General features: G+C 41.9%; 14 protein-coding genes across 31 annotated transcripts in view; 10 read left to right on the top strand and 4 right to left on the bottom strand.

Annotated features, from left to right (window-relative positions):
* The window catches only part of grwd1 (glutamate-rich WD repeat containing 1), a 10,101-nt gene extending 5,233 nt beyond the window's left edge, over positions 1-4,868 (bottom strand). The window contains exons 1-4 of the mRNA XM_044034499.1: positions 4,600-4,868; positions 2,868-2,985; positions 1,357-1,522; positions 1,052-1,262 (exon numbers count right to left, since the gene is read on the bottom strand). Of these exons, the coding sequence (XP_043890434.1) occupies positions 1,052-1,262; positions 1,357-1,522; positions 2,868-2,985; positions 4,600-4,822 (718 nt within the window). The 5' untranslated portion in view covers positions 4,823-4,868. The remainder of the gene's footprint in view (positions 1-1,051; positions 1,263-1,356; positions 1,523-2,867; positions 2,986-4,599) is intronic.
* A 1,974-nt stretch (positions 4,869-6,842) lies between these two features.
* zgc:174888 (uncharacterized protein LOC558116 homolog) lies at positions 6,843-10,164 on the bottom strand. The gene is made up of 5 exons (XM_044033162.1): positions 9,594-10,164; positions 9,162-9,268; positions 8,680-8,748; positions 8,203-8,349; positions 6,843-7,605 (listed from the first exon to the last, which is right to left on the bottom strand). Exons 1-5 carry the CDS (start codon positions 9,604-9,606, stop codon positions 7,252-7,254), a joined length of 690 nt encoding a protein of 229 aa, XP_043889097.1. The 5' UTR covers positions 9,607-10,164; the 3' UTR covers positions 6,843-7,251.
* Positions 10,165-11,613: 1,449 nt separating this feature from the next.
* Positions 11,614-18,365, bottom strand: flcn (folliculin). Of its 2 annotated transcripts, XM_044035033.1 has the most exons (12): positions 18,077-18,363; positions 17,758-17,970; positions 16,788-16,934; positions 16,454-16,675; positions 16,180-16,346; positions 16,008-16,099; positions 15,045-15,208; positions 14,797-14,910; positions 13,123-13,246; positions 12,912-13,037; positions 12,350-12,452; positions 11,614-12,236 (listed from the first exon to the last, which is right to left on the bottom strand). In XM_044035033.1, exons 2-12 carry the CDS (start codon positions 17,968-17,970, stop codon positions 12,029-12,031), a joined length of 1,680 nt encoding a protein of 559 aa, XP_043890968.1. In that variant the 5' UTR covers positions 18,077-18,363; the 3' UTR covers positions 11,614-12,028. The 2 variants fall into 2 exon arrangements, with proteins under 2 accessions (XP_043890968.1, XP_043890969.1); XM_044035034.1 differs by lacking the exons at positions 11,614-12,236; positions 12,350-12,452 and adding an exon at positions 12,461-12,834 and having other exon boundaries at positions 12,889-13,037; positions 18,077-18,365.
* Positions 18,366-18,849: 484 nt separating this feature from the next.
* Positions 18,850-24,769, top strand: leng9 (leukocyte receptor cluster (LRC) member 9). Of its 3 annotated transcripts, none has more exons than XM_044033183.1 (8): positions 18,850-18,924; positions 19,268-19,407; positions 21,105-21,204; positions 21,557-21,693; positions 21,850-22,176; positions 22,305-22,554; positions 23,351-23,471; positions 23,556-24,769. In XM_044033183.1, the coding sequence occupies exons 2-8, from the start codon at positions 19,278-19,280 to the stop codon at positions 24,216-24,218; spliced, it is 1,728 nt and encodes a 575-aa protein (XP_043889118.1). In that variant the 5' UTR covers positions 18,850-18,924; positions 19,268-19,277; the 3' UTR covers positions 24,219-24,769. The 3 variants fall into 3 exon arrangements, with proteins under 3 accessions (XP_043889118.1, XP_043889120.1, XP_043889119.1); XM_044033185.1 differs by having other exon boundaries at positions 18,873-18,924; positions 19,170-19,407; XM_044033184.1 differs by lacking the exon at positions 18,850-18,924 and having other exon boundaries at positions 18,931-19,407.
* A 1,367-nt stretch (positions 24,770-26,136) lies between these two features.
* ttyh1 (tweety family member 1) lies at positions 26,137-49,274 on the top strand. Of its 5 annotated transcripts, XM_044033812.1 has the most exons (16): positions 26,137-26,316; positions 26,864-27,009; positions 30,991-31,156; positions 32,671-32,900; positions 35,225-35,336; positions 36,523-36,860; positions 39,238-39,333; positions 39,687-39,759; positions 41,839-41,914; positions 42,087-42,142; positions 43,290-43,382; positions 43,477-43,569; positions 44,215-44,354; positions 45,121-45,288; positions 46,736-46,814; positions 48,194-49,274. In XM_044033812.1, exons 3-16 carry the CDS (start codon positions 31,022-31,024, stop codon positions 48,275-48,277), a joined length of 1,773 nt encoding a protein of 590 aa, XP_043889747.1. In that variant the 5' UTR covers positions 26,137-26,316; positions 26,864-27,009; positions 30,991-31,021; the 3' UTR covers positions 48,278-49,274. The 5 variants fall into 5 exon arrangements, with proteins under 5 accessions (XP_043889747.1, XP_043889750.1, XP_043889746.1 ...); XM_044033815.1 differs by lacking the exon at positions 26,137-26,316 and having other exon boundaries at positions 26,680-27,009; positions 45,121-45,181; XM_044033811.1 differs by lacking the exon at positions 26,137-26,316 and having other exon boundaries at positions 26,680-27,009.
* Positions 49,275-49,320: 46 nt separating this feature from the next.
* Positions 49,321-53,381, bottom strand: josd2 (Josephin domain containing 2). Of its 2 annotated transcripts, none has more exons than XM_044033816.1 (5): positions 53,139-53,381; positions 52,733-52,865; positions 51,276-51,401; positions 50,869-51,063; positions 49,321-50,657 (listed from the first exon to the last, which is right to left on the bottom strand). In XM_044033816.1, exons 2-5 carry the CDS (start codon positions 52,852-52,854, stop codon positions 50,546-50,548), a joined length of 555 nt encoding a protein of 184 aa, XP_043889751.1. In that variant the 5' UTR covers positions 52,855-52,865; positions 53,139-53,381; the 3' UTR covers positions 49,321-50,545. The 2 variants fall into 2 exon arrangements, with proteins under 2 accessions (XP_043889751.1, XP_043889752.1); XM_044033817.1 differs by having other exon boundaries at positions 52,733-52,861.
* Positions 53,382-54,793: 1,412 nt separating this feature from the next.
* Positions 54,794-58,953, top strand: ube2s (ubiquitin-conjugating enzyme E2S). Its single transcript, XM_044033180.1, has 4 exons — positions 54,794-55,013; positions 55,819-55,966; positions 57,134-57,324; positions 57,422-58,953. Exons 1-4 carry the CDS (start codon positions 55,011-55,013, stop codon positions 57,785-57,787), a joined length of 708 nt encoding a protein of 235 aa, XP_043889115.1. The 5' UTR covers positions 54,794-55,010; the 3' UTR covers positions 57,788-58,953.
* Positions 58,954-66,592: 7,639 nt separating this feature from the next.
* On the top strand, positions 66,593-74,971 carry LOC122775168 (protein shisa-7). The gene is made up of 5 exons (XM_044034959.1): positions 66,593-68,295; positions 68,970-69,124; positions 69,442-69,507; positions 69,794-69,979; positions 70,746-74,971. The coding sequence occupies exons 1-5, from the start codon at positions 67,556-67,558 to the stop codon at positions 71,714-71,716; spliced, it is 2,118 nt and encodes a 705-aa protein (XP_043890894.1). The 5' UTR covers positions 66,593-67,555; the 3' UTR covers positions 71,717-74,971.
* Positions 74,972-80,797: 5,826 nt separating this feature from the next.
* si:dkeyp-69b9.6 (zinc finger protein 865) lies at positions 80,798-89,920 on the top strand. 7 transcript variants are annotated; one of them, XM_044035123.1, is made up of 3 exons: positions 80,798-81,213; positions 81,604-81,717; positions 83,598-89,920. In XM_044035123.1, the coding sequence occupies exon 3, from the start codon at positions 84,041-84,043 to the stop codon at positions 88,676-88,678; it is 4,638 nt and encodes a 1,545-aa protein (XP_043891058.1). In that variant the 5' UTR covers positions 80,798-81,213; positions 81,604-81,717; positions 83,598-84,040; the 3' UTR covers positions 88,679-89,920. The 7 variants fall into 7 exon arrangements, with proteins under 7 accessions (XP_043891058.1, XP_043891057.1, XP_043891060.1 ...); XM_044035122.1 differs by having other exon boundaries at positions 80,798-81,217; XM_044035125.1 differs by having other exon boundaries at positions 80,798-81,217; positions 82,622-89,920.
* Positions 89,921-91,569: 1,649 nt separating this feature from the next.
* On the top strand, positions 91,570-100,984 carry dbpb (D site albumin promoter binding protein b). The gene is given in 6 exon segments (XM_044035129.1): positions 91,570-92,231; positions 92,418-92,699; positions 93,393-93,511; positions 93,514-93,874; positions 96,969-97,234; positions 98,627-100,984. Coding segments are annotated over 5 exon segments (1,140 nt in total). The 5' UTR covers positions 91,570-92,231; positions 92,418-92,521; the 3' UTR covers positions 98,843-100,984.
* A 779-nt stretch (positions 100,985-101,763) lies between these two features.
* ntd5 (ntl-dependent gene 5) lies at positions 101,764-110,604 on the top strand. The gene is made up of 8 exons (XM_044033335.1): positions 101,764-101,845; positions 102,804-102,938; positions 104,070-104,261; positions 107,458-107,584; positions 108,046-108,122; positions 108,686-108,868; positions 109,785-109,982; positions 110,092-110,604. Exons 1-8 carry the CDS (start codon positions 101,779-101,781, stop codon positions 110,172-110,174), a joined length of 1,062 nt encoding a protein of 353 aa, XP_043889270.1. The 5' UTR covers positions 101,764-101,778; the 3' UTR covers positions 110,175-110,604.
* A 197-nt stretch (positions 110,605-110,801) lies between these two features.
* On the top strand, positions 110,802-116,095 carry LOC122774151 (mucin-17). Of its 2 annotated transcripts, none has more exons than XM_044033204.1 (3): positions 110,802-110,857; positions 111,845-114,307; positions 114,951-116,095. In XM_044033204.1, the coding sequence occupies exons 2-3, from the start codon at positions 111,869-111,871 to the stop codon at positions 115,299-115,301; spliced, it is 2,790 nt and encodes a 929-aa protein (XP_043889139.1). In that variant the 5' UTR covers positions 110,802-110,857; positions 111,845-111,868; the 3' UTR covers positions 115,302-116,095. The 2 variants fall into 2 exon arrangements, with proteins under 2 accessions (XP_043889139.1, XP_043889140.1); XM_044033205.1 differs by lacking the exon at positions 110,802-110,857 and adding an exon at positions 110,865-111,437.
* A 5,650-nt stretch (positions 116,096-121,745) lies between these two features.
* Positions 121,746-134,298, top strand: si:dkeyp-69b9.3 (myocardin). 3 transcript variants are annotated; one of them, XM_044035119.1, is made up of 16 exons: positions 121,746-122,010; positions 122,906-123,067; positions 124,846-124,899; positions 126,306-126,361; positions 126,647-126,716; positions 127,337-127,459; positions 127,569-127,765; positions 128,257-128,397; positions 129,200-129,365; positions 129,450-129,627; positions 129,713-129,854; positions 129,960-130,529; positions 130,635-130,733; positions 130,873-131,010; positions 131,102-131,156; positions 131,246-134,298. In XM_044035119.1, the coding sequence occupies exons 2-16, from the start codon at positions 123,013-123,015 to the stop codon at positions 131,707-131,709; spliced, it is 2,508 nt and encodes an 835-aa protein (XP_043891054.1). In that variant the 5' UTR covers positions 121,746-122,010; positions 122,906-123,012; the 3' UTR covers positions 131,710-134,298. The 3 variants fall into 3 exon arrangements, with proteins under 3 accessions (XP_043891054.1, XP_043891056.1, XP_043891053.1); XM_044035121.1 differs by having other exon boundaries at positions 129,710-129,854; positions 131,288-134,298; XM_044035118.1 differs by having other exon boundaries at positions 129,710-129,854.
* A 711-nt stretch (positions 134,299-135,009) lies between these two features.
* Positions 135,010-140,076, top strand: part of LOC122775037 (glutamate receptor ionotropic, NMDA 2D) — a 110,280-nt gene continuing 105,213 nt past the window's right edge. Inside the window, exons 1-2 of the mRNA XM_044034717.1 lie at positions 135,010-135,071; positions 137,865-137,992. The gene's annotated coding sequence lies outside the window, so the exon portion shown is untranslated. The remainder of the gene's footprint in view (positions 135,072-137,864; positions 137,993-140,076) is intronic.

The raw sequence follows: 140,076 nt of genomic DNA, 5'->3' as shown, positions 1-140,076 counted from the left end.
CAGACGCTCATCACAGGCTACAGGAGGCGTCTCTTGGGGTGCCCACATTTATGCACCAGTCTAATATTGTTATGATGCCTATTGCATATTTCCTGTTAATCCAATAAACCAAATGTCACTGCTGAAATACTTCTGTTTCCTTAAGGTTTGTCATATATGAAAAGGAAGTTGCTTCTTTGAAATCCCAACTAATGATGAACAAAAATCCTAAAAATTATAAGGGGTCCCAAACTTTTTCATAAGACTGTAAATTGAAAATCTTTTAATCTTCTCTCAGTAAAATGTGCATCAGTTCATTGTGTCACTTAGTGACAACTTAAAACCCGACTGGGGCGTTAGAGTCTGTTTCTGTAGCTGCCATTTTTCAGCTTTCTCAAACAATGTGCTTATTTGCATTTTAGCACAATAACCCAATTTCAAATCAGTTTTTAAGTTCAAAAAAATATTTGGAAGAACATTATTGGCAGAGACGTGATGTTCTACTGAAATGGGGGACGTCTGATTGACACAGAACATGTTATTTCAGTCAGTTCCCTGCTTGATTTCTGTGGAAACCTAAAAAAAAAAAACATATTGCCCTGATTCTTTTTTTTCTGAAGCTATTCCATGGTTAATTTATTATTATTTCATATTTTTTTAAATTTTATTTGATGAGGAAAAAGTGCCCCCTTCAGTCACTTTGGGCTAATACTATATCTGGTCCATGAGCCAGTTAAATGATGTGCTGTGGATTCAGATCCAAGGGTTTAGGAATGTTTGTTGATCTAAAATTTGCTGGAAATTTGGCTGGAAAACCAAAGAAATGCAGAAAGTGATTTGATCGTCTCTGGGGAGGAAAAAGCTCCAGTTTGGAATGTACACAGAAACAGAACGAGAGATACGTGTGAAAAGGGAGTCAATTCATTATATTTAGTACAGAGTGATCTTACGTTACTCTTATACTTTAAAAGCAGACTGGGTGCCGTTGGGTGGCATGCGAAATACACAACACAAGCATTTAATAACTCAACTGAACTCAAATGTTTTTTGAGGTTTCAAATCCCTCACTCACCAGGAACTGTAGGTGACCAGTCAACGGCAAAGCCTTCACTCATGTGTCCTGAGAAACTGAAGAGAGGCGTGGCTTCTTTCTGCTGTTTCACGAAAGCTGCCATGGCAGTAGAACTGTGGACGGCCTCCAACTGAGGGCGGAGGTCAATTATTTCTACCTGTCCCTTCTCTGACCAGACGGCGGCCAATGACTGTTCCCCTCGCTGGGTCACCTGCAAACGAAGAAATAAAAAAATTATCTGTCATTTTGAAAACACGTGGAAATACGAAGCTAGGACGGTGTCATTTACGTAAACGTCATCGTACTCGGACTCTGTTAATCCCTCCGTAGTGAGGCATCATGGCCAGTTCCATCTGTGGCTTCTTGTCTTCATCCTCCTCCTCCTCATCATCACTTTCTTCATCACTACTTTCTTCCCCCTCCTTTTCTTTCTCCGTTCCATGAAGGTTGTGCATGCGCATGACAAGAAGTCTGCAAGAAAGTTAACAGACAGTAGAAGGTGAGTTACTCTCATTACATCGTTTTAGAGAGTCTCTAAATCTTTATCTTCTATAAACACTACCTGTAAAACACGACTGACTGAGCTCTGTGGTCTGTTAAAGTGGGCTTGCTGATACAATACATAAAAACCTGGGCTGCCACAATCTACCGATTATGAATACGTCAATGTATTAGTATGAATATTTATCTTTTTTAAATAAAAGCAGCTATATTTTTGTTTTCTGGTATTCTTTGCTCCTCTATACTTCACACATACAGACATTTCTGACATTTTATGGGCCAAACAACTAATGTAAACTGATCTAAACTAAACAATTAATTGAAAACAAATATTAAACAGATATTTGATATTAAAGGTACTGCTGCTTGCAGCCCTAGTAATATAATTGCTGCTCTAAATATTAGGATTTTGGATGAATCAGCTCCATTTACAAAGCTGCAGGGAGTTAAAGTGAAAACGAAACCTCATCTCAGTGATTTAATCCAAACATGTGGCTTTGAAAACCAAGCTAAACGTCACACATTAAAGAGTTCATTGTTTCCCTCTCAAATGAAGTGTGGTGGGCACAGGACCAAAATAAATTTAAGTCCTGACACATAAATCGGAACAGTAAATGGCCTGTATTTATAGTTACCTAATATTTTCTGGACCACTCAGAAAATGCACTACACATGGATGCACTGTATGAATGTGTGAGTGAATGGGTGAATGTCAGTACTGAAGTGTAAAGCAGCTCGATCCCAAATCTTTTACATTCATTCATGCACTGCAGGGGCACATGTAGACTAGAGGAGCCGGGATTCAAACCCACAACCTTCCAGTTGCAAGACAACTCGCTCTACCACTGATCCGCTATCACCGCTGGAGTAATTGGATTTTAAATGGCGCCCGTTGTTGCCAAGTAAAGCCAGGTTTGTACATATTGAAGTCAGTACAGTCATTCCAATGTCGACTACTCACACCTCTACACGTGTGAGCGTATGATAAAAAATCTAAACGTTACAAAGACATAACTGAGGCAGTGCCAAGGACATGCTTCCAGTGTGCATAGTTGAGAAGTTTTAAAGGGTTTACAAATCTCATGACCGTGCTTGACATTACTATTTTCCTCTGTTTGGTCTGACTGATAACTGTAGTGATTAAAATAAGAGGAAAGTTTATTAGTTTAGAATAAAAGGGTTAAAAGTTAAAATACATTTTTTTTAATTATTCTTAATTAATAGGTCATGAAAAATTATCAATATGAAGTAGTTATATCTTGACATGCTTTTCAGCCATAATCACCCAGACCCTTGTCTGGAGTTGTGTACTGACCTGTTGCTCAGAGCTGTGTCGGCCTGCGTGCCAGCACAGAGCAGCATGGACAGAGGGAACTGCTCCCTGCCTTCTCCATCGCCATCCTTCAGAATGGCGAAGCTGAGACACGGTGCACCTGAAAACACCAAAAACAGACACATGAAAATCATCTATATTCACAAATGTAATCTGGAACAGAGGACAGAGGACCAAGGGCCCAGCACTGGAAGGGCCCTATAGAGAGCTATCGTTGTTATCACTATTATAATAAGACATAATAAGACAATTTATCATAACTGTATCTAACATTTTGCAAAGCTGTCATTGAATGGTTCATTACAGAGCGAGCAGTCAAGTAATGTTTTGTCGTTAAAGAAAATAACCAGAATCATACATTTGCTGTCACCTTAAAAAGAAGTTGCAGCATCAAAAAACAAAAGTGAGGCAGGAAAAGATGGAGAGGGGGAGAAAAAGGGGCCAGTTTTTCAGGAAGAATGGAAGCCTTTTAGGGAATTTTCCTTGATGCTTTAAGGCTCATTCACATGTAAAATGATCAGAAATACCCACGATTATTAAAACCGGGTAAAGCTGCTCAAAAACAATTTACACCATTCCCAATGCTAGATATTGAATCTGTCAATAGTTATTTTTTGGTGCAGAAAATGTCAAACCTGGAAATGATGTCCTCAAATGTCTTGTTTTATCCACAAATTAAAATGATTAAGTTTTAATGATTTCTTTGTTATATGGAGCAAAGACACCAGCACATATTCACATTTAAGCTGAAAATCAGAAATTCTTTAAATGAAAAAACAAAACAAAGATAAAACACTTGAAATAGCTGACAATTCATTCAATCAATTATTATTATTATATTATTATATATCGATTACTGGATTAAACGAGTAATTGTTTCAGCCCTACCTGAAACCAACATGTATTATGGAGTCATTCCCACTGCTATAAAAAAAAAGTTTAAACAGGTTTTTGAACAATGGGAACAGGCTATAATTGAAACCTATATCTGAATCACTGCTAAGTCTTTAGTAGAACTATTGTTCAACAAATCAGTAAACTCGGAGTATTCTTTCATGGGCCCAAGGTTTCACGTGGAGAATTCACCTATACATACATAAACCTTTTGGGTTCATATGAAGTGTATTTATTTTTCTCTGCTGTCAATTCTGAAAGGTTGTGTTTGAGACAGATTGTTTTTGTTTACCATAGGGCTGTGCAAGTTAAACACAACATGTGTTATGTAGTTAATAGCGTTGAGGTTAATGGAGTTACTGATGGTTCATCAATCAAACCTCTAGTTTAGGGGTTTATTGATTTTTTTTGTATTTTGCTCATGTTTTTCTTCAGATTGAGCTCTCAAGTTATTATTTATTGTTATGATTGATGTTCATGTGTGTCTTTAGATTTTTACCTGACACCTGCATCTGACCTCAGCACTGTGATGCACATTTTGTACATTTTGTTACGTTTGACAGTGGGATGGTTTTAAAATGGCATTTTTGGTTAGGTTTTTATGACAGAATACATTTTGGAGTCTTGGACCTGGCAAATACTCCATATAATAACACTAAAACAATCAAAGGGAGAACTAAGCATTGCTACAAAAACTAAGTCATTTAAAAAAACAAAAAGTCAAAACTAATAAAAAGTGAAAGTAATGGAAAATCCCAAACTATTATATCCTTGTGTGTTTGTGTGCTGACAGTCTCTCTCTCAAACACAAATCACTTGCCTGTCTGACACTCGTGGTACATGCGGTACGCAGAGCGGTCCATCTCCAACTCCTCTCCGGGCTTAAGCGGCTCGATGCCGGGCACGTACACCTTCCTCTGCGCCTCCGCGTCCGCTCCTTCGTCCTCCATGTCCACGCCTTCGTCATCCTCACTGCCAGCTTCGTCCATCTCCTCCATTTGGTCTCTTTCTTCGGCAAACGTGTCGTCGTCGGGCGCAGACATCTTGGCAGAGGCGCAGTTCGCTTACTTCCGGTGTAGGGAGCAGCCACGTGGTTTAAACTGCCCGGTCTGTCACTCCCTCCTCCCATGCTGCCTCTCGCTCCCTCTCTCCCTCTCCTCTCCTCTCCTCTCCTCTCCCCCCGTTTACGGGAATTCAGCTGGCCCCTCTGGCGCTTGGCTCCCTGTTGCCAGGAAACTTCAGACTCTGACTCGTGGGTTGACAAAACGGTTTTTCTTCATTATTAATTTTACCTTTTTTTTTTTACCTTTGACTGACGTCATCAACGTGAAATGGGGATTCAGGGCTTGTCAACATGTGTGCACTATTCATACTTACAGTAATTTGAGGCTTGTTCCATGACCATCCTATGATAGGTGTACCTAATAAAGTGACCACTATATGCATTTTAACTATCATGGAGTACTAGAGTACTAGTATAGTCGGCCATGTGTTGAATTGAATGACAATAAAGACCTAAAATCCTCGCTAATGAATCAATCATTTCCAGCACAGGAGGTATTCTGAGGTTGATCACATATTGTGATTGTTGCATTAATCTCAGATCAGTGTAACGCCTGCAGGAACGGAGGGGTTAAAATAATCCACTGTGAATCACTGATGTGGAGCAAGAGTCAGTCGGAAGAACTTCGAAATGGGCAAAGGTAACTTCAGTCCAAAAGACTTTGATTTGAACCGTCTGTTCCAGTTTTCTCTCTTTGCTGTGTTTTTCTTCTTTTCCTCCACCACTAGGATTATCTGACTTTGTGTAATTTGCATTCATGCTGCATTACGTTTGTCTCATCCTCCCAAAAATGACATCATGCCATCAATACTGTGGAAGAACAGTCGATGAGAGGTCGAGATGCCGTACAAGCCAAACAATCAGACCCCACTGTGACACACACACACACACACAATTTACCCAAAGTACCTTCAGAGTTATGAAACTGTAAGAGAACACAGTAGCACACATTAAATGTGTGGGTGTGTACAAGCAGGGGCAAGTGCGAGCACCAACTGGTGGTGCACTCTTTGTTCCTTATGCTGATCCTGACAGGAGTCAGAAGTGAACATCTCTGGAGCAGATGGTTCCATCCAGAGCACATTCCTCTCTCATCTGCAACTCATCTCACAGTTTGTTTTTTTGTTCTCAATAAAAAAAAAAAAAGAAAGAAAAAAGAAGTCTGTGTTACAAAATAGATATTTAGGATTTCTACATAGGAAATGTCTCTATTTAGGAGCTGGCAGACAGGATGAAGCTCACAACATAAGCCCCTGTGTCATGGAGGTGGAATGCAAGCTATGAAACAAAGTATAATCTTTTTTCAGCCAATTGAAGAAAAAGGATAGATTAGATACATTCTTACTGACAAACAGTGGTAAAGGAAATATTCATGAAGTAAAACAACACCAAGTAAGGAAACAAGTACATGTGCATTCATTGAAAATACAGAAGCTAATCATTAAAGCTGTTGTCAGTGAGTTAGTTTTATTCTGACACACATGATTGATCTCAAGTGTTTGCTCAGTGGCATGGATCATTCTGTTTCACCAGACTATGAAAAACCTTTTTTTTTTCCTCAAGTATCAACACACAACATCCAATCAGGAGCCATAACTCCACAAAGAGGAGGTGGTCCGCTCTGCTGATAAGGTTTAGCTGTTTGTCTACGAACGATGCCCGCCCTCCTACCTAATGTGTTCATGAGGTGTGGCAGTGAGGAGAACGTTACAGGAAAAGCTTAGTTTACTGAAAATGAAACTTAAAATGGATATTGTGATTGTAACACGGCTATAATTATGTTATTAGGTTAGTAATCATGTAGTTTAGTAGTTTCTATTCTATAAACTAATCACAATTTACAGGTAAAATAAGCAACAACTACAAGTGTTATTATAAATATAGCTGAGTAAAAGGAGCAATTGTGTATATGGTAAAGTACTGTATTACTTTTAAAAACACCACAATATCCTGTAGCACATATACATTACATTGTGTAAAGTTGAACCAGAAACAAGCAATGCAAATATCTAAATGTCTTTAATTTATATTTATGTACAAAAGTAAACTCCCATAGGCAGTAATATCTTACATTTACACAATATTCATTGTAAACAGTGATGAATTCCACATCAATAGACGAGGCTTTACGTGCATTTGCTTGCTCAGAATCGATCTCTTGTTAGCATGGAGAGCATGGCTAGCTGGAGTTTGTGACTTGCTCTAAAAGAGGATAGCTATATGTTTGTCTGCGGTGGACAGTGGACGCATCTATATTCACAATGTCTTTGGACATTAAATGCAACACGCACATGTCACTTCATATATTAACAAAGCTTAACTGCATCAGACAAGTAAAAGAAACAATCATTCAGTGCCAGGAAACATCTTGCATTTTGTGTGCATCATCGAAAAGACCTTTTGTTGTAACTATGGCAACAGCCACCAGTAGAGTCTGAATAGTAAGGGGCTCCAGAAAGAAGCAGAATATGATAGGGAAAGAGGACCACTGCTGGACGGGGTGTGTTCATAGTCAATGATCTTGTCAAGCTGACTTTCCTCCACACTGCTGATAGCTCGAGTGGTCAAGAGTCTGGCCCTCGACGGACCGTAGTCCTTCCTTTCGACAGAGGGGGGCAAAGTTGGCAGTGAGCAAGTTTCAATCGAAGGTAAACATCCAATATCGAGCCACTTGGTGAAAAGTTCAGACGTTAGCTTGAGGAGTTGCTCAGGAGAGGAAGATGATGTGGAGTAATGGGACAGGTCTGTCTCCTCCTGGAACCTCTGTTTGCAACAAAAATAAAAAACAAATGTACTTTTATATAATGTCATGTTTGAAGCAAAAACTAAAACAACCAGAGCAAAATATGGCCATTAAAGGGCTGTATATATAAAAAAAGAAAAATACAGCGCTTAACAAATGCATTAGACCACAACCCAAAACCACAGCTGCTCTAAATTAACAGCCAAAATTATTTTTTTTAATGTTTTTGTAATGGTTAATGCATCAGTATGTAGAAGCCATGCATTTTCAAATTTACTGTTTCACAAAAAACCTAGAAAAAATAGTAAAGCACGTTATTATTTCTTGATTAAGAAGTCAAATTATAGATAGATTGTTGCATTCCTGAACAGGAACATTTGTTTGAGTGGTTGAATGTTGAACGCTCAAATTTGGGTAAATTCAGTGATTTGCCAAATAAATAACAATAATAATAATATTTTTAGTTCCAAACAAGTTTTTGAAATATTTCTAAAACATTTGTTTTCCCGTTTTTATGACAGATGGTCTAATGCATTTGTTAAGCACTGTGTATAAACTAAGGTTTCATAAAAATGGTAAGAGTATTGCAATGAGACAATATTGAAACAAACTCCCACCTCTGTATATTTGTTCTTTTTAATAATTTTTTCCAGTGTCTGCTTTAGGTCGAGAATTAGGGAGTGATTTAAGTGCTCATCCCAGAGGTTTCGGAGAAGCACATGCCAGGAGTCTAGGAGGACGACTGCAGCAGGGAACACACAACACTGCAGGGAGAGACAGAACAACCCAACAATCCCCTACGTTACCTTCACTGTGCAAAACACTCCACAAATTACCCAGAACCACATCAACAGCTCAATTACAAGTCACGCTCGAGGCTACATTGTAAGACAGGCCTCGTAAGACTTTACGAGACCAGTTATATACCTGTAAATTAGGTGAAAATTAATGATTAATATAATAATTATTATGGTAATTAAATCAATACATGTTTTCCAGGAGATGTTGAGAACAGAAACTGAAAGATTTGAACAATTACAAGCCATGTGCGGCCCATCAAAGCTCCCCTTTGATCTGACTGATAAGAAACTCACCGGATCAGAGCAGAGCATGTTTTTAGTGTAGTGATGCTCAACATAGTAATCCTTTGGAAATACTGTCCGCTGAGAAGAGATAGAAGCAATAGACAAAGATAAGACAATATATTTATACTGAGGATGATATAATTATTGTGCTGAACTTTAAAAAAGATAATCACTGATCATTTATCAGAAAATAAAGCTAAAATACAACAAACCAAACACTGAAAAGTGACTGATTTTGTACAACATTTTTGTTTGTCATCTGATAAATTTATTCCAGCTGTCTGATAACAAGGTAGTGACGTTTAATTGGGCTCATTTATCTGGGAGAAGTCTTTACCTTTGAACACCGTGCACAGCTACTACCAGTAATTATATTTTGCTTTTAAAAAATAGCTCATACATTTGGTGTGAGGAAAAAAAAAAAAGGACAATATTATTATTACAGAGCTGTCCGGGGCTGCAAATGATCACAAGCAAAGGTTTTCACTTACAAATCCAGTTGGATTAGATTCAATAGTCGTTTTAATGTTTTTCACACCCTCCAAGTCAAAGTCACATCCACCACATTGGACAGTCCAGAGTGATAGCAACAGCAAAACTGTTTGAGACGTGAGAAGGAAAGACACAATACACTGACATAATTGCTGGAAACTTTCTGTGGTTGATGTTGTGCATACCTACTAAGAAACATGACATCATTTCCTCTGTCAATAAGACGTTTTTGTAGAAAACACAGTTTTGCAACACAGTTTAAGAATCTGGGGATGCTATTGTACCAGCACAAAGAGAAAGATCAACAGATCTATTAAAATTCACTGATTAAACATATTAAATATCCAACTTTAATATTCTATTATTTGCAGACAAGCTTGGGAAGAAAGTTTGTAAAAAAAAAAAACATGCACTTAATCCTGTTTACTCACCTGGCAGTGACATCCTTTTTATCTTTCTAAGAACGGACACTTCTCCATTTCTCTTGTGGATGGCAATCACTCTGCAGACGGGGTTCTGTGTCGGTCTGTTTCCTCCTCTGTGGTTTCTTGAGGTCTTTGACACAGAGTGCGCTGCTGCGTCTTCTCCTCCACAGCTTGATGTTCAGTCTTCTTGTTGACAACTCTTATACATTTTTTCCCCTTTGAGTTCCACTGGTACTTTCCAAAAAATGCCTTATTTGTCCTCACGCCATCCTGCTCTCTCACTTTGGATTTTCCCACTAGTGCCTGAGTGGCTGCATTTTTTTTCCTCTTTTAGAGCTTTTGTTTGTTTTTCTTTCCTTCTTCTTTTTTAACTATATCTTTTTCTCCTTTTCACTGCTGACCTAGAATGTTCCTGAGCAGCCTAATCTGATTCACTCGCTTCTTCCTCGGTTCTGGTTAATGGATAAGGCAGGAGAGACACTGGCCTCCTCCTCTCTGTCTCTCCCTCTGGCCAGTGCGTATGTCCTCACTCAGACACAGGCTTCGCTCAAAGTGAAAGTGCTATGCTGGATGGCTCGTCTGCTCCCTTTAAGTCTCAGCCCCTCCCATTACCACACGTTTTACCTCACGATTGACTGACCCAGCTCCCTCCCCCCTGCTCCCCACATTCCCTGACACCCACTCTCTAGCCCCCATCCTCCTCCCACCAAACCCGGCCTGTAGGCTTAGTCATGGAGTTGGAGCGTATGTTTTTCATTTGGACTCTCCCCCACACCTCTGCGCCTGTGGATCCCCTGGTCTTTATCCCTCCATCGTCAGAGAGTAATATCCACCCCTTTAATCAATCACATTCCTCGAAAACAGGTTTACAATACAGTATTGCCAGAACTTGCAAGTCATACCATGTGACAGCTTTCTGTTTTTTGACTATTAAAAGCAGCTCCATAGCAGTGGACAACACGATTGTGGTGTCTGATCTTGTGCACAGCTGTCCTCACCCTGTCATCCTGCCCCCTCGGGTTATGTGAAGCATCATGTTGTTTTGGATTTGCCGAATGTCAGGAGAGGAGCTAATTATGAGTATAAGGCAGGAAGAACATAGTTGTTTCCTTGAGTCAAACGGGGACTGGTCTTCTGTGTTTCCATGTTAAACACATGCCAAAGGAAGCAGGAAAGTTTCCCAAATTCCCATCACAGCTTGGGGAAAAGGAAAAGAGAGCAACGACCTCACTGCAGGCCATGCATTAACTGTCCCTGAGGCATCATCAACTCCAAACTTCTTCACCTCCACTATGTCTTAAAGACAGTAATAAATATCCAGTCACTGTGCCGTCTTCCTGTTTCATACATCACTTGCAGAGTGGGGAAGTAAATATGTAACTAATTTGCGGCGCTGCTGCAAATTATGTTTGTGAAACTTTCAAAATGAAATCCAGATTTGAGTTACATGTCAAGAAGCTTGAAAATATATAAATAATGAAATAAACTCTGTTAGGCAACACTCACAACGCTGAGTGGCCAAATTCCTTTCGGATCCTAATATTTACAAACTCAGTGTTTTCTTTAATTTGGACTGGAACATGAGGTTTTACACAATCACTGCACAGGTAAAGGTCATAGTGGGAAAAAAAAATTAAGACCCTCAATTTAAACAAAGCCGCATGTTGCTGAATTTTATTGACTGACGTCTGCAAACTTCAGCAAATAAACAGGCTCACATAACTGTGGCACAGGAAAAACAGTTCTTTAATGGATCAGTGTGTACTGGGTCATTAAGAGGCAGAAATCCTGCTGATGTGGCCGGGTGTACTGAGGTAAAGTTATTATGCAAACAACCGTTTCCGTACATTTCAGGACATAAGTAAGTCTGGCAAGTGTTGTCTTACACTACTTGACACTTGTTGGCTGAAAGAGAGTGGGAACTGGCAGAGGAATGCTGCTTTCCTGACTTCACTGTAATCCTCCTTGATTCTTCCTGTTCACCACAAGATGGAGCTACTTGTGGAAAAAAAAGAGGACATCCAGCTCACCATTCACATTAATTTATTTCCCTTTAAAATTCCGTGAAAGAGTAAACAAAGTGCAAAGTGTTTTTTTTTTTTTAAATAAATGAAACTTTACAAATAAGTAGGTGTTCTACAATAATTCCCTTTGACAAATAAAAGCCCTCATACATCCTTATTGAGAGTTAATCTGTGCAGGATAAAAAATTAGGGTTAGACACATGAAACATTTCTCATTACTTCAGAGAATAATGGATGAGTTTAAGCTGTCATCCATTCATAGTCTTTCGTTTTACAAAAAGTCTCAAACAGTTAATAAAACACATTCTTGCTGTTGCTTTTCTGTCTTTAGTATGTACCTCTCTTTTCATCTCCCTTTTCTTTACCCTGTGCTCACTCCTCCTCCTCCTCCTCCTCCTCCTCCTCCTCTTCCCTTTGTCACTGGCTGGGGCTCCTCTCCCCTCCCCGGACAGCTGTCATTAAATGGCTCTTGTAGGTTTTGCTGAGTCCAGTCATCCAGAACTTGAGGAGCCTGACATTGTCTTCTTCGCCAGGTCCTGTGGCACCAAGGAGGGTCAGAACCCTCTGTGTGTCCTCCCTCCCTCGCCCGTCCACTTTAGAGAACTTGAACAGCACTTTCACTTTACTGAAAGAACAAGAAGTAGCTATGAGACTGCACTTATAAGAAGGAAATTAAAAGGACGAAGCCTTAGTTAAACACCAAGTAATCTTTGTGAAGAGTGAGGGAACTTTACTCACTTCATCCACTCTTCCTTCAAACACAGCAGGCAGTGAGATACGACGTCCACAGACAAGTTCTCGTTTGACAGAGCTAATTCAAGCTTGGTGAGTAACGTTGGGCCTGAAAAAAGTCCAAAGATTCAGTCAATCTTTTTTTATCATGGTTTATCAAGTTCATCGTGTAATCATCATTATCTATCTATCCATCTTTCCTTCCATCCATCCATCCATCCATCAACCCACAGATTAGACTGACACTTGGTAGAAAACAGGCTTGAGGGCAAAACAAATCATTTCAGATATTTTCAGCATAGTACATCCAATCTTGGGAATACTTTTTCCTAAAAGGGCAAACAAGAAGAATATCTGACACTTACTAATCATAACTATGTGTATATGTCTGAATAAAATTATACAATTAAAAATGTATCGGTTATTGAACTAAGTTTTTAGGTGTATGCACTCTCTGCTTTTACAATTATAGCCAAATGACTAGGTATGATGTATTTCCGTTATATGACAGCATACATGAAAGCACAACATAAGATGAATATGATTATATTGAGGTATAAATCCTCACCCTTGTCTGTGGGCTGCGTGTTGGCACTGCTGATGGTAAAATGAAAAACTGAGCATATATCTTCATCTCCTACAGATGAGCTCTGACTACTTCTCTCTGTGCTGACATCCACCAGCACCGAAAACTCTACGGGACAAAATAAAAAGGAAGATAAAATTAACATAGTGTAAACAGCATGTTGAAATTTCATCCTGTGGTGATTTTCTTGTACCTGAGGAGCTGACATGGGCTGGAATGGGCACATCTGGGCTGAGACCCAGGAAGTTACATTTGTAGGCCTCCTCATACTGAGTGCTGTATGGCACAGAACGCACACAGCCGACAGGGAGCAAAGACTAATTGGAGAAAGGACAGAGATGCAGGTAGGTATGGTAGCATGGAGAGAAATCTATGTGGCAAAATAAGTCAGCGTTAAAAATAGCTGTCCTGCGCACCCACACAGGATGTTTCCACTTCTTCACAATTCTGAAACTAAAACTGCAATATTCACATCTTGCATCATGACACAGCACAATGGAGCCACAAGAAATGAAACAACAGTTCTCTTTCTATTTGTCAAGACAAAAAAAAATCCCCACAAAGGTCTGACAGGTGGAACCAGGAAAGGCAGATAAATGTCAATATAGAGAGCCTCTTAAAGCCCAGTGCAGACAGATAAGATAAAGCAAGATAAGCCAGTGGGTGGGCCATGTGTACAAATGATGACACAGCATGAGATCAGTCTCATAACATTTCTATATGTATCAGTAGAAAAAACCCCAAATAATTTCAGTATCATAGCTTAGTGAGACTACTGTATGGAGCACAGCTGTTGTTCATGCTAACCTCAGTGCTTTTCCTGCTATGACATTTCAAAAGCCCATGCATGTCTCATGAAATTAATTGTGCTCATAACTGTAAGGTCGCCTGTTAGATCAGCAAGGCCCCTGAGCAAGGCACCCAATCCCCCATTACTCCCCGGGCAGAGACAGGTGCTGCCCACTACTCCTGCCCGATTTGTGTGTAAGGATGGGTTAAATGCATGCAATGAGGTCAAATAACTATCACTTATTGGTGTGTGTGCAAAAATAACTAATTCTTATTCTTAAAAAAAGTCTGCTGAGAAGTAACAGAAAGCCTACAGTGAAACTGTAAACAATCATTATAAAAAAAATTAATTAAACACAATCAGAATGATCCTAGGTAACAGAACAGAAGAACACAACAGCATTTAAACTGATTAAACAGATCTCCTTTGAGTATATAGCAAAGAAATGTGGGTGAGAAAACATGTACAGGCAAGGAACATTTTAGGGTGTGTCATGGAAGCTTGAATAATCATCTCTTCAGGCAAGAGTTGGATGTTAACAAAAAACACTTTAAAAAGGTCTAGGACAGAGACTACATTAAAATGTGGTAATATATAAATGTTATTATATTATTATGCTATCATCTTAGAATGACATTTGTACTAATTATGGTTTACATTTCAGAGGCAATCTAACCATGACAACATGAAGTAAGTTTGTTTTGATAATCAATTTATCATTTGCTTGTGAGCTTCTTCAATAATATCAAACAGTGAGTTCTGGTTTCTTTATTCCTCTAAGACATTAAACTGAATATATTTGGAGACATTTGATGATGTTATGTAATTGTTTGGGAAACAATGATCAACATTTTATGATTGATATTTTATAAAACAATCACATGCTGCAGCCCTATATGACTAGAAAAATGTATGTGTGTGTTATACTAGTGTCCATTTAACTAATGACAATATTAAACTATTATTACAAAGCTAAATAATGTGTTATCAACACCTGATTCCTGGGACAAGTGACATCTTCATAAATGTAGAGTATATTTCTCACTGAGGCAGAATTGTATGCAGTAACAAAAATACCTTGAGAACTATAAATGCTGACTGGATGAGTGTGGGGTGTGCTCCTCTCCATACGACCTGATTTCCCATGAGCACATGCCACGCTAGCTGCCGAAACTCAGCAACCCCGAGGACCTGCAGAGAGGTTTGACAGTCCCACAGAAAGATTTTTCATATCGAATTACTTAAATTATCTTTTAAATTATTTTTTCTCACTACTGGATTACCCTTCATTTCATGTAAATATTCAAAACAAAAAGTCACTTTACCTGTCTCAAGTGTCGCAGTGACCTAAATTTTGGACCAGATAATTCATCTAGCTTTGCCTCATCACACAGGAAATCATGGTCCAGCTCACTGCCTGACTGGTGCCTCTGTGATTTTGACACTCCTCCATCTGCACCTTCCCAGCAGCTCATTTCCTCCTCTTGCTCTGTATGAAACACAGAAAGATAACAAAACACAAACAGCGATGAGAAAATGTTTTGAAACCTTGGGAACGGACTCTATGCACAGAGCATCACTCACAACTTCTGCTAAAATATAAGTGACAGGCTGCCTTTTTGAAAACCAGGTAGTGACATACAGTCAGTTCGACAGGAAATAATAATATAATAATATTCTAAAAGGTTATTGTGAATACAAGTTGGCGGTGTGTAAAATCTTTGAAAATATTAGTTAAATCCTATTTCTTTTGTAATTATGTGCCTATTTTTCTTAATCGAAACTCTTTATTATTGTCATTTATTTAATGTGTATTACACTTCGAGGCCGTGATTTCTTAAAAGTGCTAAAGAAAAAGGTTATTTAATAAAAATAAGAATACGAGAAAATAACATATTGTAATTTCATAGTAGACTTGGCAGTATGGGAGATTAAATACTTACTAAGAATTTTGTAAACCCTGCCTGGAAAAGCAGTGATTCACTGTTGATTTGGCAAAGGTTATTTCACAAAACAATTTTCACACTGATGATAAACCCGGAAACATTGTACAAACACATGGCATATGCCGGGGGGGGGGGCCACTGGCATATGCTAACACAACCCTCAACCCGAAATCTTGCCTGCAAGACAAGACATGCTGAAGCGTTGCCCAGGTAGATAATGTATCTTTTGTCTGATAAATTGTCAGCTGACAGTGTTTTTGTGTTCAGTTTGACCCATTTACAGGGCTTACAAGGTGTAAATACAAAGCACTGTGCAACAGATTAACTATTCAGTGTGTCTACCTGTCTGTCTCTCTATAAGCACAAGTGTGTCCTCAGTAGGAGCCCCCTCAAGCAATTTCTCTGTCAGACGACTGCCACAGGCCTTCAGCAACCTGAAAATAAGATAAAAACACACATAAGCAAATCCAAATGGGTGAATACCTCATGTTATGTCATTGCGGGAGTGACTCACCAGCTAAAGGAGGAGTGCAGGCTTGCCCAGAGGTTGGGATGCTGAGTAAGAGAAGTTAGTGATCGGGCTGCGTTGCCGCTTCTTTGGTGAGGGAAAACTGCAGGTGAAAACACACTGTTCATTCTCACAGCTCGTTGAGGCCCAACTCCTTGTTCACTGTCAAATACCTGATGCAGGAAACAATACCAAAAATGTTACATGGTTAATATCTGAATTCTAGTGTGAAATATTGGTCTTGGTAAGTCTACAGCAGTAAAGGTCATTGGGTGTCTACCTTGAGGGCAGTGCTTTGCAGGCTCTGTATAGTGAGTTTAAGGTGGCGTAAAAGAAAAGGCCAAGAGTTGATAAGGTAGATCCTGTCCATGGCTACCATGACAATACTGTACCACCGCTGAAAACCCCTGGCCAAGCTGTCTTTGATAAAGAAGGTGTGAGAGAACACAAAACCGTGCTGCTCATCTCCAAAGAAAATTGGCCCTTCACGACCAGGGCACACCTGCAGAACAAGAGAACATTGGAGGAAGCAAATACAAAGAAAAAAGGTATTAACAATTGTACTTGCATGCAGGAGTTGTGTGACTTATACACAAACACAAGTCACCGTTTACCTCACAGCTGAGGCTGCGTACACAAGCCTGGCGTACAACGCTGAAAAGCTGTGGCTGTCTGGGATGCTGGTGGCTCAGAAAGCGTATGCCCGTTTCATCATCAATGCTCACAAAGCCTGGGTGAGACGCAGGTAGTGATCGACATCCCTACAAGTCAAGGAGAAGAGGAAAAAAACATTGAGATGATTGACCTTGCAAATATGTGTCACATTACAAATGTCTGTCTGATAAGTTAGAAAACTAAACTATTATTATTATTTTTGAATGAAAGGAGTAACCAAACATGTTAGATACTCAGTTGTTACGTTTTGTTTTCAAAAACGTATCCATCATTACTTTTTGAAAAATATGTTCTTGTACTTTTTTGCCACAAGAAACTCTGCCACAAAGTCTGACTATTTCTGTTTATCTCTTACTTGTTGACAGACAGACCTGGCTGCTTGCTATGGTTTCATGGTTTAATTAATTTCTAATTAACAAACTGATTTTATTATTGTTATAAAAATTATTATTATTTTTTTTTAAAACAACTATTAACTTTGTTGAGTATTATGAACATTCAAGATTCAAGAAGTTTTTATTGTCATTATGAGGACATAATGAAATTTTTGCAGAGACTCCCGGCTTGAGGTACACAGTACTATGTACTATGAGGTACATAGTAAAATAACATGGATATGGACCAAGCTTTTTATTTTGTTTATTTTTGGTAAAGCAAATTGCATTTACATTTCTCAGAAGACAAGATGCCTTTGAAGCTGTTGTCTTGACATATTTAAGCAGGAAGAGCACTGACGTTACTTATAAGTTCAGAGTGAAAGTATGGACAGAAAGCTAAATGGAACTCAGCCATCATTATTTTAATTATGTACACCTGTGACAGTCAAAATGGCTGTTCTGCAAATGGTCCATTTTGTAATGTAATAAGTTACTTTCATAAAGTAGCGTTCCCCAACACTGCTCTGCTCACCTCGCACATTTCTCCTCTTTGTGTGGCGGAGCTGTTGGCTCTCATGGTCAGCCCTTCGCCTTCCCGGTCACCATCTTTGTCCCTATCCCCAGGTGCAGGGATCCCAGCCTGAGATGAAGGGGACGGGGATGGGGGGTGGAGTGCCTCGGTGCAGAACAGTGTTCGAGGGCCATGGAGTTCACAGAAGTGGCAGAGAGCCACCAGGGCATTCATCTGCGAAAGAACATGTTAGCACATTATTTATTATACCGGATAGGTACGATTTACATGTGAACGCTTAATACCTTTTTATTGACGACATCAACAGAGTCGTTCTTACCTTTAACTGAATTTAGGACAGACCCAGGTTCAACAAATGGTTGGAGCTCAAGGCTACTTCACAGAACATTCATTAGTCCCGTCGTGTTCTGGTCCAATAACCCGTCATACATAAAGCAGCATATTAAAACGATTCCTTAAAAACAGAATAGGCAAGTAAATTAGTCCATTTCCAGAGGTAAGTGTCTCTTGGTTGTGTGTTTTCTACAGTTTTTTCCTCCCGGTTACCTTACACGCAGCTAAAGCTGCACGGCTAACTGACAACAACATTATGTCACGTGAAGCAGAATCACGCGCTCAAGCGCCGTCGTGCTGCATTCAAATACGTTAGCAGGGTGGGAAAGAACTGGGCAGGCCAGTGTTCGCCCATAGCGCCAGCATTCTCGTTATATGAAATACAAATGATCATTTATTGTTTTCTATTGTGTAGCAATTGGTTTTCAAATAAAAACTATTACACACATATGTATATATTCTATAAAATTTGGAATTATTGATCAGTGGCTGGCGGTTTTCCTCACTGTGGTCATTAGTCTTAACAACATAACTTGAATGCAGCATTTGCAACAGCTTTTTACCTTTTAAAGAAAACGTTGATTTTAAACAGACTCGTGTGTTCAATCGAGGTTCTAACAATAAAGATTAAATCTGTTACATACATTTACATAGCATAGGAAACATATTTAACTGAGTAACATAAAGAAATACTGTTTGAATGATTCGTATTTTCTACGAAAGAAAAAAACTACATTACCCTTTGCCATTGTCAGCTTCTTGTTTTAAACTACAGTACCCATACTTCTCTCCGGGCAACACACGGGGAAGATAGCATAAACGCCGGTTAATACGGTTGGTATTTCCCTTTCTCTTTTACAAAAAGACGTGGTTATTGTGTCGTGTGTTTGTTTGTTTACCTAAGTGGGATGATTAGGTTCCTTTCAGTTGTTGTTGTTGAATAACTGAATGTTTATAAGAGAGGGAACACTGTTAAAACAAATGCCTTCTACTTCCGCAGTAGCTAAGATCGTGTTGATAAATTATGTTGTCCACATGTTGCTAGGAGTGTCTGGTTTGACTTTTTCATCCTGTGTCAGTTGAAACAAAGGTGAAGGTGTGGTCACAGAAGCAAACACCACAGAGAAAATTGCAGAGATCGCATTTTCTGAACTAGCACATACTTTAAACAAACCAGGTGCGTGACCATGGCATCAGAGGGATCACAGGTGCCTTTAGATTCACCCGAGAAACACATGGATCAGGGGACCCACCTGGCAGACACACCCACTCCTGAGGCAGGAGACCCAGGTGAAGACTCTTTAAAAACCACTGCAGGTAACTCTCGTTGAATCACTCAGATTTTACACTCACGTCAAACAGTATTTCTCAAATATTGCGGTTTTTGAAGGTGTGGTTGAACACAGAAAAATGCATTAGGTCACACATGAAAACAATCTTGCTTTAACTCCTACAATTACTGCAGTCAGTCTAAAATTTTTTTCGAAGTAACTGACTTAGAGGAGGTCTGTTGTACATTTCTGTGTTACTGTGAGCAAGTTGAGTTCTGGTAAGTTCTTGATCATCTTATCATGTGGCGCCTCTGACATTATTTGAAAGAGTGAGCCAACTGCTGTAATGTCAGCTGATATTTGAACTTGATGTCTGCCTGCTCAGCTGGACTCAGGAAGTGAGTCAGTCACCATGAGTACTGGCTCTGACCTCCACGTCTAGTATGAGAAGTTGATTTGCTGACTTCTTCCCCTTACTCTACCTAAAATTAAAAAGCCTTACTAAAATGGAAAACAACAGTGTTATAATTTTAGCTTTTATCTGGTTAACAATATGTTATTTCCATAACAGTTCAATGACTCCCTTCATGACTCCTGCTGCCCACTTTACAGGCTGCCAATGTTCTGAGCAGCTTGTGCCAGGCAGTGCTACGTCAGAGGAATGACACATATTACAGTTAATAATTAAAAGATCTGGGTAGTAAGTTACATTCAGTTCTCCTATCTGTAAATAGAGCTGTGTGATGTGTGGTATGTGTTTGAGCTCACAGGCAACCACATCATAACTATTTGGCTGACATTTGAGTCTTCTTGGACAAGTCATTGCCACCTGTTGGATAATTTATACTCTTCAGAGCGGAATGATTGTGTTTTACAACAGGAAAACAGGAAACAGGACATTTCTGCTGAATGACTGTACAAAGTTTCCACTTGTAGCTTATTTTTGGTCGCTAATCATTTGTTTATTTTTCAAGATTTGAATTGATTGGTGTAATATCACACCTGGGACCACATGGTGGTGTGGGGGTTAGTATTGTTACCTCTTAGCATGAAGTATGTTCTTTCCATGTGGTAATGCTCCATCTTGTTTTGAATCTATAATAATAAGTAGTCGAAAGCAACTCAAGTGACAAACGCAATATATGTCAGAATAAAATGCCCATTACATATTTTACTCAAATTGTACAGCCCTATGTTTGAGATGACATTTTAATATAAATAAATCTAATGAAGGTTAAAGTTTGATATGCCACATTCATGAGCCAAGTGATTTCAGATGAAATTGTCTAATATAACTCAGCATATGTAGCAGAAAACAGGAGAAGAATAGTTGGTGCTCAAAGAATAAATCTCACGTAAAATTCAGAAATGTATATTTGTATTAATCCTGTTTGCTGGATTACGTAAACTGAGAACGTCCAGCCACTCTGTTGTAAGTATATTTTTCCAGTGTTAGTAAGAACACAACTTACACTCCTACTGTCTCACAGCCGGGGTCATGGCACTGAGTGATGTGTTGGGAAATGATGTTGTAGATGTACAAGATTATTCCAGTAGAGTTTTTTTTTTTCCCTTAGAACTGACCCGAGATATCACCTGCTGAGTGATTATGTAAACATCCTGAATTCAACACATTTCTTGATAATGTAACTTCACATGGATCAGACGTTCTTAACAGGCTTTCATCACTGAAAGTCCTCTCCTCTTACTTTTGCTTTCATCCTGACCTTCCCTCTGTTGCAGTCACAGAATCGGCAGAAGGGGAACAGGATGGAGTGAAAGTGTGCCAGTTTTTCCTGAAGGGAAAGTGTCATTTTGGACAACGATGTCGCCTGTCTCATAGGTTTGTTCTCCCAAACTCACTCATACAAACTAACCAACTGAACAAAAAATGAATTCAATATTTTAAATAATATCTCTCTCGACATAACATTTCTTTTAATTAAAAAAAAAAAAATCATTGCAGCAAAAAAGCAGGTCTGCCTCAATATGAAAATCTAATTTCTAAGATGAATCTATATGACTTGTCACTCATTTTACTTCCCAGACAGAGGATTACTCTGAGTCATGACTAAGTGCAGTTGCTACATAATGGTCATAAACTATAAAAAGCCTACTTAAAAGGAATTAGGACTTATTTTTGCATATTTCCCCTATCTGTCAAGGTTCACAATGTTGTTTCTGTCATTTCTCAGTGATCCATCACCAGATGATTCAGGGGAAGTGTCTCCTGATCAGGATGACACTGTGGATGGAAAAAAGATAGAACAACAACACAAGAAGAAAGGCAAAGGGAACAAAGCAAAAAAGCAAGAATACAATCATGGAAAAGGTGACTGCATATTTAGATTTTTTTCCCAAGTCATCTGACAATGACAACATACTTTTGAGAAACAAGTGAAACTTTTGTGCTTTCTGATTCACTTTCCTGATCACGATCCTGCAATAAGCATGTCATGTCCTTTTTATATGTCGTATCCTGCCACAGAGGTGAACAAAAAGCCCCGCATGAGAACAGCAGATGACGTTATCTCTCGTATCCAGTGGGACCCGACAGTGGATGCATCGGAATTTGTAGTGGGTTATTTGGACCGCTTCCTTGGTGTAGTGGAGCGTCCCTTCTGTGAATTCAACTGGGACACCAACCCCTGTGACTGTGATTACTCATCTGAACTGGCCCTGCCCAGACACAGGATCCAGTACTTCACCTACAGAGGGCACCGCATCTGGGACCGCCACACCAGAACTGACAGGGTGTTTGGTTCCACTGGTCAATCTCTGGCTCCCCCCTTTGGAAAGGAGGAGGAAGTAAAGGGTAAGAGAGGGCCCTTAATGATTTCATAACCCACCTCACACACACACACACACAACCAGATACATATGGACAAAATATACAAAAGACAAAGTGTTCACTGACTCAATTTAAGCATTTGTTTTTACCAGAAGTCCAAGAGACACAACAAGACTGCCTTAAAACAACAGAGGAGCAGCCACCTGCTGGTAGTGGGGAGGAGGAATGTGACACTGGGGAGTGTACTCCTACTGAGAATACACATCTGGAGGAAGAGAAGCAGAATGAGATGAATATTCAAAGCCCTGACTCAACACAAACGGCTCTGAAGTGTGGCGGAAACACTGCTGAGGAACAGCAGGAATCTCAGAGAACATGTGTTGTGATGGAGGCTGCAAATAGGTCTGGTGTTCATGTTTAAGCCTCTCAACTTAAGTAAGAACAAACAGTTCCTCTATAGGAGAAACTCACATTTGTAGGGTCTACAGGTTCATACTGAGCTCAATTGAGCAAAGTAAGCAAAAATAATTAGAGTGTTGTTAGCGCACATGTGCAGAGCACAGTTACAAAAGGACTTTATATCAGATTGTTTACATTTAGGTATCACTGTTGTAACGCTAAAGCTGCTCTCAGACATGGACTCAAGTCCAGACATTCTCCAGACATGGTCCAGAGGGACTGTATGTGTCAACTTAAATGTCTGCAAAATTGACTCTGGTCATTCTGCAGAATTCTCCTGCCAGCTCCTTCGTCTAATCTCCATATAACATCCAAGTGAGCTCATGTGAGCAGGAGAAGCTCTGGATAACTCAGAGTGAGTGAATGGACAAGTGGCCTGCCCACTGTATGCTCATTCCAGCAGATTCTCCTGTTCTCATGAACACAACTCACCCAGACAACCTGTTGTGTGTTCAACATGTAGGAATGGCAAATTCTCTGGACATTATCCAGAGCTCATGTCATGAACCACCTGCACCCACACTTTCTTACCTGCACACATGATGGTTAATGATGATGGAAAGAAATGACTGTAACCTTTCACAAATCATATTTGATTCATATTGAAAATATAATGTATAATGTCTGAATACTTGATTTTTTGACATACTGTATATTTGGTAAAGTGGCAAGGACAGGATTAAAACTTGGGGAATTCATTATTTCACTTCACGTTCACACATATCTGTTCTAATTCCAGCCTCAAGACTTCAGAGGAAATGCCTCCCTCCCAAAAAGGAGAAGTGAGTCTAAAGGAAGAGTGGGAGGAAGAGACTTTGGAAGAATGTCAAGAAAGCAGAGAAGTCAACAGAGATGCTTCAGTGAGTATTGCACTGCTCACACTGAAATATATTGTGCTGTTGAATTTGAGGTTTAAGTGATTCTCTTTATTCTATTGCACACAGAGCGGTCTCAGAGACTTAGACATTAGCCAGGATCCATCAGCACCTCTGGAGCAGAGAGAAGAGAAACACGGTGGTCGCCCTCCAAAAAAAAGACCCACTCACTTCATCACGTTCCGGGCCAACACTCCCGCTGTCCTCTCCTGTTTCCAGCAGCTCCAGGATGAGCTCACCTCCCTTTTGCCCTCCTCTGCCTCTCACTGGCACACTGCCTCCAGCCTTCATGTCACCCTGTGCCTCCTGGTGCTGCATGGCCCAGCTGAGGTGGCCACTGCTGTGGAGATCCTGCGACAGTTTGCCCATTTCGATCGCAACCCTCCAGTGGCTGTGACCTTTCCAGTGAAGCTGAAGCATTTCAATGGCAAGGTGCTGTACCTGAGCCCCCAGCCTCAACTGCAACTCCAGCAGCTCAACAGTGGCCTGCAGGAAGCCTACAGGAAGGAGGGCTTACTCCACAGGGACTCCTACAACCCACGCTACCACCTCACTCTGGCCAAGGTAGAGGACAAGGAGGGAGAGAGGATTTTTTATGGGGTGGGTGACATGAAGGTTGGGAAGGGTTTAAACTTGGGCCGCCTGCCGGTCAACACCTTACATCTTTGTGCTATGGGCAGTCCTCGTGTCGATGGTTTTTATGAGCGTGTGTGCACAGTACAGCTCAGATGATAGCAGAGCAGTGAGCCCTTTCACATCCACACACTACAAACATGTTTATTATTACATGACATGCGATGTGCAATATCACAGTGCTGCATTTGGACGGGAGTGGAGCATCATGCAGTATTCCCAAACAAATCTAATGTTTATATTCAAATTCTTTAGGTTAGTTATCGATCAAAAGACCCTGTTCAGACTTCATATTAACACCCATACAGGTCTTAACACTCGTGTGTGATCAGATCAGTGAGGATGGATTTTTATACCAGGTCTGAATGGAGCCTTAAAGGACCTAATTGGGTGTATAGTCATCCTTAATGCAGAGCTCACCCCTCTGTGTTCAATTATAATAAACATCACATGTTGTATTTTTCTAAACCTTCATATTTAAGAGGAAACACATGGTTTTAATCTATACTGGTGCAAAGAGTAAAAAGTCTAGTGTCGGGGTGTCAAATGTATGGCCCACAGGCCAGAGCTGACCAACCACTGGGTCCAATCCGTCCCCCAGGATGAATTTGTGAAAATTTCACATTCTGATTAGAATCTAAACATAATGTCAGTCATCATCTACCACTTTATCCTCCACCAGAGGGTCGCGGGGGGTGCTGTGCCAATCTCAGCTACATCGGGCGATAAGCGGGGTACACCCTGGACAGTTGGCCAGTCCATTGCAGGGCCATAATGTAAAATATTAAATTTTTCACTTGCCAATACCTATAAATGATAAACTTAGGCATAATACTGTTGAAATTGCACTTATTTTGCTCAAGAAATTTCAGGTTGATCATATTATGTTTTGTGAAAAGATACTTAATTCAATGTAAAATAAAGGGAAACATTTTGAGTGCTAATAGGTTATTGCAGTATGCTATTATTTGATTGGTCCACTCCGGCCCACTTGAGATCAAATTGTGCTGTGGTTTATTCTAAGGCTCTGAAAATCAAACAATTTTACATTTATACAAACTTGTTATTACATTTCTGCCAATTAACCCTCACATATGTTACACACTGTACATTTGAGGATGTCTCTTTTTACAATACCTATTTCTTTAATATGCAAACACAGGAGATTTTTCACCCTCTATGATAAATCATATGATAAATCTCTCCACTGTTTCACTACGACACAGACTGGACAAAAACTCTGAATTTAACTAAATTTTTCCCTGCAGCTCATAATTGTACAAATTAAATTACGATGACTTGTAATCGGCCGCTGATGAAGGACATTAAATATTGAATTGGTCATTTAAAATCTTGTGAGTGGTGGTATTTTATGAGTGCAGTGATGGATTGGCCTGGATGCCATCCTGTTGCCGTTGTTGTCTAACATGTGGACACACAGAGGCCGTGTAAACGCTCTCGGAGCAACTCTTGCATACATGACATCATTTTCTGTCTTCTTTCCCCTTTTTCCTCCCAGATACTCGCATGCACTTTACATAGGCTGTGAGTCAGTGAGTGCGCTCCACTGTGTGTCTCCACTGTTTGCTCCCTGGCTCGCATTATCTCCCTGCTACCCTTCCCCCACTCACTTTCAGTGACACAGAAAAACTAACGCCGCCCCTTCTCTCTTTGCTCGCTTGCTTCTGCCCCCCTTTCTCCACTGGCAGACAAACACCATGCCCCCTTCTTTTTTCTTAGCTGTTTTCCACCATTATATCTCCAACTTGCGTTTCTTAGCTAAATCACTGTGATGGCATCTCCATCAGTTCACTCTCATCACATTGCATGTTCTCCTCTGCCTCCTGAATCAGAGTTGATGCTGAGCTGCAGCCTCAACTGAAGAAAACTGGTTTTGCCTACAAATCCACTAAATGCCGCTTTCTCCCCCTCTCTATTCATTGTTCCCTCCATCACTCTCCCTCCCTCCCTCCCTGCTCTTTTCTCTCAGCATCACTGTTCCCTGGGAACACACTTTTTTTGTGCTCAGTATTTCATGTTGCTCTCCCCTGCATCTCCCCCCCACCTCATGTTCACGTGTGCTTGTTCGCCTCTCTTACTCTGATTTTATGTGCACTTCTACATCACATTAGTGCTTGACACCTCACAGACTAACGGGGCTGACATAGGCAGGACTTCACTGTTTTGCATCCAATATGTGAGTGGCTTTTTTTTGTCTTTTCTTTAGTGCACACACAGTCTGCCGGCTGGCTGTTGTTACGGTTTCTCATGGTTCGGTGTTGGTGTAGTCTGGGCAGAGATTGGTCAGGTTGATGGGAGTGTGCGTGGATGTTGGTGGGGGTCGGTGTTAGGAGCGTGCCTCTGGTATTTCAGTATAAAATGGAGTGAGGGTCCGACCCCGTTAATCCCTGTTAACAGATTAATTATCTTTGGGAAATATTGTGTCACTGTTGTGTTGTGAAGGCGCTTTGGCATTAAATTACGAAGGGCTACAATGCAATGATAAAGACTCCCTTAGGGGTGTCTCCTCAATCTTAACCCCCCCCACTCTCTCTCTCTCTCTCTCTCCCTCTCTCTCACTCGCTTACTTGCTCCCCTCCCATCCATCAACAGAAGCACCTCTCCACTGTCACCAGACAACGATACAGTCATTGGCAATTTTAATATTTTAATAATTGCTTATTTTTTCCACCCCTCCCCACTTCTTTTCTTGCACTTTGACACATTATTGGCATGTCTCCAAGCCATTTTTTCAGGATGATGTTTTTTCAAGAGCATCAAGCGGTGATGGCTGGCAGTACACCTCTTTGAGTGGGTACATATTTCACAGACACCGGCGAAGAGAAGAGACAGAAGGAGAGAGAGAAACCTCCCGACACGACCGACAGAGGTAAGAGACGGCTCTCGCTTGTCGATTGCAGCTCACTTGTGGACGTAGTGGGAGGAATTGACGGATGATGCTGTAATGATTTGATTACATCCAATCATTTTCCACCCAATTATGCTTTCATCCATCTCATATTTCTCTCCCCACCTCTTTAATGTGCAGGATTATTTCTGAATGTCTTGTTCCAAATTGGATATTGTTGATATTTTGATAACACTGTTCGCTCGTTACAGAGGACTGGACTCTTACAAACACCAAAGCACTCATTTGCTCTGACTTGCTGATTGTGAGCCGCACTCACGTTCAGTCAGATGCTCTCACTTTAAAGGTCCATTGCTGGAAGTGAACATTAATTTCTGAATGAATGTGAAATGGATCTGATGATTTAGATTTTATTTAGCACATTTTTCTTTCCCTGTGACTTTATTAGACAAAGGTAATTTGTAAGCCTTCACAAAGATGTGAATTTATCTCCCCTGGCTGATATAGTGTGTCTGGAGGAAGTAATGCTTTCTCATAAATTACAGTCATTAAGTTTGTTGTTAAGTGGCTGTTAGACGACCACTCGGGCTGTAATGTGAATCAGAACAGATTTTATGAGGAAAATGTGCATCATTTCAGCAGTAACATTATTAACACCCTCTGATTTGGAGACTTGTATTCTCACAGACTAAAGATAAAGGTGATAGTGATTTTTCTCATGCTAAAGGTGGTCCTAAATTCATCTGACAGAAATGCTCCAGCTTCATTAGCTGCCTCACAAAATGGCCCTTTTCTTGACATTCAGACATCATGGAGTCTTGAATCATGCAACTGATTATTCTACTCCGCGTTGTCTGTGCTCTGTGCAGACAGAACCCAACAAAATCTTTCTACTGCCTTTTTTTTCCTTTTTTTTTTTTAAAGGACAAAAGCTCAAGGTTGAGTGAGATTCCATCTCCTTTATTCTTCTTTCCCCCCCACGATTCCTCATCACTGACTGAGCTTCAGCTCACTTTTATTTGCCTTTAGTTATGCAATGGTAACAGACATGAGAAGCTTGCAGAAGACAGCAACTCGAGGTTTCCTCTCCTGAGAAATCCTCCTTCACTTTTATCATATTGCTTTAATAACTTTTTTTGGCACTGCAGCAGAACTCAGTCTGAACTCTGACCTCATTTCTGGCATCACTTTTTATTTCCTCAGTCATGCATTTTGAATGAATTGATATTGTGCAAGAAATGATAAGACAGTGGGATGTATAAGCAGGGAGGGGATTCGTATGCTTTATCTCTTTGTTTGATAAAGTATGCATTGTGTGTTCTGCTTGTGTCACCTGTTGTTTGCCTCACAGTGAAATTCATCATTAGTACTGAGGCTGTCATCCATCACTCTAAGTGCTTGTCTATATTGGCCAACTTTATCAGCCACAACCAATAGAACTGACTCTTCCTGAATCATCACCATCATGCCTTTATGGTCTCTAAACTCTGACAGATGCATCCCATAGACCCACCAGCGAATCTAATCGTGTAAATATGCATAAACGCGACATCACAGCAGAGTACTCTCAGCTGTTCCCACTGTCGATGTGTGGTGGACGGATGTAGCTGTCACAGTGTGTGTGAAGCGTTATGTTCGGCTGAGTTTTAATAAGGGAAATGGAGTTTAAATGGAGTATTGGCACTGATTCCATTTGTGACAGTTGGGCTGCTGGAACCATTAAGGTGAACAGACTTACTGTAATGGATTCAGAGCCGTCCAGTCTGGCCTGTGGGCACAGTGTTAACTTGTTTTGGACCACTTTTGAACAGGGAAATTGTCTGTCACTGAATTTGACACTATTATCTGGCAGGGTGTTTAACACGGTTATGCAGTGCAGTGGATCGTCAGCATGAATCCATAATGGGAAAAGCCTGACTTGTGCAGAATACTGCGCTAATTGAAACTTGTGCTGAATAAAATAACAGCTGCATTTAAAGATAATAAAATCCTGCACAGCTGTTTACTTCAGCGTCTGATGCAGAATTGTGTGTCTGTAATATCAACAGTGAGCTGAGCTGTATAACCTTTTATACTGTATTTAAGCACCAGTGCTGCTGCTGTGAATGGTTCCCCCAGTACTCTGGTCTTTTGAGCTGTCTGAAAACATCCCTTTCTTTAACAGTAAAGCTCTGGTGGTCTCTTAATCTGGGCAGCCAGTATCTGAAGCCAGCCAGGCTCGATCTTGCCCTCTGTTCCCTCTCTGTGCTTCATTGTAATGAGGATTCCAGTGTGTGTTTTGGCTAACCGGATTTGTATTTACCCTACTTTCTCCCCCTTGGCTGGCTTTAAGTAAGAGATGCTGAACACTTAACGATAAATCCGTCCCTTTCCACATCATGGTCATCGGGTTATATCATATATATTTACTTAACCAGAAAGACCTTTTCCAAAAACTCCATATAATACTCAATAAAACCCATACAAAACTAATTTGTTCCATGTGGCCACTATGACATATGTTTCTAATCAAGTTATGAGAGACATCTGTATCTAGCAGCCAAGGTTTGTCATGTAATGGACTGTACTATGTGCTAAGGCAACATGCCACAATATTATTCTTTTATTAGAAATCTGTTGCCAGTGATAATCCTCGCCCTCTTATTTGGTCCCACCGACGTCACCAAACCTCAATATATTCACTTTAGGATGACGAATGATAAAATGTGAAAAAATAAAATAAAACTGAAAAACTACCAGTTTTAATTAAATGACTAAAATGATTTCCTGACGATCAAACCCACTGTAAATACTCAACTACCTGAGTAAACTGAGTAAAATCAACGGAATGTTTTAGTTCTGAACACAATGTATGTGCAGTATATGTCCAAAACATATGAAAGTAAAAAGTATGTGTGTTTCAATCTTGGGGGTTAAATTATAGAACAGTCTAACAGATGAATTAGTTAGAAACATAAATCAGTTTAAAAAGAATATACAAAACACACATTTTAAATAAATGTAAGGATGACAAACAGCAGTTTAATCTAGGACGGTCGTGTTTAAAGCCAGAACATTAAGAACTTTGTATAAAATACTCTATGTAAATATTTGGCGATGGGATAAAGTGGTGTATAAATTGAGTTGTGTGTAATAGGAATGGAGTAGATGTACATTTAAGTTTATACTTCTGCCTACTCCTTTTCAAACATGTGATGAGATGTAATTACTGCACATGTGTTTGAAATAATCTATCTATCTATCTAACTCCAATAAAAGTGTCCTGTGTTCATTTAAATGACACTATTATTGTGTCATTTTTGTCTCGAGGAAGCCAAACTCTGTTCTTTAGCGCATTTATCTCACAAACACTTTACTGAGGCTGAACAATTAATCATTTTTAAATCGAAACGAAATGCAATTAGCAAAACCCAAAGGCCACAATTCAATTGTTCTGTCTTTGAGAGTTCTGTGTGGTGTGCCAATTTAAATAAAAACGAAAGTGCAAGCCATAAATGTCAGAAACAATTGATTTCTTTAAGTTCATATACTCCCATCAGACTGTAGCAGTTATTATCTTCCTTTAAAATTATAACACAGTAAATATTTAACCGACGGTTGATTGAAATTGTTGAAATCAAATCACAATTGCAATATATCAGATAATTGCAATTGGACAATTAACCAAAATCATTCTGCCCTGCATTGTAAGTCCTCACAACTTTAAAGGTCTTTTTAGGCATTTAGTTGTGACAGTTAAGGTACGGGTGAGGGGTCGGGAATGCATTATGTTATTATGCATTAAGTGTGTATTCGCATGTGTGTGTAAATGCGTGCACACTGATTTAAACCCTTGAGAGTCAGTCTCTCGTAAGTATAGCTGACATTTTGACTTTTTGAGTTTTCTCAGGTGATCTCTGCTCACAGATTACGTTAGGACGGACTCAGCAGAGTCTTCATCACTTACTTTCCTCTCCTCTGCCATGACTTCACTCTCTGACCCCTCTGTCCTCCCTCCTGCAGGGTGGAGGAGGGGGACCAGTGGCGGTAGAAAATGGCTGCCATGACAACGGTGCCCAGCTATGCTCCTTCGCTGTGGGTGAGAGTGTGCCACGCCCTCCCTCGGCTGGACCTCACCATGCAGATGAGGGACAATGCGTTTGTCCCTGACAGCTGGGAATATCAGCAGGTAACACACACACACACACACACACACACACGCCTGCTCCGGCCGCTCACATGACACTGTCACCACCTGCTGTACTGGATCTGTCACCCTGAAGTGCTGCATTGCATAATAATCACAGCCCTCCTCCTTTATTTGTACTTGTAAATGCTCAAGAATATTACTTTGAACAGTGTAGTACTATGATTCAGTTCCTGGGTGAATGGGCAGTTTGTTCTACATTAAACCATAAATTGCTCCATAACCCCCTGCAATGTGCAGAGCTATGATGATGGCCCACCGACTTCTTCAAATAGGCTTTTTCATACCGATTAATTACCTCATCATTGGCGGGAAGATGGCAATGGAGCCTTGAGCTGTATTCATTTCTCTACTTTGCTGCACATGCTTTAAAGCACCATTTCTACCAATGCTTGCACTTGCAAATGTGAGATTTGTCTGTGCTGTTCGGACTCAAATAATGCACAAAATGCAACACAGAGTGAGTCTTCTTGCAGGTTTCCATGGTTGCTACTGTGTGCATGTGTCTGAACTGTGCAGCTTCTGCAGCAAAATGCAAAATCCCTCTCCTCACGAACACACACTCTCTCTCTCTCTCTCTCTCATATGAATGCTCCAGCTTCATTGCATGTTTGTGACTCTCTGTGGTACAAAGATGAGGGAGGACACAAATTATCCTGCTGAATTGAAAGACAAAAGAGACTGGAAGTGCTCTGCGAGAGGGAGTGAGTAATGCAGGGAGGTTGCCGAAAAGAGGACCGAGAGAGAGAGAGAGAAAGAGAGAGGGCAGAGCCAGTGTGAGTGGGAATGAGAGAGAGTGGCAGTGAATGTATTTAAGTAGGTCACAGATTATTAATAGAGATTCAGTGGTGTGGATAGAAAGAAAGAGAGGGGAGAGTGGGGGAGAAAAAGAGAGGGAGCAAGTGAGAGTGTGGGGGAAAGAGGAATGGATGGAGTGGAACAATGTGGAGGGAGGGAGGGAGGGGCTTCGGAGAGCGGGAGGTGAGGATGGAGGGGAGGTGGAGGAATGGGGAGTGACAGACGGGCAGATGGATGAAGGATAATACTGTAGATATGTGTTGGAGGGAAATGCATTTCAGCAATGTTGACTTTGTGACATGGAGCCTGATCAGAAGCAAAGACCGATATGGCTTAGTGACATTCATTTTCACTATGGTGAACTCACAGGTCAGGGATAAACCACGTAGAGATGGCCAAGTATTATTTCAAACTGATTGTGTTGAGTTGCGTCCTTTCCCATATTGTATGTGTAGCATGTACAGTGTGTGTCTGAATCCCACAGCTTTGAATCACGTCATTTAAATTCTCCTTTTAATCACCATCTCCTGCTGCTAATGGGGGCGTAACAATATGACAAGATATGGAATTTAATAGGATTAGTTGGTATTTTATCCTTCACTGCTCTTCTCTTCTTGTAAATATGGTCTTAAAGAGGTGTTTTGCAAATGCACTGACTCATGCACAGAGTGATCTTCTGCTTTCTCCTCCTTCCTCAGACTCTGCTGGTTTTGTCCAGTCTCTCAGCCATCGCTCTGGTTGTCTCCCTCTTGGTGGTTCTCTCCTTCCTCATACACTACTGCTGCTGCCATCGCGGTGACCGGGGCGAGGGGTCAGAGGAGGAGGAGGAGGATGAAGACGGGAGCACAGGTCACGGTTACAGTGGCAAGAAGGGGCGGGGCATCTGCTGTGTCACATGGGTGGCAGTGGCGTCTGTCACGCTGTGCTGGTGAGGATTCAGATGACGTTATCTACCACAGAGTTTATTTATTTAACTACATTATGCACAAGTCGCCTGAGTATACTCGGATCTCTCACTTTAAAGGTCCAGTGTGTATGAATTAGGGACAGCTATGGTGAGACTGCAATCTTTTCTCAAGCGTATAAGGGGATTACAGTGGCCTTCGCATACCAGGAAGTATGTCATTGTTCTTCCGTTATAAAACATGAACGCGGGCTCTGCTGGATCGTCCTTTCAGGCTGCTGTAGAAACATGGCGGCACAAGATGGTGGCTTCTGTAAAGCACAGCCCTAAGTACATGTACAGGCCTTATTGTAAGGCTACGACAACCTAACGAGTGATTATGCACAAATAATTGTCATAATCTCATAAATGTTACAATAAAACAAATACTATCCCTTAATTAAAAAACATTCTTTATTCAGAGGAAAAAGACATCAAAGATAAGTTATAAAAACTCAGCTGACATGCAGCTAAATTATACCTTTGTACATTTAAACTTCCATTCTGAACACATGATTTTTACTTTAAGTAAATACTTTAACATTGTGGTTTTTAAGAAATGACTGCAGTAACAGTTTCAAGTGGTTTCCAACCTGATGAACACTTCTTTGAACCCAAATCTGGGTTTTGTTTTCAGGACATTTTTAGAAACTATTCTTAAGATAAATACATCATGTTAGTTACTGAGCTTTTGTGTCACTGATAGGTGGATTATTTTCTTATTGCTTTACTAGTTTGAACTAAGCCAAACTAGTATAGCCTTCTATTTATTGTCAAGTGGTATAGATCTGTTCATGTAACCCTCAGACAGAAACCATACTATCTTTAAAATACTTTATGTTATTATTTAATGTATATAATGCATTAACTTATTAAATTATCCGACAAATGGAGCAGGGCTATATGTAGTGGAGTGATATAAAGTTACACACAAAGACTTAAGCCAAGCACTTCACAGTGCAGAACTGAGAGTAAATGGACTTAGTTTCCATCACTGCCTTCTAGGCTCAACATAGCAACAAGGCTGTGAATCACAAACTGTCACTCACTCTGTCATCATGTGCTTTTCAGACTCACACTCACTCGTCACTGTCACTGGAGAGTAAAGGACGTCCGGGTGACAGCTAATGGTCATGTTATGTTGGGGTTTACCAACCGCAGGCCAGCAGAGAGTGTGTGTGTGTGTGTGCGTGTGTGGGTTTGCCCACCTACAGTGCAGAACAAGTCATTTCAGATCTTGTGACCACGCAGTCATCAAGTCAGTACATTGCCTCAGCTGTACTTTCCACTGCTCCTTGGTGTTTGTCCATCACACTCTTGTTTAGCCAGAAGATCCTCTGCCCATCAGACCTTTTCAATCTAAAGCTACATGCCCAGCTGTGTGCGCTGTAACACAATTACAGCGCAATTTACTGCCTCACCAGTGCTTGTTATCATATTCCAGTCCATTCTCTCTACTTTTAAGCGCACCAAGACTGTTGCAGTAATCACAGAACACAATGTACTGGTGACATATTTCAGCTGGCCTCATGATGTCATCACATGCTGACTTTGGGCTGCCGTGATGTCGCCCCCTTATGGAATCCAACGTAGTGTGATTGTGATGGTCTGCAACGCAGTGCTCTCCTCCGACGCTCAGTGCAAGAGACTTGAATGAGAGAAATAATGCTGCAGTTTTTCCTCCCTGAACACATTTCATGTGAACACCTCCTTCTCTCCAGATGGTGGCTTTTGGCCACAAATACAAAAGCGGCGTATGTCATTCTGAAACGCAGCCGCATCAGTCAGCGTCAGCCCTCACATTTGCCAGCTTGAAATGCAAAGCACACACAGTATGACGCAGACACACACTCCTCTTTGCCTTCTTTGCTTTCTAATCTGGGTCACATACTTTGTAGGAGATTGGGCCATACCATTCTTCTGACGTTTCAGGGGATTGGATGAACATCTGGCCCCAGCCTTAATCTGAATATTTGAATGACAGAAAGATGTGTAAACATGTCGATATGTTTAACATTTCTAATATTTCCCATGCTGGAGCTTAACCATTGAGTGCTAAGAGGAGGCTTTTCCCCATCATCTGTTTATTCCTTCTCCTGCGTGCTGGCTCCACTGATGGTATGCCCATGCAGAGCAGCCATATCACATCCTCAGTAGCTCCATCTCTTTGTGTCATTTAAAATGTACTTACACACTGAATTATACATTACATTTATGCCTCTGCTATCTGCTCCTCTATCCCTCTCTCCTCCTCACACATACGCCCCTACAGTGATTTCACGACTCTTTTTTTCCTTCTTCTTTTGCAGTGTTGCCATAGGCATCGGTTTCTATGGCAACAGCGAGGCTAATGATGGGATGTATCAGTTGACCTCGTCTCTTCTCACAGCCAATTATACGCTAGCTTCCATCGATCTGCTGGTGAGTGCTGCGCTCCGCAAGTAAAATGTCATGCAGACGACACACGTGTGTGTGTGTGTGTGAGAGAGAGAGAGAGAGAGAGGGAGGGAGGGAGAATGTACTTCTTTGATGTGGTCTGCAGAAAGAGAGAAGGACAATTAGATAAAAACTTTTGGTTTATTGATTTTGCTGATGTGGTCAGACAGTGGTTGATGTGTCAGACTGCTAAATGTCCCCCTTACTCTGTGCTCTCAGGATAATGCAGCTCAGCAGAAATGTGTACATTAACAAATGCATATCTCTGGATGAGAGGGAAAAAGTGTCAAGTGACTATTTAATTTAGAGGTAAAAATGAACAAAGTTAAAGCAGGATTTCTGATGTGACCCTCGAGTCATCGAGCAGTTACATTAGATAACATGGAAAGAGACAGAACAGGTGCTTATGAACCTTAACTGCAAAATGTACACTACCCCAAAACTACTACTACAACAAAAAACTTTTTAAATGCAATAACAAAACAATATTTCCACATATAACATGATGATAAGATTTACTTTGGAGGGATTTGGAGGGTTTGTTTTAACCAACATCATTCCTGATCATTAGAAAATTAGAAAATCAAATCAATTCTTACTGGATTAACAGGGAATTTACATCTATGCCAAACAGAGGGAACAGAAGTCAACATTTTAGAATATAACTGAAAATAAAAACCTAAGAAAGAAAGAAAATAAAAGAAGACAACCCATACAAAGACACTTTAGGTTGCACGTGCATTAAAAATTCTATAAAAGTTAAAATTGTACTCTCTTTAGTGAAAATAAAGACTTCTTAATCAGCAAATTCCAAAAGTATACTTTGAGAGTAGTATCTTTTTTAAAAAAACCGATACAAATATGAAAGAAAAAAACAAGGAAAGCCATCTAATAAGAAGAGTCCATGTTGTTTGAAACTAGAAAATACAACCAGGCTGTAAACAGAGAGTATGATGGTGTTTGATTAGGTCCATCATTGTTGGCAGCAGAACCTGAGCTCTAACTTGTGTTTTAGATTATGAGACATATTTCTTTGCAGACAATGAGGCACCAATGTTCCCCAGCATCTTCAGTTCTCCACCTCCATAAGCGACCTTGACTTCATGAACATTGTTCTGTGTGTGGTTTCCAGCCCACTTATCTCCCCATACATTCTTCCAACCTCCTCCAGATTTCAGACACCATAGCGGGGTTGCAGCTGTCCATCTCGGGCCCTCTGACCACAATGGAGGAGCTCTTTACTGGCAGTAAACCCTTCCTGGTATCCACGCGGAACTGCAGGAGGTTATCTGACAACGTGATAAACCTCCTGTCCTCCATCTCCTTGGCTCAGTTCAGTGTTGACGCAGGGCTGGGTAATGACAGCAGTGTCAGCGGGGCGTCCATCATACCCCTGACCCCAGTCCCGCCCTCTGTGGCTCCTACAGTGGTGCCCACCAGCAGCCTGATGCCCAACCCCTTCTCACCGGGCTGGGCTGCCAACACACTGATGGTCAATGAAGACTACAGGTGAGGCTTAGATACACTTGTACACTGCGAAAATGGATTATTATGAAATATGCAACATTTATGCCTTAAAATATCTAACACCGACAAGACTTCCTGAGTAGTGTACTCAAGAAATCCATATTTCTCTCAAAGGTAAAGAACCCGTTCAATCGCCCCATTTTAATGATGTCATCTGTTCTGCAGAGCTGCTGCTGTTTCACATGGGCTTTGCCTTTGAAGGTTGCTGTAAATAATAAACTTTTATACATCTAACTGCTCCTCTGACCTCAATAAAGTGCCAGCACTCTTCGGTGTGAAGGCACATATCAGCTGGTCCTGTAAATATTTCACAATAATAGCCGTGTAGAAAAAAACAAACAAAAACGAATGGATACAAGATGTGTTGTGTTTTTGAGTTTGACGGTCGTTGTCTCAGTCAATTGCTGTGTGGCATGTGCAAAAAAAGACTGCGAGGATCAGTCACTTAACCAGAAAGTGGGATCGTGAGCTTTGGCTGGTCCACTGTACAATAAATACACAATTCACACGCAAGAGCAACAACATTTAATGCTAATGAGAATCAAACAGAGACTGTGTTAAATTAGTCTGAACATGAGAAAAATGTTGAGTACACAAGGCATCAAACCAAATTCCATAGAAAATGACTGTCAGTATGTTGCTTAATCGTTAACATTTATTCTCATATGTGAAAGTTAGTTTCGAGAAACTAAAAAAATAATAACGTTAATGAGACATTCTCAGAAAATGTAGTGATTTCACCATGTACGCGAACAATTGGCAGCTTTCTTGTCTGTTTAATGATGTCTCTGTCTCCAAATTGAGATTTATTGTTTGTTCTCATAAACCCTCTTTTTTTTTGTGTGGAAGTTGTGCAAGACATAATGATCGCACTTGAGTGTGTTTTCTTGTCATTAAGTTTTCATTATGTTTCCCCCCAATAAGATAATCAAAAATAGCTTACAAAGTTTAGAGTCAAACTTCCAATCCATGCACTTGTGTAATGATGCGATTATTGACACAATCTTGTAAAATCTCTGGCATCAGTTTCATAAATATCGACGTGCACAAGCCGTCTTACCGTCTGTGTCACACCCCAGTTCTCAGCGCCGTAAGAGACACATGAAACTGTTCTAGCCAGATTCTCATAAATGTTGCATGTTTATTAAGTTGTTTTTGTTCCGTGAATGCTTTACATTCCTCAACAGTACACACAATATTGATGGGAGGCTTTTACATTCCATGTTTCATAATGAACACACTTTATTTCATTGACTAATTAATGAATAAAAGGCCATTAACATGACCCAGTATTGATAATGTCCAGTAATTAACATTATAAAACACCTGCTTCACATAAACAACCGAGAGAATCCAATCACAGGGGAATTCAGTGGTGCCTCCATTTAAACAGTGAGAGGTTAAGTAAGGTTCTTCTTCATCACACAACTTTCCTGACTTCATGAAGTGCTTTGTCTTCTAAATACACGTTTGGTGCACATGAAGGCAAAAACACTAAAGGGAATGCACTATAAAAGTGACAGTTTTACACAGACATAAATCGATACTCCAGATCAAAGTCATAATACATGTATTTTCAGGTGTTTTTATTTTAGAAAAAAGTCCAAATATTTCAACTGTTCAAAGAAATATCCTCCTCTTCCTCCTCCACTTCAGCAAAAACAGATTAGCTGTCTCGAAATAGAAAAACTAATTAAATTTACTGGAAAAATTGTGAAAGTTGCTCAAATGAAAGGTGGATGTGAAAGAGAAGAGACTGAAAGGGAATGTTAGCCCAAATCTGTCTTCAGTGCGTTCATTATACAGAATGAGTAATGAATGAAAAAGCTGATGAACAGCATGGGAGACTCTGGGCCTTTCTAACAGCTGACACTTTGACCTGTCACATCAGGAAAAGCTTAACACTTATTAATAACAAAGGCTCAGTTGTGTCCCAGTGAGTCAAGGCAGTGTCACAGTCAACCAAATCATATCCCCTTAATTACAGTTACTCTCTATTGAAGCAACTGAATCTGATGACCAAAATAAACATCTAATATACATTATACATACATGAAAACCTTGTAGTTATGTAATAATGAATCAGTACCCTGGGGTATGACATACAAACAACAACAAACCAGTTGGTCAATGTTACATATTGTGGACATATTATACCCCATTTCCCCCATTAAAATAGTCCCCTGGTGTCCTAATGAACATGTCAGTGACATGCTTTGGTCAAAATACATAAAGCACAGTTTTCAGTTCAAGGTAATCTCAGTTAAAAGCCATTAAAACAAGTGTAAGTGGACCTTGAATTAGCATTTATGAGAAAACCTTGCACAATGAAGTATGTCATGTTTCTTCTTTATCATAGGTGGCTGTCATACGTGATGCTGCTGCTGCTCGACCTCATAGTGTGTCTGTTCATTCTGCTTGGACTGGCCAAGCAAGCCCGCTGGCTGCTCATCCTGTGAGTACACACACACACACACACACACTGGTTTCCATGACTTCAGAGGACATTGCATTGACTTATATTCATTTCTTGGAGACTTACTCGAACCAATTCTAACCCTGACCCTGAACTTAAACTAACCCTGACCTCAGCCTAACTTTAAAACAGGCCTTCACCTTAAAATGTAGTATGTTATGAGGATTTGATTTGTGTCCCCACTATGTGAGTGTGCAAACAGATTTAGGTCCCCACAGCATAAGGAATACACACACACACACATTTGTATCTTCAAACACAAATCATTGCTACACCGATGATCAGTGTGTGTGTCCTCTCTGCTGAAGAGTGTGTGTGCCGTTCTCCCACAGGATGACCGTGCTGGCGTGGATGGCGCTGTTCCTGAGCTGGGGCTCCCTGGGTTTAGAGACGGCCTCTGTGGTGGTGAGTAGAACCGGTCACACTGTGATGCTGAGCACAGCCATGACTAGAGGCAGGGAAGGAGGGGAGGAATAGGAGGAAGTGAATGGGGCTGTCAATGGAGGCATTGCCCACATATAACAGAGGGAAGAGAGCGCCTTAGGAGGCTGACCCATGATGGTCGGCCACAGCAGTGAGTGTGTGTGTGTGTGTGTGTGTGGGTTCTATGCCCATTGTGCCCTTTGTGAAAAGCCCTGCCTCCTAGGGAACACTGCAGTCGTGGCAGAAAACCAAAAAAAAGGCAGGAAAATGGGGCAGAGATTAAAGATTCAACGTGCGTGTCCACAAGCGTGTTTGTGAACAAAGTGTGGTTGTGCAGCAAAGTGTGCGTTTTTCATGTATGTGTGTGTGTATGTGTGCGCGAGTGCGTGGGCGTTTGGCTTCGAGAAGTCGAGATGGAAGACGAAGAGAGGAGCTTTCAGCGGAGAGTGGAGAGGGGGAGGGAAGAGCTGGAGAGAGGAGTGCGTCTTGAGATCAGAGAGGGAGAGGGAGAGAACTTAAGTGATAAACAGAGATAAATAGAAAGACACAGAGAGAGACAGAGTGGATTGTCCATGAGTCTTGCATCAGCAGTGCATTGCTTGAAGCTGTTGCTGTGCTGGGGCCCCTGGGGCTTCAAACTAAGCACACATGGAAGGTGGAAGTGCAAGTGTAATCCTGTGACAGCGAAACTCTCCCAGAGTGAGTGTGCACAAACACATTCACTATCCATAAATAAATGTTTGTCCTTCTTTAGATAAAGATCAAGTCACGTGACTCCAAAAAAACAAAGTAAATACAATTGAAAAGCCTTATATTAATGTAATGATGTAACATTAAAAGGAAAACTATGTATAATCAAATAGAACTGTATAAAGTGTGAGCCAGAAAAAAGTGCATACAATGGAAAAAAATGTACAAACATCTGCCAGGCAAAAAGAGACAGTAATAATAATGTTTCCTTTATATACACAGTAGTGACAAAAGACACTTTGTGCAAAACCATTTTTGGCACATATTGAAACGTCTCTATAAAAAAAAGTATTATACAATAGAAGAAATGAAAGCTCTTTCTCTCACGTGCTGCTGGACCCACGTGCAGCTGAAAATCCAGCTGTGCTTTTTACATCTAAACATGACACCAGCACCAGTGTCCTGTGTCCTATACAGGAAACAACCCGGAGACCTTTATCACTCTGCGGCACAGGCTAAATCTTTATGTGCATGTTCTTAAGCTCCCCTGTGATGTTCGGTCGTATTCTCTGAAGGAGTTGAGTGTGGGTGTGTGTGTGTGTGTGTGTGTGTAGTAGTCGCCTCATGGAGACCAAAACTTGGTCCTCATGAGACAGAACCTCATTTCTGAAGGACTGGTTAGTGATAACACTGTCCAAATGAATGGAAGTCAATGCAGTGTCCTAAAAAAGAGGAGCTCTGTAGATCCGTGCGTGTGGAGAGAGTAAATGGTGGCTGTTTTTTGGCACTGCTGCCAGTTTTTAGGAGTTTGTGTGTCATGTGGAGCTGGTGGGAGACGTCCCAAAGCTGGTGTGTCCACACAGAGCTGCTCTGTCCCCGGTCAGTAACAGAGAAACAATGGGCCAGTTGTGGGCCTGCCCACTTTATTTTCTCTCTCACCAGTTGTTCAGATCTCTGCGTGGCTCTCGCTCCCTCTTCTGGTGGGGTATGTTTGTGGGTTTGCATCCTTCTTAAAAAATAGGCCAAAGGGTACGACGATGTATAGAGGCTATTTTGAAAGAGGTTACGTGGGGGGGAGTGTAAGAGGGGAGCGGTGATGTCATGGAAAATGAAGCGGAATGTTGAGTGTGCAGTGTGTGATGCAGGCAGATCGATATTTTCCACACGAATGTGAGCCGCTGTCAGATATGTGACGAGAGAAATATGTCAGTCGGTCAGTGTGTCTGCTAACTTCTCCCTTGTGATCATTTTCTCTCACCCTCCCTCTTTATTCCTCCTCTCTCCCTCTCCTCCTCCTCCTCCTCTGTTATTGTTTTTTCTAATCTCCTGTCATCCTCCCTCACTGTCCCTGTCACTCCTCTGCACTGTCAGGCTCTCAGCGACTTCTGCACAGACCCAAACGCGTTTGTCCTCAACTCCACCAACTTCAACACCAGGACCAGTTCAGGTACAAAATGAACTAGTTCCGGTCCGAGCAGAGACAGTTTGTCTCTTCCAAATCTGCCGTGAACATTCGTGTGTTATGTCAGCAGAGATCAACACAATAACAGTTAGATGTTGTCATATCTTTTCCATTGTGCACTGATCTGTTGTGCGCTGGTGTTTTGTTGGTCATTCAGATGTGTTGGATTATTACCTGACCTGCAGCAGACGCATGAACAGTCCATTCCAGCAGGTAACATGACCTCTCTCTCACTCACTCACTCACTCACTCACTCACAGGTTTCATATCTGCTGATTATGTGCACGTGTTCTAATGTCAGTCACATTAACACAGACAGTGCAGTAACAATATGATAATCAGTCTTGTCTAAAGTACCTAAAAGTGATACTTGAGTAAAAGTACAAGTATGTTACCAGAAAATGAATTTTGTAGAAGTTGAAGTCACTTTTTATAATATTACTTAAGTAAAAGTCTGAAAGTATATGACATTTACTGGACTTGAGTATCAAATGTAATTTTCTGACATAAAATAGTTATATAGTTACATAATAATAGGATTGAGCCATGGTGGCTCAGTGGTAGAGCGAGTTGTCTTCCAACTGGAGGGCCGTGGGTTCAATTCCTGGCTCTGTGTCCTTGAGCAAAGACACTTAACCCCATGTTGCAGCATGTGAATGGATGTGAAAGATGTGTGAATGGGTGAATGTCAAAACTGTAGTGTAAAGCAGCTCAACAAGACTAGAAAAGCTCTATATAAATACAGACCATAATACCAACTCTTCTTCCTCTGATTGTATTTGGTAGTAACGAGTAACAATGATAGTTAGAGAAAATGTAGTGGAGTGAAAGTAAAAGTTGCTAGTATTTGTACTTTGTTACATTATAATAATAGTATGGTAATAATGCAACGTTATGAGAATGACGATCTTAAATGATGAATACCATACTATTATCATGCTGTTTCTGTACAATGATGAACTATGCTGTGAAACATGTAAACGGGAACATTAGCGGCAGATTAGATCAGCAAACTAAACTTGTTCTTATTCAGACTGGCTGGATTGTTGGTGTCAGTGGTGAAAGTGGATGTTTTAGTTTGTGGGTGGATGTGCATCTGTTGCAGTCCTTAAATGATTTGCTCCGCAGACAAACAGCTGCACCCTTAGTTTATTCATTTATTGTTGTTAGAAATTGAATATACTACCTATCAGTATGTTTGGACAGTCGCTTCACATTTACATCTTTGTTTTGCTCTAGCCTTAGAGACAGACTTTTTGTTTACTTTAGGCAAGGGCCTTGTTGTATGGAGGCCAACCTTCATGTTTATAAAGCAGACAAACAGACAAAGCTCATAACCTCACTGACACGGTGGCTTCAGGTGCTGACCCAGTCTCAGAGGGCGCTGTCAAACATCCACTCACACCTCTCCAGCCTGGACAGAAATGCTCTGCCGCAGTTCCCCAAAGCTGAGGTATGTGGCAATAAGACATACATAAGAATTCCAGTTTTTGCTTCACATGTATGACGTTTTTTTAAAGGTTTTCTGTTACTCTTTCTCTGCACAGAAATCACTCAGGGAGGTTCAACAGATGCTCAACTCCACAGAGGGAAACTTCCATCAGCTGGTGGCTCTGTTGAACTGCCGGGGTCTGAATAAGGTAATCCACTATGTTTTTTTCCACCTCTGACCCCATATAACATCAAAAACATTTAATAATGTGACACTTAATTGTTTGATTACAAAGTCATCTATATACTATTTCGGATTACAACATGAAATCATGAGACAAAAAGTAGAAATATGAGTACATACACTCACTGCCGCCGTCACTTCCTTAAGCACACTTGTTCAACTTCTTGTTAATGCAGATATTTAGTCAGCAGTTGAATGCATTCCGGCAGGTAGAGTATATTTAAAACTAGAGCTGCAACTAACGATTATTATTATTTGGTCCATAAATTATCAGAAAACCATAGAAAATGTTGTTCAGTGTTCATCAAACCTGGAAATGATGATCTTCTCAAATGTCTTGTTTTGTCCACAAACCAAAATGACTCACTTTTAAAGATTTCTTTGTTATCCAGAGCAAAACAATGAAGAAACATCTAAGAAGCTAAAACAATCAGAAATCTTGTTTTAATCATGAAAAAAGCTTCAAACCGATGATTATCAAAATAGTTGTCGATTAATTAATATTAATCGATTAATAATCGATGAATCGACTCAGCTCTAGTTAAAACAACTTGCTTCAAAGGAAATGTGAGTACACATATTCTTTGTTTTTCTGTTGTTCTACTTTTAGGACTACATTGACTCACTGAAAGGCCTGTGCTACGATGGCATGGAGGGATTGCTCTACCTCTCCCTGTACTCTTTCCTCTCTGCTCTGGCCTTCACTGCCATCCTCTGCTCTCTGCCTGGTGCCTGGAGGAGCTTCCCCAGGTGACTGTGAATGTGTTTGTGCACAGGAAGAAATGTGAATATTGAAATGTCATGTTTTTTTTAAATAACTGTCCTTCAGAAATAAAAACAAGTTTCCTCCCACAGTCCAAAAACATGCAGTTTTGGATATTAGGCAAAGTGGACTCTCTAAATTGACCGTAGGTATGAGAGTGGATGGTTGTGTGTCCCTGTGATGGACTGGCGACCTGTTCAGGATGTACCCTGAGTGAGTGAGTGAGGACATTTCTTATGCTCTGATGACTCCCTGCAAAAAGTCAATTAAAAGGAACCATAAATTAAATTCTTCAGAAACAATATATCCATGTTGTCCTGTTGCATGTGCAGAGGGACTTATTGTATTCATGAATGACTTGTTGCATGCCTTATACTGCTGTTATACAGCAGGAAGGAAGTGTTTTGTTTTGAAAATCGCATGTTCAACGTTATCCTTGAGAAATATCAGTGTCATCAGTGTTTCACTGTTTCACAATTATATTATAGAAATGAGAGATTTGCTTAGACCACTTAAAGCCACTTCAAAACACAGTTTCAGTTTCCAGTGAGATAAGATTTCTTTGAATATTAGTGTCCAGTAACCAGTGGTGCCTGATTGACCATGATAGCCGGCCACAGAGAGTGGTTTTATGGGAAGTATTTGATTTTGAAAAAGATTTGAGAAGTGTCTAATAATGAATGTAGCTTGGGAAACAGACTTGTCATTGCTCATCTCTGACATGAGGCACTTTTCTGTCTCTTTCATGGACAGTGAGTCAGAGGAGTACGAAGACTCGGACAGCGAGAGTGAGGACCCCTTCACCTCCCATCAGGCACGTAGACAGACGGCCTCGGGGTCTCAGCGAGGGGCCATGGCCCCCTTCTATAATTACCCGGGGGCCGGGTGGACACCCCCCTTTTCTAGCGCGCCGCCCCTCCCGTGAGTAACAAAAGACCCACAGACACATAGACAGACAGACAGACGGACAGACAGACAGAACATGCCACAGGTTGCAGAGGGAGGAGGAAGTTTTTGTTTTTACATCTGTATCCAACACACAAACACACAAACAACACACAAAGACGCACAGACGAAATCCTCTCCCTCCATAGTTACTGTTGTACTGCACATAAAATGCTGCACATAATACACACTCATCTCTACATCAGTGGAAGTGCAGTGCAGTCAGCTAGACTCACATACTTTTGTCTATACAGGATTGATGTATTTATCTACTGTATACATTTTATAATCCATGCAGGATTAGTCCAAATCCACAGAGCTGACAGGTTTAACACATGCATTGCAGACAGACACACAGACAGGTCAATATGGACTACAGTGTAGGCAGAGAAACAGACACAACTCCAGAGGTCTGTCTGTCTGTCTGTGTGTCTGTCTATTCGTCTGTCGAGTGTTTCCGGACAGACGGCGTAGGCCCGCGCGGTCATTTCACAGATCTCGTCTCTAATGGCGTCGTGTCTCCTAAACAGCAGTAAACTACTGCTGGTCATTGACGAGGCAGTGCTCGTAAAAACCCCAGTGGTGTGAGACTCGGGTTGACTATAGGTAACCCTCCCGTCCCCCGTCCCCACCCCCTCCAGCATCACTCTCATCTGTCTCCTCACTGTGGTGTCCAAATCTGTCAGATTATCTCTCTGGATCTGTCCTGCCGCCTTTCTCTTCTCCATCCTTCTTGCTTCTTTTTTTTTTTTGGTTCTCTCGCTTACTAACTTTCAGTTTTCTCATCTAATTACGTTTTACCCCCTTTCTCTCTCTTGTAAAACTTGATGAGCTTAGTTAGTGCTGCCTAATCATGGACTATCTAACTTATGCCTGACTGTCCCATATCCAATATTAACACTAAAATAGAGTGAGAGTGACTGATTCTGACACAGGTTAACACAGTCCACTCCTCTTAAATTGATTCTGCTCAGGATTGCTCTAAAAGCTTTCTGGGGTTTATAGTGCAGATAAACAGATTCATTAGGAAAACAACATTATGGCCGAAAGAGCTGGGACTGGTGGGTCACACCCAGCTCTAAATGCATGTAATTGCAGATTATTGCATAAATCCTGCAGTTCATCATCATCATCATCATCGTCATCAGTCAGGAGTGGACTGTTCGCCTGCTGTTGCTGCTCCAGCAACAGCGGTGCTAATACCTAGCAGTTATCCTGAGCGATGTGTTTTTCAGCACTATATTTCTAACCACTTTCTCCTTCTTCCCTATTGCCTATCCTTGGCTTCCATCACCCTGCGGCCCCCCCGTCCCCATCTCCTCTGTCCTTTTCAATGTGTCTCATCCCTCTTCCCTCTTTTCTTCATCCTCCATTCCTCCTGTCCCTGTCTCTTCTGTCATGGTCTCTCTCTATCTCTATGCAGGACTCCAAACGTTTCCTCCAATGGCAACCCTGGCTATGAGAGCCTTCCCTTGACTGACAGGCAGTCCCCACCCCCCTCTGTGAGTTCCTCTGTACCTCTGGCACCATTATATCACTGCTGTTAGTGCACACGCTCGCTTCAGTCATCAGTAGCAAACGGACGAACGTGGCGGCGAGGGGTGAACCTCGCAGGACTCTGTGGGCCGGCTTTTTGTTCATTTTTCTAACACTGCTTCAAAATGTGCATGTGAATATGACAGAGGTGTGATGTGATTTGTCGTTTCACTTGAAGGTTCAGTGTGTAACTGCGGATTGCAACAAACGTGGGACTCTTTCGCTTACCCGTCCCTTTCCTATGGCAGCCTTTGCATACCAGGAAGGAGGGACAAATTGTGATGTTTGCACAAAGACATTACAAACATTCCACTTGGCCATGAGCTAATTTAATCCTTTTGTGTTTGGATAGTGAGCTTTAGCTTTGAAGTGCAAAACATATGTTTATATTATTCAAAAACTCGTTTCTTGTGTGTGTTCTTTCGGCCTTCGCTTTAAGTCAAAGGACTCTACCTTACTTTTAACAACAAGGGACAGTGCGCAGTACATTAACTTCATCGACTGGATCCATTGAAAAATGATCGTTTAAAAGAGAGACTGAAGTAAAACGTGCTAAATAGTAACCATGGTAACAGTATCAATGAGCTCCACTGTGGGGATGTTGTTGTTGTTGTTTTAGACTCGCCTTGTTTTTGCCGCATTTGTGACATCACAGTTCATGCACGGAGACCAACCACTGGTAATGGAAATGTTGTTGCCTTCTCTTGTTTTAAAAAGTCCCAGGTAAACCTGCAGATGTTTGTGTGAGGCTGGTCTGTCTGGTGTGGCAGCCTCTGTGGACACTAAATTATACACTTTAATACTTACATGTTTGTGTACTACGCTCCTAAATGTTACACACTGGACCTTTAAACTGTTACTAACTCGAATTGAAGCGCTCTTCCTGTTTTGTCGCCACTATCTGACCATTTTACTGTTTTACTGTGAATAAAGCAGTAATACAGTCACAGTGGAAATCATTTTTGACCATGGTAAAAGGAGAAACAAGTGTCTGTCTTTTGTCAGCTGCATCTTATGGTCTTTCACATTTTATGGAGCCTGGAGTTCCATTCTCTTCTCCTTTATATGACACGTGTTATCAAATGAGCTCAGTTTCAGTCCAGTGCTTCACTCATGAAATCTGAGCACACTAAAATGTGCCGAGGGAAAACCATAAGATGGAGTTGAATACCATGGGGGGAAAATGTAAAAGTGCCTCTTTGGCCAGATAGTGAGAAAAACATCTGCTGTCTTTACAGGATCTTTGTAACATGTATGAATAACATTCTTCTCTCTTCTCTCCTTTTGTGTTATTTGTTTTACTCCACCTTTGGACTATCTGCTGTCATGTTTTGTGGACACACAGTACTCTCCCAGCATGCTGACTGGTTACGGGGGAAGTCAATCACACCCCAACCCCGCCCATTCCAGGAACCTGTATTCACGTTGATTATTATTTTTTTGTTAGGAAATGTATAGAAAAAAAAATTGTTTAGTTTTCATATGAATGGACACTTTACTGAAATGAACAAGAAACTAATCTAAATAAAATGAATGCTAGGTGTGAATTCAAAGTGCGTAACGTCAGTACCACTTAATATTATTATACTGTTATTGTTAAAAGCACTTAAAAGAAACGGGTCTCAGTGAGCTGTTGATTTAACTGACAGTGGTGATGCTAGTAGAGATGGCTGTGCTAAGTTATGAACCAAGTCCCCTTGGTCTGAACTCTTTATTCCCCTTGTCTGTCCAAACTCTGTGTCAACTGTGAACAGTGGTGCGGCAAGTCAGAATGGTATTGACGTTAATACGTTGTAGTTTTATATTCTTAAATGTATCAGTACCACCGGTTTATTTTCAAGTTTTTATATAAATATTGTTGTAGAAAAACACTGGCACGTAGCAACATCACACATTTTTTTTCTGTGGTTATGCAGTTCTTTCACTTGGTTCTACTTTTTTTTTTATTATTATTACTTTTTATAGGTGGCAATTCTGTATTTTCCTTGTATTACCTTATGGTATTCTATTCTGTATATCTCACTGTCTATAATATCAGAATAATCATGAACCTCTAAAAGAAAAAAAAATACTGGAGGGCTATCATGACCCTGCTGTTATGATTGAATGAATCCCACAATCTACCACTACAAATCCCATGCAATGACAGAAGGTACATAGCAATATGATACTTGCTACTGGTGCTGCAGTAGCCCTACCGTAACTAGCAATAATAACAATGTATAGCATTGGGCTTCTGAGATCTCTCCAAGATTTTTTGTGTATATATGGTATGGTACGTTGGAGATTTCATTGAATCCCCCTTCTTTGCCAACTGACCTTGTTAACCCTTGAATTGAGTTTGTATGGTTATCAATGCTCCTTTTGAATGGCATCCTTTTACACTTGAGAGTCTAATATAAATAAAAATAACTTCATTAACGTGACATTGGTCTTCATCATGTCTACAAGAAACACACACACAATAAGAGATTCATAAAACAGGAGATTCAACTTTACTATAAATACGTTTGAGTTGAGGTTTACATGTGTGGTTAGTGTGTACTGGAGATTTTTTGGGATATGCATAGATCAAAAAAGACAAAGATACAAACATTAAGTTGAAGCACCAGTGTTTCTGCATGTTTAACACCACAACTTATACAACTAATAAAGAATAATGGACTCTACATTCCAGCATTGTTTCCTATAAGAAATGATTTCAACCTGAACACAGCTGAGTCATAGCAGCATGAGATAACCCATCACGACGAACACTATTTCCACTATTAATGTGGTCAAAGCTTTATTATTACTGTGTGGACTAAACTAAACTACCATACTACAATTGAACTGCGTCCTGTGATAAATACAGGGAAACAAATGCTGGCTGCAGAATCAGAGAAACACATTCCAAAGATCTGTACATAATGTTGTAATCGGCGAAAAATAATATGAATAATTTGTGGTAACAAAAAACATGCAAAGACACTGGTTTCGTCCTTCAATGTCAAACCTTCACAGAACCTGCCTGCACTAAAACACACAGAGACGAGCAGTGCTAACAAATTTAACTCTGTAAGTGCATAGAACGTTTACAATTAACAGACGGTTCACGCAGGTGCTGCTTGATTCACAAATACATTTCCACTTTACAATCTTGTAAACACAGATTATTTGGTGACTGGGTCATAACAGTCCAATGACATCATCTACAGTATATATGAAGCAGATTCCATACAAGGTTTTAGTAATAAAAAAAAGAAATGTCCAGTTACCTTTGCTATGAATGCACATCTGCATGCACAAATGCTATCTACAACAATTACTGTTAAAATTCAGACATACAGCATTGTCTCAAGTATCATCAAACTTGCCCACAGTGGCTTCATACTTGCAAAATTGTTAGCTTAGATGCACCTTTTCAAACAAATGTACAAAGAGCAGGACAGTGCAAGGACAGGCTTCAAATCAGAGCAATTGTTTTTTTACAACTGTAACAATCACAACAGTTCTTCATTTTCAAAGTAAAAGCCTGTCTCTGCTTTTCTTTGGAACTCCCTCTGTGAGTATGTTTGTAGATATATTTAAGTGCATTCCCTGAAGAGGTTTTTGCAATGAGGTGTTTTTTAAGAGAAAAAAATGTCTGTCATTTTCCCAGAGGATTTTTTTCCCCCATGCTTAAGTAAAAAAAAAAGGCATGTCCTGTCCTGAGGCATTATTTTTTGGGGGAGTCAGAGTTTAACCACGAACCGTCCTCCTCCACCTCCCGCTGGACAACCAAGAGCATTTCTGCCACGTCCTGAGAAAGCTGTTCACTGAGAAATGAGCTGGATGAGAGAAGAGGAGGAAACGTTAACAGGAAACACATATTTGGGGCAGATTACTTGAACGTAGACTCAGAAGACAAACGGTGAGGTCATCCTCATGTGACCACTCACATGAGATGAGTCACTCACTGAGACAGAGTGAGAGTTCAAACAATTAACAAAAGCCAAGTTCTGATAGAATCCAGAGCAAACACAGATTGCACATTCTTACCGTAGCTCTGCTTCTCCGCCGATACACAGGGGACTCTTCAGTTTGGAGTCCAGGTTGTAGTATTGTCCATCTACTTGGCGAACTGCTAGCCAGTGCCGTCGCCGAAGCGGGAGGGACACAATCCCGAGTGATACCCGAGATGGGACATTAAGAATAAAGCCTTGGACCTTTGACACACAAAGACTCTCAACTGACCTGTAAAATTGAAAATAAAACACAGAACGAATCTTTAAATCCACTTTTGAATATTCTTCGTTGCATTGCAATGGACTCTTCCAGTGTACCACTGCACTTCAAACCTTCAAGCAAGAAACTAGAGACCGTTTCACTTTATTATATTTGCAGGAATCACATCACAAATCTCTGCATCTACAGAAGTGTTGTGTGTTTTTGAGTGTCTCACTCACCTGCGTTTGTCCCACCACACTGAAGCCAGTTCTCTGCTCTGTAGTGCTGCCATAATGACATTGACATCATAGTTTCCAGTGCCTAACACTGACCGATGAGGGTTCACCACACACTGTGGAGCCAGCCTGCGAGGAGGGAGTGACAGAGCAGTGAAGCACTTTAAAACAGGAAAACCCATCTTGCACTTGGTTTTAAATTGGTCCATCGGTTGAAAAGACTGCAGGGAATCAGGAAGACTTTATGGTTTTCTCTCGGCTGCGACTCCTCACTGTACACTTAACTGCTGTATGTCCTCCGTGAGTTCAACTAGACATAACTTTATTAAGATCCCTATCGCACACAATAGGAGTGATTCATTCAATCCAGGCCTAGGCAATATTCTATCAATATCATGACATGAGACAAGATATCTTTTATTTGCTTTGAAATGCCTCCATAATCGTCCCTGTCTTTGTGATCTGATCCAGCCTTACGTTACCTCACAGTCACTAAGATCTGCAGATCAGCTCTTCTTAGTTTGTCCCAAAATCAAGACTTAGGGGGGACAGAGCTTTCTCTGTTTCAGCTCATGTGGAATGAGCATTAGCCCTCTTATTGTTGTGTGCTTTATAAATAAAATTGGATTGGATTAGATATCATCTTAGATTATAGATATCATCATATTGTTGTACTGATGTTGAAGGATGTAATCAAATATTATATTAGGAATTGATTCAAATATTTGAAATGATATAAGACCTCCTCTTCAATTTTTGTCTGATTATTTGTGTTACAGTAGAAACATCCTTCATTTCGTTAAACACTCCAAACCTAAGAAATACAGCAGATATAGTCTAAAATGAAACGTAATAATAACTGTATTTTTATGTAACACACAAACAGAATACAGAAAAAGAGAAGAAAAAACCTCTATAAATACGACTCTTCAGAGAAACAGCCTGTGCTTGAATAACAAGACAAAGAAAAACTATTGACATATATATCTTGTATACAGTCAATGTAAAATCAATGTTTTGTTAGAAACTCAATTTCTCCATGGCAAATAATTTACTTGTAGGTGCAGCAGAGAAATAGAAAATCAACAGACCCAACAGTCATGACATGCATGCTGCTGATTCTGTGTAATTGAATCATCCCTGTTGTTCAAAACAATAGGTGGCCCTTAGTTAGGGACAAAGGCAGCAAATGTTCTACATGCTGCTTATAGAGCAGTCATAGTCAACTCCATGCAACACAGATGTGAAGCACAGGTTAAACAACTAAATATTAGTGCAGTGATTCACAGGAAAGCTACATATTCAAGCATGTTTCTGTTTATATAGTACATGTTTGAGTTAATATTCCCTTTTCTTCACTTTCTGTAAAGGAATTATACATTTTTATGAACAAACTGCTATTATTATAAGCAGCTGCGCGTGTTTCCACACAACGACAGCTCATCCACACGTTAGCTTACCGCTTGCAGATGTCATCGGCTGTCTCCTTGGTAAACACCCGCTCCTGGAGCACGTTGTTGAGTGCATGGATGGCGCACAGCTCCAGTCGTTGCTTCTCATGAAACACGTCTCCTTCGCTCATGCTAATGCTTGTTTGTGGCATAAGAAAACACACAGACACAAAGAGAGAAAACGGCGACGTCAAGGTAATAAACACAAATGTTATTTCTGCTGCTGCTGCTTCTGAGGAGCTAACTGATGACAAACGCAGCACAGTTCACAGCCTCACTCGAGCTATTTGTGATTCAAAAGTCGTAACAGAGGCTACAACGTGAGACTTGGCTTACTATATTCAATATTTGACAGCTTGACAGTTTCCAAAAAGTGACTGTTACTAAAGGACAACAGCTAAGTGAAGCTACTGACCTACTGATGAGGTGGTTCCTCGTCACAAAGATGTTGGAGTCTGACAGCTACATTCACAAACCGGAAGCTGAGCCGTTGTCACGCCCATTTACGGTATGTACATAGAATATTATGACTATAAACCAATTCACATTAAATACGTTTCCTTGTCTATTTCGAATATAATAAACGTAAAGCACAACGTGCCTCTTTGTTTAAGAACAGCGAACGTGAACGTTGTCAACACACCAGGGTTTAGCCTGATAATAACCGTTGACGTTATGTTAGGGCGCCCTCTAGTGTCCACACTGCTTAATGATCATGATGTGCGCTGTGCCCGTGGTCATATTTTTATGTTTTACCATTTCGACACTTATAGCCGTAATTGAATTCTTATTTGTCAACATGAACATTTTAAATATAAACAACTCAGTGGTTAAGACCCTACCTTGTGTACCAAAGACATCATGGTCGCAAGTTCGATTCCACCCCTGGCTAATTGTACTTGATTCCATTGTAAGTCGCTTTGGATAAAAGCGTCTGCTAAATGACATGTAATAATAATTGTAAAAATTATGTCACGTTCTACACACATGTGTCACGGCAGATATATTTTATTCAATTGTAGATGAATATATTGTGAATTGTATGTCCCTGACATGGATTCGAACACATGTCACGCGTGAATAGGGTGAAGTCTGCCATCTCTGATTGCCTTGTTTCACCTGTACTGGAGGACAAGTTTTCTTCTTGTGATTGTGACTCAGGAAAGACGATAAAACCATGTGGTTATAGATTGAGTGACTGTATTTCTTCACACGTAAAGGGCCCTTTGCACAGTTGCCATTTGGACAGGACCCAGTAGGAAAATCACAGGTCTAGATAATCATATTAGAAATGGTTGAGTTCCATTTCACACTGTCCTGACTTATATGACCTGGGATATACCTGTGATCAGAAACATGTGTGCTTTTCCTGTAACTACATGTCAAAATGGCTGCTGGGAAATGGCTCATTATTTATTGATTAGTTTGGCTTGCCACACAGTATTTTAATTCAAAATCATCTTCTTTTTCATCATGGACATAATGTAATGTAGATGTTTAAAATATACAGACCTGCTCATGTGTTGCAATCATTTGACTATCAATGGTCTGATAAGCTACAAAATATAACAGATTATAAAATGATAACTCAAAGTTCTCAGAAGACTGAAGAAAGTACACAAATAGGCTTATCTATTGATTAAACCAGGAAATGTTACAAGGACATTGTGCAAGTGAGAAGTCACAAAAAAAACCAGACTATAAACATGATAGTATGCACAGTATACTCTATAGCCACTATTATTTCTCTATCAAAATTAAGACATGCTATATTTTTTCATTGATGATTCTCTTGATTCTCTTTTGTTGGTTGTGTGACCGGGTCACCTGACCTCAATGGGTTTTTAATCTACTTTTATTGATTACTTCATTTCCTTTAGTTGTGTCCTCCTGTTTCTTTGTAGCAGATGAATGTAGTCTGTGCTGCTGGAGGTGGGGGTGCGTGTTTTAAACGGGCCAATGGTTGACCGCTATCACTGCTGTTATCGTCTGCGTGTGGCTGATTGTACTTTTGACTACGACGCGACGTCAGTTCTGCATCGTGATTGGCTCAGATTTTGAGCCTGCGCAATGTTACAAACACGCTCATTGGTGGTAGGTTGGTAGGTTTAATTGTGAGTGTCGTATTTTTGTTCCTGTGTCAACGGAAAGAAGGAAAATAACAGCAGCTAGTGAAACCTGGCTAAGTTGTCATCCAAGGCATCAATTTTTCAAATATCAACGGAAAAAGCCCCTCTTACCTCACATCAGCCGACCACCTACCAGCTGAGCAGAACTCATTTTAAACATGGTAAGTTGGATAGCTGAGCTCTCCGCTAACGGCTACTAGGGGGGTAGCAGTTAGCTTGGCATTTAGCCGTCGTCAGGCGTCGAACGTTTAATTGAGGTTGTGTCTATTTACAGGAGTCTCTATTGTTAAATGCAAGTTATCACATCGTTTTCTTTAATTGTGTACATTGAATATAATAAAGACGACATCATTCTCTTTAAACATCACCGCAGCTTCTACATTAACGCTGTCTTATTAAGGCAAGGCTAGTGTTGCTAATGCTACGTAAAGTTATCTGTGGACTTACGTTACATTTTTCTCATTGTTTCACTAATATTAAGTGGATATTATGATCGATGGAAGGCTGTATGAACTTACATTAGCACGTTAACATAAAACATCTGTGAGTATACATACAGGGTGTTACGACCGAGTAAGTTTGTAGCTCACATTTAACAGATTTACAATTGAATCCTAAGTAATAAGATTTCTGTGTTTAAAAACAGTCACACTGTTGGTTTAAAGTGTCGGTATAATTAATTTTAAAATCTCTGAATTGTTTTGTGAAATTGTCTCGTTAGCGTTGTTTAGTTGAGTTTTAGTTTAATAAAGGAAACCCAGATACTTGCTGAGGTTGTAATGATTTGCTGTTGCATGATGGAATATAATGCTTAGGCTACAGGCCCATTTTAAACTTTTTCACTATCTTTAATGTATATAATGTAATAATGTTTTCAAGCATTTTAGGCTTAAATAAAGAACATTTCTGTCAAGCAGTATTAAACGTGTCTATAACCTGTAAATCTATCCGTATGTTTCTCTCTAGAACTCCAATGTGGAGAATTTGCCTCCTCACGTTCTTCGCTTGGTCTACAAGGAGGTTTCTGCTTTAGCAGCAGACCCTCCTGAGGGTATAAAGATTTATCCAAGTGAGGAAGACATCACTGAACTGCACACTGCCATTGAAGGCCCAGGTAAGAATTACACAGATAGGTTCTCGGAGTCAGGGTTTGTGGTTTTTATTGAATTTTCACAAAGCGCCAGTATGACGGACAATTAGAATTGGGTCCTTTTGATCCCTCTTTTACCGGACAGCAGGTGGTGGCTCTGTGTTCACTGATATGAATATGCAGTTCAGACTAATAACTATGAGAAAAGAGGTGCAAAATGAAATGAATGGCATATCATCCTATGAGTCCTGTAAATTCAGAGAACATTATTTGTTCCTAAGGAGCAATTTGAGGCACTTAGAGCAGTTGTACACATTTACAGAGGGTGGCTTTTTTTTTGTAAGAATAAAAAAATGTAAATATAAGAACCAGAAAACTTGACGAAGCAAGCCCCTAAACTTAATTTGGCTTTTGTCACTCTGTGTTTTCAGTACTCCAATGTATGTCATTTAATATCATACAATATGAATTTTTAATATCAACTATTCAAACTTACTGACGACAAAAATAAGATTGTATTCTTTGATTAATTTTTAAAGTAAAGGTGTTTAAAAAATATTTATTATGATAAGAATTATTTAATTTAGCACATTTATTTTCAATTTAACCATTTACATGAGTTATTGTTTCATTGTTGCTCAGATGCTTGTTTACAGACACTGTTTGTCAGTATCCACATACCTAATGATTAAAAAATGACCTGACTTAAAACAACTGATTTCATATATAATCCCACCCCAGTTGCCATTGTAGTTGGTGATAGTGTTTTGCATGGTTTTATTGTAGAAAGCAACACTCAATTTAGGGCTTGAAATGTCATGACTGTTACATAAAAGTAGATTGAGAAAGCCTCCAGGAACAATATTACTGGTTCTAATCACATAACCCAGTCAAACAGAGCTTCTTCACTGCATTGGTCTGAATTGGTTTGTCACAGGTTGGTATGAGACATTTGCAAACAGACTAAAACTCACATTGCTCTTCTCATCCCAAACACAGTATGCCTTTTGCAAATAATGTATTCATTATTTTCAAGTGGCAGTGAAGTATTTCACAAATGTTTAACTAATTGATCTGTGATTTCACTTCGATGTAATCATTTAATTGTGTGCTCTGTGACCCTCTTCCTTGTTGTTATTTGGCACATAGAGAACATGTTGTTCATAATATGAATTCTTAATGTTTTGACAGAGGGAACACCATTTGCTGGTGGCATTTTCCGAATGCGTCTTGTGCTTGGAAAGGACTTCCCTGCGGTTCCGCCTAAGGGTTATTTCTTGACCAAGATTTTTCACCCCAACGTGGGTCACAAGGGAGAGATCTGTGTCAACGTGCTGAAGAGGGACTGGAAAGCAGAACTTGGCCTCCGACATGTCTTACTTGTAAGATGAACCACCAGTATTCACTGTTAGGAATGTCAGCTTTGTTTCCTTCACTAATTTTAAATTCCCCATCTCTTCTTCCTTTATTTCTCCACAGACGATCAAGTGTCTTCTTATCCATCCAAACCCAGAATCAGCTCTGAATGAAGAAGCTGGGCGTTTGCTGTTAGAGGACTATGCAGAATACGAGTCACGTGCTCGCCTGCTTACAGAAATCCACGCCATGGGTGGTCCAGGCGGAACCTCTGGGGCTCCTCAGGACCCTAATGATGGCCCCCAGCCAAAGAAGCACGCAGGCGACCCTACAAAGAGAGCGGGACCCAGTGCAGCAGCTGTGCCAGCAGCTCTGGGTAATGGAGCTAACGGAGCCAGCACCACCACCAGCAATAGCATCAGTAGTAGTAGCACTAATGTAGCAGGGAAGAAAAAAGCAGATAAAAAGCGTGCATTGAGGCGACTTTAATACCTCAACAAAGTTCTCAGTATATGTGTGCGTGTGCGTGCGGGTGTGTAAATATAAGTATTGAAGTGTGCTGATGTTTTGATTCCCCTTTTTCTGACTCTTTGTACCACAAATCCAGACGAGACCCACTTTGTACTTCGTACCTTACGCTTTGTTTTGCCACCAGTTTGTCGTGTTGGCATTATAGATTTGTTAATTATGTAAAAACATGGAATATTTGCTCCTCTTTGTAAACAAAGTCTACACTTTTCACAGCAAAAACTATGCCGTCATTTGCATCGTTTCCTTGGCCATCTGGATGAATGGCAGAGAATGGCCTTTGGTTTCTGTCGTCTTATGAAACAAGCTTCTGTTGAGTCAGACTTGGAGAAGCTCTTTTTAATAGTGTTTCTTGGTAAATGCTGCTGTGAGGGTACTGTGTACTGCTCAGCCAGGGTCACCGAGTCTAAACCAAGATACTACCTTAATTGAAGTCAGTTTTTTAAATAAGGGTCAAGGAAAGTTATGGTAGATTATTATGCAAAACAAAGAATTAAAAACATTTTCAACTGTAGTTTTCATAATTGACCTGAATGAAGTGAAAGGATGGAAATCATTACTTGCCGTTATAGAAGACTGATGGTCACAGACTCTCAATCCCCTATATTTTTTTTAATTTCTCTAAAATTGTTTCACTGTCCAATATTTGCAAAAGTTGTTTATAATTGACATGTCCATATTCAGCTGTCTTGTGGTTTTTGTGTGAAGACATAGATCAGTGGCTGTATGGGAACAGGGTAAGCTGCCAGGTGACTCTGGAGTCATCTATTCTCTGTTATGTACAGTAATATGATTCAAACTTCCCTGTTCCCCTACTAAGCCTTATGTGATTTTCAATACCCAGTTTTCCAACCAGCCATGTGGGTACCAGAGAACACATCAGTAGCAAAACTTCCACATTTGATAGAAATTGTCTCCCTTAATATCACACTAGCAGGATTTCTTGGGCAGGTTTTCTCTCTGTTCTAAATGCATGCGGGGCCTACATTTCCCAAGGAAACACACTGAAGCGCTGTCTTAATGTGGATTGAAAAGGTGCCACTGAAACTCCTGTTATGTGCTGACCCTTTGCTGGATATTTTGTGTCCATTTTAAATTATTTAAATAAATAAAACATTGAAATATGAGGCGTGAAATGAAAAAAATGTCATGTTTATTATTTTTTTAATTGTGCTATGTTGCGTTCATGACTGTTAATGTGGAGGATGTAACATCTTTGATTGGAGGTGTGAGCATATAGGTGTACAACAGCACAGCATTCAGTGTTCTGTGACGTATAATAGCATTTCACTTTGTTTATGGTGGGCTGGTGTTCTGCAGTGATGAAATAAGCATTACGGGGATGCCAGTAATTGCGTCCACCCCCAGAAAACTCGGTGAGTGAAAGTGCACCCGGTAGATTGGACCATCTAATGAAGGGCTCCACTCCGGCCTCTGCTGCAGACCTGCAACAGCCCACCCACCTGTGTAGAAATAGCATCTTACCATGCACGTAATTATCGGGCCCCTGTTAGTCACCTGGGGTTCCACAGAAGCCTTTACACCTTACTTAAGCCCCAATTTGGAAGTGCTTTCCTCCTTTCCTACCTTGTGTCCACCTCATTGCCTTAGCCCTTCTTATTAACACACAGATATTTTTCCTTACTTTTGTTACAACAGTACACATAATTGCATTTTTGGTCTGATATCAGAACATTAATTAAACAAGGAGTTTGGTTTCAACCTGTGGTGATTTAAGCCATGCAGACAAAGACAGTGTGCATGTAGTAGTATGTGAAGATTAGAGCTGAAACAATTACTCTATTAATTGATTACTGAATTAACTGCAACTATTTTGATAATCGGTTTGAAGCTTTTTTCATGATAAAAACAAGATCTCTGATTGTTTTAGCTTAGCTTGTCTTTAGCTAGAACATCATCATCATTTTGCGAAAATAATCGACAGAACATGATGACAAAAAAAACATACACATTTAAAAAAGCTGAAAAATCAACATTTATTTAAAAAAAAAAACACTGGAACTGCAGAAACACAGAATTCTCACCACAGCTTTTGCATTTTCTCTGAAAAATCCTACTGTGACCCAGTGCCACACACATACGTCACCCTAAAGTAAACCCTACAGGACAAAAACTAATTGCATTCTCATGGCACAATAACTCAGCATTACTTTGCTTAGAAATTGGGATATGATTACTGTTGTAAATTGCAACCTCTGACACTAGTTGTTATAATATTGCAGTAATATGCTACTGAGCAGCGTGTGACTGTCCAACACTGTAGACCTATAGGTCAGCTCTATGAGGAGAGAGGCTGCTCGTGTATACACAGCTGGGCCGAGGAGCAGACATTTAGAGTGTGTTAGGAATCCTGGTTTTTGAAGCTGTCGTGAGCACCAGCGATCTTTGTCTGCTGTCCTTACTGACCTGTAGGTGAACAGCAGGAGATCCAGCAGGTGTCACGTGACATTCTGCAATTGACCAATACCAGTCCTTCAAACAACGCAATGACCATAGATATTAGAGCAACAGGCGCGCAGTCATTCAGTCCTGTAAACAAGGGTTTCTTGGAAGGTGGGATAATAGTCGATGGATTAGAGCAGGAGGGGGCTTCATACACAAAGGGACATCTCGATATATTGACACAGGGTCATCAGCTAAGCCTTTTATTCTTCCAGCTTTTTAGTGCAGCTTCTTTGTTAGACACTGCGGTCTCTGTCAGTGACTTTCTGGTCTTGTTGCTAAGGGCTATATCCACATTTTGTTAAAGTTTCAACACATCGGCAGATGCAACATGTCAGAGTCTCAGCTGTCAGTAAACCACCGAAACAACAGGAGCACAGCAGCCATTTTGACAGATCACAGTAGTAAAATCCCAGATTTAAATATACAAATTAAAGATGGCTGTGTTCCACTGCCCTGACTTGCGTGAACTGAACAGAGAATTTGTTAATGTGATCACCAACACCTGCTAAAACATTTGCTGTGCAAAAGGCCCACTGGGATTTATCCTGTGGGCGAGTCATATTTATATTTAGTCATAATAATTATATATATATATAAATGTTTTGTTTTTTTTCCCAAAATCACAAAACAAAAGCAGGTGAGCCAAAGTGCTTTTCGAAAACAGGGCAAATACAAATGATGGTGACATGAAATCAGACTGAAAAGGAGTGTAAAAGCAACGTCAAACAGGCAAGACTTTTTCCAAACTTACTAAATGGTGAGAGGAGGCCCACTGTCGCTGAATCTTTGTATACTGTGTTTTAATGTGCGGGTGGGTCAAAATATCGATTATATCGTCAATACAATAATCGATACACCAGGGCAAATATCGGCGCTCTAAAGTAAACAGTACCATGCCAGTTTCACTCGCCGGGAGTCACTACTTCAAGAAACTGGGGGCGAAAGCTGCGTTAAGAGATGCTCCATCCACGTTCAATACATAGACTTTATGCACTTTGTTCTCTATGCTGTGAATAAATAGAGAACTTCACAGATTTTTTTGTTTTCTTCAGTTAGACAGATATCGAGATGTATCGTTTGCTGATCGTCTTGCGATATTGATTATCACAGAATCGTTGTATCGTGATATTATTGCCATCGCGGGCCGTGTATCGCGTATATCGTACCCTGTGATGCCCACCCCTATTTTAATGTATAAATCACATATCGCATTTCCAAAAAATTGCCACACCTGTGAGTAATTTCACAATAAAACACAAAAATACCAGATTAGATTGTTACTTATCAAAGATAACGCCTGTGAAATCCTGGGGGTGGGGGGGAAATGTGTAGTGTAACCTGGAAGAGATGAAGGTGTGAATGGCAGTCTTTTTTGGATAAGCATGATTTTCTCTTGGACATGATTCTAATCTGATAAAAGCTGTCCTTCACATTATTAGAAACCTGTTTATCAAATGTAAAAGAGTGGTGAGATTTCTCGCTACAGAGGGAGAATTATTGGATCAGGGTCTAAGTTGCTTAGGATTGCTACAGATGGACCGAATAGAATGACTTCAGTTTTGTTTTTGTTGAGTTAGTAAATGTCTGATCCAGCATTTGATGTCATAAGCAGACACGAGATGAAGGTTTGTGTAATCACTGATCTCTCTTCATGTAACATTCAGGTAAAAGTTACGGATAAACGCTTTCATTCATATGCTGCACATCGTGACAAGTCAATTACAGCGTGTGATGGTGGACTGAGGCCAAGAAAGAGCCACCTTCATCACTCACAGCCCCCACATTACCTCTGCCTCCTCTCTCATGTTACACTCCTGCAGACTGACACTTGTCCCGTGCTCGTCCTAAAACCTACAGAAATTTCTGAATTGACAATGTAGGTCTGGCTCTAATTGACAGTTTCATTCACGCTCCAGTGTTAAAGCTTTTCGCCAATCCGCTTCTCTTCCCCGTTTCCATCGCTTTCATAATTGCCACCAACATAATGACACAGTTGCTGTGGCAACGGTGTCTCTCTGTGTCTCTTTTCTCTCTCTCTCTCTCACATTCAAAGACATACACACACACACACACACACACACACAGAGGTTTGCACAGCTATTCTTGTAAGGACACTTAATTGACTTCCATTCATTTGGACAACCTTAACAAAGCTCTGTCTCTCACCATAACCAAATCCTAATGTGAACCAACCATTAGGACAGGGTTTGGGTGTCCATGAGGACCACAGGTCCTGGTGTTAATACCAGAAAAGATTCTGAAGATGAAAGAAAAATGAGTATATCTATACACATGTGTCTCTCTATAGTTGTGAGGATATTCATCATATTCATCATCATAATGTGTTCCCTTGCCTCAATTTCTTACCCTAACCCAAAACTAAGTCTGAGCCCTGAAAAAGCACATTGAAGTTGTGAGGTCCTGCAAAAATGTTAAAATATTCTCACAATTTCACCATGTTCTTACACTGAGGGTTGTGTTCTCTCAACCTAGTAAAGACACACACACACACACACACACACACAAGACACTAACCTTAACCACAATTCAAATCCTAGCCCTAAACTTAATGGTTTCTCAGACATTTCTGAGGTTCCGCCTCATTAGGACCAGGTTTTGGTCTCCGTGAGGACTAGTGGTACTGACAGGGCCAGTGTTTATGCCAGAAAAGGTTGTAAAGAGGAAACAACATCGAGTACACACACTAGTCTCCCTCCCTCTCGTTTTCACAGCATTGTCTCAGCTCCGTGGTTTACTTATTGAAAAGAAGACTAACAACATCCCCGACCGCCTGCGTGTGTTTTTGGTCAGTGTGTAAAGTGCAGTCCTCTGGGCTCCATTCAGTTAATGAGAGAAATGAAATGGAGTTGAATAAAGATCAACGCCACCAACTGAATGGGCTTAATGACCATCATCATCATCATCAGCAGCAGCAGCAGCAGCAACGAGCATCAGCAGCACCAGCAGCAGAGGTGAGGCTCTCATCAGCACCAGTGCGAGCGACCAATCAGAGCGCTCCTCCTCCTCTGGCGGACCTCAGTGAGGACAGTCGCAGTTAGAGGCGGTGTAACCTATGTGGCTTGGAAATGATGCAGGGAAGCAGCTTCGCTCTGTTGTAGACGGAGAAAAGTTGAACTACGGGATTTTTGCTGAGCCTCCCACTCTTGGATTTCTGCCTCCTCTTTGTAGTGGCACAGTAACTTAGTGCTGATTTGTTTTCAGTGTAGTGTTTCGTTGAATTGTCACATGTTTCAGACAATTTCAGAACACCTTGATGGACGCTGACCCTTGGTCTTGTTCGTGTTTTTTGTTTTTTTTTGCTCCCCTCCTTTGCCATGATCATGGATTATCAATAACCGGATGGAGACACGTGAAGATGAGCTGATGTTCTCTTGTTAAAAACAGGTGTCAGATGCAGCAACAGTTCTGGATTTTTCTGATCAGCTGCTGCTACAATAACAGGCTGCCATCTGACAAATAAGGCTGACATTACAGTGCGCAGGCTCTCTCTCTCTCTGCCGGCGCTCTTCTCCAGCATCAGACCCCAGAGCAGCGCGCGTGCAGGTAAGACACGACTGTTATTATTGTCATGCACCTTGTTTTTATATATATATATATATATATATATATGTATATATAGACGCAAACATCAGCGACAGCATTACAAACAGAGCTGCTTTATTCATTCACTGTTGCGCTTCTGTGTGTCTGGAAAATGAAAGGGGGGAAAAAAAAGAGAGAGAGAGAGAGAGATGAGTTTGGCGTGTGTTTAGACGCATCAGCTGAGCTGGAGGATGTCAAACAAACACATTTGGATGAAAGCTGCGCCACAGAAACATCCACACTCTGGCTTTGTGAGTGGCAGACATGTTTTTCACCACTTCGACACTTTGATCTCGGAGAATGACCGCACATCGTGCGACATTATCCACAGTTTGATGTGAAATCCACTGATAAGACATCACACACACACACACACACACACACACACCGGCACGGATACACACGCCCACGCACTATTAGCCCACTGATACGTATACAAGTCTTGTTCATAACCCGCATGCTTCTCCACTGCTAGTTTTAATAAGTTAAAGCAGGGGTTGGCGCTGATTGTGAGGATCCACATCACTGATGCAAAGTCATTGCGCAGCAAATATTTGTACTGACAGGCAGCAGCACTGCTTTCACTGGAACTGCTCTTATACGTCGACATCTGTATTCACCTATCCCCCCCCTCTAGAGCGTCAAAATGGAAGATAGGAAGGATTTTCTTTTTTTTCTTTCTTTTTAAATTTTTTTTTTTTTGGTTTCTAACAAACACCTGTTGAAATTGTCGCTGCACAGCTTCGTCTTCCTGCCGCCAAAGTGAGGCAGCAGCACTGCTTCGTGCAGTTGCGTGTTATGTGTCAGGCATCTTTACTGAAACATTTTGTCCTCCCCTCAGTGGACATGAACCCCGCATCTTCACAGCTTTTAGTGTTTGCCCTTCACCCTTTATTCCCAATCCACCCCCCCTTTCATTCTGTACTGTGCTGCAGTAAGGAGAGAGAGAGAGAGTTACATGAACATTTGCTGCTTGTGTGTGTGTGTGTGTGTGTGTGTGTTAACTTTCCTGAAAAGATGTTTGAATTGCCTGAAATGATCATATTTTGTCCTTCACGTCTGCATTTTAAAACTGTGCCACCGCTGCATTTGCACATCCACTGAGGTGTGGTTTGAATATTTGGTCAGAAAAAAAATCATGTAGTCATTGAAGGGAGGGAGGAGGGTTGAGCAGCACTGGCAGGTGACAGTGCAAGGCGTCGGTTCGGTGTTGTTGAGCAAAGAGATGGGCAGATGTGACTTTGAAATCCGGTTTGGTTAATGGGTGTAGATTGGATTCTGCCTTCGTTCTCTTTCACTGCCGCTTTCACTCACACACACACTCTCTCTCTCTCTCTCTCACACACACACACACACACACACACAGACAGAGCTGCAGTGCTATTCTGAGAGAGTTAGCTGCTTCAACCCACGCACAGAATCTGAGAAAGAGAGAGAAAGGCAGAACGAGGCAGAAAGAGGAGAAGGAGGGAGCAAGAGGAATAAAGCAGAGGCAGAGAGTGACACAGGGAGGTTTACAGAATGCTTACTACAGTATAGTCTCTCACATGAACACAAACACACACACACACACAGCCTTTGTACAGTTTCAAATTGTTCCCCCTTTAAGTGTCCTAATAGCAGCTGATGCACAATCTTGATTAGCACTCTTCTTGTGTGTGGCACGGACTGTATTTGCAGATCTGTTTGTGTGATGTGCTGTGTTGTATTGGTAAGTGCTGGGAGAAATGTACTTGATTCTGTGCCACCCACACACCGCCCTCCCACTCACGGTTGTCTCTGCATCTATACCTCTGGCTCTTCCCGCTCGCCACAATCTCTTTGCTCATTTAAATCCCTACCCTGCATTTATCCCTTTGCACTCTTTCTCTCTTTCTCTATCGCTGGCTTTGCAGGAGCATGTTCCTCCTGCAGCTAAACACACACACACACACACACACACAGTTGACTACCCACATTTCACAAACACACATAATGCAATTAATAAAAATGATTGTGTGTGTAAATAAGTGGTTGCAGAGCTTCGTTCTAATCATGTGTCTCGTTTGTGTTACAGTGGACACTCGACCAACACATTCCTCAAAACCTGAAGACGATTCTGGAAACCAAGCAGAACATTTAGAGGAAGAAGAAAAAAAACCCCATCTCCTCCTGGAGAGCTCCACTGGAACATTAGCTGCTTTGTGTCTCTCATTTTCCCAGTGCTGAACTCTCCACAGAAGGTTAGAGGAGCATGTAACAGAACCAAGCAAAGGTCTCGGTGATTTCAGCATTCTGTCTCCCCCATCTGTGCCTACATTCTTTGCTACAGATAGGAACGTTTTGATAATTACATGTAATTATAATTTCTGTGGGAGACAGATCTGCCTCTGTCTATTATTGCCAACACCTCCAACACAATAACTTCACACATTTACATATTTCTCAACAAAAGTGATATTCTTTGAACCTTTGAGACAAATCAAGAAGAATTTTCCGTGTCACACGGAGAAGCGCTCTGCCATTCAGTTCATGTCTGATGAGCTGTTCTGTGCCTGCAATTTGAATTCAGAGCATTTAACATCCAACAATATTTGCCTCATTTTGCAGTGTGCTTCACACGCTGCAAAGTGTTTCCTTGGTTTTATGCTTACTCCTGATTTTCAGTTGTTACATTCTTCTAGCACTTAAGCTGGGCCTGCCTCATTATCACCCCATCCCAATCACAGTGACAGTACGTGCCAGGCGAGTACTGGTGCACATTAATCTAACCGTTAGAAAAGATGGAGATTAAGTTTGTACTGTAGCTATAGATGTGACGAGTGTCCAGAACAAGTGCACGGAGAGATAAATCCCCGCTCCAGAGACACTAGACGCCATTAATGGACATTTTCCATGGTGTGTGTGTGGTCTCGTTTTTAAATTTGATGATTTAAAATGCCAAAAAGCACCAAATATTGGGAAAGAGTGACAGATTTCCTACAGTTTTCCAGAAAGGGCGATATCTCACAACTTAAATAAGTGCCAATTCTAAATGTATGCAGTGCCAAACTGGAAAAGCCATCCAGGAACAACTGTTTACATTTGATAAAGCGCTGGACATAGACTATTGTTAAAGTGCTGTTTTCGGCACAAGAATGTACGAGATTGCCATATTTTATTCAGAAAATACTTGCCACTCATTTCTACTGGGCTTTGTGCTCGTCCAAAACAAAACATTTCCATTCAGCAGTAGAGCAAATACACGTTCCTTTATTTAGTGGTATGTGTAGAACAAAAATGAAGGAGTAAAAGCATGAATATTTTTTCAGTCCGTCCCTTTTACAAAGCCGTGGTTTTCTAGCTCTGTGAGGTCATTGCACAGTTCCCTATCGGCAGTAAAAACTGTTCTGATTCCATTATCTGTCATTCATGAAGACACAGACTTGTTTTGATAGATTGATATTGTTCCTGGCCTTCTCCATGACTTCATTATATAAATACTGAAAAAGAACTGGTTTCAGGTTTCATCATCCAACATAACTGAATGAAATCACTGACACGTCAACAACATTCGGGCACGCTGTCCTTGCTTCTTGAATACTTCACATGCCGTCTTAGTTGGTTCAACTGCAAAAGCGGATACAGCATTGTAAATGCATTGACTCAACACCACAAAATAGATGTCTTAGTCATGTAAAAATGACGCCCACCGCCAATCTCCGAGTCCTTGCTGTCTCCCTGCTCTCCCTCCTCACTGCCCCTCTCACCACTGTCGTGGAGACCTCTCCTTCCTCCCGCCCTCAGCACATCCAGCCAACAGAGAAGCCAGTCACGGAGGAGCCCAAGACCAACCCCAGCCCCTCGCTCGTGCTCCTCGCCATCCAAGCCAACATCAGGCCAGCAGCTCTCCAAAGCAGAACAAAGATTCCTGAGAAACTTCCAGAGATCTCAGAGGGAGTTCTGGAGACACCTCCAAGGCCGCTGCCCCAGGTCATGTTCCCCAAGAATGTGACTTTAGCGGAGGCCCTGGCTACTCCCTTAGGCACGTTGATAGATGTATGGACGGATGTATGCCGAGGGTATTATGATGTAATGGGACATTTTGACAGCGCCTTCAACTGCTCAAAGGAAACCTTCATCTATTGCTGTGGAACCTGTCACTACCGGTTCTGCTGCCCAGAGCGTAGCCGCAAACTGGAACAGGAGCGCTGCAAAAACTACGACTCTCCAGACTGGGCCAAGCCACAGACAGATACCATGTTTATACCAGACGAGTCAGGTCCTGATCCCGACTTTGATCCACTGAAGCAACAGAGCCATAACACTGGCTTCGTCATCGGTGGCGTGGTCGTGTTCATGGTGGCTGTTGCCGTGGGCATCAAGGTGGTCTTCAACAAGGTGCAGCAGGAAGCCAACCAAAGGGACCTGAATATGCCCAGGTGAGGAAAGTTATTTTTCATCACATCTCACTGCTGGAATCATTTCTTTATTCCATATATAAAAACTGAAATGAAATTAGGTTTTCAGGACTCCATAAATGGCCTAGTTTCATCATTCTGGGCTCTGAATAATGTTGTTAGTCATCAGTTGGAGCATATTTGATCTTCAATGAGTAGCCGTTGCAGAACTTGTGGTTGTTTTGATTCCTTCTGGGCTTTTCATCTCATATAATGTTAGATTGTTTCTTCTACTATTTTTTTTTTTTTTGACATTCCATTTCATGATTTTTTATCCAAACTACCAGCTTGTTAATTCACGTCACTCAAATGCATTATATCTTATGTATTATGTGAAATAGATGAATTGTCTTCAAGTGTTTTTTTTCTTTTATGAAATGCTTGAAGTGAATGTGAATTGTTGTTCTCTTAGCTTGTGATGATTTTCAGCCTCAGTCATCTCATGAATAAGACTGATCTTTTGTCTGTATAGGAACCAATCTACAGCCAGAATTAGGCGCCGTATGAACAATATTAATATATATATATATATATATGTACTAATTATGAAAATGCTAATCCTGAAGCATAATATTGTTTGAAGAATCTAACTGAAGCCATGTATTGTCAAGTTTAATCTCATCGTTGCCTTTTGTTTTTATTTGTTATATCATCAGAGCCCTGGTCGACATGCTGCGGCACCAGTCAAGCCCGGTTCAGCAGGATGAGAGGAACAACAGCGTAGCTCTGGCTGTTGGGGACGGGCAGGGGACACTGGGGAGAGCTCAGAAAAATCTGTACGCCCCAGGACTGCCCAGCAAGGACAACAGATGTGAGGGTTAAGAGCTTTTACAGCATGAGTGAATAGCACAATCAGACACACTTTGTAACTGCATCCTGTGAACACTGAGGCCTTTTTGTGTTCATCTCATCACCAAGATATCTGTTTAAAAGAGCAGGGAAAATAGGAATTAGGACAGAAGTGCTTATGAAATGTGAATTTCTTATGTGATCACAAGTAGGTAAATGAATGCAGATTGCTCGAAGTACATAATTGCCATGATCTTTTGATGCTAAAATAACACTGAGTGTGAAACTGCCTGACATCCATTTTGTGAGCTGATTACCTTATGTTCTTCTGATTTACAGTGGGCAATTTGCAGCACAACTTCATCCAGTCATCAGGCTCCAGTCCCAAACACACCGCAACTATCGGTAAGGCAGCTGGTGAAAATTGAGCTCCTATGCAAATTACCTGGGATCACCACAATGCTTCATTTACTAAATTCAGTTTTGTTCTCGGCTCAAAAGAAAGACAGTGGTGATGATTATCCAAGCGCCGCATGCTCGTGTTGGTTCTGACAGCAACTTAGAAATCTGTGTGTTCCAGTGAATATCAGGAGATTCACACACACTGTTACATGCAGTGAGCTCGCATCCAAAGGAGCAAATCTCATTTAACACACAGTCGTTTTCTCCCCTTCTCCTGTGGTCTCTGTAGAACGCACCCCGCGAATGAACAATGCTCAGCTGGCAGCGGGAGGCACCCTGCTCTCCAGTAAACACAACAACACCAAATCCCAGCCTGCCTTCCACCACTCCCTGCACAACCTGGCTCAGCTGCCTCCCTCCTATGAGAGTGCCACCAAGCCGGAGCTGAACAGATACTCCTCACTCAAACGCCTCGGTGAGTGCATTCATGTCCCAGAATGTCTGCCCATCACTCCTCCTACTGTGTGCTTGGTGCAGCTGTTTCATGAGCACGCACTGTATGTGAAAATGGACGTAGTTTTCTGATTCTGAAAAGAGAAGCCCAGGAGATGGGATGTGGCAGTTTAGCCACCAGGGGGCAACTCCACTGGTTGGAACGAGACGTCAGATGAGTCCTCTTCTCACATAACGCAGTAAACATTTTCTTGAGGAATCAACTGTCTCAAACTCTAAGTTTAGGTCTTCTTCAATAGAACATGATGCCAGATTTGTAAGTTAGGATCCCGTTTACAGAAAAATGTGCACGTGTAAGTGTGATTGACAGCTGGTGTTGTGCAATAGGAACCTGCTTGCATGTGACAAAAAGTGTTATGGTGCCAGTCTAATCTCAAATCTCAAGGCTTCAAAATGGAGGTTTATGTCTATTTTTATATACAGTCTACAGTCGTGACGCTTCTTCTCCCGGCTTCTCCCTTCAGGGGTCTCCACAGCAGATCATCTGCCTCCATCTTGTCCTCTCCCTTGTGTCCTCTTCTATTACACCAACTGTCCTCATGTCCTCCTTCGCAACACCCATGAACCTTCTCTGTGATCTTCCTCTTTTCCTCCTGCCCAGCAGCAGCCCTTAATGTCCTTTGTCCAATATAATCGCTATTCCTCCTCTGCATGTAGTGAGACACTTAAAGTCAGGATGTGTGATTATTTGCTTATTCTATTCACTGTGCTTCTTTTTTGGCTTCCAGAAAAAGGTCTCGATGAATACTCGTCCGGTTACTGCACCACTAAGCGCCGGCCTCACACAGCCCAGCCGGCCCTCCAGTCCTCTCAGTACCACCTCCACTGGGGCGGGGACTACACCCTCAGTGGAAGAGGAACCCTCCCCAGACACGCAGCACATCCCTGGATCCCACCACCACCTTCTGGCATGCCTGCCTCACCTACGCCTAATCCCTATCCTTTGGATCCCCCAGAACCACAGTACAACCCCAACTACGACACTCTCTCCAAGCCCCCAAGGAAAGTTAAGTCCACTGATCAGCTGCTCAACATGGGGGATGTCCCGGGTAACACAGGGACTCTGTCCAGGCTGTCCAAGAACCAGCAACACCAGTACTACAAAGCCATGGCTGCCTCCAACAAGAACTCCAACACACAGACCCTCACTCGCAAGGCCCAGGACAGGCAGGACAGGCAGGACAGGCAGGACAGGCAGGACAGGGACAGACAGGAGAGACAAGACAGGCAGGACAGGCAGGAACGGCTGCTCATGTCACCAGACCATCTGGAGGACAGGATGGGGGTTAGTGGGATGGGTGTCATGGATCCATACGCCCACACAGGAGGGATTGTCCCCACACTGCCTCGCCAGCAGAAGGCCCAGTCCCAGCAGAACGTCTGCGCCACGCCCTCCCTCGACCGGCATCACATGATCAAGATGAACTCTCACCCCACGTCTGGAAGAGAGCAGGAGAGGACCACGGCGATGACAGGGCACATGAGTGGGGGCATGGGCTGGGCGGGGGAGATGCCCGGGGCAGGGGTAGTCATGGGAACAGGAACACTAGGGGGCCACAGCGCCAGGAGGATGGCTTTCGCAGCAAAGAGGCAGAACACCATTGAGCAGCTACATTTCATACCAGGAGGTGGGGGGTCAGGAGGAAGTGGAGGCAGTCAGGGTATCAGGACGGGGAGTAAAAATGAGGTGACAGTGTAAGGTGTGTGACTAGAGTAGAGTTTGTTAGTTATGGGAGTAGCTCACCTTTCTGCATTTAACTATTAGATCTACAACTACATTAACTAAAACTAGAAGTATCAAGTATAGTAACAGTATAACGTGTTTAGGCTCTTCAAATTAGTGTTATCTTGTAATGAATGAAATAGCTTAAATATATTGACTTAATACAAATCTAGGTAGGGAGTATCTGTCCCAATTATGTGATAGCCTACATCAGCCATATTTTGTAAGAGAATTTGCCATATTGCCATATACAGCGGTGCCATTACTTGTAGAAAGACTGACTAGTAGATTGAAACAAAACCAACAGAAGTGACGTTCATAATTTTGTTTTTCATATTTTTCAAAAAGTACTCAGGAGCCATATTAGATAGGGAACCAGATGATATCAAAAACGAGGCTGATGAAGAGGAGGACCACGATGAGCACTGTATCACAGACTTTCATAACGAAGTGAGCGGAACTGCTCGTCTGTCGACCTGCTCGGCCCTCGCAGTCAAGATTTATTAAACTGAAACTCATGGGTAAAGACGCCCGGAGGACCAGATGAGCCTGAACGAACGTTGCGCCCGTGAGGGATTCTGGAGATCGTAGACTCTGCTAAACTGACCTCATCCTGACACAAGGAGACAGAACTGCTTTTTGTTGCTTCCTATGTAAATGAGCAGACAAGGTGGGGACTGTTTCTGTCTGGGACTCAGCAGCCTGACACCAACGGCAGGACTCTGTGTCCGATTTAAACTGCAGATGTGCCCACATTACCAATTTGACACCTGGGTTGCCTAGTTTTCCATGTGACCTTAGATTAAATCCCAGAGGACCACACACTCTGATCACTGTTACACTGCAGAAGTGTAAGATGACATTAGACTATGTCTTGGGTAACTTTTCTACAGTGTTCCCTACTATAGATCAGGACCTAACTGTAAAAACAATGGGCTATGAAATGATTTAGAGCCATCGATATTACAATATATATATATCTCTCTATATATAGATATATATATATAAAAAACTGATATAAACACACAAGTCAAGAGATAACAGAAGAGACGTGTGTGTTCACTTTACAAACACAAAGGCCACCTGCTCTAATGCAGGTTGTGTATGAAGAGCAAAGGTTTTTCTACAGAGCACAAATGAATTAGACCATGACGCAGAGGTTGCACTTACACAACTATCCTTCAAAGCCATTTATGTCGATACAAAGAAAATACCACAGAAGAAGCTGGTCTGACAATCACCATTTTATTCTTCTCACCAGGTGACAAATTACAAGTGTGATATTTTGTACAGTCTAAGGATTGGCTTCAGAGCAAGCCAGAAACATCAGAGTCAGGAGCGAGGGCAGCCTGAGTGAGGCCTTCTCCTGCGTGGCTCCTTCTGCCATAAGACACTCGGATGGTTAGGAAGCCCGTCCCATCCTCAAGACAAAGACCTTGCTGTATCATATCGCACTTCAGCCAGTATGAGTTTAAAAAAAGAAAAGAGAAAAAAAAAAATCTTCATCAATAACAATGCTTATCAATACTAAGGGCTATCCTATTCTATATACTGTAGTATGTGATATCTGTGGTCCATATAAAATGCTATCTCTTTCTCTTGATTTTGTGTTGATATTGTCACGATGTATTGAGTATTAATGTGTAGAAAAGAAAACAACAAAAAAAAAAACAAGAGCAATTAAAGCACAGTTCAAAGAGAAACGGAGACAAAAACTTTTGCACAAATCTAACCCCCCCCAGATATTTGCACCAGATACAAACTTACGTTGTATCGTGTCCTCAAGGTTTACATTCTGTACGAGCACGGCTGAGAGTGTGACTGATCAATGAATGGAGGTATTACGTTAACGGGAGACGAAGGTTTTTTTAATCAGCAGAGTTCAGAGGTAATTACACAGATAAAAGGAGGAGCGTGTCACTGCTGGGTTTTTGTTCAGTCATGGGAGAGGACACGGAGATAAAATGCTGACAAACAGAAACACACAATTCATTTCAACAATCTTCCTATACACAGTGCTAAATGTAGTTGTTATGAATATGATGGAGTGTTATTATTAATGATTATTATAACTGTTATGGTTATTATTAACAATTATCTTATGATGTGATGTTCTTTTGCTTGGTGGGATTTAAGTGTTTATTGTTTTTTAGATAACTAGCATTCTCATGACTGGTTTCTTCATACATCTGGTCATAAATTCAAGTTTTAAAAGCATTCCAAAATCTTGATGCATGCCAGCTCCATTTCATTGAGAGACACTTACTGTGCGGCCAGTTTTCCAGCTGTACGCTCTGTGTCTAGACATCGGCCTTATGACTTCTTGATCTAAAGTGATTACTTAGGTTTCCACACTGGTACAAAACCATATTTTGGGGGGAAAGAAAATCTGCAGCCAGTAAGGTGTAGACGGGTTTGGGACAGGCGGGACATTTGTAACAGAATGGAGACGGTTCACTGTCCCTAATGGGTTGTACACTCAAAACCCTTCATGCCATAATGTATGTGTGTTCGGTTGAATGTTTATTATAAAACTTGGGAGAAAAAATCCGAGGTCTGAACCTGAATGGTTTGAGTGCAGTGTCTTTTTCAGGGAATTAGGACAGATGACATAAAGTAGTGTTAGATTTTTTTAATAGAGCCACAAAAGGTCTGTAGCAAAGTCTGTAATATCTCACAAGCCATATCCATCGAAGCTCATCGCAATTTTATAAATGGTTAATCTAATTTGTGCAAGTATTGTATTTTGTATAGCTAGTACAATCAGAATATTTTCAGTGATCTCTTTGACATTAATTTGAGGATTCAACAAATTATGTGTTACTATTTAATGAATTGTACAGTGCCAGACTCATAGCATTTTGTTGTCCTTCTATTGTTGTAGCCTCCTACATGGCTGCAGGGGTTATTTCTTTTTCACAACTGAGAACTTATCCATAGACGAGTGAGCTGAAGCAGCTGGAGTTCAGACAGAAATGAATGAATATGGTGTGTGTTTTGACCATTATGAATTCATTTAGAGGGAGGATTGTTAATGGCCACCTGAAATGTGAATCATGACCAACAGTTAATTGTAAGGAGAGGGACAATGTCCTGTAATGAAATTCATGGAGTTATTTTCATGCCTATAAATAAACAAAAAAAACCTTTTGTTATTGTTTAATGCATCAATCCCCTTGGATACAGCAGTGACTTACAAAGAATTTGTATAATAAATTTGGTGGGAAAATATGTTGGCATTCTTTATGGAGCATGTTTTTTTTATATATATATATATATGTATATGTAAGAAATGTATTATATTTATACATAAAATAACCACACCGTGTCATCAGGGATGAAGTAAATGAAGTGAAGTAATTCTTTTTTCACTATTTGACAGTAACTCAGCTAGTAGCACTTCAACACATGCGATACCTGCAGAGCGACCAGCTATAGTTACCAAGTGTTGGAAATACTGAAAGATAACAAACCTAAAAAGTCTCACTACCCCTCTCTAAAACATCTCGACGAGGAGAAAAGCCAAACAGGGAAGCAAAAATGTTGCTAGTAGGTGGTTCATGGACCCAAAAAGAAAATGAAAAAGAATAGAGACACGGTGGAAGCCTGCTATTCCTGCAAACATACTTAAAGCCACTATATGTAACCATGGTTACAACGGTAACCAGCATACAGATCAAATGGAGATGAGGCTGACGTATGTCTAGGCCAGGAGCTTCAAACTCATGTTAGTTCAGGGGCCATTTTGATCTCAAGTGGGCTGGACCAGCATAATAACTTGTTAACAACAAGAACTCCTTTGTTTTATATTTAATGACATATCTTGTTACAAAACATGGTATGAACAACCTGAAATTTCTTGAGAAAAACAAGTGTAATTTCAACAATATTATGCCTAAATTTACCATTCACACATGTGCATTACAACGTACAGATGACAGTGGATCTACAAAGGCACAAAACAGGCACAAATTCGTCCTGCGAGCCGGACTGGACCCTCTGGTGGGCCAGTTCTGGCCCGCAGGCTGTATGTTTGACACTGCTGGCCTAGGCGGAAGCCTGCTATGTGGCTAAGTGTGTTTTTAATGTCAATTCAGAAAAAACTCATCAGATTGCCTTAGAACTCAGTCAGATCACATATTATGTCACAGGTCCTGATGTGCACAAGTCTGGTGAGTTTCTGTTTCATGTGTGTGAATGTGTATATGCATGAATACAGTGTAACACCAGGTATTAGTGCAGCTTCTTATTTATATGTTTTGTTAAATCTTGCAACCACTAAATCTTTTCAATGTTGTGACTGCAGTAGCCTAAGGGTCTCTGTTCTACTTTATTTTACAGCTTGGTGGCAAAATAATATTCTGAGCTATGTAAGTAGAGGCTAACTTAAGTGGTTAAATGTAGTGGACTTAGAAGAACATTTTGTTTTGGTTTAGTAGTAGTATTGGAAATGAACTATTATGCAGCAGAAATGGAAATAAAGATGAAGTACAGTTCAAATGTATTTAATATAATCGCCTCATCACTGTCCAATCTACAACATTTTGTCCCACTATATCTAATAATCTATAGTTACGGCCTCAGGAAACATCTATTTTTGTAAAAACGTTAGGCTTCCTTTGAACCGAATTGTCAACCATGTGTGAAGAATGACAGAAGACACGTACTTTGTGTTCAACATATAGCTTTGAGACCAGCGGTTTGGTCTGGAAATTGGATTATAAAAAAAAACAACAACATCATAAACACAAGTGTTATGTAAGGGGCCAAACCAAACGCAGCAGTGCTATATAAACAAAAAGCCGTCTGTAGGTTAGTGAGCACACAGGGCTTTGATCAAATCCCTCATCACCAGGCCGTGATATATTGTAAAAGCCACGGTAAGACTATATGGTACCAGAGGACGTGCACCACTGCACTTTTAAATTAAATGAAAAGGTGAAATTGTCTCCATATACTTCTCGGCTCTAGGCCGCCACAGTTATATCACACTGTCCAAACGAGAGCCTCACAGTGAGGCTTATATTCAAATCCTCCGATGAAATCATTTATTGCACTGAGATGTATGAAGGCTCTAATGAAAGAGAAGATGACTATGTTGTACTAATAAAGAGACACCTTTTTTTTTTTTTTTACAGGAGGTTCAAAAAGGTCACGGAAAATGCCGTGTGATTCAACCGTATTGCACTTCTTGTAATGCTCACATTTCACCAGCAGGAGGATCAGTGGCTCCTCAGCTCACAGATTGTCACTGGAGGTTTTCCTCATGAGTGGAATACAACATAAGTCTCAAACCTACTACTACACACAGTGTGGAGTAAATAATGAAAGAAACTGAACAGACTAATACTCATATGGTACAAACTCCTAACTGTTGTCAGGCAGCACCACGGCTGATATAACCTGCCCACACAGGTTTCCACCATTCACACTATTCAACTGCACAACAGCTATGTAAAGGGAAAAGCCCAGTTTTAACAAAGAAAAACTCTAAACCAACACAATTAATGAAAAGACATAAGGTTGGGGAGTTTTTCAGGGCTGCATCCCTGATCTGAACTGTCTGTATGTGACCACACTGTGCCGTACAGGGTTCGTGCATGATGGTGATTAGCATCGTAACAGAGGCATGATTACTGTCCTTAAAAATCATAGAGCTGAAATTAGTGTGATTGAAATGACTGCATCAAATATAACCTAAGTATCTGATTTAATTTTCTTTCCATGGCTTGTTTTTTGCAGCTCATTTAAATAATAATTACTAAAGAACAGACTGGGAATATATCCTTATATTATATTATTTTTATATAAGTGCAACAACACTATACTTTAAATGTATGACATTTAATATTTAATTTGTGATGCTGTTTTTGGATAGAAAAAGCTGTGGATGTTATGTCTATTTTGGTACAGTATTGTATGTCAAACATACTACAGTTTATAAAGTATCCAACCAAGTGATAGCTTTCCTCATAACAAAAATACCTTACTTTTAATTTTGCCATGTTTCTCAAATATATACAGTGCTTAACTAATGTATTAAACCACCACCTAAAGTCACAGCTGCCCTAAAGTAACAACATTGGTTATTATCAAAATAATGTTTTATGTTTTTTGTAATAGTTAATACATCAGGATGTCGAAGCTCTTTAACTGAATTCATATTTGTAATGCTAAAATATAATTATTATTGTTTTACTGAATGAAAAAAAATGAAAATATAGTAAAGCACATAATTATTTAGAAAAAATAGTTTTAGTGGTTGAATGTTGAATATAACCATAACATAAATATTTGAAATCTTTCAAAAACATTTACAATAATGCTATTGTTATTTATATGGCAATTGAAATCTCTTTTTCATACCCAAATTTTCTAATAAATATGTTAAGCACTGTATATATATATTTCAGATTTACTATTTATTGAACAATTAATGTGTACCATTACGTTGCCTGAAAGTGTGTAAAATGTATTATGTTAATGACTCACACTAGTCTACGGTAGTTCAGTAACTTCAGATATTTAGATTCAAATAGTCAGTGTTAAAAAAGCATTTACATTTAAGCATTTAGCGGACGCTTTAATTCAAAGCGACTTACAAAAGAGGAATGAGTTACATAGAAGAAGTGACTTCAGTAAAAGCAAAAAAAAGTGACTTCCTGAGAAATCTAAGGAACGTTAATGTGTCATCATTCTACAGTTGCTCTACTGAGAGATTCCAGACTTACCAGACACTCGTGTGGAACAGGAACAGCTCAGCAGCTGAAAAAAACGGCTCTGTAAAGTGTTATAAAGACCACAGAGAAAAAACACAACAACAAACATCTGCCTGCTTCAGAAGATGATGCCCGAGGGAAACATCCACATCACTCGACACATTAACTGATCTAACTTCTCCCCTCAGTGAAGAAACACAGGTCTAGAGCTGCAACTAATGATTCTTTTTCATACTCGATTAATCTGTCAATTGTTTTCTCGCTTAATCAAGTAATCGTTTGGTCCAGAAAATGTCAGACAATGCTGATCAGCGTTTCTCAAACTTGGAAAGGATGATGTTCTCAAATGTCTTGTTTTATCCAAAAACCCAAAAAATGATTTAGTTTTAATGATTTATTTGTTACATGCAGCAAAGAAACCAGAACATAATCACATTTACGAAGCTGAAAAATCCGTAAAAACGTATTTTAATTCCTTAAAAACACACAAACCGATTAATCGATTATCAAAATAGTTGACAGTTAATCTAGTAATCCACTGATAATCGAGTAATTGTTTCAGCTCTACACAGGTCCATCCCAGCACGGACCACAACACTGATGAACATATTTTACACCTTGAAATCACACACCTTATAAACACAACTGTCTAATAGCCTATTTATCACTATCTCTTTAATATTGTAAACTCTGCAGCACACACTTCAATAATGGGTTCTCCCCAGGTGTGTGTATGTGTGTGTGGGTTTCCTCCAGAAGATTAAGGGATTATACAAAATTGGACACTCTAAATTGACCGTAGGTGTGAGTGTGAGAGTGGATTTTTGTTTGTCTCTATATGTGTCCCTGTGATGGACTGGTGACCTGTCCAGGGTTCCACCCCGCCTTTTGCCCTATGTCACCTGGGATTGGCAACAGCGCCCCGTGACCCTCATGTGGAGGATGAAGCGGTAGAAGATGGATGGATGAGCTGCATATGTGTGAATGTAAAATGTGTATTTTGAGCTGTATTTTGATGTCATGCAGTTAAAGAACGGTATCTAATCTCATCTATCTAACTGCAAAGGTACAGAAGAAGACTGAGACTAAGAGAAGACAGAAAGGAAGATGGTTCAAGGGGGAAGATGGAAAAATCCAGGAAGAGGACAAGCAACACTATGGATGCCAAAAGCTTTTAAACACAACAACCATTTGACCAACCTAATTTTATTACCTTATCAATAACGATCTAGAATTATTCATTAGTCATAAAGAGTAGGTAGTCCTGCCACAGATGACCTGGTGGTAGAGGAGACACAATAAGACTGAATCTACGGAACAACTGAGGAATGTTCTTCAAGATGTTTGGAAACAACCTGCTGCTGCTGCTGCTGCTGGGTGGTCAAACCAAATATTGATACAGAGTTGTTTGTTTAGTTTAGTGCACACATAGTGTTAACATAACAGATCAATGAAATCAATGTGTTATCAGTTTAGAAAGTATCCTCATCTCACTTCCAGTGTCTTACACATGCACAGGACTGTGCTCTATAGTTTTAGTTACATTAAGGCTCACACCCCATGTTCTGTAACTCCTGCATGCAATGTATTCATACATTTGGTATTTTAATACATAGAAGAGGAGGATAAATGTCTCTTCAGCAGATGTTAGGCGTGCATTAAACACAACATTGTTAATGCACATTTCTTTACATTTAACTGACTTATTTATATGTAAGCTCAGGTGATTTTACTGATTATTTCTTCACTTTTTTGTTAATTGTGTATAATTATTCAACTGCTCTATGTGCTCATGAGCTATGGATTTAAGTATCCCTTCATTTTATGATTATTCTAATTTTGTGATCAACTTTGTAGCTAATCTGATTGCATGTTTTATTCATTTTAACAACAAAGCTTAGGACACATCATCAGTAGCACACACTAATAATTTTTTAGCTTTTAAATAGATACAGTATTGTCTCTTTTTCTACCACATTTTTAGTCAACTAAATCTACTTTAATATTTATTAATGTATAACTTCCTGTATTTGTTAATGTACCAAAACAATCTCCTTGTAAATGGGGTCAGGGTGTAACCTGTGCTTATGATAAGATTTTACATCACCACAAGGAAAATGGGAATAGATTATGTGTTTTTAAGAGAGGAAATAAAAGATTGCAACATCTGTTTAAATGTGATTTATTTCATTCAACATTATTTAACAGGCCCACGGAGAGTCACAGTGGGGGGGGAAGGTCCTTCACCATTTCATATGTGAGCGGACACTGAGCTGATTAAATTAACTTCTTAACGTCTTTGTTTTGAGTGAATATGTGAAGGTTTAAGCTAGAGTCAGAGTGCAGCCACACGGTGAATGTGTCGTGAGCCCCACTGGTGCTACCCGGAAATATTACAAGGGCCGGAAAGGACCAGTGTTAAGGGAGCACACGTCACTCACTTTAGCCCAAAAATATTATCACCGACCATCCAAATCCTCCCTCGGCCGTCGAAATATTTAGCAAAAGTTCCATGCAAGCGCAGACCGTCGTAGTGGAATGGCGTGGAGGCGGCTGCAGTGTCCGTCGGCGTTGATTTGTGGGCGCTCAGTGTAAAGCGTTCTCTCGGCTCAGCATCAGTGAAATGGCTCTGGCTAACGACTGGAAAACGGCACGCAGAAATGGAAGCGCTCGTAGCTAGCTAGGCGGCGAGAAGAAGAAGAAGAAGGCGTGACAGGCCTCATCCATCTACAACTGTGCTCCGCGACTGGAACCGTAGGTAAACATTTGCCAAAATATAGGTAACGTACATGTTTTTGCTAACGCTAGCGTCGTAATGTTATTTTGCGGTCGGCATACTTGTATATTGTGGTGTAGATTAATGGCTAACGTTAGCAGCCGCCGCGGGTGTGTGCTTTCTTGGGTACGTGTGGCTCCACTTTGCTAAACACGATGGTTCAGTGCAAATACAATACTAAGGGAAGTTTTGCATCCAGGCGCGTGCAATGTTTTCTTTGTTTCTTCAAATGTTGGCCAATACTGTTACAGGATGCCGCCTTAAGTGCATTCGTTATTACTTGTGCCCGAAACGAACTGCTAATGTTTACATTGTGCTATGAGTGTGGTACTGGTGGTAATTGGAGCGTTTCTGTCTTTCTTTCGCAGGATTGCTGGTGTGCATTAAAACGTGAAGCGGTCGTATATTCTACAGATTAACTCACACATCTGCCTGGGAAGCTAACTCTCCGTCTCTGCTCGTCGCATCGATCTGAGGAAACGGTAAGATTTAACGAGGTGAGCAAGAATCTAAAGTGAGTGATGCTTCTGTGGCCGGTGTACTTTTGAGATTTACATCAGCCGCATAACGGGAAATACGATCGCAAATAACATATTACCGTCATACACAATGCAACAGTTAAGTTTAATATGCCCTTAGGTTTTGGCTACGATAAAAACAAGTGATCTTTTATCAAGTGAAACTCCTTTGGGCTGCAGTGAATATTAAATTAAGCAATTATTAAATACTTAATTAATTGCTCACCACTTTGATAATTGGTTGCATGTTTATATTTGTTTTTCCTAAACAATGTAACAATTTCTTTTATTTTCAGCTTCTTGAACGTGAATATTTTTTATTTATCCATCTCGGCGACAAAACAAAACCTAATTTTGTCAACGTTTTACATCGTTTTCTGCACTTTGAATATGGAACAACCACCGGATTCATCGATTCAATAATTGACCGATGAATAGATTATAAAAGTAACTGTTGGTTGGTTACTTGAATATATTTAATTTATTCATGTTGGTAGTGTGGTTTAGAATAATTCAGCTATTGCACTTAGCCAGTGCAACTATAACGATAAGTGTAGTGTCTGAGATGTATATGAAATGAATCAACACGCAGGGTGAACTTTTACTATTATGAAATATGAGTAGATTCAACTTAATCTGCTGTTGAGTCATCCCCTTGAACTGGTAAGGTATTACACAGTGCACGACTCCCATCCCATTATGTTAACAAATATGCATTCAAAAACACCTTATAAAACAGAGGAAATCTACATTTTGATATTACAAGGACTGATTGTTTCACTGAAAATAAAACTCTATTCTTGTATCCTGTTGGGTTAAAAAATTGTTAACCCAAACATCAATTGAAAATATTAACATTTTTTTGCAGGACAGGTTGACCTCCATTTGCTGCTCCCTGAGGTCCAGTTTAACACTTATGACTAATGAATATTTTCATGCTGAAAAGGTAAACCTGGATAAGGGACTGAAATTGTCCTGATTTAAGGTATGCAGAAAAATTACTACTAAAAAATCTGAATCATATGAATTTGAGTAATTATTTATAGACAACCCACATGACGACAAGTGACGAACATCTTTTTTTTAATCAAAAATGTGCACTGGATCCTTTCCACCAAAAATAGCTTTGTTAAATAAGCAAAATCTACCTCCTTTCACTTGCTTTTGTGGCAGAAACATGTTATAAACACAGAATGTTGAAAATAACCATTGCCTCCACAGAAAGTGTAAAGTAAATGATTTAAAAGAATTGGCACACAGGCTGGTATCATGGTAAGTTACCATTAAATATATAATCTTAAATTTGTATGTTAAACTGTTGAAGTGGCTGTTAAAGTAGACATGCCGTTTGACAAGATACTTTAATTTGCAATCTGACATTGTTTACCTTTCTCACTTAAGTGAGGAGCTAATTTGTTTAAAATAATGAAATATATTTGTTTGGTTAATAGCAGTAATAATAATAATAATTATAAAAATATTTATACCAGAAGCAATTCTGATGTGTTTCCATTTGTGGTGTTTAATCAAATATGCAAAGAAAAAATTTCACTATTCAAGTATTTTGCTAAATTTAAGATTATATATCTTGGTACCTTGCATCATACTGTCTCTTGTAACAACAGTACTGCTTTCATTTATGTATCATGCCACCTAATGGAGATGAAGATTCATAGTCTGAAGGAGCAACATGCTTGTACGTCTCCTTAATGCATGGGGAAACTGGTGAAATGCTTACTATCCTTTAACATGGTTATGAAGGAACAACAAGGATAATATTATAACTTTTCAGCCGTGTTGCCCTCTATGACTGCCATGTCTGTTTTGAATTTTTGTTTTTTCAGATTTAGGAACTTCTTGGCTGCACACGGATGAGGACACTTGCTTAGATGAAGGAAAATGTCAACGCTGTAACTCAAAGGCAACAAGACGAAGCTATTAGAACTGCTTCTCAGTAAAGCTGTTAAAAGTAATTTTGAAATTAGGTGGAACTCTACTGTCTACTTGTCAAAAAGACACTTTTACCCTTTAATCATAAACTCATCTTCCCCCACTTGTTTTGGAAGTAAAGTGTGGGCAGTGGATGGTCAAGAGGGAGTATCCGCACCAGAAGTAAACAATCTGGAGAAGGAACTTTAGATTTAAGCTGACATTCAAGTAGTTAAAAAAATAGCCTTACCTCAACCTTAAGTCAAGTTTTGTCTTTCACCAGTCATTGGTGGGATCATTTTTGGGCCTAGTGCTTGGAGGTTTGGCCCCTGCACCCACATGTGCCAGTGAGTGGGAAATGTTCCAATTTGGAAAATACAATTTGGACATTATAGAAATGTTAAGTGGGCATCAGGCCCACCAATTCAAAGGCCTTGGTTTAGATCGACAACTTCAGCATCAACAGCAAGTGCAACTTCACCAGCATCAACTCCAGCAGCAGCAGCAGCAGCAGGCTGAATCTTCTGGAGCTCTACTGTCTGGACTTGGCTTGGGACCCCTGCAGGGGTCTAGAGGTAACGCCTTTTCTGATTCTGCCTCCATTTTTGCCAAGATGAGTGCCCCTCCTCCCCCACCTTTACAACAACAGCCCTCTTCATCTCAAAGCTCTCGTTCAAAGTCAAGCAAGATGAGCAGCAGCAGCTCAAGCCATTCCTCAGGCTACCCACAATTCCTGCGCTCTTTCCATCCGTCTGAGGCAGCACTAGCACAGGAACAGTTACACTCAGGTGTAGGCCGTTTTGAGCACTTTGCTGGGGGAAGTAGCAGTAGTGGGAGTGCTGGGGGATTAGGAGGATTAGTAACATCAGCACCCCCACCCCCTCCCCCTCTACATCCTGGCCTTTCTGTCCCCCAAGCATCACCTGGTCCCTCCTCTTCTTCTCCTTCCCCTTCAACCTCTGTGGCCACCTCCAGCAGCAGTGCAGTCAGCTCATTGGGACACCAGTTGGTTGGGGCCCAGTCTGATGCACGCAGCCTTCACCAACAGTTTAGTTGCATGTTAGCTGCTAATCAGTATTTCCTTTCTGGGGTGCCTACTAATGCTAGTTTAGAGCAATTTCTTGTTCAACAGGGTACACATAACCACTTAGGAATTGGGTTAAGTCAGACAGGTGGGGAGCCTAGTACTAGCCTTGCTCCGCCTCCCGCTTTGCATTCTTCTCACTCACATGCCCACTCCACCTCTCAGCCACAGCAGAATCCACAGCAGCTTCCCCAGCAGCAACAGCTCCCTCCTCATACACTTTCTCACCCTCATTCTCATCCTCACCACCCGCTTCACCCATCCTCGCAACCCTCCTCGATTAGTGGCTTTGATTTCCAGGGCATCCCTGTACTGTCATCAAATCAGATAGCATCTCTGATGCAACAGGAAGCAGGTTTGCCACTCCCTTTGCCCCTCCATCTATCATTATCTAAAGATGATGGTAAAGGGGAAGGCACTGGAGGTGGAAGTAACAGCAGTAGGAGGAAGAAGGCTATGGCTGGTTATTTACCACAGAGAAAATCTGATGGTGGCAGTAATAGCAGCAGCAGCAGCCATGGTCATAGCAGCCACAGTGGTAATCCCAGCAGTAGTACTAGTGGAGGGCTTAGTCATGGTCAACCACCAGCTTTAATTGGGAGTGGGGTAGGAATGTCTAATATGGGTGGAGACCCATCATCACTTCTTGCTTCATCATCATCATCCTCATCAGTAGTTTCTTCCTCTTCCTCTTCTGCTCCCTCTTCCACTGCTGCCTCAGTTCTAGTTACTAATGATTCTCACCTTTCTAAATCTGATAACCAGAACTCATTGCAGCCCAACCCCACTGACACCGTTTATAGCTGTGGGGATTGTGGCAAAAGCTTCCCTCACCTTTCAAGCCTTCGCAGGCATTTGCGCATGCATGAGCCAACCACAGCAGGCACTAGCAATACTGCCACTACTGGCCCAAACCCTATTCACATTAAAATGCAATCAGACCCAAGCCTACCCCATTCGACCCAAGAAACTATCCAACCCACATCCAATTCTTGTCCTAGCCCAGACAAACTATTTAATTGCCCTGATTGTGGCAAAGGCTTTAAGAAAAAAGGGCACCTCCTGCAACATGGTGTGATACACTCTTCTGCCCGCCCATATGGCTGCTCCACCTGCTCTCGGGCTTTTAATCGTAGAGAGTCACTGACACGCCATGAGAAGATACATGAGGAAAAGCCCTTCCGATGTCCTGCCTGTGGTCGTGCCTTCCGTGAGAGCACATCTCTTCTCAACCATGCTGCCTCAGGCACCTGCGGCAAGCCAGGTAGGGGACCTAAACAACGGGGCAGCAAGACAGGAACTGATGAGGACAGAGTCGGGGGAGGGGGTGGAGGAAGGGGGACTTGTCAGAGCAATAGAGGTGTCATTTATGGTAAAACTGAGGAAGAAGATGGTGTAATCATTGTGGGGGAAGGAGAACCAAAACCAGGTTTAGGTTGTGAAGGTTTGTTTCAGTCTGGAAGGGGGGGTAATTCAAATGACAGGGAAAGAACAGATGGTAAATACCCCACTGACTACTCTCGGAATCGTTACACAGGCTACCATGATGATCATCGTTCTCAAGGCAATCCATCTCCATGCTACTCTGGTGCCTCTCCCTGTGGAAGTGGGATGGCGGGCCCAGCTCTGAGAAAGGCACCCTTGGCCCCAACACTGCATCCACACTCACAGAGCCACAGCCAGCTCCACCATCCGCAGCAACAGCCCCACCTGCCCCTTTCTTCTCTACTGGATGACTCAGAGGATGATGTCACTAGCTCTGTCAATAATGCAATCTCTGCTATAACAGCAGCTAGTAACAGTGGAAATAGAGGGGATGATAGGGGAGACATCATAGGAGGTCTGCTAGGTGGTCTTGGTCTAGGTCCTCTGAGCTCACCTTCATCCACATCTGGTATGGATAAGAATTTCAGAGGTGGTGGGAGTCAGGAGGCTCTGAGTACCAACCCACAGAATCCCACATCCAAACCAAAACGTCCCCGTAAACCCAGAGCCAAGAAAGATCCTGCAGTTGGGGGACAACCCCCCAAACGTAGGCAATACACCCCCAGAATGGGGCCCAGTGGGCTCCCACGCACTCACCTGTGCAGTGTCTGTGGTAAGGGATTTGCACGTCGCGAGACGCTACGCAGACATGATCGCATCCATACTGGAGAAAAGCCCCATCACTGCACAATTTGTGGAAAGTATTTCAGAGAGGCTTTTCACCTGAGCAAACATCAAACAGTCCACTCTGGGGCGAAAAATTTCAAATGCAGCATCTGTGGGAAAGAATTTGGTTACTCCCAGAGCCTCAGGAGGCACAGCAAGCTGCATCAGAAAGGGGAGCTGGAAGAGGTGCCTACAACACCAGCTGCAGAAAACCCTAACAGCTTTAACCCAAACCCTCAATGTAGCGTGGCCCAAGACAGGAGCCAGAACCAAGTACCAAGCACCTCCTCCTATTACTCTTATCCTCAAGATGTCAAGCCTCAAGATACCAATCCCCAGGCACAGCCTCCACCCCCACCCCAACCACAACCCTTACCTCCACCTCGACTCTACACCTGTGCTATTTGTTGGAAATCTTTCCGCCATCACTTTCACCTGACGGCTCATCACCAGACAGTCCATGAAAGTGGGGGTGAAAAGCTCTTCAGTTGTGAGGTCTGTGGGAAAGCGTTTGCCTACTCCAATAGCCTCACTCGACATAAGCAGTCACAGCATGGCCTGACACGTAGTGAACAGTCTAACCCACAAGACGGCAGCAGTGGGTCTGGAGACAACCGAGGTGGGAGTGATGTTAATCAGTCGACATCAGAGAGTGAGGCTGCCACCAATGTCCTGCTACAGATGGCTCCTCCCACAGAAGGCCATGGAGAGGAGAGTCTGAGTGTTGTGACTCATAGCCATCAACAGGCACCCTCACACCATCCAGCTGGTTACTCTCCCCTTTTTTATGATGCTGCAGCAGCTCAAACATCAGCTTCTAATGCCCCATCTTTCTCACAGCCTCTGCCTCCAAACTCTACAATCATGCCCCCGCAGCACCCACACTCACCAGCCGGGGTGAAAGGAGAGCACATATACCCAGCTGGATCCCGTAGCCGTACACTTCACACCACAGCCCCATTCCAGCCCCTCACGGAACTACCTTCCACTGAACATCATCATCTGCATCACCATCATCATCACTCCCACCATCATCCTCATCATCTGTCAGGTACCCAGTCCCACCAGCAACTTGGCTGCAGCATCCAGTTATCACATGATGAAATGAGACGACACAAGAAGAAAAAAAAAAAGTCCAACAGGACAGATTGGAGAGAAAATAAGTGTGAACCCCAAGGTTTAGTCAGATTTGATGGAAGTAAAAAGAAGAGAAAAATTAGTTGTACAATAAGAGGGCAATTGAATAAAAAACAAGGCTCTCTTCGTTTGACAATTAGGCGTGGAGGAGGAACAGGTGGTGGTGGGTATAAGCTTGTCAACCCTGGGGGAATGAAGGTGCAGATCCTGTCATCTCTCAAAGTCCCAGTGAAACGTTTTGGCTGTCCAATATGCCCCAATTCTGTGTTCTCCTGTAAAGCGGGACTTCTCGTCCACATGGCAGTTAAGCATCCACAAAAAGCCTCCACCGCTCAGGAGCGACTAAGTTGCTGTGTATGTGGGAAGCAGTCTCACAGGCCTTTGGCAGCCTTCATTCATCGGGCCTCCCATCGTGCCAGAGGGACTTTCTCCTGCCGACGCTGCTCCGCTCGCTTTTGGAATGCTACACTGCTTCACAGGCACAAGGTGTCCTGTCGCCGTCGTGCTAAAGGATTGCAGCGAGGAGATGCCAACAGGCTGAAGCTTTCAAAGAGACCAGGAGAGAGACAGACCTGTGAAGCTCAAGAGGAAATGCCACTCCTACGGGAACCGTACAGATACTGAGCATCTTCACATAAGAGGACTTTTTCAGGTCTAAAATGGGAATCTGAGAAAAAAAAAAAGGGACATGAAAAGGCATTTGTTGCCTTTAGATGAATTTGTTTCATGTCTCTGTTGACATTGTTCTGCTGACTTATTAGAATGAGTGTGTTATCAACTACTGTAGAGCATCCTATAAAATATCACCACAAATTCTTCCACTTTATATTGGAAGGTGTCTTCAAAGACGTGACTGTTTGCATAGGATCATTAACCCCTTAAGTGCATTGACACTATGCTTGGCTGACACTGTGCAGTTACTAGACAAGTTTAGGTGAAATTACCTGCTAATGTATCTCTTTACCCTCTTAACTAGAATCCCTGCTACACTTTTTTGCTGTATGATAAACGTCTCTGCTGTGTACTATGTCTTGTTGTTGTTCACGTAGAGGCTCTGAGGATTTTTTTTTTTATGTAAAGTGCATTTATTAGGTTTAGGGACATGGGGACAAATACCTTTTGTTGATAGTTTGTCAGTGCATGTTTGTTCTCTGGTCAAGTTTTTTGCTGAGGTTGTAAAATCACTCCTACAGTATGTGATGGTTTATTCAGTATATCCCCAGAAGTTTGTAGTGTACAACTTGATTTTAAAGTAACTATATTCCCTAGTGATTTAATCACTCATAGATAAAATGTCAAAGTTGCTGGTAATTAGCATTTCAAGGATTCTGTGTCCCGCCAAAATGAAGAATCTTACAAAAGCCTTGCTTATTATGTTCACTTTACTGCATTTATTTGATATTCCTAGCTTTTATACAAAGAGATTGAAAACAAGTGGACTGTAACACAATGTTTATCTCATGGTATTTGTATGCTCTTTTTAGCGGTGATTATTTCTACAGTACTTCACAGCGTGTTTAAGACAAGGACCTATAATAATAATAATAATAGAAACTAATGTAATATTCCATGTATTTACGTGTGTAACCCAATCTGTTTTCATGCCAATCTTACACTTAACCCCCCATTTACGTTTTTACTTTTTGCTGAGTTGCAATCATACTCTTACTGTCAAACCTTGTTTTTTTTTTCTTTTGAAGATAAAACAAGCTCATCTTCATTCACATACAAAGTGTTCATACCCCTGTCAAGCCTCATTTTATTTCTTCTAAAGGAAAATAATAGTTTTAGTAGATTTCTATCACATTATTTACTGAGAAGTCAGTAGTTGATTATATTTCAACAATGAATAAACCTTAAGTGTAATATTTTGTTTTCCTTTCATTTCTGATTCAGTGTTTCTTACTGCAATATCCAGAATATGGTGCAAACCACTTTTAACATGTCACTGTTCACTAAGCCAGTATTTAAGTTTTACAATTATATTATGGTTAATATTTTCCACACTATTGCTTAATGCTACATGATTATCTATATAGTCATACATCTCTGAGGTACTTGTTTTTGAGCTCTCACATTTACAGTACGCTACCTGAAATAAAAGTGTCCAACTTCACTCGTAGCTCCACTAGATGGCAGTAAGCATCTCATTTATGATACTGTACTTCTCTGTTGTGGCTGAGAGTCGCAGTCACATGGATTTTGTACTGACGGGGAGTAGACAAGAGTGATGTGAGACTTCTACAAGATAAATGCCACCAAGTAAAAGAAACAACTTGATCACCGTTCAATACTCAATACTAGACTTAAGCCACATTAAACAAAACAACGTACAGAAAATCGTGTGATTGAAGATCTGATGTCAACTTATGACATGTTTTATATGGGTCAAATATAAATTTACAGCATTAAAGAAAAGTTATTAAATCCTTTAGTGCTTCCAGTTCAGCAATTTCACGAGCTGGAAAGCAGCTACAGTTCAGTCTTTGATATTTTTAGTACATGTACCATTCAGTTAAATATGCAGATAATGCGTGTATAGGACACGTTTTAGTGATTTATAATTCACATAGTCTCGGTTTAAATAAATAAATAAAGATTCAATGCACCACGTCCTCGTGTGTGGGGTCAGTAACTCAAACTAGACATACACTTAAAAACAAACCAGGGTGCCACTTGATTTTCATATATTTAGCTCCAAATATTCATATGTAAATGTCTGTCACAACCCCTTTGAGCTGATGACACTGGATGTTCCAGCTATTTTCGTGTCAGCTCTTGCATGCGACCCAAAGACGTGAATTCCTGCGGTGCTGAATATTGTGCATGTGCTCTGCACCTGTACATCAGAGCTGACTGCCCTCGCGCTGTTGTGTTTCGAACTGGTCTCACGCGGCAGGGGCATGCACTGTGAGGATCCGAGCGGGCGCGTTTCGGCGACCTAATTTAAGCCAATGGGCGCTCGTCGTGGGCGGAGCGACGAGTTACGGCGGCCAATCGGAGTGGGAGCCGCGAGCGACCAGGCATGGACTCCCCGTGCCTCACACACGTGAGCTGGAGCTGCCATTGTACGCCGGGAGGCAACGTGCTGGAGTCTTCCTCTCGCCTGAAAAAACAGCACACTCACGTTTTCAGTGGATTACGAGGAAGCTGCAAAAGCCATGCAGCACTCAGTGAGCAGGAGAGCCAACACTACGCTGCAATATAAGAGGAGCAGTGCTTTGAGACGGCAATGTTGGCCACATTTCAATGACTTATTTCCCAGTCGTGTATTTACAGTTAATTTTGTCACCACATAGTTGAAACCCACAGTGACAAACTCGGAGAAGTGACTGTTTGTACCTGTCAGACTAAACAAACAGCTGCCTCCCCTCGAGAGTTGACACGAGGGTAGGTGTGTCTCATAAATAATACCTCGAGAATCGAGAGTGTATCAGTTGAACGCGCGGCCCCGCCCACTCCCGCGCCCCACTCGCCCCTTTTTTTCCAAGAGGTGTGACGTCACGTGAACTGCCCGTGTCCGTTCCAGCTGAGAGGGAGAGAGAGAGAGAGAGAGAACGGTCGGACGTGGACGTCGCACGGCCCAGAAACTAACCCGAGCCCGTGCGCCCGTGACTATTGGATCCACCGGATGCACAAAAGTACAGACAGAGAAAGAGGAAACGACCCCTCCTCCTCCTCCTCCTCTTCACCCTCCTCCTCCTCAGCAGAGCCCGACAGCAGAAGAGAGAAACACCAATTCAACTTGTCATCTGACTAACTCAGCCGCCGCTTTCGTCGCTGTGTGTGTATGTGTGCGTGTTTTTCTACACACCTCTGGTGTTTTGTTTTGACCGAGGTTTGTTGCTTTGCAACTATTTTGTCTTCTTTTTGAGCTTTGGACAATTGACTCGGGGAGATTACTCTACAAGTTTTGTTTTAATTGCAACATTTCCCTGCCTCTGCAGTTGTCTCGTTGTAATTCTTTCACGCCTCTGCGATTTTTCTTTCTATTTTTTTTATTATTTTATGGACAGTAATCCCACTCATACGCTCTGACTGTCCCTCCCACACTGCTCCTCTGAGAATAACAGCCTGCTCTGCTGCACAGTTTCAACAACACACGGCTACAATGGAATATTTCGACGAAAATATTTCTGCAAGCAAATAAGGAACTCCTTATAACTACAAGGGAAAGGTAAACAAGAAGTTGTTTGTGTTATTCGGTGGAAGTTGCAAAGTGTAATGTCATAAAACTGTCATTAATACTGTGGCCATACTTGTGATTACAGTACAATGGTTGCTCTATTCTATTTTGACGCTTCTCAAAACTATGTATCTCTCTCTTGTCTCTCCTTCCTCCTCCACCTGCAAACACATGCAGAGTCATACAGCATACTTGTGCTATTGGTAGTTACTCCTCTCAGATACCCTCGCCCCTCTGAGTGCCCCAGGTGATTTTTTTCCTGCGCCCCCGTCTGGTCCAGGATGTCCAGGCAGCTCTCTCAGCTACCGACCCCCGACCTACCAGCAGGAGCGAGCCCACAGTTTGGAGGTTGCACTCAGCCCGCTGGCTCCCTCACTGGGACCATGGCAGGTCTGAAATCCCTGCTGCAACACCCCATGAAGGGAGACCAGAACATAAAAACCCCCTGTGAGGCGAAAGGTGAGAAAGTTGTTGTGTATTTTGGGATGTGAAGCACCATCATCTGACACAGTGTTGTCATCAGTCAATGCAACAGCAGAGCATGAATAAAAGATTCCACCCACTGCTGCTGTTTTATACAACAAACTACTCCATGTTTGACACATTTCAAAGACACACGTTCTCAGGCAAAGGTGATTCGGCGGCACACACCATTCCTCATGCCTCCTCTGTGATCCTCTTGAGTAGTCACCTGGATTATAATCCCTGCTGCGACTTCAAATTAAAATCCAGATTACACTGAGTGATAACATGTTTTGGTCTCGATGCAGTGCTGTGCAGCCATGCACTCAGGTCTCTGGTGCCAAAAACGTATCTTCAGCTATTGCGAGACTTGTTGAGGAGCTTATCTATATGTTATGACAACAAATTGGTTTTCAGCTCTTGCTTAATACTGCAATTCAGATACCATCTGCTCCCATCTGCAAGTGTGTGTGAATGGGAGACAGAAAGAGAGGAGGTTTTTTTGCAGCAGTGCATCTTAGGGATACACCTGCCACCCCATTTATTTCTGCACATATGTGGAGAGATGATGCTAGAATCTGTTTTACAGAGGCCACATTAAAGTATCTCAAACATTATACTTTATTGTGCACTTCAAACAAATCACTCTGTCTGCTTTTCTAATAATGATTCAACTATGCTTTCTGGCAGACAAAGACAGACTGGACCTTGATGAGGACTCCTTGGGAGTGTGCCCCATGAGGAATGGCACTGGAACAGGCAGCAGTAATAACAGTAATGGCTGTGCAGGAGGAGGAGGAGGGGAGGAGGTGGCGGTAGTGGTGGTGGCGGCAATGGAGGAGGAAGTTTCAACCAGTTCTTGGGGCCTCTTATGTGGGATCGCACCCTGCCTGCAGATGGGGGCCTCTTCCAGCTTCAATACATGGACTTGGAGGAGTTTCTAACTGAAAATGGAATGGGCAGCATGCATAACAACAACAGCTCCAGCTCAGCCCAGATACCCTCACAGAGTTCCCCATCAGCTGTGCCCAGCCAGAGCTCTCAGTGCCTACCACCCTCATCTCCACCCGGCTCTTCATCCTCCTCGCCATCATCCTCTTCTTCCCCGTCACTCATCGGCTTGGAGGTAGTTCAGCCCCAGAGCCTCGCTGGAGGGAACGACTGTCTGCATGGTGAGTTGAATGCTGTGGATTGTTTTGTTCATAAAGGTGTAATACAGGCCAGGCCACTGAAGCAGCGAGTAAAAAAAGATGAACATGTGCAGGTCGCCCCTCAAGGTTCTATGTGCAAACTGGCAACAGCAAATTCATGGAAACTGACAAGCTGAGAGAGACATGTTGTCCCCCATCACTGATATGAGACCAGTAGACCTTACAATTCATAATAATAGTTCAGATGCAGTCAAGGTTGTGTGGTGTGCTTAAAACCTCCCTGTGTGCTTTTTTTTTATGGAGTATTTGAACTCTTCTTTGAGTCTGTAACAAATGCAACGGTGACAAAGCGTTTTTTTTCTGACCTGTGTTGTCAACCTGAGGGCAGGAGATACAGTCACATGGCTCTGTATGAAAAGACAAGTTGTAAGAGAATACACAGAGTTTTCAAATGGCTGCTAAACTTGACTCATTTTTCCACACTGTAGCATTGTGCTGGATTTCGAGTTGGTCTTGTTATAAGGGAAATATGTAGAATTAGGAGTACTTAGCTATTTGATGAGTCAATCTCACAGCATTGACAAGGAGGTTTGGCATGTGATCTATGTACTGCACTACACTACACAATCAGCATTCACTCCCAGCCAATAATTAATGTGCAGCAGTCACAACAACAGCATGACCAAGACAGAGGGAGGGAGGGAGAGTGTGAGTGTGTGTGTGTGTGTGTGTGTGTGTGTGTGGTTGCGTGTCTTTAAATCTCTCCCCACTTCACACGCCACAGCCATGTGCACGCGTCAGTACACGTGCAGAGAGTACTGGAGAGAGGGAACTGTGGGCAGGGCCAGTAGACATGTAGGAGGAGTCCACAGGGGGAGGAGATGGGAGACGGAGCAACAGGAAGAGTTTCACTGTACTGTACTGCTGGACTTCAAACTCAATACTCGATCACCAATGAATGCCATTGATATCCAGCTGAGAGTCACAGTATATACTGTTAAGTTCAGTTCATTCACAAAGTCAATGTTCATTAACTGATAATGCTTCTCATAGTGCACAGTAAAGGCTAATGTATTTGGTTTACAACCCATCAAATCTCATAATCACATGAAAATAATTGACTTTCTGCTTCAGCTTTATTCTATAATGTAATAATATGTGGTTCAGGTGGTTATTAAAGTTGGAATTTCCCATGCTTTTTCCCACAACTTGAAACTAGAAAAGCGACATTTTTGAATCAGTGTTTTTCTAAAAAAGCTCCCAACCAACAGCTGCATATTAAAGATCAAAAACGCCAACGTCTAGCAATCTATAATCACATTATTAATATATTATACCTAAGAGGGAGTCGGGCTACTTTTTGCTTTGACAGCAGATCTAATAACCTTTTTGGAATGCTGTTGTACAAGTCTTGAAAGGTATCTGACCATTTCCGTGACAGCATAGGCATTCAGCTCTGTGACGGCTAAAGCAATGTGGACAACATGGCACCAAATGTACTTTTCATGTCATTGCTCCGACCATGTACCAAAAACGAGGACCGAGGGTGTACACGTTTTCATTCCCACAACACGTTACACCAGCTGGTTCCACTGACTAGTTCCTGCTGTTGGGTTTAAGCAGCATAAATCATTTAAACCTCCTGCTTTAATCATGAGTAGAGGAGGGGCTTCCTCTCTGGCCTCCAGGCCACTGCTTGAGTTTTTATGACATTTACACCTGCTGAGTATGTACTGTTAGACAAACTTGACGCTAATACTTCTTTTTCAGGTGAGAACATTTTGCATCGTAGTTCATATCTTGCGTGAAAACGCACGAGCCGGTCTTAACGCAGCCGTTTACGCACTCGTGTGAGCGCCGATCACGGGTTCACGCGTCACAGGTGACATGTTCAGCAGGTGGTAACGCATGTATACAGTCTGTATAATGTATCGAGGGGGATGTGTGTGTCCACGTTGTGTGTCGTGTGCAGGGTTGACACAGTCATGTGGTCGTTTTGTTAAGCAGCTATGCTTTTATAACATGTCCATCTGTTCGCACGCTTTTCTAACTTCTCCTTGTTCCGCATCGATTGATGAAGCCGTTTTGAAAGGTTGAGCTCACACTTAACACATTCAGCGCTAATATATATTATATTCTCTTATTGTAATGATTATTCATACAAACACAATGTCTGTTTGTGGATGCAGCTTTATGTTTTCGCTCTTATAGGGAAGGAAGCTCAGCTGAGTAAGGTGCAGTGGACCTTAAATAGGCTGGGCTGTGCTGTGCTATAACCCTACATTGGCCCCACTTAAAGAAACTTGTTTAAAGGGGAGTTGTGCACTGTTACATAACACGTCGTCCACTTTTAGATTTCTTAATTGGTTTTTGGTTCTGGATTTTCGCCTTGGGACAGAATTTCTCAATGATTTCATTGATAAAAGAAGTAAAGTGACTCATGTATGGTGTCAGTTTGTTAACACTTTCCTGTTGGCTGCTTAAGGAGATTCCAGTAGAAATACTCAGGTATATGAGGACTATAATATTATTTTATTATTGTATTATTTTTGTGTGGTATATAAAATGAGATATTTAGATTTTCCATTACGGACAGTTTTTAGGTTTATGAATAAGTAATATGCAATAGAACAGCTAGAAGGTCCTTGGTTTGAATCCCACTTTGACTGAAGGCCTTTCTGTGTGGAGTTTACATGAGTGTGTGGGTTCTTCAGCTTCCTCAAGTCAATAATTGATCGTAGGTGCGAGTAATTGTCGAGACAGCTGATGATTCCTGTGACTTCATTAAATCTATATATTTCTCATGTTAGAAAAATACGATTAAACAGCGTGTTATGTAACTGTATTGAGCATTTGAGTATTTCTGTCTGAAAGCCTCGCAGTCCATGACAGATGATTGATTCTCCTCAGTTCTATGGTGTCGGTTAAAGGCAGAGTGATGTTTTTGTTTACAACACAAGCTCTAGTTAGCGCTCTGCTTCCATCTGGTGGTCATCACCTTGAATTGCTGCATGTATTTCTGTCAGTATCACAGAAGCTTTGACTGAAGAATAGTGTCAGTTTAATTGACGTTTGGTGAAAAATGCTTAAAAAATGCTTTTATTTTTAATTGCAGGGAGTCAAACAAATATGAATGAGTCCTGTGAGTCACCCTCCCCCTCCTCCTCCTCCTCATCCTCCTGTCCACCTCTGCTGACGCCCACGGGCAGCGGGCCTGATGGAGCTGGAATGTTTGACATGGATTCTTCGGACATGGCGATGTCCAGCTCCTCGAGCCAGCAAGACTATGACCCCAGGAGGCACTCGTTCAGCGAAGAGGAGCTCAAGCCACAGCCAATGATCAAGAAGGCCCGCAAAGTCCTGGTACCTGACAACATGAAGGTGGGTGTAGTGGCTGTTTGTGGAAAAACAAAGTCCACCCCAAACCAAAGCCAATCTAAACATAATAGACAAACAGTGGGTAAGAATCACATGCAGATGATGTCCAGTTCAGGTTATTGCCATTTCTAGCAATGTATTAACATAGATGTAACTTAAGACAGTACTTCTACATACTGATAATGAAAACAAAGACTATTCCACTTCAAACACTAATAACACAAATAGCTCCTACAGTGAGTGAAGGTTTCACTGCAGCAGCAACAGCTTAGATGTTCTACAGTGGTGATTTAACCTCAACCATGTCATGTGAAAAACATGTTACACAGCCTTTGTTTTATTTGAATGAAAGCAGCACAAAATAGAAACCCCACACGTGAGTCGCTGTAACCAACATGTTTTATTTTAAATCAGTGTATATACATGAAAACTAGGGCTGCAACAATTCATCCAATCAGTTACTAAATTAAGGGTCAACTCTTGTGATAAAACTGTTAAAACAAGGGGTCAGATTTCTCAGCTCCTTAAATGTGTGAATATGTTTCTTTGAGTCAAATGACAAAGAAATAATTAAAAACTGAATGATGTTGGTTTGTGGAGAAAAGAAGACATTTAAAAACATCATCATTTTGAGAGTTTCATGGACCAACCAACTAATCGATTAATGGAGAAACTAATTGATTATGAAAATAATCATTAGTTGCAGCCCTAATGAAAACCGAACTTAATAATAATCTTTATTGGTTTATGCAGGTACATCTACAATATGATGTTAACAATAATAACAATCACAAATACACGCTGAGTGCATAGAAGAATGTACACCCCAGGTCTTTTTAACATGAACATACAGCAGAGAATTTAAAACACATGTAAACCAGAATAAATTATTATTACTATTATTATAATAAAAGTGTAAAAATGTAAGGACACACAGCACAACGATACTGAAAATCAGGAATAAAAGAATTGGGATGCAGCCAAATAAAACAAATCAACAATGATGAGTGTGTACAAAGTGTTCAGTTAATAAATCACATAATGATGATTTGTTTACATAATGAAAGTGTGTAGAAAGTAGAATAGTTGAATTCTACCAATTGAATTATACCAATAGTAAAGTGCAAGCTTTATCAAATCTTACCAGCAGTGGCATGTGGGATATGTAGGATTGTTTTATTTACTCTCAAACATGAGCTTAGTTCTCAAGATGTGCTAAATGAATGGAACATGTACCACGCTTACTCATGGCCAAACGCCCACGTCGTCAGTACCAGGAGTAGCCCGATCTCTCATGGATCCTTTCATTCTAGCCCTTTTTACAGTTTCCTCGTCACACATCCGCTAATATCCGCTAAATGATCAATATTCCATCGTTTGTTTGTCGCCGTTTAGGATGAGAAGTACTGGACCAGGAGATACAAAAACAACGAAGCAGCGAAGCGCTCCCGGGACGCTCGCCGTCTCAAGGAGAACCTGATAACCGTGCGCGCTGCCTACCTGGAGAGAGAGAACGCCGCGCTCCGACAGGAAGTGGCCGAGATGCGGAAGGAACTTGGCCGCTGTCGCAACATTCTTAGTAAATACGAGAACCGCCTCGCCGATCAGTGATGAAGGCACGGAGCGGAACGAGGAAGACGAGGAGGAACATAAGCTGGATTCAAATTGAGACTGAATTTTTAGGATGGACAGAACGTGGTCAGGATAATGAGGAGGAGGAAGACGATGATTATGATGATGATGAATGTATAAGACGAGGAGAAGGTTTGTGCGTTGAAGCTCAGGTGTCTTGTTTTGTTGAGGTGTCAGCTCTTTAATGTCATAGATGGAGAGAATAATTTAACAGAAGAAAGATGTGACGTTTAAGAGTTTTGTTATTGGAGAATTGTATATTTTTATAATACTTATGATAAATTAGAGGGAGAGCAAATTTGGTGAATAATTTTGTATATTTTCTACCTGACTGGGACAATAGAGATAACGGGGAGAGCTATGGTAAATATCTTTTTATTATAGATGAGGCAGGAGCTGTTTCACAGGTGGTCAGCCATCGATGGGTATTTTTTCAACTTGATTATTGTCGTCAGGATGCAGCAGCAGCAGCAGCAGCGGCAGCAGCAGCAGTGGAATAACAGTTGTAATATAGAGAGCAAAATTATCTCAGAATCGTGTAGTACAATATTTTTGTGGATTTTACTCAAGCACTTAATTTTTTTTTTCTTCCTGTTATGTTTCTGTCACTGGGAATGGACATGCAAGGAAGAGAGACATGAGGAGACACGATGTGAACACTATCCTCTGCACTACTTTTTTAACACTTCACCCTTTTGAATTGACTCCAGCCCCTCAAAAACCATTATGTCCTCGTACTTTGAGCTCGTATATGAGACTGGTACACATTTTTCTTGTCCATTTTTGTATCTCTGGCTCGATCTCTCCCTCCCAGCGCAGTGGGAGTGCTTTAAATCCGTCTGTTGTGAAGTCCAGGGGAAACTCGGCTCCTCTTGATCCGCTCTTTGAAACATCGGCACATTTCCTTTGACCTCTATCCCGATTCGATCTCTCTTTCTTTTTTTCAGTCCTTTCACATTTCCGTGCGCTCTTTCCATGACACCCTGCCCTCATGTCTCTCTTGTACCTCGACAGTACTTGGAGAGAGTTGAGTCTCAGTGTTGTAATATATTCTAAAATAGTAATCAACCTTCCCCGTAAAATGCACATCGTTACTTTACTGTACTTTATGAACACACTAACATTAGCATTATTATTACGAGGGGGTGTATATTGGATAGGCCTGTGCTATGTTGTGTATTTGATGTATTCCAGGAGATGGGTTTGAAAACCCCCATTGAGCGGAATGGTGTTAATTTCTCAGATTTCTGGGAGAAATAAAAGCCAAAATTTCCCATGTTGATCCACAAAGCTTGTTGCTATGTAGTGCTTTATTCCAGTACTGCTCCTTCCTTACTGTTTACTCCTATTATTACTCCTTACTTTATACTGTATCTATGAACTTCTCTGTGTGCCCACATCACCTACACAGGGGCATGGTACACTATGTTATGTTCGTGGGGGAGGGATGACTAGTACTAGCGTGTGATTTTAATCCCCTTAATGACCATGATGAATAGGTACCATTACTGCTATTGTTATTGTTATGATTATGATGATTATCCCTCTTATTATTGCTGTTCTATATTACTGAATTATTTTTCTTTCTTTGGATGAACATGGTCTGTTGCACCTTGAACCATATTTGACATTCATCGTTCCTCATAAAGACTATTCAAACGGAGAAGAAAAGCGAAACCCTCACTCTCCTTTTGTTGTCCTACGTCAGACCTCCAGACATTTAACGTTACTCACTCCTGCTTCAGACACTACTGCCACCTTGGGTCCTGTGACCATGGATTTTTTATGAACGTGGCTCAGTGGCGCGAACGTGATGCTCATGCAGACCTACAGTACTTTCACGACGACCTCTTCTCCTGCCCAGCGGTGTATGGACTATGCACACTGTCAATATGCTCCTTGTTGGTTTCTTTCAGCCTTTATCACCTCAATCAGTGACCCAGCAGGTTTAAGTCTCTAAAATCACCACAGATGTGGCTGATAAATCGTCTGGTGACTTGAACTGAACTACAACTGCCCTGCTGCATCAGTGGTGTCCCTGGTGCCTGGCACACAATGTGCTGGAGATTTGGATGTTGTTGAGATTTCCCAAAAACACCAATAAAAGATTGTTCTCATTCACTGCTCTGCTTTTTCTCCTGTGTTTCGTCACGTGTTTATTGTTTCAACTTTATTTTTTTGGGTTCTCTTGAGCTTTGTTTGTGTGTGTGTGTGTGTGTGTGTGAATTAAAGCACCAGAGGTAAGACTTTAGGGATATTTATAACTTAAGCCAGATAACCAGAGCTTAATGTGCAGTGAAATGTCTCAGGACAAGTTGTTTTGATATCCTCCCTGTGTTGTTTACATTGCGTACATTCCAGTTAATAGGCAAAAGGTTTCCAAATGCGCACTCTTGCCCAACATATTGCAATGCTTCTTTCCTTGGACACTGAATTGTGAGTGATTTTTATTTGGAATATATAACTTTTCACTTAATTCTAAATGAAAGGTAGATTATGAAAGAATAAGAAACATTCATTTCAGTCACTGAAGTTGAGCGAGACAATGCACTGGAGAAGCTTTGCATTCATGACATCATGTAGAATTTCCTCCACAGGTGGTGTTTGCACTTTGTTTACTTAACTGTTTGTTTGTTTGTTTGTCAGTTTTATTGCCCGTTGGGTCAAAAGCCACATGTCATCCCCTTGATTTGCTCCCTCGCACCATAAATGGGTGAAAGGTCCTTAAGACTGGAATTTTCCTCACTTTACTAGTCAACGCGAACCAGATGTGTGTTCCTGAGCTGTACCCTTTCACTGTCCCCCCACCCACCCAGCCCCCTGTCTCACCCACACCCACCCTTTGTTCCCCCCTTGTTTAAAAATGCTGTGTCTGAGCGTCCCTCCCTCATATCGTCTGAGGCCTGGCTGCGAGGATGGACTGTGCACTGCTGCTGCTCTCCCTGTGGGCTCTGACTGGAACAGTGTCTCTGCAGACTTCAGGTGAGTCCTCTCACACGCTGCACATCCCTCACTCTGACCGCTGCATTCACACGCCACACAGAAAGTTACAGATGAATTGAGCGCTGCCCTTTGGCAGTGTCATTTAAGATGTATTTTTAACGCAAAGATGATTATGCAGTCGGGGGCACAGGGCCGATGCACTGACTCATAACATTAGCATTAGTGGAACAGAAGACGACACTGAACGGTGTGTTTTTGTGCCTACAGTGCCAATATTAAAATGTAATCACACTAAATTGAATTTGGAAAAAATCAGTAATTTATTAATATGTTTTTTTTTTTCACCCTCACAGTGAATGAATAATCTGTGCTGCACCATCACTGACATTTCACACACCTCCACAGGTCTCTCTAGGTTTTCCATAACACACACTAACAATTATTAGATTTTCTAATATCATATTTGTACTGTACTGTACTGTACTGTACTGTACTGTACTGTACGTGTCTCCATGCTCATGCTTACATGAGCGCAGCACATGTGTGTTTATGGTATCACGTGCAACAGGCAGTATGACTACAGTAGCACACATGTTTTCATTCGTGGAAATGTAAAATAAGAGGGAACCCAGTCTCCCCCTTATTCCTCCCCCGGCCTCTGCCTCTCCCCCTCAGATATTCTGGACATTCTGGACATTGAGGGCGTGTCGAAAATAGAAGTAAGATTATGCGGTTTCATCTTGTGCGATGGAGTACATATGGAAATGTGGAGGGGGCTGCAGGGTCCTGTAAGAACCCAAATACACACAGATGTTGTTTAAATCAACTGAGAAACTATGCAGAGTTAAACTTTATCTAAATACTTACTCGTCTCTTAACCCACAGTGACTTAACCGTCCTTCAAACACAATCTCAGTTTACACGCCACAAACGGAGTAGAATAGAAGTAAACAAAGGGAAGCCTCGCAGTGTGATAGTGTGTTTGGTGTCACGACAGGGTCATGTCCGGAGAGACTTCTGGGACAGGAGAGGAGGAGGACATGTCCTCGGCCCTGCAAGTCTGACAGAGACTGTGGAAGTAAACGCCAGTGTCTGTGTGACGGCCACTGTGGTCTCAGCTGTGTGGCTCCAGGTAACTGTTTGTGTGCTGTCACTGTGAACACCACTGTGGGCTCAGTCATTAAACACTATATACACAGCTGTGCCAACATACATCTGTGTGTGTGTGTGTGTGTGTGTGTGTGAGATTGGATTTTGTTGTTGTTTGTTACCTCTTTAGGACCTTTTCTGGCCCAAACACTGACCTTGTCAGGAAGAGTAGTCCTCATGGAGACCAAAACCTGGTCCTAATGGGGCAGAGCCAAATTTCTGAGATGCTGGTTAAGTTTAGGGCTAAGATTTAAATTGTGGTTAGGTCAAGGTTAGGAATAACTCTTATTTTAGGCTCTCAAACTGAATGGAAGTGAGTGCAATGCTTAAAAGGATGGATGTGTGTGTGTGTGTGAGTGTGTACATGTACATAGGCTGTGTGGACCAATTGTCAAGCACACATTTAACAGGTTTTGGGGAGAAGACCTGGTTTTAGAGTTAGAATTAGGTTTGGGTTAGGGTTAGGGTAAAGCATTTACTTGGGATGGATAAGGTTCTGATAAGGGACCAGGGAATGTATTATGTCTATGAGTGTCCACACAAAGAATGCAAAACCAGTGTGTGTGTGTGTGTGTGTGTGTGTGTGTGTGTGTGTGTGTGTGTGTGTGTGTGTGTGTGTGTGTGTGTACAGGTATTACTTATGTTGTGGGGACCCAAATCTGTTCCATTATAGAGTCACATTATAGGGACAAAAAGTAAGTCCCCATAACGTAAATTACTACATTTTAAGGGTTAGGATTAGGCCAGTAGTAATTATGGTTAAGGTTAGATTAAGTCTCCAGGAGATGAATGTAAGTCAATGCAATGTCCTCTGAAGTCATGTAAACCAGTGTGTGTGTGTGTGTCCTGGAAAACAAAATTAAAGCCTTGCAAAAAAAAAAGTGCCCCATGACAACACTGAGCACAAACTGTTTATTATGTTTGTGCACTATAAAAGAGTGCACTGTGCATAATCCCAGTCCACAACCTCATTAGTGCTCTTTTAAAGTGGGTTTAGTGTTAACAATTTCATTTCCTTTGTACAAGGGAACATTCCTGCACATTCTGAGAATTGTTTCCTCTCCCACTCTCACTCCACTCTCTCCTCCCTCTGGATAATGTCTTTTCCTCTTAGGTCGTACTTGTCCCTGGCCTCTAACCTCCAGTGAAAACTCGGTAGCTCACCTCCTCTCTCCCACTCACTCCTTCTCTGCCTTGCTTGAAGTGCGCTGCAAGCCTGGATACACTTTGCCCAGTGGCTTGGATGCCACCATTCGCCGTTGTCAAGGTGACCGACAGTGGAGTGGGGATGAGCCCAACTGCACAGGTGGGTTACAGTCAATCATAAAAATGTTCCGTCTCCCATCACTTCAGGTCTCTTCCTAACAATGGATTCAAACCACAGGCAGTGAGCATTCGAAGGAAGGCTGTGGTGATTGTGTTGTTTCTCAAATTCAATATCACTTCAAAGACAGCAGGTGCACAGTGTGTGTGTGTGTGTGTGTGTGTGTGTGTGTGTGTGTGTGTGATTCAAAGAGGATCAAAGAAGAAACAAAACTGTTAGTGTTTGTGTTTATGGAAGACACACACACACACACACACACACACACAGAGAAGAGACAAACTAAATGAATCATAACCTTCTGTGATTGTGTCGACTGAGACATTGTTCACTACTGGGAACTATTCTCCTCATCGTCATAGCAACCAGCGCTTCATTCGTTCATATTGGCTGTCTCAGGAATTTAATCTTGAGCTGCTGAATAAGTTAATTAAGGAGACAATAGCTGAATACACATGTATATGTGCACCTAGATTACATATACACGAGTGTGTGTGTGTGTGTGTGTGTGTGCAGTACGTGTCGCAAATCCATATTTTCTGCTAAATCAGTATGTGCATGCATTTGTTCATGTGTTATGGATTAGATTATGGTTTGGGGTCCATTCATAGCTTAAATTAGACTAAATGTTTCTCCTCTATAAAGCTGTGTTGTTATCTAAGGACAAAGAAATACATATTTCCTACAACAAAACTACAAACAGAGCCAGAATGATATCACGAGGTGAATTACAACCCCGTGAACACAGTTTCAAGTATTTCACAGTATGACGTGGTTAGAATCGTCTTGTGTTTACCGTTTTTATGTGCTATAAGTCTCCTGTGAACTCAATTAACTGTGAATATAAACCTATCTAGTCGACAGGGGTGAGAACAGACCTGCAAACAAATCCAGACAAACTCATTATCAGCTGAAATCAGCTGAGTTTGCTGTGATTTATGTTCATGAACAAGCAACACCACTGTGCTCTGAGATGATCATGTGAGGAAAATTCCATTTTTTTTTAAAAAGTCTTTCTAAATATAGAACAAAAATCTGACTAGGTGGCTCGCAAACGACACAGCGTGTTCCCGTGCTGTGCGGCATTATGGTCTGCCACAGTGCCATAAAGGTGCACAGCAGCACGCCAAGTGAAGCCATCAATAATCGGGAGCTTGACAAAAAGCTGTGCAATGCACTCGTTTGCTTGTTTCGGCCTGTCTGCACGAGACACATCATGCAGCTTTTAAGGCCTGCATCCTGCGTGCTAATCTCACACCTGGTGTCACAGTGAACCTGCTTTCCGAAGAGTCATCAACACAGCTGGGTCCTGTTCTCACCTATGAGACTCATTTTGTCTTTTCAAAGATGTGAAGGGGGAGGGGGGGTGGGACTCTGGGTCTCTATTGTAGAGTTTCCTCTTGCTGAGACACAGGCAGAAGGTAGGTGGGTTTTTTGAATGTGTGAGAGTGTTTGTATTGTGTGTCCTTTGCATGTGTGTTAGAGTGTGTGTGTGTTGCGCTCCTTCATGCCTGTTGAGAGGCAGTGGGTGGCAGATCACTGTCAAAGAGGCACAGAGCCATGTGCACACTGTGTGAGTGTGAGCGAGTGTGAATGCTGTGTGTGTGTGTGTGTGTGTGTGTGTGATCCAGAGAGAGGCAGAAAGGTAGATTTTTTCCTGTGTACATTAGTGTATGTGTATGTGTGTGGGGGGGACTGCACAAGTGTCACAGAGTGTGTGTGTGTGTGTGTGCGTGTGTGTGTGGGCGACAGATCACAGTCAGGAGAGTCAGAGAGCTTTCTTGCTCATGCTGCTCCAGGCCTTTCTGTTCCCTGTTCTCCTCTGCTCTCATCCTCTTTTCCTCTCATCTCTTTCTCCTCTCATCCTCTTCCATCTGAGGCCTCTGATAAGGTCTCTCTCTCTTTCTCTCTCTACAGTGAGAGCCAAGGACAAGCACTCAGCTCTGGGCTATTTAGTTAGTGCTGTATACATATGTCTCTGCATATAAAAACACAGCAATTGTCTTGTATGGTGCCTGCTCGGTCCTTTTTATATCATACGTTTCAATCAGAGGGGATGCATTTAATAGCGTGACTCATTCAAAATCACAGTTTTGTCTCGTTGTTTTCTTCTCCTGACGAGATGAATCTATGATGATATACCTGCTTCATAGCAGTTTGGTGCTGCAGCCTGTGTGGGTGGCAGCAGTACGAGGCAGGAGAAGGGCGGTATGTGAAAACAGAACTCAGCTCTGAGCTCTCATCTGCAGCCGAACACTCTCCCTCTCCCATAGGTCCCTTTACATTCTTATATTAACATTGTTCTGCTTCAGAAACCTAAGACAGCCCTCAGGCAAGAGCTGTGTCTGCCTTTCAAATCCGTGTTCACCTCCGAAACCCCCGAGCTCGATGGTGCTTGGGTCGCTCCAGCCTCTCTCCGAGCACCACTCTTGATATTTATATTTCCACAAGCGTGAGGTACTCCAGCTTCCAAAAGTGAACAGCGCTAGGTGTTGGTGTTATACAATCACAGTTACAGCAGGGAGCTCAGGAGAGATGTTGGACAATGTTTCACTTGATCGTCGAACTTTGATTTATTACCTAAGAAGAGTTATTTCAACTTAAATAACAACACACTGAGTGAAACGCCTCTGTGGGTCACAAACTCAAGAGAAACTCTGCCTAGTACAAGTCAAGTGAGGCAACGGCGTGACATGTTCTGTCCTCCCAGCAGCATTTTATAGTGCAGTATCTGGTCAAGTATAGCTCTTTGTAATTGCCTACCTTTGGGTAGATCTTCAAAAGAAATATACCATATTGTATTATTAATATTCATGACAAGAGACTGTACTTGATGAGTTTAGATGTATCAGTAGCTTCCTCCACAGGTCACAGCCACATGTAATCTTTTAATATCAACAAAAAGGTAGAAATAAATGTACTTTTACTCACCAAATACAAACAGAACATGTGATAATGACGTGAAAATATTTGTTTTTTTTTAAATATTAATTTCAAGTTTTAGGAAGAAAACACAACGGTGTAAATAGTGAATAGAGTTATATGGTTTGAAGATATGTGTGCATTAATACATCAGCATTTGTAATATTTTATGCAACCTGAGTCATGAACTTTGGAGTCTGAGTTTATTTACAGTTTTTCATTTACTGTGACTGTGTCCTTTCTTTTCTCTGTCCCTCAGAATCTCAGTCACCTGAAGCAGCCGCTGATGTCCAAAGCTGCCCTCTGCCTGATGAGGTCATCAGCACCTTCAGCATCCAGGGCGATGCCACTGTAGGAACCTCCATCCGCTACAGCTGCATGTCTGGGTGAGACTGGGGGAGGTTGATGGAAGGCTAATGTTGCGAGTGCGTGGGCAAAGCCTCTGAGAACATGAAAATGGTTGAAAGGTAGGAACGGAGGCAGCGAAGCCTTCGTGCAGGAGAGGTGTAGAAGAATGAGTGGTAATGAGTGATGAATGGCGGGGAATTCATTTTGATCTCCCTGCTGACAGTCTCTCCCCTTAACTAACTGGGTCATTACAGTCTAATCTTGTATTGACTCCTCTTTCCACACTGACTCATCACACTGGGTAAGATGAGCCTGAGTGAATGTGTCAGCCAGCCAACTGTGCATACAACATTTAGACATTCTGAAAGAGTGGGAAACGGCAATCATTTACACCTTTTTTCTCCATCAGTTTCATTCAGATGATGCTCTTTAGCTGTCAGTATTGTCCATGTCGCTCCACCATCTGTCGTCATTACGCTCTCTCTTTTCTCTCCCGCAGAGCCCAGATAATAGGGAGCAATGAGAATTTCTGCCAGGATAATCAGACCTGGCAGTATCCTCACCCCATCTGTAAAAGTAAGTTTGACTGTACAGTCCAGAAGTCCTTATGGAGACAAACCTGGTCCTAGTGAGGGAGAGCCTCATTTCTGAAGAACTGGATGATGTGAATTGTGGTTAGCTTAAGGTTAAGGTTATGCATTATCTTGTTATGGTCAATGCTTGGGATTACACATTTTGTTTAGGCTGTCCAGACGTCAGTGCACATGATGTCACATGAAGAATAGCTGTAAACCTGTGAGTGTGTGTGTGTGTGTGTGTGTGTGTGTGTGTGTGTGTGTGTGTGGATCATGTGAGAGTGAAAGTTGACAGACAGTTCCCTAACCCACACACATCTACGAAAATGCAACTTTCTAACGGCACTGCTCTGTTTCGTAGTATTATTCTGCCATCTTGTGGTTAAAGTTGGAATTGCATGGCCTGCTCTACAATGGGGATATTTTTGCAGGATGTTTATTGAATGCCTAAATATAGCTGAACATGGCTCAGAGACTCAGGAGATGTTGGGTAATAATTGGACTAGGTGAGTTATGTTTTCAATGGTACGTTCCTGATAATGTGCTCGTCTATCATTCTCACAGAAGTGTACTGTCTGCCTCCTCGAGAGGTGGAGCACGGCTACGTGGTGGCTGTCCAGAAGACTGAATATGAAGTTGGCTTCGACATTCACTACCTTTGCAAAAAAAGCTTCCTCCTGGATGGACCCAAGAAGGTCACGTGTCTGTCGAATGGCAGCTGGAGTGAATCACCCCCTCACTGCAGAGGTAAAACAGAGAAAGTTGCTTCATATCACAAGCAACTAAATCTCACATTAAATGCATTCAAAAGGAGGGATCTCTTAAAGCTACAGTGTGCACATTCTTGTGCCACATCGCTGCCAGTGTTGCTACACACCCAGACTTACCCCAGGCCTCAGGAGAGCTTGCAGAACTTTCTGATCATCAGTATCTCACTACCTCACTTTTGTTTCATAGAACTGGTTAATCCCTTAACCTAAAGTTTGCTGCTGTTTCCCTTTGCCAGTGTAGTTGTTATGTTCCTGCCTACGCTCTATCATTCATGATGTAAGACACATCACCGTGGCCCTCTTACACCTAGAATGTGTTTTCTATGATCAGATAACGATCGGATAGATATTTACACCTGGAATTAATGTGTCTCCGGTATCCACATCGCGATCCAATTGCTATCCGATCACAGTTGTCTCCCACACACCCCCTTACGTCGCACAGGAAGTCGCGCTATTGTATGGACTCCTCTTTGCTTTTCGACGTAGGGGAAGAAGTAGAAAGCAGAGGAGACGCATCGAACCTCTTTGTATTTACACTTCTGTTCAATCTGGTCACAAAGTGTCTGTGGCCACCTCCTGAAGTGGTTTGGCAAGTGGTCAGGTGCTATGTGATTGCAATCCAATCACAGGAAACGCATTGTCATTCCAGTTGTAAACAAAACGCTGCTCTACATACAAACAGAGAATCATGTGGAGCTGATGGAGGCTTAATCAGCAGTGTGTAAACTCATTTGGTTTGAATGTAAAAGACCTTATCGTTTACATTGAAAAGTTACACACTACAGATTTAACCAAGTTTTTACGGTGTATGTTCAGTGTGTTTTGGAGATGACACAAACACAAATACAAATCTGCGCATACTTCTGACTCCTCGTTAATCAATGTCTCAGGTCGATGTCTCATCCCTGCTGAAAGAAGCCGCGTGGTGATTGGTGGAGAGAAGCGTTGGCCCTTTGACGTTACAGATGCCATGGTTCCTCACGGGAAAAATGTGACATTCTTCTGCAAACACCCTCGTCACCAGTGCAACTTTGCTGCAATTCAGACCTGTTTTGATGGAAAGCTGCAGCCACCAGCATGCTATCTGGGTACATGTGTAACACACACACACACACACACACACACACACTATGATCTGTTTGAGAACCAGAGAGGGACTTTTGCATAATCTGTGCACTTTCTTTCTGTTTTTTTCAGAGCCCACATGGTTGCAGTACAAACTCTTCCCTCACCGGTTGGTCTCAGAGATTGAAGAATGTGTACCTGCTGATGTGGAGTGATGCCTGACCTGCATGTGTGACCTCTGCCCACAGTGCAGAACCCTCTGAGAACACATCAGCGCCCCCTCACCTCCCTCCCACTGCAGCTTTAATGATTATGATCTGTCAGACGCTCCGATGTCTTTTCTTGTGGATCAGCAGCTGTAATTATAACCTCAAGTATTACTTTGATCCTCGTACAGCCAGCGTGGATCAGTCGGGACTCACGGATGGGTCACAGGAGTGTTTCGGGGGGGTCAACAAATGTGACCAGTGTGTAATATAAAAATAAATACTATACCACTTATGCTACCTTCATGTAACCTAACTCATATTGACTCTGTGATCCCTCACTGTGTGATTCTTCTTTCATCTGTTGAATGTGACGCATCAAGTCTTTAGGCTTGTGACTTTTAAATGATGTGTTTTTGAAATAAAACAATGTCATGAATCCTGTTGTTAAGTTCGGGTCCTCTCTGTTTTCAACCGGCTCACACACACACACACACACACACACACTGAGCCTTTACAACGGGCTGCAGGTTCAACCATACTCATAGGCTGAACATGGCTCCTGGTCGGACCCGGTAGGCTGCGACACCATAGCAACTCCCCTTGACCCCTCCCTCCTCCCTCAGCAGGCGCAGCATCACCCTGTACACTGCACAGTCATATTTGGTCCTCCGGAAATATCCACAGCTCGGGTAAGCCAGTCCCTATGCAGCGAGTGTATGGGTGGAGTACAGTTTTAAAATACAGTTTTAAATGTATTGGAAGCGTGTCCGGCGCGTCCTGCCCACGCTCTGACAGCAGACCCACAACAAATGACAGCGCGCCGGGAAAGTTTGTCTTGAATCTGCGGGGTTATTGCGCTCTCGGTGTCTCGGACCCTCGGCTCTAAAATGGCTGGCTGTAGGTCCGAGGAAGCTCCGGCGCTGCTGAGGGAAGGCTGCGCTGTCTCGCCGCCGCTGAATGTGAACGTTCTTCTCGTGCGGGTGATGCGTCGGTGGTGATGTCCCAGGTCCGAGGGCTGTCATACGCACACGCGCCATGATCTTATTGGCATTTCGGACCTAGGACTGTGCGTAATGGCGTCCTCAGCGGACACCGCTTATCGATTTCTCCCCAGACTGAATATGGAACAGGCTTCTTGAGCAAAGAAAAACGGAATATGAATTCTGAACTGAGGCGAATTTAGAAATGAACAGAATTGCTTGTGGGTGATAGAAGTCGCAGACAGGGAATATCATTTCACTCACACATCTCGGACCCTGCTCTGTTCCGGTGCGTCTTTGTGAATGCTTGATGAATCCAGTCGATATTCGCTTTATAGCTAGAATTTTGAATTATGTACATATATATATATGTTAAGAGTGAATAAATAAATAAAGGGACAGTTTTGTATTAATGGGGAGCAGGGATGTGGAGTGTCATGTGAGGTGCTTATAAGAAAGATCTGGGATTTTTATTTGCTTCACTTTCAGTATTATCACAACTATTGTTTTTACACTAAATTTGACCCCAAAAATCACCATACATGTATCCCCCCCGGCCGTCCAGATTATATACAGCCTATATATTATTAACTATTTAATATATTTTTTTTTTCTACTGTGTGTGTAAATTGTTTATTTGTATTGTTATGCTTCCTCTCTGAGTTTCTAATGTGTCACTTCATCCCTTCTTTCTAGCAATATAAATAGGTATGCCCCAAAATGGATTCTCAGTTGGCTTCAGTCCTGACCAGTGGCAGCCTGGATGTCCAAAATGGCAGCCAGTGTGCAGAAGGATCAGGGTCAGTGAAAGAGGCTTTTGTGGGCCCACAGGAGAAAAGCTCACTCGGTACTGCACCAGGTAACCTCCAGCCATGCCCTGTCACAGCAGCGGGGACCATCATCAGACAAGATGCTGCTTCACTCAATGGGAAACAGCCAGAGGTGGGCGGGGACTCAAAGCCAGCCTCTCAGGAAACAAGTAAGATTGGTGGGTTCAGGCAGCCAATTACAGTCAAGACTGGAGTGCCTGTTCTGCGGAGCCAACCAATCACAATCAAAATTGTTGTTCCTCCAAGATGCAAGAAGCCAATCACAAACTCTGCCATCAGCTTGACCAAAGAGTTTCCTCTCTCACATGCGAGGCGGCCTGTTTCAGTCTCATCAGAAAAAAGAAGTCAAATGAAAGCATCTGCTGTTACAAATGAAGGAGAGCTCAAGGAAGTCATTCCTCAAAAGAGTGAAGAACCTGAAGCAGAATCATTCCACGCCACAGGGGCTGAACGAGGGAATACACTGTACAACCAGAACTGTGTTTTAGAGGCTGAACTCATTAACAGCATGCAGTCAGACACGGCTTTAATCTCCAGCATGAACACAGTTAAGTTACTGAGGGGGGTTATAGAGGACGCTACAGAGAGAGACACTGAGACAAATGTCCCTGTCCTTTTCAAAGAAATGGACTTGGAGACTTGTAAGTTATTTGCCGAGGTGGACATGGTGGAACAGATGGAACCACTGGACCTGAGTTTGCCCAAGAAAAGAGAGGCTCATGAGAGCAGGTGTGGCCACGTTCTGCATGATTCTGGCTGTGAGACGTCTCTGATAATGGAGGTGGATGAATATGAGGGAGATGGAGACAGAGACATAGTAGAAGAGGATGTTGATAATGAAGGAGATGAATGTGTGCTCCATGCGGGTGGCACAGATGCACTTGAGGACTCTCTTCTGTCTCCCTCTTTCTTTTCCACATCTGTCTTTACCTCCCTCTCATCCATAAAATACGACACAGAAGACGTTCTCCTTATAGACGACCAGGGAATCCCGTATACGCTCAGCCCAGATGGACTTAAAGTGCCGCAGGTCGATGCTTCCACATCAGCGGATCCTCAGTCTGATCAGGCTAATTCAGCAGAGGTAGAAGAGAAGGGGTTGTTGCAGTTGGAAGATCGTAGCCTCAGCCAAAGCTCAAACAATGCACTAAATGCACCTTCTGATATTTGCCCCTTACTAACCCCTGATACTGAGTCACCATCACAACTTGTTGATCGGACAAAACCTCCAGAAGTCTTCAGTTCGATCATAAACTCAGATCCCTCAAAGGCCACAGAGCCAAACGTCAAAGCTGTTCAGGAGGTGAATGCTGCTCTGTCCTCTTCCTCTGGGACATCAGTCCCGAACCAGGCCATTCAGATCCTCACAAACCCTTCAACCAATGCTCCCATTCTCCTCCTGTCATCGCCCTCTTCCACTCCTCAGCTCTCCTCTGCTCCATTGGGTCTCTCGCTCACTCAGACCTCACCCGGTGCCTCCACCCCCATGTTTCTTCTTCTCTCCGCCACGCCCTCTTCCTCCAGTGATCCTTCAGCCTCTACTGCCACCCCCATCGCTGTCCTTGACCCCTCGACAGGTCAGCTGTCCCAGATCACGGCGGCATCAACCTCCATCTCCCTCTCTTCATCCTCTGGTCAGGTCAGCTCACTGGGGTCCCCTCTGTCCACGCTCCCTCACCCCGTCATCAGACTGAGTGCCAACGACTCGCCTGTTGTCTTGTCAGGAGTGAACGGCATAAACCCCGGGTCTCTTCTCACCTCTCTTGCTGTCCCTTTGTCCACGCCTGCTGTCCAGAGTGACCACCACAGCATGAGCCCCGCCCTCCACGCTCACGTCAGCTCCTCCGATTCAAACCCCGGAAGTGAAGCCATATCTGCTCAAAAGGTCTCAAATGAAAACGACAAGCCATTGACATTTGCTGAATCCTCTGCACATGCACAGCCAGCGAACTTCACCTATGACCCTATGACTCAGCCCAGCTCAGAGGCAGACGTCCAGTCCCCAGCCTCAGAGTCTGTAACTGACTCCTGTGTCCTGCCTTCTGAGCATTTACCTCTGGATGACCATCTTTACTTCTCAAATATGGCTGCTCCACCCTCCCCTCCCATCGCACCCATAATCCCCTCTGGTAAGCTTGACCCACTGAATCCGCTGGATCCTCCCTCTCCCAACGCCATGGGCTCCCGCCGGGTGCTGTACTGCCAGCTGTGCCCGCGGGTTTTCTTTTACCTCTCCGACCTTGAACGCCATGCCATCACTCACTCGCAGAAGAAGCCTCACGTGTGCCAGCAGTGCGGGAAAGCCTTCAAACGCTCCAGCCATCTGCAGGTCAGTGCAACTTCATAGTCGCCAATACTGTGTGTCAGAGAAACAGCTGTCCTGAAACATGTAACTTTTCCCCAAAGAGCTGAGAGGACCTGCAAACTGTTCATGTACTGCTTTATTGCTACAGTAGACACAATCACTCAAACTGATTATAGTTGCTTTGACGTGATAGTTCAAGGTTCTCAAGTGTGGTTGTATGAGGTATTGACATATTATCAACACTGACCTGGTCTCGCCTGAGCGCCGGACACAGTCTCACTTGATAACACGGCTGCCTTTAGGGACAGAGAGAGAAAGGCTTAGCTTTAAGCCCGGCTTCAGTCGATATTTCAACAACATGTTGGCTGCTTTTTCCACACTGTTTCTCACAGTCTTTGCTGGCTGTAAACTGAAGCTTGCAAACCACTGACACTCCTGCACCAAATTCCATAAAGAAAACTAGCAATTTTACGTCACGTTACACAGGAGCTGTTGATCTACTGCCACCTCCATGAGTAAGTTCAAATATATTATCTTTGGTATCGGAGATGAGCTTTTTTGAGAAATGGCTTAAACCTCTTTGTTATCAATTACAGACACAGATAGTACATACTACTGTAAACTAAACTACTAACTCTACTAAACCGTAACTCTTGTGTTTCAACAGAGACACAAGCATATCCACACAGGCCAGAGGAACTTTGTGTGCCCCATCTGTGCTAAACGCTTCAGGGAGGCTGGTGAGCTACAGCGCCACCAAAGGGTGCATACGGGAGAGAAACCTTACCAGTGCCAACTTTGCCATACGCGCTTCGCTGAGCGCAACACGCTGCGGCGGCACACCAAACGAAAACATCCTTACCACCAAGTAGCCATGGAAATGCTGAATGAGAGGAAAGACAGGGGCGGCGGCGTTGGCGGCGGCGTATCACAAGTGCAAGAGGAAGAGGACAGTGCGGAGTGGTACAGCTCCACGGTGTCCAACTTGGACAATTCCGAGTCTGAGATGGAAACTTAAAGAGTTGGGACAGAAGTGTTGTCGACGCTAAAATGTCCACACATCAATTTACATTCAAAGACGGGAGCACTTGCAATATTTACTTACATTTTTGAATCACCAGTTTATTTATATGAATGTATATTATTCTCATTCCATTTAATGGGCCAAAAAATACTGCCTTTAAAATCATATGATTTCAAACGAGCTTTCCCATACGGAAAAAGTTGCCTAGCTTATATAATAGAGACAATATGAGTGAAATGACTAACCTTCCCCAATGAAGTTGCATTCCCAAAAATTCTATGATGAAGTCCTGAAGTTCTCAGAAAAAGGGTAACTTGTTTACTCTAAGCTATTATGTGTATATAAAGTATAAAGAGTTCTATTTGTAAGAGCTGCACTATCTTATGTGAAAAGATGTGATCTATCTTTCTTACTGTCTGAGACACTGTGAGTCATTTGCACTTTGTTTTGTTTGAACACTATATTTACCTTCTTTTTTTTTTAAATTGTGAATGAAGATGCTTACTGTTTTGTTGCAGCTGATTTAATGTATTTAATCCGTATTATGTAAGAGTTTGACCAAATATTTGAGTTAGTGCAACGTAAACACTACATTCGGACGTTTTATTTGTATTATTTTAACTTATTTGAAAAGAACTTTGGCTGTAAACTTTAACTAAATGGGTTTTTTTTTGTTTGTTTGTTTTTTACTTCAGTTTTCTCTCACTTTGATGTCTTCTTCATACAGATGTTTAAAGAATACAAGTATGTTAATGTGTTTTTTCATTAAAAGGTACATTAATGTCCCAGGTCACTGCTGATTTAAGTCCATTAAGTCGATGAATCACTAAAGACAAAAGGGACCATACTTGATATATATGTGCTGGGGTGTGCAAGCTGACCACTTGGACTTCCTCCAGGGAGTAATTGAGTTTGTAAGAAAGCCTTCTGGTTTTTTGCACTCTCTTAATTTTCTGCTCCACTTAAACCACAAAGTCTAACAGAGCTAAGCCCAACACAAGTTATTTAGCACTATTTTGTCCAAATGACTTATACTGGGTCCTCATTTGTGCTCTGGCTTCGGTGTGGACAGCGGCTCTTTTGGCTCCTGAAAGGTCTGCACCAGTATGAAAAACTCACTTTTCTGAAGGGGCCAATAAAATGAAAGAGATGTAGAAAGTGATGCCCAGGGGAAGGTTGAGAATATGCTGCAGAGAGACAGAAATATTTGCTCCAGCACTGTTGCCTCTCAGCTAGAAAGTCACCACTGTGAATCCCGGTTTGACCTAGAACCTATCTTTGGAGTGTGCATGTTCTCCCTGTGCAGGCGTGGGTTCCCTCTGGGTACTATGGTTACCTCCCAAACACATGCAGAGGTTAACTGGACACACCAAACAGACTGCTTGAATGTGAGAGAGAGAGTGGTTGTCTGTATGTTAGACAGGCGACCTGTCCGGGTTATACCCCGCCTTTCGCCCTGTGTCAGCTGGCATTGGCTCCAGCTCCCTGCGACCCTCATGTGGAGGATAAAAGAGTTGACAATTAGTGAGAGTGGAGTATTTGCTCTGATGAAACCATAAAAACAGATATTGAATGTATACTGTCCAACCTCTTTGACGTTGACCAACCTGAAGCTTAAAGGAGAAGTCACAGGTTATGAAAGAGATTTTTTGGACCGAAAAGCGAAATAGTGGCAACATTTTTGGGGTAATATGGAAAAAATGGATCTATCTTAACCCTCTCAGTGCTCAAGCGACACGGATCTGTGCTGCAGGTGCACCCATGGTGAACTGCCATGGGAATAATACACAACTCCTTATATGGACATCCTGAGTGTGTGTGTGTGTGTTTATAGGTCTTTCATATTCAGGCTTTAAAAAAATGCATTTTTGGGAGTGACATAAAGTAGTAATAATTGTGCAGAAATCACAGAATAGAGCGGTATATTTTCTTTTTGTTCATTAAAACGAGTGAAAGTGAACTTTGAACTGTGACGTATTTCCAAATTTGAAAACATTTTGAGTATTTTTTCCTTAGATGTTTATATAGGAAAAAAAGATATAAGACACTCTATATTGCACATTCTTATAGTCTCCATATATACTGTATCTTTAAACATAGTAATGGAAAAAAAGCAACCAAAGGGTTAAAGCAATATTCACACATTTATATCCTTTATTTAGGTCTTATTACTATAATTGTTCCACTGTGATTTTTCTGCATTCATATTTTCCTGCATTGATTCACTCATCACGTTCAATCATTGATATCTCAAAACACTCAAAACAAAAGGAGGGGATTTTGTACTAAAACTAACATTCACTAACACTCTTGCATTGCTAACTGTCGTGATTCCCCCTCACAGTTCTTCTCTCCCTCCTTCCATCACCTACCAGCCACTCCCTCCTCATTAGCCACTCCCTCCTCATCAGCTCAACTCCACTCACCTGTTCACAGCAGCTGCCCCCGATCACTAATCAGCCCACTATACTATATATAAACTCCTCTCCACCATGCACTCACTGCCAGATTGTTCTATGTCGTTTGCACTGGTGTCTCCCTGGCCGTCCCCGACCTTTCCCTGCTCCCTCCTCACTCCTCACTCCTCAGAGTCTGTTTGCTGCTTCAGCCACAGGGATCACTGGCTGCACCCCATGAAGCAAGTTTATACAATTGTGCCGTCTTTGAACTGTCCATTGAAAAGGTGAAGGATAAAAGTCTGTCTGCCTACATGTGCTGCATTTGGGTCCTCCCCCGACCTGTAACACGCTTTGTTCAAAAGAGTTGAAAACACAATCAAAACAGAATGATGGAGAAAATATGCCACTGCCACATCAAAATCTATGGAAAGTAATATCTCAATGTTGACAATAAAATGAGATAATAACAATTATTCCAAACACAACTGAGTGCACTTTACAGCTGAAAGGTAACCTGTGTTTGGTCAGAGGAGTTTTTGTGTCTTAATTCTTTTGTTTTCAGTACCTTTTTGTTGTACGTAATTCACTATCAAAAGACATAGAAAACATAAATGTACTTACTGCGTTCAATACATTCAAATAAGTGCAAATACTGATTGATCTGTAAATCAAATCCTTCCAATGCCCTCTTTTGTTAGTATTTTGTAGTTGATTGTCTTCAGAGTGAGACGTGTCATCCGTCTGTTGTGGATGAATGAACTTATTTTTTAGACATGATTCATGTATTTTATTGGTGAGAAAGCGTCGGGGGAGATTAACTGTTGAGCTAAGATTAATGCTCAATTTCAATTCATTTATCAGGATGAGAAACGTCTTATTATTGAGCCAAACACCTGCACATTCAGCTCTGCTGGTGCCTGTATGGTAAAGTTCTGTCTTGCAAACATTCCTCTAGGTCTCACTGTATTCATATGTATATATAACTACATACAGTATATCACAGTAGAGGATCCATTTTGCTCAGTCCAGTCATTAAAAACACTTATCAAAGCCTCATATAAGATGGACATCTAGCTAATAACTGCTCTTAACATTCTTGTTGTTGAGTGTGATTGATGTGCTACTTTCACAGTGTTAAGGTCACTCTGAGGGTTCAGCCATTAAATCAAAGCCACGGTGTCAGGACGGAAATCTCACATAACACATTCTGGTCCCCTAATTAATACCAGTGGGCCACTGCATCGCTGAGCCTACAAGGTCCTCAGTGCACAATGATGATGATGAATATTCAGCCGGCCAATCATGTGAGATCAGCAGTCCAGCTGGAGAAGCGTGTGTGTGTGTGTGTGTGTGTGTGGGACCATGGTTGGTAACTCTCCAGACTGCACTGAGCTTCAAAGTGCACTGACTGACAGAGAGATGGATGACGGACAGAAATCTGTGAAGTGTGTGTGTGTGTGTGGCTGCATCAAGTGGAACGGGCAGCAGGTCTTCTGAGTGGCAAAAGGCACATTGCCAAATGATTGAAGTGATGAAGGTATAGGACGAGTGGAGAGAGGGATGAGAATAGATTCATGTGATGGAGCAGATTTGATGAAGTGTGTTGGACTGGTGTGTTCCAGCTTTTTTTTTTAATTCACTTAGAAACATTTGATGCTGTAATACCAGGCTATTCAAATGGCGGCCCGTGGGCCACATGCGGCCCAAAAGCAACAGTCCAGTCAGTGAAACACTTTTCACTGTCCCTCAGAGATTCCTACATGAATACAATAGCACTGACCATGAGTGCTTCACTCTGTGCAGCCTGATAGCACTAATAATTCTTCTGGCACTTTGAGGTGTTCGTGGCTCGTATGTGATATCATTATGTTTATCTAATTTCAAAGTATTGTTGTGCTCCTTTTTGATTTAATGCACTCAAGTATAATTAAACACATTTATTTTTTATTTAAAACAGTTACAGCTAATACTGTGCACCTTTCATGCACTTTGAAGTTATTATTATTATTATTATTTTTTAATGCACTATTTGATGTACCTTATACATTTGCACGGGTTTTAAATGTGTCATCACCTGCTGGTTACCGGCTGTGGAAAATGTTTGGCCCAGCTACATTTCCAGGTTTGAAAAATCAGCCCGACTGAGTCACTAATTGAATAATCCTGCTGTAATATGTTTGTTTTGCATATGCTTTGTTGCATCACAGTCGTCCCATTATTGCCACTGAGGAAGCTAAAGGCCCCCACCGCCCCTTAGGTCCGTCATTGCACACTCCAGCCATGTGAGGGCACACTTAGACCTGTGATGTGCAGTTTGTACACGTCTCTCAAATGGTGGAGGGAGAGTGAGCAGAGGCAGAACTAGTGCTGCGTTCAAACACTGCAGCTACAGAGGCGTACATGTGAAATCACCCCTGCAGACGCATGTATCCGTGTGTTTTGTCATGTTATTGTGTGTGTGCTTTAAATCTGACGTCAGTGTATAGACGTCTATCTATATGAAAGGATTCCTGAGCCCGGATTTCCCTTGGTATATTATAAGGGAAAGGTTAACAACATGCAAGCCTGCATGCTCACCAGACACAGGGTAGAATTAACACTACCGAGAGTGTGTGTGTGTGCGTGTGTGTCGGAGAGAGAGGGCGGGTGGGGGGTGGAAGTGAAAGAAGAAGGGTAACAGGTGTTAATCAGAGAGGGAGTCCCGACTGCAGGCGAGAGGGTGTAGTTGTGGAGGGGGACCAGAGGAAAAAGCAATTACATCACCTTTCCAACAATAATGTGCCATGGTGTTGATGCACTTGGTGTTTGTGTGTGTGTGTGTGTGTGTGTGCTCGTAATGACTGACTGAGAGGAAAAGCTGTCAAAGGTGAGTGTTTATAGTGACAAAAAAAAACACACACAGACACACACTGTGCAAATGGCACCAGAAAAGGGTGTCTTGTTTTAAAAACCATGTATTAAATTAGAGTTCCTAGTCATTTTGTCTTCCATTAGTTGTTCCATTCTGTTCCACTGCCAGCCGTTATTGGCCCACACAGAGCTATCTCTGCTCCATATTTTCTGATTAGTCCATCCTGACGTCAGAGTCATTCACTCCACATCAGATAAAATGGGCAGCAACCTCCTTTTTATTCCTCTCCTTCCCCTTTCGGCTCCAGCTCTCTCGCTGTCCTCATTGTGAAAATACCCTCCCTGTGTCGGCGCCGTACCTTTCTGTCCAACTTTTTGCCATCTCCTGAGTCTCACCCTCTCTACCCCCACCCCTCTCTCTACGACCTGCTGAACCAGCACACACCGGCCTGTCTGTCAAATAGATGGAACAGGTGCTCCCAGCTACAAACTCACTCCCCCCCGCTTTCCCTCCTCTGCAGCCCACAGGCACACACACACACACACACACACACATACACTCACACACTCTCACATGTACAGGCACATGTAGAGGAACATACTCATAACCATGTTTACCCAAGTTGTCTTGGCAGAACAAGTTAAAACCGGTGTGTGGGCACCAGTGCTGATTCATACTGTAAACGTAACGCTGACGGACACTGACTTACTGACCTGTGAGACACAGTGAGGTCACACACTCACGCACACACACACAGACTTCTGAATTACATTAGGAGGGTGACCCAAAGCTATCTTGACAGCAGCATATGAGCCCGCAGTCCTGCTGCAGTACATGATTTGATGTGAGTCCAAAACACTGCCGGGCTTTTCTCACTAGCTTGTAATGAACCATCTCTTTATCCTGCCTTCACTTTTCTATCCATTACATTAAGTGGTGCATTTCAGGAACTAACACTGAGGAGCTGTGCTAACTTCCTCTATTCTGGACCGAAACCACAGTGCACAAACAATTATACAATATTGTATATGCTGCTTGGGGATCAATCAGTCAGTAGACGTCAGGTGGGGCAGTTGGTGGCTGTTGTGTGGCAGGGGAGGGGGGAGATGAGGCCACAGAGGGGGAGGGGTGAAGTTTGACAGTCGCACACAGTTGGCACCAAGGATCCAGGATGCTTTGGGGCTGATGGGGAGAGGGGCAGAGAGAGAGGGTGAGTTTCTATCGTACGGGGACGCAGGAGCCACAGATCCTGTCTGTCCTTGCGTTGCACCTCTAGGAACAAAAAAGAACCAGAAGTGTGGAAAAGGGGGGAAAAGAACATGAAAGAAAGAAATCGTCATTAAACGCACTACGAAGTTTTCTCTTTCCATCTCTTCCTCCATCTCGTACCTCTTTCAATTTAATCTTAAATCCACTCCAATTTCCCCCAAGGGACTCAATTCTCTCTTTTCATGTAAGTATTCTCTTTTATTCTTTTGCTTTTGTGCTGTCAGTGTTTTCTGTGCTGCTTGTGACACACTGTGAAATAATGCCTATGTGCCAGACAAAAAAAAAAGCCTCAATCAATTGCTTGTTATTTGATTGCACCACTGAGTGACTGGCCTCCTTTTGGCCTCTTCATATTGTGAATAAGTGAGATGTGTGCATTTTAGGATTGGGAATAGAGCGTGGTGGTTAAGTATGCATCACCTCAGCTATTCCAGAGCATGTGTGTGTTTGTCCGTTCTCTTCAAACAGGCTTCCTCTGGGTTTTCTGTGGTCGGCCACTTCAAATCAATATTGCTAATAGGTTGTGTGTGTGCACCAATGCAGCGTATGCAGATACCTGGTTGTCCGTCTGCTTGAGACGCAGCTCTTCTTGTGTTGTTGTTGTTGTTTTTTTTATTCCAGTGCATATCACGTGTGTTGTGCGATGCTGTAGGTATTTGCAAGTTGGTGTTTGTCTCTCACAATCATTGTCCTCCAGCTCTGATGTGTGAGAATCTGCTGGGGCCTCTGTCTCCGTCACTCATGCAAGGTTGACTCTCGTCTTCCCCTGGCCTGTCTCTGTGTCTCCCTAAAAGCCTCCTTGTCTGCTTAATTCTCTGTGTCATTTGTCCTGTGTCTGTGGGTGGGCCTGTGTGACTCTCCGTGTGATTATGACAGGCTGTCTGTGGGGAGGCCAGAGCAGCTCACTGCAGCGTCGAGTCTGACTGTAGGTCTGAGAGGCTCTGTGTCTCTATTTCCCCCCTCAATCCATCTCCACCGCGCTTCATGTGCCTCTATCAATATTAGTTTGTGTCTATCAAAGGCTAACAAGCATCTGTCTCTCTCTCATTGTCCCACTTGCTCCCTTGCATTCCCAACAGTGAGAGACAGAAGGAGAGGGGTCCATTCCTCCTGGTCGACTGGCACCAGGTGCTTCCTCTTTCTCTCTGCTCCACTCCCTCGCTCCCCCCGCACCCTCTCCTCCACCATGACACTGCTGGCCTCAGAGAGGTCACTCCTCATCCGGAACAAGTTCCGCTCAGGTGAGGATCCAGGAGACTCGGCTCACACCCGTGAAAGAGGAGAGGGATTTATTTTCATGGCAACAGTGGCTTTACATCTCAGGCAAACATTAGTGTCAGTATATGGAGGAGAAGTATTTGTGAATTTCATCGGCTCGTCAGTCACCACGTCTATCATGTGATCGGTAAAGTGATGGTGTTTTGATCATGGTCGATGGGTTGAGTGTTTTCTTGTCTCAGACAGAGATGTCTTGAATAGAAGTGAAGACAGCTGAGGCTCTTTGTGCTGCTTTATGAGCAAATTCCTTTTTATTTAAAGCCCCTATAAAGTATTCATCTCAACAATGAATAATAATATATGAAATATGAAATTCAAGTGTTGGAAAATGCCAAATATAAAGTTTTTTTTGTGATATTTAAAAGTATGTTACACATATTATGTAAGATTACAGACCAAACTCCCCACAGGAGAAGTAAACATTATAGGTGATGAAAATGACAACTGAACACAAGTTTATAAAACAGCCAGTACTGAACAAACCATCACGTGATTGTATCGTGTGACTTGCAGAGGCTACTGTTGTGTTTCCTGGCAGCTGTCGCAAACAGCTAGTAAAATTTAAAGGCGTGGAAATGACACAGAGACAGTCCCATAGGTGAAGTAACACCTGCTGGAAAACATGATTCTTTACAGCAGCTGCGAGATCTGAAAACGTCTATGAACGTACTGTAGCTGAGGATTAGGGAATACGTCAGACTTACAGTGTCAAACTGAGCTTAATCCTTTGCTATCGTCCTCCTTTATGTACAGTTTGTCTGAGCTGTGTGAATATTTTCCAATACAAAACGTGCATGTGACATATAGAAAAACATACCAGTCTATAGAGTACGCAATGATTTCCACCCTTTTTGGCTTGTGACCATAACTTTAATTTGTTCATGAGCTGCAAGAAGGTCAGCCAAACAATCCATCTGAGGCTGTTTAAGAAGTAAGAGTAACTATTTGTTTACAGGGAAAAAGCAAAAACAATAAATATGTTTTCTACTAGGATTCAACTGGGATTCCAGTTGAAATATAAAAGAAAGCGCATTTGCATGTGCACTGAAATCAATAAGGGAACCGTGTTGCTTTTCTGATTTCACATGACAGCACATTGTATGTAAATGCTGCTTTAAAGCTCGATTTCTAATATGTTCACAGTCAGTCAGAGAGGCAGGGAAGCAGGAAGAGTGTGGTTTTCAGCACAAATGAGGATGACGTGAGGAAGAGGGGATGTATGAGAGGCTTGTGGAGAGAGTGGGACAGCTGAAGGGGGGATGGGACCAACAGAAATAGACATACTGAGAGATAAATAGTTGTTGCCCTCAGCCCCCTGCACAGTAAACCCCCCCCAGTACCCCCCATCGGGTAGCTCAGATCACAAAACTGGCCAAACTGTATCATGCAGGGAAGCTCTGTGGGCCGAGCCCTACCTTGCTTCACCTGTTTGTGAATGCTGATATATGAGTGTGCATGAGCGAGGTGTGTAGATGTGTGTGGGCATGCACCACGACACATAAGCTACATGCACTGCAAAGTATGCCGTAAGAGAAGTTCTGCGGCCGTATCATTTAACAGTGACTGGGCGGTGTAACACTGCTCAGCTCCTATCTGACGTCAGTGTGACTTTATTTTTTTTCTCCTCCCTCAGGTCATTTGTCCTGTAAATGAAAATCAAACTTGCTGTTCTTTTAGAGCGACCTGTAATATTTCATCTTTTTTAAAGCGGCCAGCTCAGTTTCCCCTGCTTGTCTTTCAGTGCTGCAGCTGAGGATCCAGAACCGAAGGCAGAGTGAAATCAATGCGGACTCTGGTTAGTCTGTGTGTATCATTAACACTGTGATTGATCCATCTGTACTACAACTGCAGCTTTTATTTCATATTCACGCTTACATTTATTTCAAGTCACCTCTTTCTCTGACGGATGATTGCCTATTGATTACAAAAATGTTTTTACCTTCCTTTGATTCCATTTTGGAAGTTAATCATACACTTTTACAATACTCACTTCTACACGAATATTTGCATTAATTAGTCTGTATGTCACACATGCAGCACCTGAACAGGAATAACAATACAGTTGTCATGCACGCAGTCATTATTTGAAAATATGCACTGATAAATTATGGAGTGGAACCATAATGTCATCGCTAACACGTGTGTCTGTTATATGACTTCATGTCGTAAAAAAAAACCCAGGTCTGTTACACCAGGTTTATTCAAGACATGCTTGAGCATTACATACAAGCTATATGAGTTGAACTAATTGGAAGGTTGATGATATACAAGACCATTTTTCAATTAAAAAGAGAAATGAGCAAACAAACTGTATGTGTGCCAGCAGGACAACAATTCTAAAAAACAGACCTTCATATTGTCCAGAACTGCATAGTATAGAGGGATTATATGAACAATTAAAGACAAACTAAATCTAAAGGGGTAATCTGGGAAGTGCTGAAAGATTTCCAAATAACTTTCCCTGAATTGTTTATTTCAGTGTACACATTTACTGCATTTTCTCACTGTAACTTAATGAAGAGACCAAAAAATAACTATGTAGGGCAGGGGTCTCAACCTAAAATGACCTGGGGGCCACTGAGTGTCTCGTTTGGTCAGTAGGGGGCTAAAGAAAGTCCAACCTTTTGAGAAAAAGACACTGAAATAATATTTCTGATGATATTTCACAGTTTGTTTTGATATGGAACGATACATAGTTCACAATATAAACGTATTCATGATGCAAAATGTAATAAAAAACCACACATAAATAATTATAACTTGATATTAAGTGGTGGGCTGCATGGAATTGATGGGGGCACAGACCTTTGAGACCTCTCATTAGCTGTGGTCCAATACTTGTGCAGAGTTCTGTATCTGTGTATAAACTGCCATGCACTGTACTCCATTGTGTAGAAGAACAATATCAGCTCCAGGTCCATTGTTGAGGAGCAGTTACCTCCTCGCTGTCTGAGGCTGAGGCTGCACATTCTGATAGCTGCCAGCACAAAAGAGGGTCTCGTCTGAGAGACTCTGTGCTGTAACCTGGAGGGATGAGTTAAAGGCTGAATGAGCTTTGTTGACGCAACAGTTTACCTGAACTGCTCCTCTGCAGGGCTCACACAAAATGAGTCGTTTCATTTTATGTGCACATCTTCAGTTTCTTCCCATAACCACTCTCTCTCTCTCTCTCTCTCTCTCTCTCCCTCTCTGCTCCCACAGGGTTGAAACCTACTGGTCCCCAACAAAAAGCAGAGAAAGACCAGAGTGAATCTCGAGTGAGTCGCATCCCATCATAGACATTACATTTCACACGGGTGTAGAGTCAAGCTGCCAAGCGAAGCAATTCCTCAGCTATCATTATTTATATTCACATCATGGAATATATTGAAAGCTGCAATTCATCAAGTTCAGAAGTAAATAAGGTGTTTATAATGTGTACATGTTTTAATGGAAAACATTTGGATATAAATACTCTGGGGGCAAACACTGGTGTCAGGATTTCATGATGACTTCCCCCTGAATGATCTTCTGTTGGTTTGACCTGCTGTTTCCTATGGCAGCGTCTAACTGATGATGGTGCCACTCAGAAGTTGCCCCCTAGTGGTCAGCATGGTGAAACTGCTGCACAAGGTGATGTCCTGTCTCCAGTCATATTACTGTGTCCTGTTTTACCACATGTCCTGTTTTGTTTAGCTGTCAGCTCGACAGAAATACGACCTTGTCATACCGTGCTGTCTAAGCAGCCTGAAAACTTATCAGTGATTGACAGCACATGATAAACCCGCCCAACAGATATCAGTCATCTCTCTTCCTCATCTGACATTCTCTCTCTATCTCCCCCTCTTCCTTCCACACTATCTAACCTTACTTTTAATTTGAAACATGAGGCTTTTCACTGTGTGTCTGGTTTTCCTAAGCAGATCGCTTTCTGCCCTTTTAAAAATGTTATGTGGATGTGTGTGTGTGTGTGTGTGTGTGTGTGTGTGTTCATATCCAGGGGAGGAGATTTCCCAGTGGGCAGGAGTGTTTACTATTTTTGATGCCTCTGTTGGTTTGAGTTGGGACTGATTGCCTGTGGCAACATGTTGTGCATGCTCACATCACATATGTTCTGAAATCCTGGTGCTTCATTTTCTCCCCAATCACATCCCATCTCCCTCTCGCTCCCTCCTCCCGCTGATCCCCTATCTGCCATCTTCTCTCTACTTAACCGCTCCATTCCTCCCTTTTTTTGTCCCTCTGACCCGTAGAGAGGACTGTGTGCGGTGCCCAGAGGCAGAAGAAAGCTCGCCAGGTGCAGGACCTCACCGAGAGGATCCAGTGTGTACCTGGAGTGGAGCAGCAGCATGAACACACACTGCCCCTGGAGAACTGTGAGTCAACAAACTCCTAGACACTCACACACACACACTATGCTTTTCAAGTCAATCTCCTGCAGCACCTCCTTTGACCTTACCTTCTTTCACTTCTTCACTTCCTCAGGTCCCGCTTCTTTCCCTCTGCCCGCTGATGTCTTCGAAGATGACATCTCCTCCTGCGCTTCCTCCTCCCCCACTGAGCAACAAAATGTCCACCAATCACCAGCCTTCTCGGCTTTGCAGGGGCTGTCAGGTGACCAACTGCTGAGCGACTTCTCAGTTGTGGGCCAGCCCCTGAACCACAGCCCCAGTCATGCTCAGGTGAGGTCACAATGTTGAGATTGAGTCAAAAGGCTAATAAGACACGCCCCTCTTTTAACCTCTGATATACACATTGCAGTAAATATTAGAGGGGATATATGTAAAACATGTCCCACAGTAATCATTAGTGTTTAAATACTACAATTACCTGACGTAACACTGTGTTCATGTTCATGTTGGAAGTTTATTTTTATGAACTTCCAACCTGATTGGTTCATTTTCATGTGTCAACAACAGGCGGTGATGGACTGTAAAAACGTTGTATACATTACAAAGCCATCAACATGTGTATCAGAGAGAGTAAGCATGAGCTAACCTGAGCTTTCTATCTTTGAGTGAAGCCAATATTTCTATATAACATATTCATTTTATGACTTCATAGAATGTATTCCTTACATAAAGCCCCTTTAAAATTCAAATAACACGCTGATTTGTTTGTAAATGGCTTTACATTTGATGTCAACCATGATAATATGATATTCTGTCTTCAGTCTGGTTTGTCGTTGCGTCCGGCAACCGAGGGCATTAGACAACCTATGAGTGTAACACTGGGTGAATCAAACTCCATGGCAACAACTGGGAGACCAAATGGGATGTTTCTGACCTCTCAGACCACGCCCCTGCTGCCAAAGGTAACGTTAATGGTGTCACAACACAAACATAAACCCTTCTTTCACATTGTGGCTCGTTTCAGTTTCATAGGGACTCTTTTTTTTATTATTCTTTATCACTCAAGTATACGCTGCTGTGAATGGAAGGAAGTTCATGTGGTAATATGTCATTTTCATTCAGGGTTTCTTCGTGTGTGTGTGTGTGTGTGTGTGTGTGTGTGTGTTGAGACAGATGTTCACAACATAAGACATAATAGGACACTGTAAAAGCCTTTAACCTAACAGGATGGTCACTCGAACACAACGCTCGGCTGTAAGCTGCTCTGCATTCATTAGTGTCACCGTACACTGCCGGTGCAGCTCAATATTGGCCCTGTAGGTCAATGCATTCACACACAAGCAGCATGGCTGTATATGTCAGAGGCAGCACATACTGTCATCAAGTAATATGAGGCATTTGTTCATTCATGTAGGACTTTGACCTTGACATCTAAAGTGACTGGAGTTTTTTTTTCCCCCTTAAAGCTAGCCATGCACTGTATGATTTAAGAATGCTTGTTTAATTACAACTCACGCTGTTACGAATACATTTCCATCATGATTAATGTGCTCAGTATATGTAAATACAGCCCGTTTTAAGGTTCTGGCTTTTGATCAATCTGATGTGTCAGACATTTATCCTGCCGAAAATGAGTCTGATTTTAAAATTGGGTCAAAAACAAGCAAAATTTGTACCGTACATGTCCATGGTAAGCTGCTGTAACTCTCATGAGAACCACATTATGCTTATTTATGGATGTGTGGGCAAATTGTGTGTTTACAGACAGCTCAGCCTCCCAGCCCAACATGCAGCTCCTCTTTGCCATCCTCCCTCAACTTCAACCACCTCCCCCGCTCTCGGAAACCGAGGGACGTTAAACCCAAAATGAGGAAACTCAAGTATCACCAGTACATTCCTCCGGACCAGAGAGGAGGGTCTGGGGCTGGAGGTACAAACTGGATATGTTATTCTACGTTTATTCTGAAATCAATTTGAGGTGAATTAGTGATAACCTAAAAATGTATTTCATCAGGAGGAGGAGCCAAACAGAAAAGCCCTACCTGTACCCAGTCTTTAGACCCAGCCTATTCCCATCTGCTGAAGCAGCAGCAGGTCATACTCCAGCTTCAAATCCTCCAGAACCAGCAGCAGCAGCAGCAGCAGCAGCAGCAGCTACAACCGCAACAACAACAGATCACAGTCGTGCCTAGGTACGTGATTCAAACCGTGCCAGCGATGAGACAAGAGTCCTAAGATAGTTTGGGTGAGATAATGTTTGTGTCATCCCCGCAGCAGAGATCACAGTGATCTTGTGAAGGGCTCTGGAGCTATGCCACTGAACCCCCAGCCCGTCCCTGCTGCAACAAACCACACTCCCGTGGACGCAAACCAGACGTCCAAACATGAACCTCTGCCTGCAAATCTCGTCGATTTAACAGTAAGAAATGTGCATCCGTCTCACAGGAGAAACTACACATGTATATCTGAGAACACATTAAGAGAAAGACTGTCCTTCCACCCCCTGCCTCTCTCCGCTCCTCAGGTGTCAGAGTTGCGTCAGCAGCTGCGTAAGCGAGGCCTCCATGTGTCCGGTACCAAGCCCGCCCTGTTGCAGCGTCTCCTTCCCTTCCAGCTTACCCACACATGTGTCACCCCTGCTCCCCTCTGCCAGATGGGAGCCAGTCTTGAGCCCGTCACCCCCTGTCCCCCGCTGGCACCCAGCCAGAGCCCCGGCTCGAGCTCCACCTCTGGACCAGACTCGCCCAACAGTAGCCTGAATCAACAGCTTTACATCCAGGACAGAGGAATTCCTAATGGAATTCTGAACACTGTGTCCAACAGGTTCACAAACACTGCACCAGCCACTTTGGCAGGTGAACAGTGCAGCCTCACTAATGCAGTCTTTCTGGCTCCAGCCAGCACCGCCTCAGGAACTCCCAGTCCCAGTCTACCCATGTCGTCCTCTTCGCCCCTTCAGTGTGGAACTCCCTGGAGAACTGAGAGCGAGCAGCATCAGCAACAGCAGCAGCAGCAGGAGCTGAGCGTGGAGCTGGAGATGAGGGAGAGGATACGGAGCAGGCACAGGGACCGCTCCACTACTGCTGGAAATGAGGTGAGGACAGACACGCTTAGCTATGTTCAATTAATGAGAATGAAAATCATCACTTCCCTTCTTCTTCTTCTTCTTCTTCTTCTCCTCCTTCTTCTACTCCCTTAGTCTTGTGAAGGATCCCTTCATCCTTTCCTGCAACAGGATTCAGGATGCTCTAGGGGGAAAACAGAACCAGATGCCCAGAGAGAGGTGTTGTTTACACAGGTAAACACAGAAATCATCACATCCATTTCATGGATAATTGCATGTAGAGGATTCTTTGCAGGGTTACACTACAGATCTCAAACGTTAGCGTTCTGTCATCACCACCTGCTGACTAATTGATCCAATGTTTTGTGATCAGGTGTTTTGTTTTCAACCGTGTGATGTGATTGGCCAGGACTTTGAGCTGCCAGTGCAGATTACAGCGAGTCCTGTGCAGACCTCACCCATGGTTCGCAGTTTAGAGGAAGAACTACAGGAGGCCATCCAGAAAGCACAGGTCAGTGTTGGGGCTGAATCAGAGGAGGTCATTAAGAATTTATTTCTGCACAGAGGGAATTAAGTTTTTTCCCCTTCTTTTTTGGCCACAGTTGGACCCTCGGCAGTCCATAGACGACATCCTGGATGAGCCTATTACTTGTAGGGGTGAGTATTCTATAAATAATATAGACAACAGCTTAAATGGCACCAACACATTTATTAGGGTTTAATCCTTTTTACCACCTCTTTTCTAGGCTCTGTCAATGACTCTGATCTTAAATCCCCTGCCCACTCAGCTCCTGGCCCTTCTCCTCCTCCTCCTCTCCTCCTCCTCCTCCTCCTCCTCCTCCTCCCAGCCCCCCAAGTCGATCAGTCCCAGACCTCACAGCAACAAACAAGGGACGACAACTTTCTGCCTTCGCCACTTTGCTCCTCTCTTTTACTGGAGCTTCCTCCATCTCCTGCTGGAATAAACTCCAGCCAGGTTGTGCCAACTCCTCCCCCACCTCCCATCTGCACCTCCCCTCTGCCGTCCACTGGGAAGTCACGGAAACGACGGGCTCCCACGCTGTTTGACGCCGCAGACTGGCTTGAGACGCTGACGTCTGGCCTCCGCCCTCTTACTCCACCGACAGCTCCCTTTGTGGAGTCGGACTTCAGTCTGGATTCAGATTTGAATGTCAACCGAGTGTTGGATCTGATGATAGAGCAGTGGTGAGGATTTGTGTGCACATATCTGTTTGTAACTTTTTTTTTGTCGATACAGTAGATTTGTGTTGTGACATATTTTGTGATGGTGATGAATGGGGCAAACTGTATGTATCCCGCTGAGGGCACAAGATTGTGAACAGAGGCCTCCATCCATCCATCAGTGATCGCCTGTCAGAGTTCCTGGCTCCACGCAATGTCGAGAGCTGGATTCTCTGCAGGGATCAGATCAAACATAGCTTTGATGGGGCAACGAGAGCACAAACACATGCGCCCGGTGCACACACATGCACGCACATGCACAGCGCTGTTTAAAAGCACTTGGGTTCAGCCAGAAAAGGCAAACAGGCCACACATCTGTGGATTAACACACTCCACAGCACAAGGTGTGCAGTGCCAAACAAAAGAAAAGCTGGTGGCATATTCATTTAAACATGCTTCCTGGCCACACTGGGAGAATGTTGTTTCTGACTTATCTCCAAAACCTGTTGTTGGATTGGGTTGATTATGGTCCCTGGTGTTGACTCAGTCGTTGAGTCCCAGCCATTCATAAAGCCCATTTAGAGTGTGTAGAAGCCAGGCAGAGCACACAGCTTGTGTGTGGCTCCAGACCTTAACCCCGGTGCCAGACACACAGTCGGCATGCAGAGAGAGAAAGCTGGCAGAAACCACAAACAAGCAGTGTGTGTGCACACATGTTTGAATAAATGTGCACTTTGTGAGTGTGAGTGTGAGTGTGTGTGTTTGTCAAGTATGCATGTGTTCAGTATGTCTGACTATGTGTGACTGTGCAAACAGGACTGGTTTGTTTGTGGGTGTTAACGCACAAATGCTTCCATGTATATTTATCAGCATTAATGCCAAAATGCACTTGTAGCTATTTGTCCAGTCTCATTTACATGTGCCAATGTGTGTGTGTGTGTGTGTGTGTGTGTGTGTGTGATTGATGAGTGAGAGGATATGTGGGAAAGACACGGGAAAAGGATGAGGAGAAAACCTGTGTCCACATTTCAGACCAGACATTTCACTGTAGTCTCATTGCCATCGGGCAGTAACTCCAGTGTAGTTATCCTGTGTAATCATCAGAATAACCACATTACCTTGCTCAATTCACTGTTCTCTGGGAAAGCAATCAGGCAGCCACACCGCCAGTAGTCCCAGTACAAATGAACCAATCAGATGAGTGAAAAACAGGTGGTCGCTTTGCTCCCTGATTTGCCCCCAACAGTGCCTGGCCTGCTACTCAGTGCTTCCCTGCCAGTAGCAATGGCGGATGTATCAAAACTCATAAACCTACCCCAAAGCCACACCTGTTCACTTAGTATGAATTAATTCCACAAATGTATTATTTGAAATTGTAAAATCTTTTGCTGTACACGTTCAGTGTACAAAACGACCATTTCTTTGAAGAGAAGAATGCACTGTAGGATTAGCACGAAATAGTAGAGTTGGTGAATAATGTAACATGTCCCATGACCAGGGAAGAGCTCAGCAGTTGACACAGCTTTTGCTGCTCATTTTCTTAATGTTGACGCTGATCTTGCTTTTATATTCTACATGATTTAATGGTCATGCAGGAATGGGTATCATTCTTTTTGTTTGCATAGTACATGTTCAGAGAATTGTGTTCGTTCTCAGCCTCACTCGCCATAATGACATGAAGAGTCCAGAGCTTAGCTGCCATTAACCCCTGCTGCATCAGATAAATGTAATTCAGATCAAAGATCCAGCTTCAAATCCTAAGGACAGTATTCTCTGTCCTTAATTGGCTGACTGACCCATCAATCATGGAAGAGAACTCTGATTGGCTCACCCACATCTGTAACAGTTACACAGTTTAATAAGTAGCTGGATGTCCTCCTGTAAGGCCACTTTAATGTTTTGTGATTTGTGTAAAGGCCACAGAAAGGGGCAGATCTGAGGTCATGTCATCTTTGTGTCGGCCTGTTTTTTTTTTTTGTGTGTGTGATGGTAAATCAGTGTCTTACTGATCAGGACAGCTGCAGTGAATAGTCAGAGAAATCCCCACTGTGCATCTGCAAAGCTTCAGCTTTATGTTGGAGCAACTGTTGTACGGCATTCACCAGACAGACTATGAAAAGTGCAGTTAGATGTGAATGGGGTGCTATGATAATCATAGTGATCAATAAGCATTGCCTGTACTGCATAAAAAAAAGGAAAAAAGAAAAAGGAATAAAAAAGAAAATTGATAGACAGGAGAGTAAGATGCTACCTCCTGTGACTTCCAGTGCTTTAGGGCCTACGCCAGTATTCTCCTTGTTTCTCATTTAATTTCCGAAAGTTGGTACAGAGTCTCCCGAAACACCCCTGAGACAGTTTCAACGGTTTAACAAACCAAGGTTTAATACTTGTGCTCTTAACTGGGTTTGTAACTGGATTTGGTCTACAGATGGTCAACAGGAAAAACACGGGTGTTTCTGGTAACCGAGACTCTGTTAACCCTCTTCTGCTGCTATAAATGCCTTATCATTAAAAATGTGCTTCTATTTATTATGTAACTTATTAATGCAAAATGTATCACCCTCTGTCCAACATGTATTTAAAAGCATTAAGAAAATTAAAGTCTTAATAGATTTTCTATGTGGTTCCTTTGTGTTTTCATTCATCTATGTTTGAGTAAGCAAACGGCTCAATACTGTGGCAAAATGAAAAACGGACAAACAAGTGATTGCTTATACAGTATTAGGGCTGCCAGCATTTTCATAATCGAATAATGCTTCGATCGTTTTTCTCGATTATTCGAGTCATTGTTTAGTCCAGAAAATTTTTAGAAAATGTTGAAAAATATTGACCCGTGTGTCTCAGACCTGGACACAAACTGAAATGACTCACTTTGAATGATTTCTTTGTTTTATGGAGCAATGAAACCATATATTCACATTGAAGAAGCTGGAAAATCAGACAAACTGGTTTGAATCCTTTAAAAAAAAAAATCACTTAAACTGATATATCGATTATCTAAATAGTTGACGATTAATTGAGTAATTGTTTTAGCCTTCGCTTATATTTTTCCACAAGAAAGTGTGCGCAAGTATTTTGTCACATCAATGATCACATCACAAAATAAGTTAAATATGTAAATAATATTCTAATTAAATATGAACATAACAGCATTAATACTTCATAATGACACACACACAAACACACACACATTTTATAGAATAATGTACTGTTTATATAGCTATAGGGTCATAAACTGTATGCATTCCCCTTTAATTAGCTAAGCCCCGCCCACCAATTTTCACGTGCTTCACCTGCAGCGTAGCGCACCTGCCCCTCCCTTTTCTTCAGCTGTCAATCACCAAATGAGGAAGACGCCGACAACAACCGCATGACCTGATCAACCGCGAGGTAAGATATTTATTAACCTGAATCCTCTACAGAGAAGTTCAACTTACTAAATGTACAAAACAAATACTTTATGAAAGCAAAGCTTCAACAAGTTAACACAAAAAAGGAGAAGTAAACGACTACCTCTGTCGAATTATACTGTGTTATAACTGGATGTTATTTTTTAAATTGCACAGATGATACAGCCACACCAGTGTGTGTGTGTGGAGTGCCAGTTCTCTCCTTATCCATATGATACGTGCATGTTTGTATTACTAAATCATTAAACACTAAATAATGAACATTTCCACTAAATAAAAGATGTTCACAACATCTCTGTGTTTAAATATTTAGTCCATATGTTAAACATGTTGCCTCACTTGTGTTGGTACATCCATATTATCTGTAACATGAACAACACTTATTTAAACTTCACACGCGCAGTCCATTTTTATTTTTGCGTCCTGTTATTATGATGCTGTCCTCAGGACGCTTCCAATAGATATTGTTCTTGTTTAACAAGGAAATTAAAAACTCTAGACACTAGAAACAAACACTAGACTCTTGTGAGAATGTCACGTAGTGCACTCTGAGGAGTGCTTATTCTGGGCTATCATAATGAATTGGACAGATAACCTTAACACAGTAGTGACTACTCATGACAAGAAGTGCCAGCACTCAAAATAGTCAAACGAATTACTGCGTACTGGACATCACCGAGCCACTTCAAGCACTGATCCTCACTACAAACTGTTTTTCACTCAAAACACATCAATTCTGTTTCACTGAGCAGTTTTCAGTTTGTGTGTCTGGAGTCCAAATGACTGAAAATCTGCTGTCTATGTTCTTACTGGCTACAGTGATAATGTATTATTTATTTATTTATTTAGCATAGCAACATTTTAAAATATTCTGTAAACCACTTTGGCTGCATCTCTGGATTAAATGCAGATATTTGGCCTCATGGATCCACATGAAACTGATGAATGAGTCGGGTTTTCTCGTCTGTGCCGTTTGGCCAAGAAACTCTCATTACTCTTCAATGCATGAAGGAGCCTTTGCGGTCCTTCCTTTTTTTAACTATACCCTTGATGACTTTATGTATCTTGAGCAGATCAGACTCTGTTACTGCTAATGAGCTGCTTCTATAGAAGCAGGTGAGTTGATTAATTGATTGAGCGATCACAGACCGAGATGTGGTGTGAAGATCCATCTCCGTTTCCGATCAAAGACGCAAATGCAAAGACACAGAAGACACAAAGCAGAGCGCCTGTAAAGTGAGCTGAAGCTGCGTGTGTTGACGTGTGTAATTCCACCATACCTGCCTATAGAAAGCACGCGCACAGGGAACAGAATAAGATTAGACTTAGATCTACTCTTTTTTTGATTTGTCCAGCCTGGGGTGAGTGTGTGTTTTCGGAGCACTAATACTCTAAAGCTGTGACCGGGGTGTAATGAGGGATTCTCTGTAATGGCCCCTGTAGTCGTTCCACATGACTTCCTCTTCGTCCCCTCCTTGCAATCACAGCTTCCTGCACGATTTCATGGGAATTAAAGGCAGAGAGGTGTGTTTCATATGCAAAGTAGGGAGCTCTCTGGGAGATGTGAGCTGGTCTGTGTGGATTCCCTCCCCTCTTCTGTCCCTGCCTCTCTTCACCTTGCTCTCTCAGTTCGTCTGTTAGGTCGGGGAGGGGTGTGTGTGGCGGGGGAGACGGGGCTGGTTGAGGTAAGCTTTGATCACAGGCAGAAGGTCGCTGTGGTTCGATTTCTGTGGCGCTCCTCTGAGAGGTTCGCTCTGCAATTATAAACCATGTGAGAGAAGGCAGAGGGGAGTTAATTTCTCAGCAGATACTGTAGCCTGTGTGTCAGTGAGCCAGCAGCCAACTGTAATCATATTTACAGTGTGGAACAGGGAAAGGGCATTTCATACCATACCAACCGATACGTCCGGGGTAAAATCCATCCAATAATATCTTTATTGTTTAGCTGTAAGGTTATAGAAGATTGCTGGCTCCCCGTTCACAGCCTCACACACTTTTGATTAATGTAACGCTCCATTAACGGATCTAATATGCAGCGTTTAGGTGGCAAACGTGTTACAAACTGTTTTTTACTTTCACACACTCGAGTGATGAAGATGAACCTGGCAAAGGACACGGGAGTAGCAGGGATGCAACTAACGATTATTTTCATTATCAGTTCATCTGTCAATTATTATCCATAAGATGTCAGAAACCTCAAAATAATGATTTAAAATAATGAATTAAATCGTTTTCAAATGTCTTTTTTTTTGTCCACAAACCAAAATGATTCATTCTTAATGATTTACTTGTTAAATGAAACAAAGAAATCAGATAATATTCACTTTTAAGAAGCTGCAAACATCTGGTCTGAGAACTTGTTTTAATTATTAATTATAAAATTATAAAGATTATAAAATTTGAAGCGAGCTGCTATTACTGTGGTGATCTCCCCACAGTTTTAATACAAACTGCCTTAACAATGTACATTTATCATCCTTATCCAGCTTTTGTGTTTAGCACAATTTAGCAACGACTGCCTTTTACAACAATATCCAGGAAGTCTGTGAGAACCTGTGTAAATGCCTGACTGCTCCAACAATAGTGATGAAATTTAAGTCTGGACAATTTAAATCTTAACCTCATGAAGAGAGCATGTGTGTATGAATTTATACTTTTGATAGCTTTTGTTAGAAAGTCAGTAGGTGGTCACAGCACTTTATGCACTACTTTTATTGAATTGTGACAGTTTTAAAGAACACTGGCGTCATACATTCTTCATTTGTGTCCACAGAGAGCTGCTATGCATTTCCGCATGGTCGCACACGGCAGAGGTTCCAGTTGTACTAAAATGAGGGTCTGCATAAGTCGACACAACCTCACATTCTGGGTAACGGCGGACCTCCTCACATAACCTCAAGCGTAAGTCCAAAGTCTTTTATGTTGTCTTTGCATACGTCTTTGCATATTGTCTCTGCATCTGTGTCGTCACAAAGTCTAGGGGTTCTCATGGATGTCTGTGTAGAATCTGCATGCACCATCGTGGACATTGCGTGATGGCAACATTTATGTCATGTGGACAATAGTAGACCTCTGTAAACCTGGGACTAATGTTTCAAACCCCTGTTCTCAGTCAGTGTGTTTACATGCATGTTAAAAGTCCCATTTTTAGTCAGACTAAGACAATAATTCAGGTGAGTCCGACTAAAATCAGACTAACATACCTGGATAATGCGAGTCATAGTCCGATTACTGTATACGCTTAGTCAGAGTTGGCGTTCTGCTCATGCACCAAAGTTTTGGCAACCACAGGTGTACAGCAGGTACGAAACATACAGAACCACAGCACGATCCATCTCACCGTTTGTTTTTATGTGACGTAAAGGTCAACAGGAAACTCCTGACTCCACCCACAGCGGTGGAGTCAGACGTACACGGCCAATGAATTGATTATTTCCTCTGCGTCTGTACTCTGACTCTGTCTTAGCTCGATTAAACTGTGCATGTGCATGTACTACCAGCAGCAGGCAATATGTTGCTTTGACATGCCACTGCAGTAATGGAGACTCAACTGGATGGTAGAACACAAATTAGTCATTGCATTTGTCCGTATTAGCTTTCATTTGGGGATTTAATCAAACAGAAATTCTGCCCTCTCGCTAAATTCTTCAGTATTCTCTAGATCAGAGCGCATGTTGACAGCTGTTTGATCATGCTGCGTAATATCTTTAAAATGAAATGTTTTCATAAAGCACCAGAGATGAAAACATTCTTGCCTTTAGACATGTGTACAACTTTGACACAAGTGCAGTTGTTCACGTTGACCCTCAGTCTGCTTCTTCAAATCTACAGTTGGACACAAAACAAGAGGATTCTGCAAAAAAAAAAAAGAAAAAAGGAAAAAAGTCCTCTTACAAAAACTGGTGAATTATTACTGCTGCTCTGCCCTTAGGAAGAAATATTTAAAACATTGAAAAGCTGTTCTCTGCTGTTGTTCTGGCTGGTTTTACAATGTAGGAATTATAGTGTGACATCAGTCAGAAATCAGTACATTAAACAAATTACAATCGTTTAATGTTATAATTATGTATGACTGTAATTTGTTTAATTTGTGCACTACACAGTCACAAGAGCTGAGTGAAGATGTGGGTTTGATTCATAATGATAAACTGCTTTTGTAAAGAGGCTGTTGTTGAGGAATGATTAATTATTCCTCTTCGTGTTCAGAATATCCCGTTTCCCTGTAGTTTTCTGTTCAACTGTATCTAACTGGTTCATTTACTCCTTCTTATGAAATCTGTTATCACACAGTACAGGCGACCAATATAGAATTCGCCCTTCAGCATAACTAATCATGAAATTGCAGTTGTGGGAATTTACCTCCGCACTGCACCCGGGAACCATGATCCTGTGCTAAAATCTCACTAAAGGGACATGCATAGATTATTCCAAAAGACAACACGGGCAACACTTTTAATGCGGTTGAAAGAGTCTGTAGTTAAAGGCTTCTGCATCTTCCTGCGATGCCACACATCAAACTGCAGAGCTGCTGCTTGTCTTTGTTTAAAACTGTGCGAGTTGGGAAAGGCTAATTGGACTAATTAGCACCAAAACAAGGCTTGACTGAACAGTTTCTCTCTAACACAGATGTTTTGATTCCTTTTTAGACGTAGGAAGAAAAGAGCCTCATTTTCAAGGCTAACTCAATGTGGCATTATTAGGCACTGTGCAGTCACAGAATGGGTGGGTAGACAGTCTTTTGATGTACTGGTGCTTAGACTGACCTTTGCCACAGTAGCAGAAACCTCAGCAGCTCCAATCAAGCGTCTTGGCAGTCAGAGGTTGTGCTGCATTATCCTGTGGGTTGAAAATCTTAACCGTCTTTTACCTTTTCTTGTCTTAATTGTATTTTTTCTGGGCTTAGTGTTGAGTGTCCAACTTGAATCACAAAACCTCCCAGACCAGAGGCTGCTTCCCTAATTCGGACAATAAAGTGGAGCTACGGA

Source organism: Solea senegalensis, linkage group LG9, assembly GCF_019176455.1.
Source record: "Solea senegalensis isolate Sse05_10M linkage group LG9, IFAPA_SoseM_1, whole genome shotgun sequence".
In the NCBI taxonomy this organism is placed as follows: domain Eukaryota; kingdom Metazoa; phylum Chordata; class Actinopteri; order Pleuronectiformes; family Soleidae; genus Solea; species Solea senegalensis.
Note: the sequence above shows the minus strand (reverse complement) of the source record. Positions and strands in the feature narration are given on the sequence as shown.

What these genes read in the sequence shown, in the direction of transcription:
- zgc:174888 (XM_044033162.1), bottom strand. An exon ending in ACATGCTCTGCTCTGATCCG is followed by an intron (nt 8,350 to 8,679) that starts GTGAGTTTCTTA and finishes CTCTCCCTGCAG; the next exon opens with TGTTGTGTGTTCCCTGCTGC. An exon ending in AAAAGAACAAATATACAGAG is followed by an intron (nt 7,606 to 8,202) that starts GTGGGAGTTTGT and finishes TGTTGCAAACAG; the next exon opens with AGGTTCCAGGAGGAGACAGA.
- flcn (XM_044035033.1), bottom strand. Translation starts at nt 17,970, where the DNA reads ATGAATGCCCTGGTGGCTCTCTGCCACTTCTGTGAACTCCATGGCCCT. An exon ending in GCTTATAGAGAGACAGACAG is followed by an intron (nt 15,209 to 16,007) that starts GTAGACACACTG and finishes TGTTTCATACAG; the next exon opens with AGCAAGAGGAGGAAATGAGC. An exon ending in TTGAAGGAAGAGTGGATGAA is followed by an intron (nt 12,237 to 12,349) that starts GTGAGTAAAGTT and finishes TTGTTCTTTCAG; the next exon opens with TAAAGTGAAAGTGCTGTTCA.
- leng9 (XM_044033183.1), top strand. Translation starts at nt 19,278, where the DNA reads ATGGCATCAGAGGGATCACAGGTGCCTTTAGATTCACCCGAGAAACAC. An exon ending in AAAGGAGGAGGAAGTAAAGG is followed by an intron (nt 22,177 to 22,304) that starts GTAAGAGAGGGC and finishes TGTTTTTACCAG; the next exon opens with AAGTCCAAGAGACACAACAA. An exon ending in GTGATGGAGGCTGCAAATAG is followed by an intron (nt 22,555 to 23,350) that starts GTCTGGTGTTCA and finishes TTCTAATTCCAG; the next exon opens with CCTCAAGACTTCAGAGGAAA.
- ttyh1 (XM_044033812.1), top strand. Translation starts at nt 31,022, where the DNA reads ATGGCTGCCATGACAACGGTGCCCAGCTATGCTCCTTCGCTGTGGGTG. An exon ending in GCGTCTGTCACGCTGTGCTG is followed by an intron (nt 32,901 to 35,224) that starts GTGAGGATTCAG and finishes CTTCTTTTGCAG; the next exon opens with TGTTGCCATAGGCATCGGTT. An exon ending in GCCCGCTGGCTGCTCATCCT is followed by an intron (nt 39,334 to 39,686) that starts GTGAGTACACAC and finishes GTTCTCCCACAG; the next exon opens with GATGACCGTGCTGGCGTGGA.
- josd2 (XM_044033816.1), bottom strand. Translation starts at nt 52,854, where the DNA reads ATGAGCGAAGGAGACGTGTTTCATGAGAAGCAACGACTGGAGCTGTGC. An exon ending in GCCGATGACATCTGCAAGCG is followed by an intron (nt 51,402 to 52,732) that starts GTAAGCTAACGT and finishes CCCTCCTCGCAG; the next exon opens with GCTGGCTCCACAGTGTGTGG. An exon ending in GTGTGGTGGGACAAACGCAG is followed by an intron (nt 51,064 to 51,275) that starts GTGAGTGAGACA and finishes TCAATTTTACAG; the next exon opens with GTCAGTTGAGAGTCTTTGTG.
- ube2s (XM_044033180.1), top strand. An exon ending in CACTGCCATTGAAGGCCCAG is followed by an intron (nt 55,967 to 57,133) that starts GTAAGAATTACA and finishes ATGTTTTGACAG; the next exon opens with AGGGAACACCATTTGCTGGT. An exon ending in GCCTCCGACATGTCTTACTT is followed by an intron (nt 57,325 to 57,421) that starts GTAAGATGAACC and finishes ATTTCTCCACAG; the next exon opens with ACGATCAAGTGTCTTCTTAT.
- LOC122775168 (XM_044034959.1), top strand. Translation starts at nt 67,556, where the DNA reads ATGACGCCCACCGCCAATCTCCGAGTCCTTGCTGTCTCCCTGCTCTCC. An exon ending in CAAACACACCGCAACTATCG is followed by an intron (nt 69,508 to 69,793) that starts GTAAGGCAGCTG and finishes TGGTCTCTGTAG; the next exon opens with AACGCACCCCGCGAATGAAC. An exon ending in CTCCTCACTCAAACGCCTCG is followed by an intron (nt 69,980 to 70,745) that starts GTGAGTGCATTC and finishes TTTGGCTTCCAG; the next exon opens with AAAAAGGTCTCGATGAATAC.
- si:dkeyp-69b9.6 (XM_044035123.1), top strand. Translation starts at nt 84,041, where the DNA reads ATGTTCCAATTTGGAAAATACAATTTGGACATTATAGAAATGTTAAGT.
- ntd5 (XM_044033335.1), top strand. Translation starts at nt 101,779, where the DNA reads ATGGACTGTGCACTGCTGCTGCTCTCCCTGTGGGCTCTGACTGGAACA. An exon ending in CGCTACAGCTGCATGTCTGG is followed by an intron (nt 107,585 to 108,045) that starts GTGAGACTGGGG and finishes TCTCTCCCGCAG; the next exon opens with AGCCCAGATAATAGGGAGCA. An exon ending in ATCACCCCCTCACTGCAGAG is followed by an intron (nt 108,869 to 109,784) that starts GTAAAACAGAGA and finishes TCAATGTCTCAG; the next exon opens with GTCGATGTCTCATCCCTGCT.
- LOC122774151 (XM_044033204.1), top strand. Translation starts at nt 111,869, where the DNA reads ATGGATTCTCAGTTGGCTTCAGTCCTGACCAGTGGCAGCCTGGATGTC. An exon ending in AACGCTCCAGCCATCTGCAG is followed by an intron (nt 114,308 to 114,950) that starts GTCAGTGCAACT and finishes GTGTTTCAACAG; the next exon opens with AGACACAAGCATATCCACAC.
- si:dkeyp-69b9.3 (XM_044035118.1), top strand. Translation starts at nt 123,013, where the DNA reads ATGACACTGCTGGCCTCAGAGAGGTCACTCCTCATCCGGAACAAGTTC. An exon ending in TGGTGAAACTGCTGCACAAG is followed by an intron (nt 126,717 to 127,336) that starts GTGATGTCCTGT and finishes TCTGACCCGTAG; the next exon opens with AGAGGACTGTGTGCGGTGCC. An exon ending in ACAGCCCCAGTCATGCTCAG is followed by an intron (nt 127,766 to 128,256) that starts GTGAGGTCACAA and finishes TTCTGTCTTCAG; the next exon opens with TCTGGTTTGTCGTTGCGTCC.